Genomic DNA, 144,179 nt, shown 5'->3' with positions numbered 1-144,179 from the left:
AGAGGAAGATGTTTGAGATTTTGTAGGTTGCCCAGTGACCTTATTTTCCTCTGGGCAAAATTATGAGGGTGCCTTCTTTTATTGATTTTATCAAGGCCTCAGAAAAACCTTGTCTTAAGTTGATATTCTGTATCTGAGATTGTTTATTTCCAATGAGAAGAAATCAGTCAGACTGTAAGTGTCAGGCCATCTCAGGGCATCAGAGGCTGGTATTTTTCTTTCTCACTGGAAATCTCTATAACGAGAAATCAGAGCATTCTGGTATCTCAAGCTGTAGGTTCAAACTTGACTGAGTTACAGTGTGACTTTGACTAAGTTTCTGGAATATTCTGTGGCTCAATTTGTCACTTAAAAATGAGACAAATAGGAGTTCTTCCTACATGGGTTGCCCAAGGTTTTAAATAAGTTGTGCAGGTAAAGCATTTAGTCCAGTGCTTAGCATGTAGTAAACACTTGACACATGGTAGCTTGTATCAGTCCTTCACTGTCAGCATTTTTATCATCTGTTTTGTTCTTTTAAACAACCGCAGACCCTTTCAAAATATGAATGATTATAAATAAATGGTCTCCAATTAATAGACATGAAATTGGCTCTAGTGTTTATTTATATAGGTAATACTTCAGAGGATATCTATATCTAATCCAGTCATATCTCAGTATACTCCTGGGATTGGCTTCAGCACCCCCACCGCCCCCCCCCAACTAATAGTAAAATCTGCAGATGCTCAAGTTCACTATATAAAGTGGTATAACATTTGCATATAACCTATCCTCCTGTACACTTTAAATCATCTCAGGTTACTTAAACACCTAATACAATGTAAATTCTATGCAAATATGCCCAACAGATTTAAGTTTTGCTTTTGGAACTTTCTGGGACATTTTTTCTGAATATTTTAGTCTGCAGTTAAATTTTTGGATGCCTAACCCATGGATATGTTTCAGGAAGGGGGACCTCTTCCAGGGCCCAAGAGTGGGCTCTTGTCTAACACTTAGAAATGAATTGTCTGAGGAGACACAGAAAGCAAGAGACTTTATTAGGAAGTGGCCCCTGGGTAGAGAGCAGCAGGGTACGGGAACCCTGGAAAATTGCTATGCCATGTGACTCGCAGTCTTAGATTTTATGGTGATGGGATTAGTTTCCAGGTTGTCCCCAGCCAATAAGTCTTAGGGTCCTACCTGGTGGCATGCACATCACTCAACCAAGATGGATCCAGCCAGAAGGATTCTTGGAGGTTGGTAGGGCATACGGCCAGGAGTCTCCTTTCTCCTTTTGACCGTTCCCAAATTCTGGCTGGTGATATTGTTACTGAAATGTATGCGTGAGGGGTCCAGCTGCTCACTGCTCAAAAGCCAGTAAGCAGACCAGGTTGGTGGAAAGGAAAGTTTGTTTTACTTCAGATGCCAGCAACTGGGGGAGAGGGTGACAGACATCTGTCCAAAGGTCGCCCCCCACACACAAGTAGTGGGTGAGAGCTTTTATAGATGGGGGTGGGGGAATGGGTGGGGGGAGGTAACATGCAGAACAGTCATCTCACAATCAACTTCAATTGGTCATCAGTGGTGTGACCAGCATCATCTTGGTTGTTTTAGGTACAGTTAATCTTCAGTTCCATGGTACACTTGTTCCGATTTCTTTGCAGTCGAGTCTTGAAATTATGGCAGCTGAAGTCCTGGGTATAGTCTGGTCATCAATACAGTTAACTTCTCCACCTGGTGTTTTGGTATCTATAAGACAGCTCACTAGATATGGCTCAGAATATCATCTATTAAGATAATATTATCTATTGAGCACATGAGAAAGAACTAAAGTTCCTTGACTATGTTTAATGACTACATTATTATTATTTAGTCTCCTTAGACTGTTCTCCTTTGTTTCAGCATGCCTCTGATTAAACTTATTCTTTGACTGAAGTTTTCCACAGGCAAAAGCCAGGCAGAGGACATGGTTGGAGGGCAAGGACCATATATGGTCCTGCTCTGTTTCAGTCCCCTCTTTCCTTTGATACTCCTCAGTCTTGAGGAGGGACAGGTACAGAGCAAGAAAGGCAATAAACTTTCATAGTTCCTGGACAAACATTTGAAAATTACTGGGCATATTACCGGAGAAGGCGATAGCACCCCACTCCAGTACTCTTGCCTAGAAAATCCCATGGAAGGAGGAGCCTGGTAGGCTGCAGTCCATGGGGTCACGAAGAGTCGGACACGACTGAGCGACTTCACTTTCACTTTTCACTTTCATGCATTGGAGAAGGAAATGGCAACCCACTCCAGTGTTCTTGCCTGGAGAATCCCAGGGACGGGGGAGCCTGGTGGGCTGCCGTCTATGGGATCGCACAGAGTTGAACACGACTGAAGTGACTTAGCAGCAGCAGCAGCAGCAGCAGGGCATATTACAATGAGGATAATAATCAAAATGTACCTTTGTACTATTTTTTATCTTAATGATTAAAGCAGATAAACAGTATATGTTTAATAGGCCACAAATAGGCTGTTTGTTTAGCCTAAAGTTCAAATTAAATCATGTATAGTCCAGAATGACTTCCCCATACCTCAATATGTGAATTTTTTTTTCCATTCCAATGAATATTTTTTCCATCATTTTTCACTTTTAAGTTGCAACACTTTATATTTATATATTTGCCTAGTTGTCCACATTGGGGTAAAACTAATCCGATATCATGAACAGGCTCAGAGGTTAATAGGGAAATGCTCTATAGGCCATACATTCTATCATTCATACCCAATTGTCACACGAACATTGTACATGTGCTTTAAGTAGTACACTTAAAATCAGCAGTGCTACCCATCATGAGCAGCTATACTCAGTGACAACTTTATTGAACAATTTTTCCATCCTGAACATTGGGGTCAAAAGTATGATTATAAAACAAACAATTACTTTCCATTAGAAGTCTCTGTTACCAAAATCAGTTCAATATTCCAGGAGAACTTTGCTTTCTTAACAGAGAGAAAACCTAACGTCAGGCTTGCATCAGCTTACTGTTAGTAACAAAATTCATTTACCTAATGAAAGTCAGTCTAATCTAAATCCTGACAACATATGAATTTTTTCAAAATTCCTTTTTCACACACCTTTTGTCACTTTCTATATCCAAACAAATTTGTCCTGTATTTTTTCATCCAGAAACAAACAACTGTAGGGCAAAATTATTACCATCATTTTTCCTCAACAAAAATATCTCCATTCTGTATATGTTTTCTTGGTTGACAACATATATCCTACTTGCTTTACATACCAAAATGCTTCACTTATCATTTTTACATATTTTTACTTATCATATTTACATATTTTACAGTTTTTAACCATTGAAAGTTTTTACAAAACCAAGAAATTGAAATTGAAATGTTACACCAGCATTTTCTGATTGGCAAACTTAAGGACATATTTTATAACCTCAAAAAACATACAATTTTTATAGCATAATTTTTCTTCAGTGGTACAACATATATGTTTAATAAACCCAAACATCTTTAGTTTCCCTCTTGATCTTACAAGGAGACAAAAGTAGGTAAATTTAGATTTGTTTGATTTGTAAGTACTTATATTTTTTAAGGCCAGTTCCCTTTCACTTTTCACTTTCATGCATTGAAGAAGGCAACAGCAACCCACTCCAGTGTTCTTGCCTGGAGAATCCCAGGGACAGGGGAGCCTGGTGGGCTGCCGTCTCTGGGGTCGCACAGAGTTGGACATGACTGAAGCGACTTAGCAGCAGCAGCAGCAGCAGAATTCTTTTACAAATTAACCTCAGAGATATTATCCAAAGACAAAAGGACATACTGAGACATACAGACATCCAGACAGAGACCTAATTCTTTCATCTTTTTACATTTCATGAATTGAGCATTGCAAGTAAACTTATCAGTTTATGGATAATAATCAGAATAGCCAAATTACACACTCAATTTTAAAAGGCTTTCCTTTTTTTTCCCCGCCTCAGCTTGAAGTTTTACAGTTAACCAAAAACTGGAGTTCCTGTGGACTGTTTATTTCAAGGACATGATAAGTGTTAACTTCAAGTTTTCTCCTAGGCATGTTTTTGGTTTCTCAGGGTCTGAAAAAAATGTTTTATCAAGTTAGCTTTCCCTAACTGCATATGCAAAAAGAACCAGTTTTTTTAATTTCAAGACTTTCATCTTAACCAATATTCTCTGGAGTCTGAAGAATACTGTAGCCATACATTGTCCAAAAAAATTCTTTTTTAGTCTTAAATTCACAGCTAGATTTTTTCTTAATGAACTGAACCTGAATTTCCCATTTTACATAAGGTAATAAGAGTACCAGTTATACAAATGGAATGTAAGGCCACATACCACATGACAGATCTATCATAAACCCTCTCCAAGGGTGACCAGTACAGAGTCCCAAACAAACACTTCCCCAACACAAATGGTCCGCTGCTGCTGCTAAGTCACTTCAGTTGTGTCCAACTCTGTGCGACCCTGTAGACAGCAGCCCACCAGGCTCCCCGTCCCTGGGATTCTCCAGGCAAGAACACTGGAGCGCGTATAAATGGTCCATGGTGGTAGTCAAATGTCAGAATCCCAACACAAATGGTCCACAGTGGTAGTCAAATGTCAGAACCAATTGGCAAAATACCCAAATGGCACTGGTGCTTACAAATGGTCCTCAACAGCGGTCAGATGTCAGCATCAATTGGCAAGAATGCCCAAAAGCACTTCATGTTCACAAATGGTCCTCAACAGCAGACTGACATCAGAACCAATTGGCAAAAATGCCCAAATAGCAATCAGTGCTCATAAATGATCCTCAACATCATTCATGTCAGAACCAATTGGGAAAAAGACCAAATAGCACCTCATGTGCCAAACAGTTCTCAACATGACACACATCAGAACCAACTGGCAAGAATGCCCAAATAGCAGGGAAAGTGAAGTCACTCAGTCATGTCCAACTCTTTGTGACCCTGTGGACTGTAGCCCACGAGGCTCCTCCATCCATGGGATTCTCCAGGCAAGAATACTGGAGTGGGTTGCTATTTCCTTCAGTAGTACTCACAAATGGGAAGGTTGCCTGTGTGCACATCGGTGGACTTACCCGGTCTTGGAGCTTGTCAGCTCATCCCAAATGCAAGTTTCCATTCTTTACCAAGAAAGGTATAAGTTGGCAGCCAATGCCTAGCAGGGGAAAAATGGAGGATCCTCAACACAAATAGTTTCGGCAGCTGCTAGGAATGTCCCCCAAGTCCCCTACCTGGGGCTAGCTAGCTACAAGCAGCAGGCTAATACACTGTCATAGCCGCTGGGTCTCCTGAAAGGCCCAGGAGAGTCAGGTGTCATGAACACACAGGTGCCAGCAGTAGCCAGCTGTAGCCAGTTGTAGCCAGCAGTAGCCAGCCCCACATTGGGCGTCAAAATCTGTCACTGAAAAGGTATGCGTGGGGGGTCCAGCTGCTCGCCACTCAAAAGCTAATAAGCAGGCCAGATTGGTGGAATGGAAAGTTTGTTTTCCTTCGGATGCCAGCAACTAGGGGTGGGGTGCGGGTGGAGGACATCCATACAAAGGCTGACTCCCCCTCCAACCCCCGACAAGCAGCGGGTGAGAGGTTTTATAGACAGTGGTGGGGGAGGTAACACGCATAAACAGCACAGTCATCTATAACAGTCATCTTCAATCGGTCATCAGTGGTCTGACCAGCATCATCTTGGTTTTTTAGGTAAGTTAATCTTTAGTTCCAGGGTACACTTGTTCCCATTTCTTTGCAGTCAATTGTCAAAATTGTGGCAGCTTAAGTCCTGGGTTTGCCATTCCCTTCTCCAGTAAGTATTCTTGCCTTGAGAACCCCATGAACAGTATGAAAAGGCAAAATGATAGGATACTGAAAGAGGAACTCCCCAGGTCAGTAGGTACCCAATATGCTTCTAGAGATCAGTGGAGAAATAACTCCAGAAAGAATGAAGGGATGGACACAAAGCAAAAACAATACCCAGTTGTGGATGTGACTGGTGATAGAAGCAAGGTCCGATGCTGTAAGAGCAATATTGCATAGGAACCTGGGATGTCAGGTCCATGAATCAAGGCAAATTGGAAGTGGTCAAACAAGAGATGGCAAGAGTGAATGTTGACATTCTAGGAATCAGCGAACTAAAATGGACTGGAATGGGTGATTTTAACTCAGATGACCATTGTATCTACTACTGCAGGCAGGAATCCCTTAGAAGAAATGGAGTAGCCATCATGGTCAACAAAAATCTGAAATGCAGTACTTGGATGCAATCTCAAAAATGACAGAATGATCTCTGTTCATTTCCAAGGCAAACCATTCAATATCACAGTAATCCAAGTCTATGCCCCAACCAGTAACGCTGAAGAAGCTGAAGTTGAATGGTTCTATGAAGACCTACAGGACCTTTTAGAACTGACATCCATAATAGATGTCCTTTTCATTATAGGGAACTGGAATGCAAAACTAGGAAGAAACACCTGGGGTAACAGGCAAATTTGGCCTTGGAATACGGAATGAAGCAGGGCAAAGGCTAATAGAATTTTGCCAAGAGAATGCACTGGTCATAGCAAACACCCTCTTCCAACAACACAAGAGAAGACTCTACACATGGACATCTCCAGATGGTCAACACCGAAATCAGATTGATTCTATTCTTTGCAGCCAAAGATGGAGAAGCTCTGTACAGTCAGCAAAAACAAGACCAGGAGCTGACTGTGGCTCAGACCATGAACTCCTTATTGCCAAATTCAGACTTAAATTGAAGAAAGTAGGGAAAATCACTAGACCATTCAGGTGTGACCTAAGTCAAATCCCTTATGATTATACAGTGGAAGTGAGAAATAGATTTAAGGGCCTAGATCTGATAGATAGAGTGCCTGATGAACTATGGAATGAGGTTCATGACATTGTACAGGAGACAGGGATCAAGACCATCCCCATGGAAAAGAAATGCAAAAAAGCAAAATGGCTGTCTGGGGAGACCTTACAAATAGCTGTGAAAAGAAGAGAAGCAAAAAACAAAGGAGAAAAGGAAAGATATAAGCATCTGACTGCAGAGTTCCAAAGAATAGCAAGAAGAGCTAAGAAAGCCTTCTTCAGCGATCAATGCAAAGAAATAGAGGAAAACAATAGAATGGGAAAGACTAGAGATCTCTTCAAGAAAATCAGAGATACCAAAGGAACACTTCATGCAAAGATGGGCTTGATAAAGGACAGAAATGGTATGGACCTAACAGAAGCAGAAGATATTAAGAAGAGGTGGCAAGAATACACAGAAGAACTGTACAAAAAAGATCTTCACGACCAAGATAATCACGACGGTGTGATCACTGACCTAGAGCCAGACATCCTGGAATGTGAAGTCAAGTGGGCCTTAGAAAGCATCACTACCAACAAAGCTAGTGGAGGTGATGGAATTCCAGTGGAGCTATTTCAAATCCTGAATGATGATGCTGTGAAAGTGCTGCACTCAATATGCTAGCACATTTGGAAAACTCAGCAGTGGCCACAGGACTGGAAAAGGTCAGTTTTCATTCCAATCCCAAAGAAAGGCAATGCCAAAGAATGCTCAAACTACCGCACAATTGTACTCATCTCACACGCTAGTAAAGTAATGCTCAAAATTCTCCAAGCCAGGCTTCAGCAATATGTGAACCGTGAACTTCTTGATGTTCAAGCTGGTTTTAGAAAAGGCAGAGGAACCAGAGATCAAATTGCCAACACCTGCTGGATCATGGAAAAAGCAAGAGAGTTCCAGAAAAGCATCTATTTCTGCTTTATTGACTATGCCAAAGCCTTTGACTGTGTGGATCACAATAAACTGTGGAAAATTCTGAAAGAGATGGGAATACCAGACCACCTGATCTGCCTCTTGAGAAATTTGTATGCAGGTCAGGAAGCAACAGTTAGAACTGGACATGGAACAACAGACTGGTTCCAAATAGGAAAAGGAGTTCGTCAAGGCTGTATATTGTCACCCTGTTTATTTAACTTCTATGCAGAGTACATCATGAGAAATGCTGGACTGGAAGAAACACAAGCTGGAATCAAGATTGCCGGGAGAAATATCAATCACCTCAGATATGTAGATGACACCACCCTTAGGGCAGAAAGTGAAGAGGAACTCAAAAGCCTCTTGTGAAAGTGAAAGTGGAGAGTGAAAAAGTTGGCTTAAAGCTCAACATTCAGAAAACAAAGATCATGGCATCCGGTCCCATTACTTCATGGGAAATAGATGGGGAAACAGTGGAAACAGTGTCAGACTTTATTTTTGGGGGCGCCAAAATCACTACAGATGGTGACTGCAGCCATGAAATTAAAAGGCACTTACTCCTTGGAAGGAAAGTTATGACCAACCTAGATAGCAGATTCAAAAGCAGAGACATTACTTTGCCAACAAAGGTTCGTCTAGTCAAGGCTATGATTTTTCCTGTGGTCATGTATGGATGTGAGAGTTGGACTGTGAAGAAGGCTGAGGGCCGACGAATTGATGCTTTTGAACTGTGGTGTTGGAGAAGACTCTTGAGAGTCCCTTGGACTGCAAGGAGATCCAACCAGTCCATTGTGAAGGAGATCAGCCCTGGGATTTCTTTGGAAAGAATGATGCTAAAGCTGAAACTCCAGTAGTTTGGCCACCTCATGCGAAGAGTTGACTCATTGGAAAAGACTCTGATGCTGGGAGGGATTGGGGGCAGGAGGAGAAGGGGACGACAGAGGATGAGATGGCTGGATGGCATCACTGACTCGATGGACGTGAGTCTGAGTGAACTCCGAGAGTTGGTGATGGACAGGGAGGCCTGGCGTGCTGCAATTCATGGGGTCGCAAAGAGTTCGACATGACTGAGGGACTGATCTAATCTGATCTGAACCCCTTACTGAGAGATTTCTTCGAGTTCACACTCATTGACTAAAGCGATGTCCTGGAAAAGCTTAAATCATATCATTTTCCTCTGTTCTCTTCTTTTTTTTGACTACTCTGTTTTCTCATGTAATCTCAGCCAGATGCAGTTGCAGATATATCACTTGCATGGTGGGTGCTGCTGCCTGTTTGGTTCACTCATTGTTCTGAATTTTGAGGATAAGGAGTTGATTCACAGAAGAGATTTGAAGTTGGATTGACTTGACTTCCTTTGACAAAGAGCCCAGATTGTACCAAATTGGGAACTGAGTTACCCTGGTCTCCATGACCAGGCTTGAGCAGAATAAAAATTGGAGAACAAAGACTTTTAATTTTCATTCTAAAAATAGATCTTTTATTTATTTCAGTCAAAATAAGGGAAAGATTGCATTCAGAGTACTTTGGGAGAACTTAGTAACAGTAGCTGTTCCTTTGCTCTCTTTGTTCACCCTATGCTAATAACTGGTTCTTGATATTAAAACCTTGCCTGTTGGGCTCAGAACAAGAAGCTAAAAAAAAAAAATCTGCCATTGGAAATAGAAATAGATGATGACTTCTTGGATAATGTTATGTGGAATTAAGTACTGTACTCCCTGTATTCTTTAGAGGTTTGGTTCATAACATTAAAGAGACATTCCTCCAACATGCCCTTCCTGGTGTCCTTGACATTACAAGAGCTTGAAAATAGTCACATAAAGGTGAGCACAAGATTTTTACTGTGATTCTTTGATCATTTATGGGTTCTCTGCTTACATAGTTGTTCAGCTTGTCCTCCCCATCTTAATAGGGCTGATATTGACCATGTCGTTGTTCTGACCATCTCTAATGAGGGGCTGCCCTCATGGTCTCATGCTCCTCTGGGACACTCTTTCAGTTCAGTTCAGTCGCTCAGTCATGTCTGACTCTTTGCGGCCCCATGAATCGCAGCACGCCAGGCCTCTCTGTCCATCACCAGCTCCCAGAGTTCACTCAGACTCACGTCCATCGAGTCAGTGATGCCATCCAGCCATCTCATCCTCTGTCGTCCCCTTCTCCTCCTGCCCCCAATCCCTCCCAGCATCAGAGTCTTTTCCAATGAGTCAACTCTTCGCATGAGGTGGCCAAACTACTGGAGTTTCAGCTTTAGCATCATTCCTTCTAAAGAAATCCCAGGGCTAATCTCCTTCACAATGGACTGGTTGGATCTCCTTGCAGTCCAAGGGACTCTCAGGAGTCTTCTCCAACACCACAGTTCAAAAGCATCAATTCTTCAGTGCTCAGCCTTCTTCACAGTCCAACTCTCACATCCATACATGACCACAGGAAAAACCATAGCCTTGACTAGACGGACCTTTGTTGGCAAAGTAATGTCTCTGCTTTTGAATCTGCTATCTAGGTTGGTCATAACTTTCCTTCCAAGGAGTAAGCATCTTTTAATTTCATGACTGCAGTCACCATCTGCTATTGACCTGAATTCTGTCAGTCACGATTTCTTTCAACTCATCTGAAGAAAGGTCACTTAAGAGAAAGCCTAGAACTGTGGAGCCCCAGAACTGACCTCTGCCATCTCTTTCTCCAAGAGGAGAATAAAATAACTGAGGTCTTTTTTTCCTTGTGTTTCTTTATTTTTTTTTACATATTTTAAGATTTTATTCACTTTTGGCTGCACTGGGTCTTTGTTCTGTGCTGGTCTCTCTCTAGTTGTAGCAACTGGGGGCTACTCTCTACTTGCAGTGCATGGGCTTCTCATTGTGGTGACTTCTCTTGATGTGGAGCATGGGCTCTAGGCATGGGAGCTTCAGTAGTTGTGGTACATGGGCTTAGTTGCTCAGAGGCATGTGGAATCTTCTCGGACCAGGGATCAAACTGTGTCCCCTGCATTAGCAGGTGGATTCTTAACCACTAGACCACCAGGGAAGTCCTCTTATGTCTCTTCAGAGCAGTGGCCTTCCTGTTCTTCCTCTCCACAGCTTGCAGCCAAAGGCACTGCAGACGACTTAACCCACCTGTTCCCATTTGCTTTCCTGCTGGTCTTGGAGGGTCTCCTGGAGCGGTAGAGGTGCTGCAGCTTGCCCTAGGGACACAGCCAGTAGCAGCAGCCATATTTGGGAGCCACAGAGATCTTGATAAAGAAATGACCCATACGAGGGCTGAGATACCCCACCAATTAGAGCAGAGTCTTTTAAGACAATGGAGGCACTAAAAGCTCAGACTGGGGAAGCAGGGTCCTCTTTGTGTCCCACCTCAGGTAGGTACCCTTCTTGGAAAAGGAGACATTTTCCCTTGAGAGGCCACCTTGACAAAGGTCTTGCTTTGCTTAATCTGAGTCATTCTTGTTGCCACTAGGGCTTTGGGGATTTCCATTCTAGACTGTTTAGTGGTCAGACCTTTTCCTTACATGACGGTCTCCTTGGAAATTTTGTCTGAAATGCAGTTTCTTGAACCTTATCTCCAGAGAATTTTAGGAAGCACCACAGTCACTATGACATAGATATTCTTTACCTGTGTAGCTAATGCTCAGTAATTGAAGCCTGTCTGCTGCACGATTACATTTACTCATGCAAAGTTAATGCTGTCTTCTCTATTACATTATGTGTTCTTCTCTGTTGTATATAAGATCAATCTGCTCAAAGAGGGTAATGAAATCACCATGTAAAGCAGACTTGGTACATGTTGTATTGGTATTTGCATCTTGTACTGCTTTACTTATGGCTGTGCTTTTATTGCTTCTGCACAGACCTGGGACAGGATCTGACTGGGAATATGATAGGGACTAGAACACTAGTAGAAGTTAGTTATTCCTAGTAACTGTTACTTATCCACTTGGTATTTACTGAATATTCCATCTGGCAGGATTTTTTTTTTTATGGCAGGCTCTTGAAGGGGGTTGGGTGAATAAGGCAGGCAGAGCTCCTGCTCTCAGGAAGATGATCTTTTAACACAGAAGCCAGACATTTTACAGAGACTCACATAAATATTATTTAATTATGGCTTTGATAAATTTTATTTGTATTCATGCATTCCTTTGTCCCATTGTTGGCCAGAATTGAAAATTGACCGAGTATAAATAATAGGACTAAGGGACTGTAGTAAAAGAATTGTCTCAGAAAAGGTCTTTCAGATATTTTTGTTTTAACAGTGGGAATACTGACATTTGATCCAATGTCCATTGAAATTCAGCTGTGCATTCCTAAAGGGTGTATCATGTGCTTTGGACAGAGAAGCTTGTGTCCACGGCTTTGTTGTGGCTTTCTTGCCACCAAGGGGTTGGAGATTTGCATGGTTGGAGCTTGGGAAAATCCCCTAATCTATTTGGGCCTCAGTTTTATCAGTGAAATAAACTTGTTATTCAAATTCTCTGAATTCCATCCTGTTCAGTTTTCTTAGAGTTGCATGAGGGGCTGAGATGCATGCTAAATGTGCCCTGGGAACTGCAGCCAAGATCTGGCCCTGGTCCTTTCTGTGTTTCCTGCAGGAGCCTCAGCTGAGCCCACACACTAAAATTAAAGAAAATCAGCAAGTTTGGAAGATGAGAATAACCCAAATAAGGCCAAGGAAATGGTGCTAACCAAAGGAAGTGACAAGTTGAGTTCAGGAAAATCAAGGGAAACAGAGGACTACATACAGCATCATCCAACTCTTCATGGAGCAGTCTGAGCTGAGCAAGAAGAACTGGGAGAGTAACTCAGTCCACAGGGAACTTGTGCACCTGCCGAGGTGATCCACATGCTGGATCAGGGTTGGTTTATACTGCTGGGAGCACCAATTTCAGAAGGAGGAGGATGGGACCTTGAGGCTCTGCCCTAGACCTGCCCCGTCTAGACCTTGGAGCTGCCCTTGCAGAGGAAGCCTTCCAAGTAAGTGTGGGCCAAGATGGATAAATGATATTTAGAGAAGAATTGGAGATGTCCATTTTTACTTTAAATAGTTCTGCCCTGTTGCCAGAAGGGGCCAAGGAAAGGAGGGGACATTTATATCTGAAGCAGAGATATTAATAATATTCTTTTGCATTTAGAGTTTGAAAGGCTTTACACACAATATCTCTTAAATATTTGTTGAGTGCTTTTTGTTTTTTAATGCTGTATTTCCTGAGAAAATCAAAGCCATGAGAGAAAGAGTACAAGTGGATATTTTCAACAAAATGTGCTTGCTCTCCTCAGGTGGGGTGTTGTAGCAGCCAAGAGGCTGGGAGGGTAGATCAAGGACATCTCTACCTAATGACAGTGTGAACCATTGAGGAATCCTGAGAACAGTTGTATCTTCCTCAGAGTCACACTGGTGAGTGTTATATGGCAAGGATAGTGTAGGGCAGAGTCCTCTCTAAGGAAAGGGCTTTGTTACATAGTGGGAGAAAGCAGAGCATCCCTGACAGTACAATTGGAATGTAGTTGACATGGTTGGAGATTTGCAAACACTTTTATTCAAACTGTGACTGATAATTGCTGAGAACCTCCTCAGTACTTGACTCAGCACCAGGAATCATGAACACAGAGATGAATAAAGTATTGTCTCAACTTTTTCCCTGATAGCTCAGTTGGTAAAGAATCTGCCCACAGTGCAGGAGACCTGGGTTGGAAAGATCCCTTTGAGAATGGAAAGGCTACGCACTCCAGTATTCTGGCCTGGAGAATTCCATGGACTGTATAGTCCATGGGGTTGCAAAGTGTTGGACTCAGCTGAGCAAATTTCACTTCACTTCAGTCCAGTAACCAGGAAGTCACAAAAAATGTAGTGGTGATGGGTTCATCGGAAGACATGACAAATGTTGCCTAGAGATTACTACAGAAGGGTCCTGGTTTTCCTCCCCCGCCCCTAAGCTGTATGGTCTTTCCTGGCTCAGTAACCCTGGTTCTCAGCCAGATTTCAACCTCTGGTGGTGTATTATGAAAAATAAAGAGGGAAAGCCAGGTGACATATCAGAAACATTTGTTCTTCCTCAGCTGGAAGAGGTAGTCACTTGGCCACACAGGTCTTGCTGAGTTCAAAATCTCTGGAATTTCTGCAGTGAAGGAGTAACCTGACCCATTCTAGTCCCAGTGGAATGAGATCCAAAAGGAAGTATACCCAGTTGGTTGATTAGGGCCTTAATCCTCATTAAATCTTGCTGGTCCTCAATTCACAGCCTGGCATTTGAAAGGAATGCAGCAGCAGTCTTTTTTCCCAAACGATTTAGAAGGGGAGCCAGAAGGTTTATCTTCCAGGGAAACACATCCCAGAAATGCCCTCCAAGAATTTACCGAAACTCCTGAATATACTGAATTGTCCTATTATTAACCATTAATTGTCAGGGGAGAGTGAGAATGCAGTTCCCTACTACCACAAATTATGCAGTCATGTTTCCCACATTGTGGAAATCAGGTCAGCTCTACAGAGTGCAATGGCTAAGCCTCACACTGGGAATACCACCTGCCTACTCATGGTATTTCCGCTGTCCTGTATTTACTAATACAAAATACTAATAATAGGGGAAATTGTGTGAGGGAGAATAGACCATAAGTGAGAGAACTCTGCACTAGCTGCTCAGTTTATCTGTAAACCGAAAGCTGTTCTAAGGAATAATGTGTATTAATGTTTTTAAAGGACATAACACCTTCAAATCATCGTTTTGGTGGCATTCTGTAACTGCTAATTATTACTGAGTGTTGAGGGGCACCAATCTGGAGTCTGACCAGTTGGTGATTTCCATGCCTGAGCCTTCAACCTTTGCCAGCCTAGCAGTTTCTCTGGAATCTGGATGGGAAATCATGTAGATCAGGGTGGCCCCAGTGCTCCAGATGGTCCAGAGAGAAGACTAGCATGTAGTGAAGGCTGGGAGAAACCATCGCAGGACAGAACTATGTGAAGATCCAGGAGGAATGAGATTCTGCAGCTGCCCCACCTGTGCGCACAGAACAAAAGAGAGTATGGACACGATATGAGAGCTACAGGATAATGTAGCTGCCTCCTGTGCTGAAAACACAGAATGCTGAGTCTTAACATGCAGGCGTCTGGGCACTGACACCAGCGAGTGGCCCTCCACACCCCAACGTAGGGCGCACGGCCCTGGCCGCCTGCTCCTCGCAGCCTCGGGAGCCCCCGCCCAGGTGACAGGTGACGACACAGCCTCTTGGGCTGGAGTTGGACACGTGCCCTTCTGTCTTGCGCATTCCCTTCTGCGGAGTGGGAGGGTGTGAAAGGCTTTCCAAAGTGGCCGATTTTCAAATCTTTAAAACTGGCCCTTGAACCATACAAAAGCCCGGAGAGTGAAAAAGTCTAGAGAGAAGCCCACAGGCTGCGCTGAGCTTCCCTCAGGAAGAAGCGACCGCCGCCGTCTTGGGGACGCGGATGGGTGGGGAGTGGATGAACCTGGAAGGAAGAAGAGAGAAGAAAAATGAGGGAGGAAACAGCCCAGAAGAAACACCGTCAGCTGCTCACACCCAACCACACCCCGCGGGGCGCCAGCAGCGTCGGGGCCGCGGTCGCTTTGTTTCCGATCACATTCCCAACACCCACACCAGTGAAGCCGGCAGAGCCCCACGATTAAAAGGTTTACCCTTGGACCTGAGGTCCCAGGGAGGGGACATTCCACGAAGTCCTAAGGGCTCTTCTGAGGATGTTTAGAGCTCCCAGGGCAGCGGGAAGAGGACAACTGCAAACAGGAAAGGGACTTTTTTCCCTGGGGGAAATTTTACCTCAGGGCAGAAAACTCTAGAAATGCCGGTAGAACAGGGGCATTTGGGGGAAGTCTAGTAACCTTTTCCTAAAAACTTTCCTAGTAACAGGAAAAAGTTACTAATCCACCCCAAATGGATTTCAACTCTTTCCACAACATCCAAACCTGAAGAGAGGGCTGCGGACCGACGAGTCAGGCGCCCCCTGGCGTCGCGGAGGAAGCCACTCAAGGCAGGGTGACTAGAGCGCCCGGCGGGAGGCGAGTCCTAGGCTGTGCGCCACCTGGCTCAGCAGTGGAAGAGTGAGCCAACAAATTGGTCATGGTTCCATGGTGTAATGGTGAGCACTCTGGACTTTGAATCCAGCAATCTGAGTTTGAGTCTCAGTGGGACCTTTCTCTTTAGAAAGCCTCTTTTACTTGTGCCCCCTACCCTGGTAGGGAAGAGTCCTAACCACTGGAAGGCCAGAGAATTTCCTGAGCTAGGGCAGTTCGCTGGGATACAGAAAGAAGGGATATCTTCTCCATGAGGCAGAGGAAAAAAATCCAGGCATGAGGTAAGGAGACCACCAGCAGACCCCCACAGAGACTGAACCAGCCCGCCTTTGAGTGTTTGAGTGTCTCCTGTGGAGGTCCGATCAGCAGTGGCCTGCCGCAGGGGCAGGGACTCAGTGCAGCAGACCTAGGTGTGGCATAAGCCCTCTTCAAGGAGGTCACCATTAACTCCACCATAGAGCCGCTAGAACTTACACAGGACTAGGGAAAACACACTCAGAGGGCACAGACAAAACCTTGGGACCCAGAAGAAAGGAGCACTGACCCCACAAGAGAGTGACCCAGACTTGCCTGTGAGTGTCCAGGAGTCTCCAGCGGAGGCGTGGGTTGGCGATGGCCTGCTGCAGGGTCAGGGGCACTGAGTGTGGCAGTGCGTGCATGGGACCTTGTGAAGGAGGTCACCATTATCTTCATTACCTCCACGATAGTTTGATCTATCGGGTCAAACAACAGAGAGGGAACACAGCCCCACCAATCAACAGAAAATTGGATTAAAGACTTACTGAGCATGGACCCGCCCGTCAGAACAAGACCCAGTTTCCCCCACAGTCAGTCTCTCTCATCAGGAAACTTCCATAAGCCTTTTATCCTTATCCCTCAGAGAGCAGACAGAATGAAAACCACAATCACAGAAAACTAATCAAACATCACATGGACCACAGCCTTGTATAACTCAATGAAACTATGAGCCATGCCATGTAGGGCCACCCAAGACAGATGGGTCATGGTGGAGAGTGCTGACAAAACGTCATCCACTGGAGAAGGGAACGGCAAACCACTTCAGCACTCTTGCCTTGAGAACACCATGAATAGTATGAAGAGGCAAACAGATATGACACTGAAAGATGAATTCCCCAGGTCGGTTAGGTGCCCAATATGCTACTGGAGAAGAGTGGAGAATAAATTCCAGAAAGAATGAAGAGATGGAGCCAAAGCAAAAACAATGCCTAGTTGTGGATGTGACTGGTGATGGAAGTAAAATCCGATGCTGTAAAGGACAATATTGCATAGGAACCTGGAATGTTAGGTCCATGAATCAAGGTAAATTGGAAATGGTCAAACAGGAGATGGCAAAAGTGAACATCAACATTTTAGGAATCAGTGAACTAAAATGGACAGGAATGAGTGAATTTAACTCAGATGACCATTATATCTACTACTGTGGGCAAGAATCCCTTAGAAGAAATGGAGTAGCCTTCATAGTCAACAAAAGAGTCTGAAATGCAGTACTTGGGTGCAATCTCAAAAACGACAGAATGATCTCTGTTCGTTTCCAAGGCAAACCATTCAATATCACAGTAATCCAAGTCTATGACCCAGCCAGTAATGCTGAAGAAGCCAAAGGTGAACGGTTTTATGAAGACCTACAAGACCTTCTAGAATACCCCAAAAAACAATGTCCTTGTCATTATAGGGGACTGGAATACAAAAGTAGGAAGCCAAGAAATACCTGAAATAACAGGCAATTTTGGCCTTGGAATACAAAATGAAGCAGGGCAAAGGTTAACAGAGTTTTGCCAAGAGAACGCACTGGTCATAGCAAACACCCTCCTCCAACAACTCATGATAAGACTTTACACATGGACATCACCAGATGGTCAATACAAAAATCATATTGATTATATTCTTTGTGGCCAAAGATGGAGAAGCTCTATACAGTCAGCAAAAACAAGACCAGGAGCTGATTGTGGCTCAGATCATGAACTTCTTATTGCCAAATTAAGACTTAAATTGTAGAAGGTAGGAAAAACCACTAAACCATTCAGGTATGACCTAATCAATCCCTTATGATTATACAGTGGAAGTGACAAATAGATTCAAGGGATTAGATCTGATAGAGTGCCAGAGAACGATGGATGGAGGTTCATGACATTGTACAGGAGGCAGTGATCAAGACCATCCCAAGAAAAATAAATGCAAAAAGGCAAAATGATTGTATGAGGAGGGCTTACAAATAGCTGAGAAAAGAAGAGAAGCTAAAGAAAGGCAAAGGAGAAAAGGAAAGAAATACCCATAACTTGCAGAGTTCCAAAGAATAGCAAGGAGAGATAAGAAAGTCTTCCTCAGTGATCAGTGCAAAGAAATAGAGGAAAACAATAGAATGAGAAAGACTAGAGATCTCTTCAAGAAAATTAGAGACAGCAAGGGAACATTTCATGCAAGTTCAATTCAGTTCAGCCACTCAGTTGTATCTGACTCTTCACAACCCCATGGACTGTAGCACGCCAGGCCTCCCTGTCCATCACCAATTCCTGGAGTTTATTCAAACTCAAGTCCATTGATTCGGTGACGCCATCCAACCATCTCATTGCCTGTCATCCCCCTCTCCTTCCGCCTTCAATCTTTCCCAGCATCAGGGTCTTTTCCAACAAGTCAGTTCTTTGCATCAGGTGGCCAAAGTATTGGAGTTTCAGCTTCAACATCAGTTCTTCCAATGAATATTCAGGACTGATTTCCTTTAGAATGGACTGGTTTGATCTCCTTTCAGTCCAAGGGACTCTCAAGAGTCTTTTCCAACACCACAGTTCAAGCATCAATTCTTCGGTACTCAGCTTTATTTATTGTCCATCTCTCACATCCATACATGACTACTGGAAAAACCATAGCCTTGATGAGACAGACCTTTGTTGGAAAAGTAGTGTCTCTGCTTTTTAATGTGCCTTCTAGGTTGGTCATAACTTTTCTTCCAAGGAGTAAGTGTCTTTTAATTTCATGGCTGCAGTCACTATCTGCAGTGATTTTGGAGCCCCAAAAAATAAAGTTTGTCACTGTTTCCACTGTTTCCCTATCTATTTGCCATGAAGTGATGGGACCAGATCTCAGTTTTTTGAATGTTGAGCTTCAAGCCAACTTTTTCACTCTCCTCTTTCAAATTCATCAAAAGGCTCTTTAGTTTTTCTTTGCTTTCTGCCATAAGGGTGGTGTTATCTGCATAACTAAGGTTATTGATATTTCTCCCAGCAATCTTGATTCCAGCCTGTGCTTCATCCAGCCCAGCATTTCTCATGACGTACTCTGCATATAAGTTAAATAAGCAGGGTGACAATATACAGCCTTGATGCATTCCATTCTCTCTTTGGAACCAGTATGTTGTTCCATGGCCAGTTCTAACTGTTGCTTTCTGACCTGCATACAGATTTCTCAAAAGGCAGGTCAGGTGGTCTGGCATTCCTATCTCTTTAATAATTTTCCACAGTTTGTGGTGATCCACACAGTCAAAGGCTTTGACATAGTTAATAAAGCAGAAACAGATGTTTTTCTGGAACTCTCTTGCTTTTTCAATGATCCAACAGATGTTGGCAATTTGATCTCTGGTTCCTCTGCCTTTTCTAAAACCAGCTTGAACACCTGGAATTTCATGATTTACGTGCTTCATGCAAAGATGGGCACAATAAAGGACAGAAATGGTATGGACCTAACAGAAGCAGATGATATTAAGAAGAGGTGGCAAGAATACACAGAAGAATTGTACAAAAAAGATCTTCATGACCCAGATAACCACAATGGTGTGATCATTCACCAGAGTCAGACATCCTGGAGCGCAAAGTCAAGTGGGCCTTAGGAAGTATCACTATGAACAAAGCTAGTGGAGGTGATGGAATTCCAGTTGAGCTATTTCAAATCCTAAAAGATAATGCTGTTAAAGTGCTGCACTCAATATGCCAGCACATTTGGAAAACGCAGTAATGGCCACAGGACTGAAAAAGGTCAGTTTTCATTCCAATCCCAAAGAAAGGCAATGCCAAAGAATGCTCAAACTACCGCACAATTGCACTATCTCACACGCTAGCAAAGTAATGCTCAAAATTATCCAAGCCAGGCTTCAGCAATATGTGAATTGAGAACTTCCAGATGTTCAAGCTGGTTTTAGAAAAGGCAGAGGAGCGAGAGATCAAATTGCCAATATCTGCTGGATCATTGAAAAAGCAAGAGAGTTCCAGAGAAACATCTATTTCTGCTTTATTGACTATGCCAAAGCCTTTGACTGTGTGGATCACAAGAAATTGTGGAAAATTCTTAAAGAGATGGGAATACCAGACCACCTTACCTGCCTCCTAAGAAATCTATATGCAGGTCAAGAAGCAACAGTTAGAACTGGACATGGAACAACAGACTGGTTCCTAATTGGGAAAAGAGTATGTCAAGGCTGTATATTGTCATCCTACTTATTTAACTTATATGCAGAAATATAAACATCATGTGAAATGCCAGGCTGGATGAACACAAGCTGGAATCAAGATTGCCAGGAGAAATATCAATAACCTCAGATACGCAGATGACACCACCCTTACGGCAAAAAGTGACGAAGAACTAAAGAGCCTCTTGATGAAGTGAAAGAGAATGAAAATGCTGGCTTAAAACTCAACATGCAAAAAACTAAGATCATGGCATCCGGTCCCACCACTTCATGTCAAATAGATGGGGAAACAATGGAAACAGTGGCAGACTTTATTTTCTTGGGCTTGAAAATCACTGCAGATGGTGACTTCAGCCATGAAATTAAAAAACGCTTACTCCTTGGAAGAAAAGCTATGTCCAACCTAGACAGCATATTACAAAGCAGAGATATTACTTTGCCAACAAAGATCCATCTAGTCAAAGCTATGGTTTTTCCAGTAATCATGTATGGATGTTCAAGCTGGACTTAGAAAAGGCAGAGATCAAACCAGAGATCAAATTGCCAACATCCATTGGATCACTGAAAAAGCAAGAGAGTTCCAGAGAAACATCTACTTCTCCTTTATTGACTATGCCAAAGCCTTTGACTGTATGGATCACAACAGACTGTGGAAAATTCTTAAAGAGATGGGAATACCAGACCACGTTACCTGCCCTCCTGAGAAATCTATATGCAGGTCAAGAAGCAACAGTTAGAACTGGACACAGAACGACAGACTGGTTCCAAATCGGGAAAGGAATATGTCAAAGTTCAGTGCCGAAGAATTGATGCTTTTGAACTGTGGTTTTGGAGAAGACTCTTGAGAGTCCCTTGGACTGCAAGGAGATCAAACCAGTCAATCCTAAAGGAGATCAGTCCTGGGTGTTCATTGGAAAGACTGATGCTGAAGCTGAATCTCCAATACTTGGCCACCTAATGGGAAGAACTGACTCCTTGGAAAAGACCCTGATGTTGGGAAAGATTGGAGGCAGGAGAAGAAGGGGACAAGAGAGGATGAGATAGTTGTGTGGCATCACTGACTCAATGGACATGAGTTTGAGAAAGCTCTGGGAGTTGGTGATAGACAGGGAATACTGTTGTGCTGCAGTCCATGGGGTCACAAAGGCTCAGATAGGACTAAGCGACTGAACTGAACTGAACTGGACTGATCAGGTACAGAGAGATGCAGGATGCCTACTGTATTGACAGCTGAAAATGGTTGACAGATAATAGATGGGAGAACAGGGCCTATTTAGAACTTGACATTTCATGTACAAAATAAAGATTAAATGTTCCTCAAGTAGAGGAGGGAGGGCCTGAATGAAGAGTTAGGTAGAAATGTGTATATTGCTGAGGAGAAACCTGCTGATCACCTCCATGAAATTTTCCTTTACACAGTCTACTGAATAGACCTCGAATCCCTGGATGTGCACATCACCGGCCATGGAATCTCCAGCCTGTAGTCCTTTACTTGTGGTCTCAGGTGTCCTGAACCTCCTCAGGTCCTGCAAGATAAGAGAAGGGAAAGTGGGGAGGAGAGGGTACCTGCCAGTCAACTTTAAGGAAGACAATAGGATGCCTAAATTAGCAGCCACATGCATTACAAAGGATTTACCTAATCTACAGTATCCCCAGAAAAAGCAAAAGGAAATATAGCAAAAATAAACATGGAGCAACTTTCAGGCTTTCTGGGCAGAAACCATTCTTGAGTAGATCAATGTTCTTGGTGGTAGAAGGCAGTTTAACTCGGTGAGAGGGTCCTTCGAAAGTCTCAAAGTAAAATCTTCTATGAATAGAAGGAAAGGGTCATGGCCTTCTTTGTCAATGGTGTCTTATTGGAGCAGAGTCCAGCAGGTTGAAGTGGGAGCCTAACGGGGTCCAGGACTCGGCCCTCAAAGCTTCGGGCTGCACGAGTAAAAGACACTGGGCGCGGCCTAAAGGTAAAAGGCCCACTGAAACTCGAACTCGGATCACTGGATTCAGAGTCCAGAGTGCTCACCGTTACCCATGGCCGCCTCGTTCTCCCGAGGCTGAGCCAGGCCACACGCAACCGTGCGGGCCCAAGACCCGCCTCCCTGCCGGGGCTCCATCACGAGCCGCTTCCTCCGCGACGCCCGGGGGCGCCCGCGGCCGTCTTTTCAAGGTTGGGACGTCGTCGAATGGAGACGAAATCCATTCTGGGTGAGTGACAGGGAAGGGCTTCTAGGCCTCCTCCAAATGCACCTGCTCTATCGGCATTTCTAGAGTTTTCTGCCCCGAGGTAAAATTCCCGTGAGGGGAAAAAAAAAGTCCCTTTCCCCTTTGAAGTTGTCCTCTTCCTGCTGCCCAGGGAGCTCTGACTCCCCCAGAACAGTTCTTGGGACTCTGTGGGATTGCCTCATCCTCCGCCACCACCTACCATTCTGTTCTCTACACCCCCTCTCTCTCCTCTCCGCGTTCCTTTCAGTCTTCCCCCTCATTCCGCCCGCTTCCTTCGTCTGCTTTGTTGCCTACCACTCGTCCTCAGTTTTCTTGCTCCCGGCCCAGTACAAAGCGCAGGCTGTCAGAACATGGGGAAGAGCGGCTACAGTCTGACAGGAAGGTGAGGAACAGTTTCCTCATAGGAGAAGCCCGATTGCTTCTCGGTCAGGATCCTTTGGGGGTCTTTGCTGGAGAGAGTGGCTGAGCGTCCTTAGCCAGTGCTCGAGGCCTGGGCAGCGCTGGCCTTTAGCCCGCCTGGGACCATCCTGAAACTAGAGTGGCTTCAAAATTAAGAACCTTGGGTTCGGCGCAGCTCCTGACTGATGTGTCAAATTCCACGAAAGTGAACCGCCAGCACTCTTGTCATTCATTTACGGCTTACACTGAGAAAAATCAGGGGCTCCTCGTTTCTCCCCCTCGTGGCTATGTCAGGTACAGCGCACAGTGATGGAGTGCTGTAGATGCCGGAAAATGCAAAGAACTGGGTGATTTTTCAGGACCTTGAAATTGAAAGTCCAACAAACTACCAACTAAAATAGATGCATGGAGGGGGAAAAAGTATGCTCCTCCCTTTTGACTACAAGCGGGGGTTGAAAAAGCAACTTTCTAGCTTTAGAATTCAGGCAGAAGAAGGATGAATAGATCCTAGAGCTTCCAACCTTCCTCAGCCAACCTTCTCATTTTAAAATTTCCAGTGGCCCAGAGACTCTGTCAAAGGTCTCCTGCCACCATCTTTGCACAACCCAACATCTGAGCATCTAGACACTCATAAGTCTTGACTAGAAGCTGGGATCTTACACTTTGTGTGGGAAGGGAGGGAAGAGAAAAGAGGTTTTGCCCCTTCAGTTCAGTTGCTCAGTCCTGTCCCACTCTTTGCGACTCCATGGACTGCAGCCTGCCAGGCTTCCCTGTCCATCACACCGACTCCCAGGGCTTGCTCAAACTTATGTCCATGGAGTCGGTGATGCCGTCCAACCATCTCATCCTCTGTTGTCCCCTTCTCCTCCAGCCTTCAATCTTTCCCAGCATCAGGGTCATTTACAATAAGTCAGTTCTTCGCATCAGGTAGCCAAACTATTGGAGCCCCTTAGGCCAAAGTATATTAGTCAGATTCAACGGGGAGTTATAAATAAGCCAGAGCTGTGGTTTATGTCCTGTTAACAGTGGTTATTCTTAGGAAAGTTAGTGTTGAGAAGAAATGACTTTTTTCCTTATACATTCTATTATGTAACTTAAAAAGAGAATATATACACGTGTTGCTTTTGTCTAAAAAAGAAAGGAAAATTAAAAAATGAAAGAAAGATGCTTCAGATGCCAGTGCAGAAGCAATTTAATTGGGGAGGAAAGGAGAGCCTCTTTGGGGAGAGAACTTGGAGAAGGTGCCAGAATTCTGGGAGGATCCCTGGGGATGAAGCTGGAGCTTCACTAGGACCACGTGGGGCAGAGAAAGGTTTGGTTAGTGAGCTGAGCAGCAATCTCCTACAGATGGGTTCTTCTGGAATCTGTCCTCATCCTCATACTATCCTCTAAACGGCTCTCAAAACTGCCTTCCCCCTACTAACACTATCTGTGCTTGTGAAATGAGTGTGATCATAAAGGTTGATAATTTCATAATGATTGGTCCCCACTCCCCATATTTAAGAATGACCAATTAATGCATACACACCTGGAGTACTTTGAAGCCATAAATGTGAAGAATATCTCTATGAATCAGTACAGAGTTATTTCCAGAATGTGTTTTTATGAGGGAAAAAAGGCAAGGTACAAAAGAGCAGGTACACAGTGTTACCGATCCCAGTCCTTGGACTCTTAAGTCAATAGAAATTGATAAGAGGTCAGATGAGAATTTCAGATAAAGTTTTACAGGTGCTGGTGCTACAGTACAAGGGAGTGAAAGCGAGAAACAGGTGCCCTGGCTTGCTCCCAGAGAGAAACTGCTTGGGTTGTTAAAAGGATTAACAATGTGGGTGGCCATGAGTTGGTCTAGCTTAGAGGTGGTCTTTCCACCCCTTTGGTGGTGTTGTGTGCAGGGGACAGGTACAGTACCCTGCTTTTGTTCCAGGCACCTCAGAAATGGCAGTTGGTTTGTGGCCTTTTTGTATATTATTGTTCATAATTGCCCCAACTGTGAAGGTGTGCAGTTATGTTTAGTATGTTATAGTTTCTTTGTATTCTATTGCTCTAGGAGATATTTGTCCAGGTGAAAGCACTCCAGTAAAGTATCCCAGGTCCCAGCCTATCGAAACAGGATGCTATTTTTTGTGTAAGGAGAAGGGGAAACGGAATGGGTTCCCAAGTAGCTCGGCTGGTAAAGAATCCACCTGCAATGCAGGAGACTCCAATTCAATTTCTGGGTCAGGAAGTTCCCCTGGAGAAGGGATAGGATAGGCTACCCACTCCAGTATTCTTGGGCTTTCTTGGTGGCTCAGATGGTAAAGAATCTGCCTACAATGTGGAAGACCTCGGTTTGATCCCAGGTTGGGAAGATCCTCTGGAGGAGGGCATGGCAACCCACTCCAGTATTCTTTGTGCTCACTTCAGCAGCACATATATAGGTCAGAAAATAGGGGAAATGTTTTTATCTAGGGTTACATGGAAATGGAGTCTGAGATATGGATATGGGTGAGGCTTTTTTCTAAGTGTAATCTTAATACAGTTTTCTTTTTTTTTTTTTCTTTTAACCATGTCACTGTTTTACATATTCTGAAAGAGGATAAAAAAGCTAATCTTAAAACTAAAAAACAAAAGCAGAATAAATGAATTTAATTATGCATTAAATGATAATGTAACCACATAAAATATAATTAATTCAAGTAAAATTTGAAAGCATGCTTGACTATAAACTCATAGTGGGTATATCCTAAGGACATCGTGAACTTTACTTGATACGTTTAAGGTTGGTCATCGTTGTGGTTGTTCAGTTGCTAAGTTACGTCCAGCTCTTTGCGACCCCATGAAGTGAAGCTCAACACACTTCCCTGTCCTTCACTATCTCCCGGAGATTGCTGCAGCTCATGTCCATTGAGTCTAATGCCTTCCAACCATCTCATCCTCTGTCACCCCCTTCTCCTGCCCTCAATCTTTCCCAGCATCAGGGTCTTTTCCAAGGAGTCAGCTCTTTACATCATGTGTCCAAAGTATTGGAGCTTCAGCATCAGTCCTTCCCATGACTATTCAGAGTTGACTTCCTTCAGGATTGACTGCTTTGATCTCCTTACTGTCCAAGGGACTCTTAAGAGGTTGGTTGCAGAACTGATATAATAATTCTGAAGGTGTCTTGTGTTGTGAGATAGAGAAATTAGTAAAAATGTTGATATTGTCAGGAATCAAGGTTATCAACTTGGAAGAAGGAGGACAAAAATATGAAATGGGAAGAGTTGAGGAAGAACCTTATGGTTTTGAATTGAAATTGGAGATAGTCATATCAAGAAATTGCTAACCAGTCCAAGCTCTGCTACTGCATGCTCCACAAGTCAGTTCAGATCAGTTGCTCAGTCATGTTCGACTCTTTGTGACCCCATGGATTGCAGCACGCCAAGCTTCCCTGTCCACCACCAACTCCTTGAACTTGCTCAGACTCATGTCCATTGAGTTGGTGATGCCCTCCAACATCTCATCCTCTGTCGTCCCCTTCTCCTCCTGCCTTCAATCTTTCCCAGCATCGGGATCTTTTCTAATGAGTCAGTACTTCACATCAGGTGGCCAAAGTATTGGAGTTTCAGCTTCAGCATCAGTTCTTCCAATGAACACCCAGGACTGATCTCCTTTAGGATGAACTGGTTGGATCTCCTTGCAGTCCAAGGGACTCTCAAGAGTCTTCTCCAACACCACAGTTCAAAAGCATCAATTCTTCAGTGCTCAGCTTTTTTTATGATCCAACTCTCACATCCATACCTGACTATGGGAAAAACCATAGCTTTGATTAGATGGACCTTTGTTGGCAAAGTAATGTCTCTGCTTTGTAATATGCTGTCTAGGTTTGTCATAGCTTTTCTTCCAAGCAGTAAGCATTTTTTAATTTCATGGCTGCAGTCACCATCTGCAGTGATTTTGGAGCCCCCCCAAAATAAAGTCTCTCACTGTTTCCATTGTTTCCTCATCTATTTGCCATGAAGTGATGGGACCGGATACCATGATCTTAGTTTTCTGAATGTTGAGTTTTAAGCCAACTTTTTCACTTTCCTCTTTCACTTTCATCAAGAGGCTCTTTAGTTCTTCTTCACTTGCTGCCATAAGGGTGGTGTCATCTGTGTATCTGAGGTTATTGATATTTCTCCTGGCAATATTGATTCCAGCTTGTGCTTCATCCAGTCTGGCATTTCGAATGTTTATATTTCTGCATATAAGTTAAACAAGCAGGATAAAAATATACAGCTTTGATATACTCCTTTCCCAATTTGGAACCAGTCTGTTCCATGTCCAGTTTTAACTGTTGCTTCTTGACCTGCATATAGATTTCTCAGGAGGCAGGTAAGGTGGTCTGGTATTCCCATCTCTTTAAGAATTTCCCACAGTCTGTTGTGATCCACACAGTTAAAGGCTTTGGTGTAGTCAATGAAGCAGAAGTCAATGTTTTTTTGGAATTCTCTTGCTTTTTTTATGATCCAACAGATATTGGCAATTTGATCTCTGGTTCCTCTGCCTTTTCTAAATCCACTTGTACACCTGGAAGTTCTCAATTCATGTACTGTTGAAGCCTAGCTTGAAGGATTTTGAGCACCTTGTTAGCATGTGAAATGAATGCAATTGTGTGGCAGTTTGAACATTCTTTAGTATCGCCCTTCTTTGGGATTGGAATGAAAACTGAAATGTCCAGTCCTGTGGCCACTGGTGAGTTTTCCAAATTTGCTGGCATATTGAGTGCAGCACTTTCACAGCATCATCTTTTAGGATTTGAAATAGCTCAGCTGGGATTCTATCACCTCCATTAACTTTGTTCTTAATAGTGCTTCCTAAGGCCCACTTGACTTCACACTCTGGGATGTCTGGCTCTAGGAGAATGACCACACCATCATGGTTATCTGGGTCATTAAGACCTTTTTTGTACAGTTCTTCTGTGTATTCTTGCCCCCTCTTCTTAATATCTTCTGCTTCTGTTAGGTCCATACCATTTCTGTCCTTTATTGTGCCCATCTTTGCATGAAATGTTCCTTGGATATCTCGAATTTTCTTGAAGAGATTGCTAGTCTTTCCCATTCTATTGTTTTCCTCTATTTCTTAACTTAAGGCTTTCTTATCTTTCCTTGCTATTCTTTGGAATTCTGCATACAGGTGGGTATATCTTTCCTGTTTTTCTTTGCCTTTTGCTTCTCTTTTCTCAGGTATTTATAAGTCCTTCTCAGACAACCATTTTGCCTTTTTGCATCTACTTTGCCCAAAACTCTGTCTCCAAGATTTGATTTGGTACTGATGTACAGAGAAGCTGAGCTTTCAGCGTCAGAGCCAATTATGACTCCATGTTGGATGTGTTTCTTTAACTTTTGCTTCCCACCGCTTTTTTTTCACTTAAAGGATACTGTTTATCCATAATGGACTGCCTCGCGAATGCCGCCTCATCTGCATGAATATTAAGCCAATGTGCCTTTGATCAGGACCCTTCCCACTTTGGGGTGGCTACAGGATGGAAGAAGTTAACACATCCCCTCCCTGAGTCTTGCCATCCTAGAAGATATTTGCAAGATTAGTACCGTTTTTACTTTATTTCCTCACCTCTCCCAACTCTGTGCTCTATAAAAGAACCTGGCATCCAGACCCCAATAAGATGGTTGTTTTAAGACAATCTGCTATCTTCTTAGTCTGCCAGCTTTCCAAATGAAGTTATATTTCTTGCCTGAACACCATGTCTCTTGGATTTATTGCTCTGTCATGCGGTGAACAGAGTGAGCTTGGATTCAGTAACACACACATCCATACACACACACACATATATATCAAAAAATCATCTAAAAGATCTATATGTAATGTTATATTCTCTATTTTGTAAAATGGGATAATGAGGCTCAAAAAGATTGCATATTTAAAGTGGTGGATCTGGTATTCAAATCCAATAAAATCTGTTTCAAATCCATGGTTTTATTTCTTCAATCTAGGCCCAGTAAAGGATTTTGTGAGGAATACACTTGGGCTTCCTAGGTTGTGCTAGTCATAAAGAACCAGCCTGCCAATGCAGGAGACATAAGAGACCCAGGTTTGATCCCTGGGTCGGTAAGATCCCCTGGAGGAGGAAATGGCAATCCACTCCAGCACTTTTGCCTGGAGAATCCTGTGGACAGAGGAGCCTGGTGGGCTACAGTCCATAGGGTTGCAACAAGTTGAACACAACTGAAGCAACTTAGCATACACACTTGGAGCTAAGGAATATTGGTTGTTTGTAATATAATGTAAAAATTATCTGTTTATAATGGTTTTTATTCATCCACTCAACAAGTATTTATTGACTATTCTATGTGGCAAGGACCTGTATAGTAAGGAGGCAAAAACAAGGCAGGTCTTACTCTCACAAAGATTATCGTCCAATAGTCAAATATTATATAGATAATTACTAAATATATTGCAATTGTGATGAATGTTGATTATTATTTATGTGTTCCTTTGTCTAATTTTGTCAGCTAGAGATTGAAAGGTGACTGAGCATGAAAAATACACCGTGAAATCCATGAGGATATATTTTTCCTGGACAGGAATCTTCTGATTTTTTCATCTTAAACGTGAGAAGTTCAGTTCGGTTCGGTTCAGTTCAGTCTCTCAGTCGTGTCTGACTCTTTGCAACCCCATGGACTGCAGCACGCCAGGCCTCCCTGTCCATCACCAACTCCCGGAGTTTACCCAAACTCATGTCCATTGCGTCAGTGATGCCATCCAACCATCTCATCCTCTGTCATGAAGATCATGGTTTATTCCACTCTGATATTCCAATATGTGGCTGTGTGGCTAGAGTGCAAAGAGCACTGGCCTGGAAGTCTTAAGGCTCCCAGATTTATAAAGATAGCAATGCCACCAACAAGCTGTGGGAGCTCTAGCATGTTTCTTAATCTTTGTAAGCCTCAGTTTCTTCATCTATAAAATTAGGTTGTTATCTTTAATTTTTCCAGTTTTCCAAGTTTCCTGCAGAGGAACACCCCTGCCCTGGAGACTGTCTTTGTATTCACATAGGTCACGCAGGCTTAAATTGCAGCTAATCTGAGCTTTGGCAGAATCCCTTTTTATCCTCTGGAACACGAGAGGACAGGGGGCTTGAAGATCCCACTTGGCTTGAAGATCCTGCAGTTACCTTGAACATCCCACTTGCCTCTGTGTTTCCCCTGATAGTCTCTCATGAGATAGGTTATCCGTGCCTACCAAGTTTTGATAGAAATGATGCTTTCTGCCTGCTTTTCTCAGGATATAGCTGAGATGGTAAAACCATTTAGTTCCAGTCTAGAATTGGCTCCTCAGCAGTGGGTATCCTACAACTCACATGGCAGTCATAGTCCCCTTTTGTTTTGGTGATGACTTTTTGTGTGCAGGACAATGGCCCAGGGAGCTGGTCCATTTGACTACTCTTTTTCACTGCTTATGTAAGTAATAAACTGCATGTAAAAGTGGTTCATTGTATTTTTGCCAGCTAAGTCAGTCAGGCCTTGGTCTTATCTTGTGTGCTTGACAGTTTCTTTTTGCTCTAGTGTTCTCTTTGAACTGTGATGAAATTTGTGTGTGTTAAACAGCCACTAGGCACTTCAGCCAAAGCCAGGGCATAGTCCTCAGTGTATGTATTTGTTGAATAAACATTATACTTAGCCTATGCCCTGATGACATATAACTGAGGAACTAGTTGGAAGAAAGTGTTTGCAGAGCTAGAGAATTATCAAAGCATGTGTTATAGAAGGATGAGCTGATGGCAGTCTCTTGGTAGCCATAGAGGATGAGAATAAGGACAGTCTTCAGGCTAGGTTAGGAAAGCTTGAGGGGAAAACAAAAATTGCCTACAACAATATCCAACTCCTTAAGCGGCAGCCCATGCTGAGCAGTGAGGTATAAGAGAGTACTTATCCCATGGTGAATTGTGCACCTGGCCAAGGAGATCCACAGGATGGACCCAAGGCTTATCTATACTGCTAGGAAGCATCACCTCCAAGGGGAGGAGTATATCATCATGAGACTCTGCTGCACACTCCAGAATTCAACCTTGGGGCTGTCCTCATAGTAGATGCCTACCAAATAACTTTTTGATTAGCAGGAATGAAAGATGCTTGAATAAGTATAACAAATTTTACCTTAATGGTTCTTCTTCCTAGGATCAGGAGGGGCTAAGGAAAAAAGGATCATTGTGTGTAAAGAAATTTTAATAATTATTGTCTTCTGTACTTTCAGTTTACAAAGGATTTTATACCCATTATTTCATGAATATTCATTGAGTAATTCATTTTCCTGACACCATGCTAGGCACTGGAGTCACAGAGTCAGTCAAGTTCTCCTTGAGAACCTCAAATTTGTAAGACATAAATGCTCAAAACAGGTGCTTTTATCAGAATGTGGCAACTGTACTAACCTTTGGATTGTCTAACAGCATAGAGGAGGAGCATAGACTACAGGACAAAAACATGTCTTGCCACTGGGAAGGTGAAACAGTGAGAATTTTCGAGAATAATCCCATACTCATTAGAGCTCACCACAGGAGAATGTTGCTGGGAATGGATGGTATAAGGCTGAGTCTTCCTAAGAAGGGTCTTTCCTACGTCTTTGGAGAATGTAGAGAATCTCTCAGAAGATTCTTGGGATAAGAAGGTAAGGAGCTTAAAGCCATCTAATTTGGAAAAGAAGTAAATTATCTCTGTTCACATATGACATGATGTCATATAAGAAACTGTAAAGATTCTACACACACAAGTTAGAAATAATAAATGAATTCAGCAAAATAGCAGGATACAAAATCAACACACAAAAATTAGTTGTGATTCTGTATCCTAACAATGAACAACTGGAAAAGGAAATTAATAAAACAGTTCTATTTGTCTCAAAAAGAATCGCATATTTGGGAATCAATGAAGGGGATGAAAGGCTTACACAATGAAACTACAAAACACTGCTGAAAGAAATTAAAGAAGACAAAAATAAATGGAAAAATGGCCAATGTTAATGAATTAGAAAACAATATTGCTAAGATACCCATACTGCCCCAAATGATCTACAGATCCAATGCATTCCATATCAAAATTCTAACTTTTTTTTTTTTGCAAAAATAGAAAAATCCACCTTAAAATTCTTAAATGGAATTTCAAGGACTCCGGAATAGCCAAAACAATTTTGAAAATTAAGAACAAAGTTGGAAAACACATTTCCTGATTTTAAAACCTACTGCAAAGAGACAGCGGAGAAGGCAGTGGCACCCCACTCCAGTACTCTTGCCTGGAAAATCCCATGGACGAAGGAGCCTGGTAGGCTGCAGTCCATGGGGTCACTGAGGGTCGGACACGACTTCACTTTCACTTTCACTTTTCACTTTCATGCATTGGAGAAGGCAGTGGCACCCCACTCCAGTGTTCTTGCCTGGAGAATCCCAGGGATGGGGGAGCCTGGTGGGCTGCCGTCTATGGGGTCACACAGAGTCGGACACAACTGAAGTGACTTAGCAGCAGCAGCAGCAGCAAAGAGACAGTAATCAAAACAATGTGGTACTGGCATAATGACAGACATAGACCAGTGGAATAGTATAGAGTCCAGAAATGAACTCTTACTTATATGGTCAATTGATTTTCAACAAGAGGTGCCAAGACCATTCAGTAAATGAAAGGACAGCTTTTTCAACAAAAAGTTCTGAGGGAAATGGATATTTACCTGCACTAGAATAAAGTTGAACTCTTATTTAACACCATACACATTTGTTGTTGTTGTTCAGTCGTTCAGTCATGTCTGACTCTTTGCAACCCTATGGACTGTAGCATGCCAGGCTTCCCTGTCCTTCACTATCTCCCGGAGCATGCTCAAACTCATGTCCATTGAGTCAGTGATACCATCCAACCATCTCATCCTCTGTCATCCCCTTCTCCACCTGCCTTCTATCTTTCCCAGGATCAGGGTCTTTTCTAATGAGTCGGCTTTTCCCATCAGGTGGCCGAAGTATTGGGGCTTCCGCTTCAGCATCAGTCCTTCCAGTGAATATTCAGTGTTGATTTCCTTTAGGATTGACTGGTTTGATCTCCTTGCAGTCCAAGGGCCTCTCAAGAGTCTTCTCCAACACCACAGTTCAAAAGCATCAATTCTTTGGCACTCAGTGTTCTTTATGGTTCCACTGTCACATCCATATGTGACTACTGGAAAATTGATCAAAGACCTAAATGTAAGAGCTAAAACTATAAAACTCTTAGAACAAAACATAGGGGGAAAGCTTTATGATATTGAATTTGGCAATGCTTTCTTGTATATAACATCAAAGGCACAGGCAACAAAAGAAACAAATAGATAAGTTGGGCTTTATCAAAATGAAAAAATTTTGTACATCAAAGGGCTTCTATCATCAGAGTAAAAAAGAGCCCACAGAAAAGGAGAAAATATTTGCAAATCAAGTATCTGGATTGATATCCAATACTTGGATTGGATAATCCAGTATTTGGATTGATATCCAAAAAACAAAAAACACTTTCAATAACAAAAAGGAAACAATTTAGAAATGGGCAAAGGACTTAAATGAACATTTCTTCAAAGAAGATACACAAATGGCCAATAAGCATATGAAAAGATGTCAATGTGAATGATTATTCAGATCAGATCAGATCAGTCGCTCAGTCGTGTCCGAATCTTTGCGACCCCATGAATCACAGCACGCCAGGCCTCCCTGTCCATCACCAACTCCCAGAGTTCACTCAGACTCACGTCCATCGAGTCGGTGATGCCATCCAGCCATCTCATCCTCTGTCGTCCCCTTCTCCTCTTGCCCCCAATCCCTCCCAGCATCAAAGTCTTTTCCAATGAGTCAACTCTTCGCATAAGGTGGCCAAAGTACTGGAGTTTCAGCTTCAGCATCAGTCCTTCCAAAGAAATCCCAGGGCTGATTTCCTTCACAATGGACTGGTTGGATCTCCTTGCATTCCAAGGGACTCTCAAGAGTCTTCTCCAACACCACAGTTCAAAAGCATACATTCTTCGGCACTCAGCCTTCTTCACAGTCCAACTCTCACATCCACATGACCACAGGAAAAACCATAGCCTTGACTAGACGAACCTTTGGTGGCAAAGTAATGTCTCTGCTTTTGAACATGCTATCTAGGTTGGTCATAACTTTCCTTCCAAGGCATAAGCGTCTTTTAATTTCGTGGCTGCAGTCACCATCTGCAGTGATTTTGGAGCCCAGAAAAATAAAGTCTGACACTGTTTCCACTGTTTCCCCATCTATTTCCCATGAAGTGATGGGACCAGATGCCGTGATCTTCGTTTTCTGAATGTTGAGCTTTAAGCCAACTTTTTCACTCTCCACCTTCACTTTCATCAAGAGGCTTTTTAGTTCCTCTTCACTTTCTGCCATAAGGGTGGTGTTAGTGCAGTGCAAATTAAAAGCTCAGGTTTCACTTCACAGTCATTAGGATGTCTGTTATTAATATAACAATTAGAAAATCTCCAAACAAGAAAACAAAACAATTTCTAATACCAAGGTTGAGAGTGTTTCCGGGAAAATCATGTACTCTATAATATCCCCTCTGTCTTCCTGAGCATGTATATGAAGTTACTTTCTTACCTTCAAATTAAAAAATCTTTACATTCTCAAGGACAGGACTTTCTTCTTACCAAGTCTGGCAATCTTTTAGTTCTTTGAATCTTCTAGTTCATTGAAATTTAATATAATTACTATTATAGCTGGGTATATTTCTCCCACTTTATTACTTGGTTTTTACATTTACCATAATTTTTTAATGGCCTGAAGCCATGATTTGCACACAAATTGCTGTAACTCAATCAAGTTTTAAAAAGGAACCACCAAACCATATGTTTTATGTTCCACTTTACCCTTCTTCTTTGCTTTCTTTTTGATTAGACAAATATTTTATGTTATTACATTTTCTTCTATTAACTTGCTGTACCATTCTTTGAGATTTTACCTTAGAAATTTCAACATGCAACATTTATGATTTAGTATATTTTTATACAAATAATTACTTTCACAATACTTCTAGGATTCTTGGAAAACTATAACTCCCTTTACCAAATTTTACTTTTGCTTTACTCTTGACAAACTATTGTAAATTCCTGAAGTCATTAAATATTTTTTGCCCACACATCTACCATTTTCATTATTCTTTATTCCATTCTAAATTGCTGTGTTTCTAACTAGGATTACTTTCATTCTTTCATAAAAAGTACTTTTAGTATATTTATAATATCCTTTGCTGATGTTGAGTTTCCTCAGCTTTTGTTTTCTAAAAACATATGTATTTCACCATTTTTTACTTAACATTTTTTTTTATTTACTGGGGTATAATTAGCATATAATAACTAAACATATTTAAAGTGCACACTTGATCTTTTCATATATATACACACATATGTTTGTGTGTATATGTATGGTGGCCTGTTGTTCAATCTCTTTTGACTATTTGCGACTCTATGGACTGTGCCTCACCAGACTTCTCTGTCCATGGGGTTCTTCTGACAAGAGTACTGGAGTGGGTTCCCATTTCCTCCTCCAGTGGATCTTCCTGACCCGGGGATATATACCTGTGAAGCCTCACTAATGAACATAATCAGCATCCCCCATGGTTTCCTCCTGCTCTTTCGTAATCTCTTCCTCTCTCCTATCCCTACCATTGAGAACTCCATCCTTAGATAATCACTGATCTGATTTCTGGAAAATATGGTGTATACTCTTTTCTGTTGGGTTCTCTTGCTAAGCTTAGTGTTTTTGAGATTTAACCACATTATTCTGTTGTGAAGGTTTATGTGTCAACTTGACTTGCCAAATAGGATGCTCAAATAAATAGCAAAACATTATTTCTATGTGTCTATGAGAGTGTTTCTGGAAGCAATTAGCCTGTGATCTATTAAACTCTATCTCTGTGCCGCTTTCTCCCCTGTGGTATTCTACCCCGCGCATTCTGCGTTGTTGGTCTTTGTAGTTACCAAATTGGAAATTCTCAAAGTATCCAACCTGGGAAATTCTTAAAGTATTCAGCCTAAATTAATTTCCTGTATTTCAGGGATTAAAGTCCTTTATTGCTTGGTTTTTAATATCTAAAAGTCATTATTTAATATATTTTGTCTGGGTCTTTGGTTGTTTTCAATGGGAGGATAAATCTAGTCCCTATTATTCTATTTTCACCAGAAATAAAAGTCTGGTAATTTTTGATTGGGTGTCAAAATTGTGACTATTTATGTGCTGGATATTTTTGTATTGATAGGTGTTTTTTTTTTTGTTTTTTTTTTTTTTTTAAGATGTATTTGTGTATCTCTGGGTCTTCATTGCTGCACACAGGCTTTCTCTAGTTGCGATGAGAGGGGCTACTCTTTGTTGTGGCACACAGGCTTCTGATTGCAGTGACTTCTCTTGTTGCAGAGCACAGGCTCTAGGTGTGTGGGCTTCAGTAGTTGTGGCACATGGGCTGAGTAGTTGTGGCTCAGAGGCTTAGTTGTTCCATGGCATGTGGAATCTTCCTGGACACCTGTGTCCCCTAAATTGGAAGGCAGATGCTTAACCTCCAGAACACTAGGGAAGCCCTCCTATAGGTATTCTTGAGTTTTGTTTTGGAATGCAATTATTTGGAAACCACTTGGCCTTTTAAGAATTTTTAGGATAGTTCTTTTGTGTCCTATCCCACATTAGTCCAATACTTTACAAATGTCTTGGGACCATGTGCTTCAAACAAGTTCCTTTTCTCTAGCTGGTTTTATTACCACAGAACCAGGGGTTTTGGGAGATTTTGCTCTGCTTTTTATGAGCTCTTATGGTAGCTCTTAAGCCTCCTATGCAGTCCAGACTTCAATAAGTGTCCTTTAGAGAAAAATAGCTGTGCATTGAATGCCCTTCAAGTTTTCAACTCCTCCCTCCATCACCACATACCACTAATGGCTTTGTTGGTTTCACTTTACCCCCATCAGATACCTTCTGCCTAGGCAAAGCTCAGTCTTCAGCCCATGCTCAGAATCAGCAAACAGCTACAGGGAGTAAGATGGCTAGTGATCTCAGTTTGCCTTGGACAGTTCTATGTTCCCTCTTGGATGTTAGTTCATTCAGTCCTGGTTGCAGCCACAGTTCCCTGTTAATCTAAAAACAAGACGCCACTCTCAGAATCCATTCTGTGCTCGGACTGGCTGTTGATCAGGTAGATCCCTGGATTCCTTTACTCTCCCCAGATTTCCTAACTCTAGGTCCCTCTCCCAGACTACCTCCAGGAGCCAGCTCTGCCAACTGGTGGAGAAAGAGAAACACCATCTTCATGTTTCCATTTGTGGATACAACAAAAGACCAAACATTCAAAATATCCCCAGTCTGTTCCCTGACCCCCCAGAAATAGTTTGAGATCCTGTTGAATGCAACAGCCATTCCACTACCTAATCCCAACACCTAACATGTAATCGTGACCCAGAACTTGTAATCAATGACAAATATCCCTGAAAACAAGAACTAAGTTAGGTCTGTAGTCAGAGTTTTGAGGATTAGTCAGCTGGGAATTAAGATTTTTACCCCCAAGATCCAGGTATACCGGTCTGCAGTAATCTTTGTGGCTCTTTCAGGTGTTCAGAATTCTCACCTGATGTTCTCATCACAAGCTAGCACTAGCAGGAGGGCTTTGGAAGTTGTAGTCAAGGGAAATTAATTTAGAGTAGCTGAGAATTTGGAGAAAACCCATTTTTGTTTTAAAATATCTTATTGCATGTGGACCTTCTGACAGAGAACCTTGCCCTCCTCCCTAGAAAGTCAATGAAGAGAATACTCTCAAGACAGGAGTCTTCTTCAGAGTACAACTGAGTGCCTGAAGAATTCTAACAGAGAAGTTCATCTCCAATGTAAGTGCCCTGGAGCTGGGGGATGGATTAGAGAAAGGGAGGTAGTACTCGAGATCTCCATATGTGCTGCTGAATGGTGACCAAATAGGGCCACAGAGAGACTCACAAGGTCTCCAAACCACCTGTGTCATGGGTGATTGTTGATGTGGGAGAGGAGAGGAGTTTGGAAGGGATACAACAAGACTCCAGATCAAGTGGGCCAGAAGGAAGTACTTTAGAAAACACATGTCAATGAAAGTTTGAGCCTTGATAGAATTCTGGTGCCATTTTGTTGTCTCAGTGACCAAGGTACATGTTTAGGAGACTATTCTGCTAGAGGCTGAGTCCCCATTACACCCACCACTCTCTACCTCTAGTCTGCATGCAGTCTCCTGACTTATTGTTGAGGTTTGGGGGTAACTGTTTTGGTCCATTTCTACTATCGCGGTTCTTCATTACCTGTCCTTGTACATCTCCACTTCTCCAACCCTCTCTGTTCTCACCCTCTAGTCACTCCCACCAAGTCATTCCCCTCTTTGAGGAAATTTAACTCAGATGACTTCAGAGCAGCAAATACAGAGTAGCCTGATTGTGTTCTTTGAAGAAAAGTCCAGATGCTAGCTACATAAAAATGCCATGAAATAAAGGGATGGAAAATAATAAGGATATTATAATCATGGCCCTGGGCAAAGCCATCTGAGGGAAGTGATTGCTGTCAGTATATAACCTGCTTTCACATACAAGTACATATCTGACAGAGAAAGAATAAGTAGGGAAGTTCCAGGATAATGGTTCTCATTTCTGAATATATGTTAGAATCATCTGGAGAGCTTAAAAAATATAGATACTTGGACCCCATGGAAGAGATTTTCATTTAATTGGTGTTTAGGGGCTTCCCTCATGGCTCAGACAGTAAAGAATCTGCCTGCAATGCAGGGGACCTGGGTTCGATCCCTGGGTTGGGAAGATCCCCTGGAGAAGGGACTGGCTACCCACTCCAGTATTCTTGGCTGGAGAATTCCATGAATAGATGAACCTGGCGGTCTATGTCCATGGGGTCACAAAGAGTCGGACACGACTGAGCAACTAACATTTTCACTTTTTTCCGGTGCCTCAGTGGTAAAGAACCTGCCTGCCAATGCAGGAGACACAAGTTTGGTCCCTGAGTCGGGAAGATCCCCCTGGAGAAGGAAATGGGAACCCACTCCATTTTTCTTGCCTAGGAAATTCCATGAACAGAGGAGCCTAGTGGGCTGCAGTCCATGGGACCACAAAAGAGTCAGACCCGACATAGCAACTAAACAACAAAGTAGTAGGCTGAGCATCAGTATTTTTATAGCATCTGAACAGGTAATATTAATGTGTGGCCAGGGATGAAAACCATTAGGCTAATCCAGGACAGGATGATAGCTAAGTGTGCAGTTTACAGAAAGTGCTAAAACTCAAATCAGAGTTTGCATTCCTCTAGTTAATGTTGGTTGGAGATGGCAATGGCAACCCACTCCAGTACTCTTGCCTGGAAAATCCCATGGACGGAGGAGCCTGGTAGGCTGCAGTCCATGGGGTTGCGAAGAGTCGGACACAACTGAGCAACTTCACTTTCACTTTTCACTTTCATGCATTGGAGGAGGAAATGGCAACCCACTCCAGTGTTCTTGCCTGGAGAATCCCAGGGATGGCGGGGCTGCTGTCTATGGGGTCGCACAGAGTCGGACACGACTGAAGCGACTTAGCAGCAGCAGCAGCAGTTAATGTTGGCAGATCAGATCAGATCAGATCAGTCGCTCAGTCATGTCCAATTCTTTGTGACCCCATGAATTGCAGCACGCCAGGCCTCCCTGTCCATCACCAACTCCCGGAGTTCACTCAGCCTCACGTCCATCGAGTCAGTGATGCCATCCAGCCATCTCATCCTCTGTCGTCCCCTTCTCCTCCTGCCCCCAATCCCTCCCAGCATCAGGGTTTTTTCCCAATGAATCAACTCTTCGCATGAGGTGGCCAAAGTACTGGAGTTTCAGCTTTAGCATCATTCCTTCCATCAAAAAGAAGAGGAATGATATCATGTGTCCCATATACCTATTACATTTCTATTTAAAAATATCCATGTGGCAATTTACATTCTTTAGGTCCTGAGGCTACCTGGACGGATACATCTTGATGGTACAATCAGTAACTGATGAAGAACTCAAATATTATTGCTGTATAATACTTTTATTCAACAGTTTTATGGGGAAAAAACTCACATTTCAGTATGTGTTACATCACAGAATTTTCAGACACATGTCAGAATCCAGTGACAAATTACATTTGGAGAAAAGCTTTAAAATCCATTCTTGTAAGCCACTCCTTTGTGAAATATTGAAAAGCAGCTTTGTCCCTCAGCACTAAAGATTACAAAAAGCACCATTTAAAGGAGGACTGATATCCTTTAATCCATATTTAATTCCCTTCAAATTATAGTCTTATTCCCCCTTTATAACAGAGCTGTATTCATTCAAAATGCTTTGGTGAAGTAACAACCAACATTCTAAAATTTACCAAAATTTAAGCAAGTTTCACATATGAGGCCAGTGTGGAGATTAGAACTAATCAACATTAGTGAGCTTTGGCTGCTCTAAAACCACAACCTGGGTAGGTGTTCTGTAGATGGGAACAGAAAAGAAGTTAAGATGACCAGTACGTAATACTTAGGGTAGGTACTCCTCAGTCATTTAACCTGACTACAAAATCCACAAAATATTCAGTATTTCACACCAATCATACTGCAAAAGCACTGTGCTACATAAAATTCAACTCCACTCACGTTAGAACTAATACAAAATTTAACTTTTAAATAATTTATTCAATTCAAAGCACAACTGAGTAAAGCAAATCAAGACAAAGCCCAAATTTGAATCCTGGAGGGATTCCATTGCCAAGAACTGGATTTCTTAAGTTAACAGACTCTTAGAGCCTTTTCCTCTGCTTTTCTTATAATTTTTAAAGATTTGGCCTTTTTATTCTGAAAGTTCCAGTTCATTGCAGAAATGACAGCCCTTCAACCTCCAATTGTGACTGGTGCTTAAGGAGAGACAAATGCTAAATCCAGAGTTTTAAAAGACCCTAACTCCTATCCCTCCCAGGTCCTCCATCCCATGGGTAACTAGAGTCAGCAGTTCCTAGTAAAAGACAGCAAGGGCTCAGCTTTAACAATGAGTCATAATAATGCAGGAACCAATGGTGTATCTGCTCTTAAGTCTATGCCCCAAATCACTAGAACGTGAAGATTTAGAGATCTCTGAGAATAGAACATACTGCAAACATACTCAAACAAAGACTATTGCATATAATTTTTAGTTGAGGTCAAAAATTTAAAAGCCCTATTTCCTCAATTAAAAGCAGGGGAGTCTATCGTTAATATGTCTCCTTCATTTATACCCAGACTAATATAAGCCCAGCCTAGAAGTAAAACTTCTTTCTTAACTTCATTTTAGCAGCATACATAGAGTACCAACACTTTTCAAAAAATTTTTTTATCTCAGATCCATTAGGTAAGAGAGACTAGAAATAATCAGAGTGAAGTGACTGGGCCTGGGTTTATAGGATCCTGTCAGACACTTCTCTTGAATTCTTTTATAGGGTTTCTCTACCATATATAAGCTTTTTTTTTTTTTAAGCCAACACTCTTGAGGCCAGATACCCTTCAGGGGTTTTGCCTAGTGATTAAATCCCATTCAACTCTAATCTTAAAGCAAGCTAATAATCCTGACACAGATGCTCTTCCTTCCATGACACATCTTCCTTAACAGCAAGATGACTAATATTTGCTTTAGGTAACCTTTGACTTTAGACCCTTGTAAAGTTTGCCTGACACATGAAGTTAAAGCACAATATAGAACAAAGTGTAGAAAACAGAAACAAGAGACAAAGGGAAGATTTTTTTATATGACAAATTCTATACAATGGGATCCAAAGACACCAGGATGTGTCTGAATTAATTTTAAAAAGGGTATTTCTAGTTCTGGGTTACTTAAGCCTTAATTTTCCTAGTATCAGTCCTCGGCTCAGTTACTCTGCTTCCCACAACTCCTATACCATGATACAGTTCTTTAATAGTCAGCCCCCTCAAAGAGTTACATTCTTACTTATTGACTCTGTGAAACTCTTATAGGCAAAAGCTAACCAACCAACCAAGCAAACAAACAAAAAAACCCAATTTTTTACTCTTTATTCATTTTCAAACTCTGTCAAATTCTTCTGCAGAAAATAAACTATCCCTTTAACCAATATAAAAGAATGAGTGAGCTGTACTTTGGGGTACTTTCCTCCTTCCCTTTCAGCCTAGAACAGTTTCTTGGAGGCAGACTGAGGAGAGTATGATAGGAATTATCAAGGCCATGGGATGTTATCAGCAGCACAGAGAAGGGACAGGGCTGCATAAGTCATCATCCAATTCCTCTTATTTGTCCCTTTCCAAAACTGCTGGTAGGCTCCAATTTCATATCTGGCTGAAAGATTGATTACCTCAGAATTTGGAAAACTGACACCTTCTGCACATTTCCAGATTAGAAAGATTGGAAGGTCACCAACACCAAAGCCTGCTGTTGCTGAAGACAGACCCATTCATTTCATAGAAGCCTCTGGCCTGAGAAAAATGGGAGGCATCTTTTTTCCTACCCCATGCTAATGATATATCTGTGCAGAACAGAAATTTTAATACATGAACACATGGATGATTACATGATAATACCGCTGACAAGACATATAAGTACAACAAAACCTTCCATGTAGCAAGCAAGACTTTAAATCCTAAGTGACTCACTTGTTTACTGGGTATTAGAAAAATACAAAATTTTAGTATAACTGGAGACAGTGTAGATCCTGACAGTTGGTTCTAACAGAATTTTAGAATGGCACACCATTCTAAATGTGACTAGAACTATAAAACGTTCTCCACAAAAGCATTTTGCTGTAGATAGTGGCCTCGAATGGCTAGAGTAGTATTTACTCTCAGCAATTAACCACCAAAGCACTTAGCAATTTGCATTCTCAGCAAGACAGCAATCCCATACCATACTGCTCACACAGATGATCTAAGAGTTCTACATACCCAAAGACAACTATGTCATCAGCTTTACATGGGAAAGAGAGGAGGTAGCTAATTGACATGTGGGTGCCCTTTCAGTGGGACTGGGCTCATCTCAAGGAGCCTCTCAAGCATCAAATCTGGCCTCCTTCGGTACTGAATGTTTGGCTTGCATTTATTTGTAATGCAAGAGCCACAGAAACTTAGGGAAAAATATCTTATCTCTGAATCTCAAGAGTGGATTGAATAGAAACTTTTTACTCCACAAATGGAAATCACTGACCCCTCTTCATCATCAAACACTTTTTGGGAAAAGATACAGAAGAGCAAGATGACTGTTAGCATTTAGCACATGAAAGCAATACTTTTCATTGCTGAGACTACCAAGGGTAATGTCTTGCTTCTTGGCGTAATGAATCTTTAAGTTTAAGGAAACTTTTAGGTGCACAAGATGAGCCTGAACGGGCCTGTATCTAGAACAGTGTTTATTGTAATGATGTACACAGAGTCAGCCTCATTAATGTACGATTGTAGAGGGCTAAAGAAAATAGTGAGCTATTTATCAAAAGCTTAAGTTCTCCAAAAGCAGTCTCTTTACACCAATGAAAAGGCATTTTTTGGAGAAAAGAAAAATGTAGGCACATAAAAATCTTCCAAGGACAAAAGACATGAAAGTTTTTACTAGTTTTACTCTTACCTTCAAAGCTGTCTGTGAAAGAAAACATGGAAGCAGGGCCAAACCAGGTGGGAAAAAGTATGGGAATGTGCCAATACAGCCTTAACTGTGGCACCAAACCAAAACAAGAAAACGGACCTTCTGCATTCTGCCTTTCATATCATACTAAGCCAGTTTCTTCAGTAGAAGTTAAGGTAAGTGGTAACAAAGTGTCATGGGCCTGTGCTGGCTTAAAAAAGGAGACATTCTGGCAGCCCTAGTCTGTGAGGTGGGTCAGGTCTCACAAAGCCTTTGAAAGGGGTCACTTACCTACTAAATTCTGTGCTAGGAAGGGTCAGGTATAGGATTTGAAGGAGGCTAACAAAGCAAGAATGTGAAATGAAAGGGAAAAGGGTTCTTATGGGGCATCTGGTATCATTTAAAAAAGCACAGATTGTGCCACATTCTCTGGGAATACAGAGAACCCATGCAAGAAAAGCTGTTCCTGCAAAGAGGCAGCTGTAAGTAGGGCAGCAGTCTGGCACAAGTCCATTCCTTGGAGAGCCAAGGTAGTAGCAGTGATAGAATCTCCACCCAACAAGGATCCTGAGAGTTTGTTCTTCATTCACTTTAGGAAAAAATATTCCTGTAATGGCTCTTCCTGAAGCTCTCCCAAACAGGTCTTGGTGAGTTCCCATAGGCAGGGAGACTACATCTAGCTAGGAGGCTTCCATTAACTTTCCCTTCATATGTATATATATATATATATATAGTGTTAAAATAAATTCCATAAACTCATAAAGCTCTCATCTGCAATCAAATGCAAAAGCAGAGCATCCTACTCAGGCACTGAAACACATATTAGCCTCAAAGCAAATCAGCCTTCCAGTCCCAGCTAAGACTGGTCCAGTCCAGAAAGGCAAGGGAGATGCTTCTCCTGAATCCTGGGAGGCAGGAAGGGATCCCTCAGATGGGCTTGTACAGAAGAGTAGTGACATACTTCTTCTTGTAGCGATGGGTTGCACTAAGGACCATCACACTGTCCTGCAAGGGAAATAAACACATGCAGTTAATTCACTAGTTCCCAGCCATTAATACCTCACAGTTGCTCACTTTAAACAGAGTTACTTTGATATTATTTAAAAAAAGGTGGTTTGGGAGTCAAATCAATTTGTTTTGATCCTGACACCTACTGTTACACTCTGTGACCCTGAGTGTTGTTCAGGTGCTAAGCTGTGTCCGACTCCTATCTCCAAGTCTTTTTTCCTCATCATTACAAAGGTTAATACCCACCATTAAGATGGCTCTAATGATTACCTGAAAATATCTGACACAGAAACTGACAGAAAATAGGTGCTAAAGAAATATTAGTGTTCTACCTCACTTCCTTTTCCACCTCAAATTCAAATATTGGGCTTAAAACTATCATGGAAAAAAAAGAAATATTGTGACATCTGTTTCTAGAAGGAAGTCTTAAAAGCAATGAGAAGGATCACAGCAGTGATCCTTTTGAAAAACCATTTCCAAGCCCCAAAACAGGTCTAATTTCCATTGAGTATCTAGGGCTGGACTTAAAAAACATCCTCTCTGATCAAGAGGGGACTCAGGAATCATCTTCTATCCTTGAACAAAGTAGACCCTAAAATTCTCCTTGGAAAGACACTCCATCCAATGAAGCAATTCCAAACAGCTTAAACTATTTTGAGAGAACCAGGGATAGGTATCATCCACAATGAATACTTACCAGATTGACATTCTGTGACCACAGTATACAGATCACAGCCTAAACATGACAGCAGCAAGGCAGGTAAAAAATTTAACTCCAGAAAGAGTTTGGTAGAAATGAGGAGCAGGTGACAAAAAGACCTACTTGGAAAAACCAGCACCATAATCTCAAGGAAAGAACATGGAATGAGGATAGGACAGGACCTCAGTCCTCTCTCTGGTCCTTACTGGCAATATGACCTTCTCTTAGCCTTAGTTTCTTTATCTCTAAAACAGGAGTTAAAAATAATACTTATCTCACAAGCTTATTAGGAAAATTAAATTCAATAGTATAAAAGTACCTTGTAATCTGTTACAGACAGCTGTATCAGTGATTTCCCTAATCTGGCTACATATCTAAGAAACATAAGCAACTCAAAAAAATTACTGAGGCCCATCCTAGATGCACTTATTCAGAATCCATGGGGATAGAGCTTCTGAATCTGTATTTTCACAAACTTCCCCCAAATAATTCTGTTGATGCTCAGTTTAGTTTGGTAACTACAGAACTATATAAAATATCCCAATAGCCAGACCACAAAGACATTACAGGACTGAACAGATATTTTCAATCCAGAATCTAAAGCAGCAGAGAAATCAAGAAACATTCTAAGAAACCAAGAAGCATTCTAACAGCGGGGGAGCGCCGGGGTGGGGGTGGGGTTGGCGGTGCACAGGGCAAGTCTGGTCACGTTTCTCCTTTGAGTAGTGTATAGGAAAGATGCAAGCACTGGCGTATATACGACTCAGGCACCTTAAAGCAGTTCATGTCCACCTTTAAACACTGGAGGCCTTAATATCAGATTTAAGCATTCTTTGAACTGGAAAGTAAACTTGTTTTTTCTGCAAATGAAATCCTAGTACTTGCTATGAACTCACACTTAATTAAGTAGGTGGTGCAAAGGTTATAGCTACCCAAAAAGAAACCAAGAAACAAAAAGTCCATTTAATCACAGGGCAATTCAGCTAGCCAGAACTCAGATATCAAGACTAAGATTTAGAATAAACAAACTCACCCTTTGGTTAAAAAAAAGAAAGTTCTTCTCCTATAACTGGACCATTACTGCCAGCTTCAGCAAACCACTAGAGAACATGTGTTCAACTCCTGCCCTCCTGTTTTTGGGAGCTATGTGAAGAAGCAGGCCCACCATTTACCTTAATGGACAATGCATAGAGATGGTTCAGCATAACATGATTGGGCTCGGGGAGCAAGGCTGGGTCACACTGTTTAAAAAAAAAAAAAAGACTACATGGGGTTAAATGTACAATCTTAAACCAAACAGTTTATTCTTCCTCAAAGATCTTTGGAACTGTTGAGAAACTCAAAACTAGAAGGTATTATTTTTTTTTAAATAATTCACTTATTCTAGTATACATCAATAATATATTCTCATCACAGAAAATCACAAAAATTCTGAGTCCAGGGCAGAAACTCTAAGCTTCAGTATCTATTCATCCTCTTTTTAATAGACCTTACCCACAACACATATGGAAGGTTTGTGTTAAGATGCAAAAATAATCTTAGTGGGAATCAAGTGAATTGAAATATAAATTAGAAATATAAATTATATGAAAAATATGCTTCTTTTGGATATTGCCAAATGATACATACTTCTTATTTTATGTTGGAATAAAAGTCTTAGAAACTGTTTCTAGCAATCCACAGCTCTGAGCTGATACATTAGGACCAGAAGAAAACTAAGAATTTTGATATCAGTACTTGGAAAAGTCACAACACAGCCCTGGAAAAAGGAACCTGTAATGCTATTGATACATACATGATTCATATTCAACAGACCTTTGTAATAATCCCAACCTCTAAGATTACTACACTTTGGCTCAAATGATCCTAGTAACCCTCAGATGCCCCAGCAATATTTTTAGAATACTCACAGATATGTTAGTGTCCTTGTTAAGAATAACTTGGAGAAGGTGAGGAGGCAGGATGGGTGGGGATTTAAATCTCTCCTCTGATCGAAACACATACATTTCTTGACCATAAGGCCCTGGGGGTGAGCTGGAAAGGTCTGGAAGATATTTATTCAAATATAAAGGAAAGTTGGACAGCTAGTAAAGATGCATGAAAAAACTGTCAATACATGGCAGGTAATATTAAATATGGTAGAAGTCAAGGATCATTAACTTGTGATTTGTTGAGTCTATAACTATAAGGCAAAGAAAAAGTCTGGGTCATCCTGAACATAAACCATGAGGTTCTTCATGGCAACATGATGTGGAGGATAGGGGAAGAGATAAGGATGTAGGTTCAGGGGAGAGCTACTCCATTTATCAACTGTATGACTTGGGACAAATCTCTCTACTATAGTCAGTTTCTTCATTCATAAAATGAAAACAATTTCTGCCCTATTTCACAGTGTTTTTATAGGAATCAAATGAGACAACAGATGTGACAATGCCTTAAAAACTATTAAACAACATGAAAATATTAGATTTTTCTTTTTCCCACCCAAGCAACAATAAAGGTTATAAACTCTAGGACTATTGATACTACAATGACTGTAACAACGAGGAAAAACGACTAACAATGTAGTAGTCATTAGGGAAATACAAGTTAAAACCATAAGATACCACATCACACTCATTAATTTGGCTATAATAAAAAAAGACAGACAATAATAATTATTGGCGATGATGTGGAGAAATGAGAACCTTTGTACTATTCCCATTGCTGGTTGGAATGCAAAATGGTGCAGCCACTCTGGAAAACAGTCCAGCAGTTCCTCCAGAAGTTAAGCACAAAGTTACCAGTGGACCCGCAATTATACTCCTGGGCATATACATACCCAAGAGAAATGAAAACAGATGTCCACAAAAGAACTTGAACATAAATGTTTATAACATCATCATTTGTAACATACAAAAAGTGGAAACAGTCCAAGTGTCATCAGCTAAATGAATGGATCAACAAAATGGTATACCCATACAATGGAATTTAATTCAGTCGTAAGGAATGAAGTACTTAACATATTAAAACATGGATGAGCCCTCAAAACATTATGCTAAGTTAAAGAAGCCACAGGCAAAAGACCACAAAGTGTATAATCCCATTTATACGAAATGTCCAAAATAGGAAAATCCATAGAGACACAAAATAATTTAGGGATGCCAGAGGTGGAGAGAAGCAAGGAATGGTAAGTAACTGCTAATGGGAATGCAGTTTCTTTTGGGGGTGATTAAAATGGTCTGGAATGAGATAGTGATAATGGTTGCACAACTCAGTGAATACACTAAAAATTATCTAATTATACACCTTAAAAGAGTGAATTTTATGGCATGTGAAATTAAATCTTTAAAAAATGGGAAAAGTATATACAGATAAGAACAGAAATACACAAAAATGAGGAGAACTATAAGTTTTTGCCTAATATTTTTTACAGTTCCTAGTAAGAAAGATTTTTAAACCAATTCAACATAAGGACACAGAATTCAATTATATGTGGGGCAAAAGAAGAGTAGCAAAAATACTGTTATATTAAACAGTATCTTAAAAACATATAGAACTTGACACTTTTCAAAGTACTCTGTTATTTTGTCATGTGAACTACAAAATTACTCTTGGCAAGTACACAGAACAGTATTTTTTCCCTTTTCATTAAAAAAAAAAAAATGGTAAAGTCATTTAGCTAAAGTCACATACATGGCAAGATGGTCACTGAGTGCAGATTAAAGCTCAAGATTCCTAATAAAATGTATTCTAAACCTTACCTCAGAGGATCAGGAAATTGGGTGAAAGAAGGAAAGGAAGAATATCAACAGTACGCTAGTCTTCTCTCTATATAATTATGATTATATGTCTATTATTCACTGGTTGCTTTGTTAGAATCATATAATGCAAAAATTTAGTCATAGTGGCCTTGACATTTAATTTGGTATTTTTTAATCTCTCTTTAATCTCTACCCCACCAGTTAAGAACAATGTCCAGCCTTACTTTCTGACCTTTTATAATGAAAACAATATCTGTAATTTTTCTAAGCAGACAATATTATACTATTGATTATTCTCTTAGAAATTATTCTGTATAAGCTACCCTTGTGTCCTGAGATTCTAATATGTCTCACTTAGGCACTGTGTCTCCTCAGCTGAGAATCACTGAGAGCTTAAACCTTTGATTTTACTGATAAGAAACTTTGAAAACTAAAAATGCTGAAGGACTTACACATAATGGGAAAGCTAGTTAGTAGCAGAGGCAGGTTTTGAACTCAAAAGGGAGAAGTTTGCTTACTGGGAACACAGTTCTTTAGACACTCACAGTCTTTACTGTAAAGTAACAAAACTGGTAACTGTGAATGTGGACGGCAAATCACTTTTCTGGTGTTATAGCCAATGTAAGTAGAGATGAAGGCCTTGGAAAAAATACTGGGAGAAACAGAAGGATATAGGTCTATTCCTCTATCGAGGATTTTTTCTTTAACCCAAAACTTAAAAATCTCAGTTAACATACACACAAAAGAAATTTGAGGTTTTTATAACTCTTTTTTCCCCAAAGACTGCCATATGTGTAGGGCCTATTAAATATACAACTGCCAACTAAGCTATCAATCTGGCAGGATTAAGTTGAGGCAGCTAAACAAGGCAAAGGAGACATAAGTAGCTCCTGCTAGTTGATACTATCAAAGGTCAATGAAAAAACTGAAAAATTATTAGAAATAGCTTTTTAAACTATAGATCACAGCACATTAGTCATTTATAAAAAGAAGAATAAAGTAGAAAATAAAGTGCTTTACATGTAATAAAGGCAAACATTATAGTGCAAGACATGTTACTGGTTTGTGTGATGTGTGTGTTGGGTTACAATGTAAATTTAATGTAGATCAAATATATTTACTTTCACTTACTGTGAAATCAAATACATTACACAGATTTCATTCTCAGAGAATATGACCTAAATGTTTATAGGAGAAACATACATACAATTTGGAAGATTCCTAAATCGAAAATGAAAAAATCAAAAACCACTCTTGGGAAGAAACATGCATTATAAGAAAGGAAAGATCAAGAAAGAGCAAATACTACAAAATTACCTCGACAAGATGTCTCTGAGCTTTCCATTGAATCTAGCTTTAAAGCATCAAACACCTCAAAATCAGATTTCTTGACATGGATCAAATTGTTAATTGTGCCAAGCTGACTGGTAACCACAGGCTGAAACAGTGAATGGAAAAAAGAAAATTCATGAATCCCCATTTCAAATACATCTCATCCGTTCAACTCTCCTCTTTTTAGAAGGGATTATACTTAGCACCACCATCTTTTATCAACAGGGAAATCCAACAGCAATGATATTTGACACCCAGTGGAATAATAGCTAAAAGGAGACTATTAAGCCAGTGGTTACCCTTGGAGGTCAAGGTCTTACCTCTGATGGATCATGAACCCACTGTCCATCCACAAAAAACTTGTACTGGTGCTCTCCCTCAGGGAGGTCCAGGATGGCAACAAAGTCATTATGGCTACAGAAGAAAACAGAAAGTTAAACAGGCTAAATTCTTATTAGAAGACAGAAGATAAATGTAAAAGCCATGAGGCAATCACAGTATCATACCAGTGATCTCCCATATTCCTAAGTGATTGCACCCCCTGGAGTAAAAAATAATTTATAAACCCATTCTCCTTTTCTATATCCCCTTGAGCATGTATTTGCTATCCCTCCTAATAACTTTAATTTTTAACTAATATCTGGAAAAGAACAATAAAGATATTAATCCCCCAGAATGTTTCACCTTAGTACAACTATTTTGCTTCAGCAGAACAGATCCCTCAGGAGTGTAAAAAAGATAGCGAGTAGGTTCAGGATAAGAAGTGCCTCAAGGTACTCTTGCCACATTTTGGTGAGCATTTTCTAGAAAATTACCTACATACAAAGGGCCGTAGTCAGTTACATAACTCATTGTTGCTCTGCAAGCAACAAATAACACTACTACCTAGAACTTTACAACGTGTTTTGTTTTCGTGCAGAAGTCAGGGCAACTGGACTCAGGCAGTTACGGGAGACTTCCCACAAGCATAGAAAGGACTTCTATTAACACAATGCTAAAGAACATACCTACAAAACTGTTATAAGTCCCTTTGAGGCAATGACATTCTAAGTGGTAAAACATCTCTGACTCACTATAAGGTTAAAAAAAATGTCACAGATACAGTTACTGGTCACAAAAAATGTTCTAGAGAAAGTCCCTAGCAGGTGGAGAGGAGTAGTCCAGCCAAGTCTCTCTCCTGAGAAAGGAAATTGGGTCTCTACTTCTGGACCCAGCAGACTCAACCAAGACACTTGTCTTCACCTCTTAATCAGTGGAATCTTGGTGCTCCAATTGTTGAAGGACCCAGAGATGAAGACCTCCTTGCCTCCTTCAGACCAGCGGATAACAGTGGGCCGGGCCTGCTGTGTGGGCTTTACGGAGTCCTCCAAATCCTGCTGCCATGATACAAACTCTTTGTCCCCAGGGAGCTGTAAGAAGGATTAGGTCATCCCTAAATTGTGACCCTGGAATTCTGAAAAGGTCACTCTCCTCCTTAGGGCAGAAAGGGGTGCTACATTTCTGATAAGGATTAATAAGTCTTGAAATGAGCAACTACATCAAATTTTGAACAAAACTATAGAAAAGAAACTCATCTAGGACCCAAATGGTCAAATGGCTTATGCTCAAAGTCTGCCCAAATCATAGCTTAATTTCTGAGTCTGCATGAATCACTCATCCTTTCAGAGCCTTAGGATTTCCCTTAAAATACAAACAAACAAAAAATCTTACTTCCTGTTACCAGATTAACTCATAGGCAGACAATCATGATATGCTTATCTCTTAAGAGAAAAAATATGATAATAAAGCACAGTTCTACAAAAAATAATTAAGTTAGTCATCTATTTTTTTTTCTTTTGCTGTGCCATGCAGCATGCAGGATCTTAGTTCCCCAACCAAGGATTCAAACCCTCACCCCTGCAGCGGAAGCACAGAGTTTTAATCACTGGACCACCAAGGAAGTCCTAAGCCATGTATTTTTCATATGTAAATATAAGCATCTCAATTATCAGTTGTAACAGAAATTAGAGATACTAAAATTCTTAAATAATTCATAATTTCCTCTTTAGTTAACAGGTTATAAAAGGACATTAAATATATAAAAATCAGATCACTGGTTTCCTAAATTTTGAGAAATAGTTATGAAATCTTACTTATTCATCTATGCCAGGCTTATATGAGTAACTTTCAGGAGTAGGGATGAAAATTGTGGAGCTACAAGAAGCATCAGATCAAAAACACAGTTTCCTTTAAAAAAGTGGTTCCAATATCAAATGAGGTATGTAGGGTTGCAGAAGAAAACTGACTCCTTAAGTCAAGTTTCTTTTCATTACCATCTTTTAGAACAGAAACTGGCAAACTATGGCCAGTGAGCCAGATGCTTTTATAAATAAAGTTTTACTGGAAAATAGCCACACTCATTCACTTACTCGTTTTCTATAGCTGCTTTCATGCTGCAATGGCAGAACTGAATATCAGTGACAGAGACTGTATGGTCTGCCACAAAGTCTAAAATATTTACTATATGGCCCTTTACAGAAAAAGTTTGTTGACCCACACTTTAGAGTGGCTTAAATGACTTTGGTAATAAGTCTTCATGGCATCAAGCCAAAATATTATTAATACCAAATAAAATAATATGGGATAAAAAAAAAGACTAGTTTATTCACTTGCGCTTTACTTTCAAAATGGCTGAGGCAGTATACCTTCCATACTGTCTCTGAATATTCCTCAAAACTACAGTATGAGACGTTAGTGGCAACATAATCCTTAGTAAACAAAGAGAACTGAAGGAACTTTCACATTATATAAGGAAATGACGTAAGAGAAAAACTTGATCTCCATTTTCTCAAAGCAATGAACTCGTTTGACAGTCTGGATTAGAATTATAGAAATTTTTACATTCCTAACAATTACATATGCCTCAGATTCTGATTCAGATATAGGACCTGGGAATCTATTTTTAAGAAGCTTCCCAGACAATAATACTAAAATTTAATGTTGAAAATAAATAAAGAAATCTCATCATTAGAGATACATCCTAAAATACTTATAGATAAAGTAATATTTGATATGATGGGCTTGGATTTGCTTAAAAATAATTGGTGGGGGTAGAGGGGATTGGGGTATAGATGATATGAATTCATTCATGATTTGATCATTGTTTAAACTGGATGACAGTTATATAGGATTCATTACACTGCTCTCCTGACTTTGAAATATGGAAAATGTTTCAGGTTTTCCATGAAATGTTTAAATAAATCCCAGGTAAGTCTAATGTGCAAATAGGACTGAAAACCATTGAACTGGTCCACTGAAGAATGGTGGCATTTGAAGCAATATAGGCCCTTCTGCCACTGTTTCTATCATTTACTTGTATGCTTTATTATTTTAGAATTTGAAAGCTACAAACTATTAATATGCCTAGCTTTGGAAGAAAGCCCTTCCACATATGATATGATATTTCTGTGGTAGGCATCAGTGCAGCTGACAAGCAGGAAGATTGTTTACTCCAAGTTAAATAGCAAAATCATCAGGAAAAGAGGCAAAACAACTAGAATTACAATTGAAAACTGTTTAAGTGAAACACTGAGGAAAGAAACAGAATAGACTGAGCAACTGTAAAATCTTAGATTTGGAAATGACCTTGGGAATTATTTGAACCAATCTTATTTCACAAATGGCAAGACTGAGGTAAGGGAAAGAATGATCCAAAATAGGCTCCATTTCAGACAGAGCAACCTGGCTTTTATTCAGGACACCGATTACTGCAGTCACAGTTTGACAAGTACACAGTACTTAAATCCTGAGTCATCAATGTAGGAAATGGATAAAAATACAATCACCTTGAGAAAGCTTTGAAGAAGTAAATTCAGATGGCTGGGGAGACAGCCCAAGTGTTGAGGAAGAAGTCCTAAAGTGGAAGAAGCAAGAAAGGAACAGAGAAGAAACCCCAAGAAATCACCTTCACTTCTCTTTGTGATTATGTTTTCAACTGGGATCCAAGAAAATAAACAGAATCCACATTTCATGTATTACCAACCCAGCAAAATTACTCTCTATTTACCCTGGTGACTCAGACGGTAAAGCATCTGCCTGCAATTCAGGAGACCCAGGCTCAATCCCTGAATCAGGAAAATCCCCTAGAAAGGGAATGGCAACCCACTTCAGTATTCTTGCCTGGAGAATCCCATGGACATGGGGTTGCAAAGAGTCTGAGACGACTGAATGACTAACACACACACACATTTACAAGAGTAAATAAAATAAAACCTCAGATGTGTGGCAAGGGATGAGTGATAACATCAAACACACCCCAGTCTCCTCAATCCCTCCGTTTTTCTACTTCATCCCAGTCAGACTACCAGGTGGAATTACTGTATTTAATGCAGACAGCTCTAAAAGTGATTAGAAACATTCGGATGTAATTTTATTGCTGTCAGCTCCATCTATCTTTCTGTAGGGTGAACACGAGTTGCCACTTTCCTGAAAGTCCTAGACTGACAGCCAGGTCTTCAGGGAAACTGCGGGTTGTCCCTTTTCAGCTTGGTAATATGAAGTACTACCGGGAAGTGAAGAAATCCTAAACTTATTTGCTCTCCCACTTAAGAAGTAGCTGGACATGAAAAAAAGCACCTCAGCCACAACTATGAAGTTTGAGATGAAAACTAAGCAGTCAACCAAATAATGTCCTTTATTGATCCCCAAGACTAGGAAAAAGTATTCATATAAGCAAGGGGTTGTTGCTCACAGTCATGCCGAAGGGAAAGAGGATCTGAAGTGCTGATCTCTTAGAAGGGCAAAAATGAGACTTTACAAAGAAGTAGCTTAAGTGTTCAGGGAAAAGTAAGTCACTTACCTACCTTAGGGCAAATGTGAGAAACTGCCGCCTATGGTCAGCAACTCAGGTAACCTACAGTCTGAAGTTTTTCACAACCTACAAATTCATCAATACTCTAGAAGAGGAACCCGTGCCGGTCAGGAGAACCAAGGGTGGAGGTTGGGGGCGGGGGGGTGGGGGTGGCGGTTGGCCTCATCCTAAAAATGTGGCAAACAGAGGAGTCCAGTAACAAGAACTCCGCCTCTATCCTATTTTGAGGCAGCACCGCAAAAAGAATTACCACTCAGTATCTCCGTCCCCAGAAAAAAACCTTTAATTCTAAAAGCCTTAATTCGGGTCAGCGTGGTAAGAAAAAAACAAAAGAGGGAGGAGGAGCCCTGACACCCAGCCTGCTGCAGGACCGCCACCAACTGGGGGCGTGGGGACGCTCACCTTGGAGTCCGGCAGGCTGAAGACGCTGGGGTCGTCGGTGCTCCCCACCATGATCTTATGTTCCTTACCCGGAGCATGGCCGCCGGCGCCCTCGGCGCGCGCAGCCTTGGCGCCGTGGCGCTCCCCGGCCACTCGATCGCTGGTTGTGTTTCCCATGGCTGTGCAGCTCGAGTCGGGGGCCACCTGCCGTAGGGAACAGCATGGGGCAAGGGACACCCCGGCAGTCTTGTCAGGGGAGCCCCCGGCCCCGCCCCTGCGTCTGGGGACCCGGGCTAGGGAATCCCCACCCCAGGGAAGCCGTGCCTGGGGGACCTCTTCCTCTCTGGCCTCCAAGAACACCCGGAACCCCCAAACCCTCCAGAGGCCGGCTACTCAAGAAACCTCCTTTCGGGAACTCCCCCGCATCCCCCGCGCTCACGGTCCAGGGGCGCCCCCACCCCAATCACCTCCCGCGATGCTCTCCCTCCTCCCGGGACCAATGGTGCGATGGTTGTTCCGCGGATAAAGTCACCAATAAAGTTATCGAAATTGAAGCCTCGCCCGGGGCTAGCGAGCCTGGTTTCCTCCTAAAATGGCTACAAGATCAGTGGCGTGGGGCCCGCCCCGCGAGCGTTCCCTGCGGCCGTGCCGCTACGGCGCCCGGGGCCAGCCGGCCTCTCTAGCCGCCGCCTGCTCGGTGGTGGGCCGCCACGCGCAGCCTCCAGCGCCAGGAGGGGGCGCCAGTGCCACAGTCAGCGAAGTGCGGGGCCAAGGACCGCTTCCCTGGCAAGCCAGCGCCCGAATCTTAGGTTTAGTTCAGTTCAGTTCAGTCGCTCGGTCGTGTCCGACTCTTTGCGACCCCATGGACTTCAGCACGCCAGGCCTCCCTGTCCATCACCAACTCCCGGAGTTTACTCAAACTCATGTCCATTGAGCCGGTGATGCCATCCAACCGTCTCATCCTCTGTCGTCCCCTTCTCCTCTCACCTTCAATCTTTCCCAGCATCAGGGTCTTTTCAAATGAGTCAGCTCTTCCCTTCCCATCAGGTGGCCAAAGTATTGAAGTTTCAGCTTCAACATCAGTCCTTCTAATGAACACCCAGGACTGATCTCCCTTAGAATGGACTGGTTGGATCTCCTTGCAGTCCAGGGGACTCTCAAGAGTCTTCTCCAACACCACAGTTCAAAAGCATCAATTCTTCTTCTCTTTATAGTCCAACTCTCACATCCATATATGACTACTGGAAAAACCATAGCCTTGACTAGACGGACCTTTGTTGGCAAAGTAATGTCTCTGCTTTGTAATGTGCTGTCTAGGTTGGTCATAACTTTTCTTCCAAGGAGTAAGCGTCTTTTAATTTCATGGCTGCAGTCACCATGCAGTGATTTGGGCACCCCCCAAAATAAAGTCTGCCACTGTTTCCACTGTTTCTCCATCTATTTGCCATGAACTGATAGGACCGGATGCCCTGATCTTTGTTTTCTGAATGTTGAGCTTTAAGCCAACTTTTTCACTCTCCTCTTTCACTTTCATCAAGAGGTTGGTTGAGCCCAAAGACCTGCCATGCGGAAGGGATGGTTCCCAAAATATACTTGGGGTCCCTTCCTGGGCTCTGGTGCGCTGTACCAGGAGGAACTGTGTTGATTTCTTCTCGGCCTCCTCACCTGGCCTCAGGTTTGCCAAATGTTTTCATTTTGTAGCATCTTTTCGTCAAGCTTGCCAGAGAGGTGAGTTCCTGTAAGGAATAAGAACACGGACTTGCAATTGAAAGCTAAGGAAATAATGGTAATTGCTGGGGGTTAAAACTAGATGTTATGGGGAGTACTTAGCAGTCAGAGTGGGGCCCCAGGGAAGAGGGAATATTTAGACAAATCTTGACAGATTGTAAAAATTAGAAGGAGAAAGCTATTCTAGGCTAAGAAACAGTATTTGTCGTGAGCAACCTCAGAAGAAAGAAAATACAAGTAAGAAAGCAACAGAAACATCAGAAGGAACACTTAAGGCAGAAAAGGGCAATGACAGCCCTTAGGTTGGGATAAATTCAGCTTTCTACTGATAATTAATGGGATATCTGTGCTATTTACTAATTCTTACTCTGTATTATGATTATATGCATGTCTAATGACCTACTAGAAACCCCTGTCGCTCAGCGTGTGTTACAGTGACCAGCAGCATTGCCATCATCTGGGAGCTTGTTAGAAATGCTGAATCAGAGGCCCCATCTGTTCTCTCTCTGTGCATGGATGTTTAGCCCTGTCCAACTCTTTGCAACCCCATGGACTGTAGTCCACCAGGCTCCTCTGTCCATGGGATTTTCCAGGCAAGAATACTGGAATGGGTGGCCATTTCCTTCTCCAGGGGATCTTCCTGACCCAGGAATTGAACCCACCTCTGCCGTCTCAAAAGCAGATTCTGCATTTTAACAAGATCCCCCAAGGGAATGTGAATACACCTAAAGGATAAGAACCACTGCACTGACAATAGGCAGAGAGAAAAACTAGGTTTGATTCTTTTTCATATTCTTGCATGCACCTGTACAGAGTAAACTTTTAATAAAAATTTGCAGAATGAAGGGTACATGAATTCTGCTTACTACATTTATAACAGGATAATTCCACCTGGTGGCTCAGTGGTAAAGAATCCACCTGCCAGTGCAGGAAAAGCAGGAGACTCAGGTTAGACCCCTGGGCTGGGAAGATCCCCCTGGAGGAGGAAATGGCAACCTACTCCAATATTCTTGTCTGGAAAATCTCATGGATAGAGGAGCCTGGTGGGCTATAGTTCATAGGGTTGCAAAGAGTCAGATATATATAACTCAGCAACCATGCAGAAATTCCACTTAGTCTTAAATACAGACAGTCATGGGGGACCCCAAGTCACACAAGGCCACCCTTTCTGAATAAGCAGAAAGGTTGAAAAGTTCAATTTTTATATTAAGTTGAATACCCATAACCTTTTAATTGAAAAGTTCATTTTTATATTAAGTTGAATACCCATCCACTTAAGTCCAACAAATCCACTGCTTCCACTTATGTTTTTACTCTGCCCCTAAGAAATTCAGTTATTCTGTGGCTCCTCACCAAAGACAGTTTGCAGGAAGAAAAAGTTACATATTTTACTTCAACCTTTTGCTTACCCCTCCAAAATCTTTACAGTCTAGTTACCTGCTACTTGGATAACCTTATACCACCCCCACTTCCCGCTCCTCACCTCCCTTTTATTCTGAGTTCCTTTTAATCTTTCTATAGGACTCTGAAGTAAGGGCCTTGAAGGACAAATATATTAAATCTTAATTTATTTACTATTCAGCTTTCTAACCCAGGGTGGTTTCTGCATGCCAAATAATTTGTCCTTTGTCTGTATTTCTTTATAAGCATCAGATCACCATAGGTGAGACAAATCTGGTTTGGAGGATTATCCATGTCACCGTTCTGCTCTAATAGCATTTATGAATCAGTCAGTAGTTAATAATAAAAGTCAACTTTGCATATTGCATATTTTAGACATAGGGCAAAAGTAATTTCACACTGTAGGAAGGATTAACTTCTTATCCCCAGTCTCATGTCTATTTGTTTTTTCCTTCTACTCAGGAATGACTAGATAAAGAAACATGACCTCTCAACTAATACTAGTATAATTTTATCTCTTTAGACTTAATACTGTTGCCCCAGTGTCCTATCTTTCCTTCTAGAGGGAAGGAAAAGAAGGTGGTAATAGGCAAAATAATTAATGGAGGTTCTCTTGATATTGCTGTATCTCAGATGTCATTGCCACTGTTCTCCTCAGATAAGCCATTCTGCCTAATAAACTGAGGAGAATAAAGGAGAGCTTGGGAGACTTCATAGCACAGTATGCTTTTATGTGTGCTGCTAAAGGTATCCTGCTTCCTCTGAGAAGTGAGGTTGGGGAGAAAATCTGTTGATCTTATGGAACTGGATGACAGGTTAGATTCTGCATCTGGAGCTTTACTGTCTCCGCTCCCCAGGTTGCATCCCCATTTATGATCAGGAATGAGTATGACATCTCATCTTGGTCATTTCCATTTCCAAAACAATTTGATCTTTTTCTATAAAGTTAAACATACACCTAACATGCAATTTAGTAATACCACTCCTAGGTATTTATTCAAATGAAATAAAGACAGGTTCACACAAAACCCTGTATATAAATATTTATTTGTACAATATGTGGCTTTATTCACACTCACCCCAAAATGGAAACAACACAAGTGTCTTTCACTTGGTAAATCCATAAGCAAAATGTGGTATAGCCATAAATGGAATGTGCTCAGTCATGTCTGACTCTTTGCAACTCCATGGACTGTAGCCCATCAGGCTCCTCTGTCCATGGAATTTTCCAGGCAAGAATACTGGATTGGGTTGCCATTTTCTTCTCCAGGGGATCTTCCTGACCTAGGGATCAAACTCGGCAGTGAAAGAGATTAAATTCTTGATACACACATCATGGATAAACTTCAAATGCATTATGGGAAGTGAAAGAAGCCAGAGTCTATTTACATGACATTCTGGAAAAAGCAAGACTTAGGGTCGGAAAACAGATCAGTACTTTCTAGGAGCTGAAGGTGGGAAGAGGGGTTTACAAATGTGACTGAGGAACTTTGAGTTATAGAATAAGTTTATATTATAGAATACTACTGTATCTTGAATGTAATGTATCTGCCGAAATTTACAGAACTATACTATAAAGGGTGATTTATTGTATGAGCATTATGCCACAATAAAAATAAAAACAATTTAAGTCTATTTAAAATCAGCTTTAGGAAGAGGAAAGATACAAATTTATACATAAAAGAGACTACTCAACCACTGTGGAAACTATTTTTAGAAATAAATAACATCAATATTAATGTTTTCCAATTTTATTGAGGTATAACTATATTATATATACTTAAAGTATGCAGTGTAATGATTTGATCTATGTATGTACTGTGAAATGATTCTCACAATAAAGGTAATTCATACCTATCACTTCACACTTTTGTGTGTTTGTGTGGGAAAATGCTTAAGATTTACTCTCTTAACAAATTTCAAGTATACAACACAGTATTATTAACTTTAGTCATCATGCTGTTCTTATTCATCTTATAACTGAAAGCTTATACCTTTTGACCAACATCTTCCCATTTCCTCTACCTCCCAACCCCTGGCAACCATCATTCTGCCCTCTATATCTCTGAGTTTAACTTTTTTTTTTTAGATTCCAGGTATAAGTGATTCAATACAGTATTTGTGGTTCTCTGACTGATTTATTTCACTTCGTATAATACCCTCAAGTTCTGTCTATGATGTTGGACATGGCAGGATTTTCTTCTTTCTCATAGCTAAGTAGTATTCCATTGTGTGTGTGTATGCTACATCTTCTTTATCCATTCATCTTTAGACAGACACTTAGGTTGTCTCCATGCCTTGGCTATTGGGAATAATACTGCAGTGAACATGGGAGTGCAAATACATTTTCAAGATCCTGATTTCATTTCCTTTGGATATATACATGTAAGAAGGATTATTGGATCATATGGTAGTTCTGTTTTTAAATTTTTGAGGAATCGCCATACTGTTTTCCATAGCGGCTGTAGCAATTTACATTCCCACCAACAGCATACAAATATTCCCTTTCCTCTGTGTCCTTGCCAACACTTAGTCTCTTTTTGATAATAGCCATTCTAACAGATGAGGTGATGATATTTCATTGTAGTTTTGATTTACATTTCCCTGATGATTATCAGTGTTGAGTGCCTTTTCATGTATCTGTTGGCCTTTGTATACTTTCTTTGGAGAAATGCCTATTCAGGTCTATTCAGGTGATGTCATGATTTATAATAGGAAACATGTATTTGATATTTGTCTCTATTTCTGGCACAGAGCTCTCAAAATCCTTGGCATTTTCTAATTGATGAGAACATTAAAGGTGTCTCTTGTTAGGTTAATGATGTGACTTTTGGATTGAACCTAAGGATGGGGCTGGTTGCCAGGAAAACCAAACACTATTTAGAGGGTTGAACTTTGAGTCCCATACCCCTGACCTCTGGGGAAGGGTGGGGAGCTGGAGGTTGAGACAGTGGCCAGTGCTTTAGTCAGTCATAATTATGTACTGAGGCTTTCATAAAAACCTCAAAAGGACAGGGATTTGGAGAGCTTCCAGACTGGTGAATACATGGACATTCACAAAGAGTGGCTTACTTGGAGAGGGCCTGGAAACTGAGTCCTTTCACCATACCTTGCCTTATGCATCTCTTCCTTCTGGTTCCTGAGTAATATACTTTTATAATAAACCAATAATCTAGACAGTAAATGGGTTTCCAGAGTTCTGTGAGGTACTCTAGCAAATTTAATAAAACCTGAGTAGGAAGTCTGGGAAACTGATCTATTATAGCCCATCTCTCAGGAGCTCAGATGACAGGCTGGACTTGTGGTTGGTGTCTGAAGTGCATGTTTTTATAGTGGGGGTAGGACAGTCTTGTAGGACTGAGCCCTTAACTTGTGAGATCTGACACCATCTTCAGATAGATAAGATAGGTATTCGGTTTCATTCTTTTGCACGTGGATATTCAGTTTTCCCAATCTCTTACCAAAGAGACTCTCCCCATTTTGCATTCTTGGTGCCTTCCTCAAAGATTTGTTGACTGTATAGATGTGTGTTTATTTCTGTGCTATCTATCCTCTTCCATTAGTCCATGTGTCTTTTTTTTATGCCAGTACCATACCGTTTTGGCTATTATTATTTGAAATCAGAAAGTGTAATACCTCCAGTTTTGTTCCTCTTTCTCAAGATTTCTTTGGCTAATGAGTCTTTGTGGCTTCTTATTTCTATTTTATTCATTTCGGCCACACTGCACATTTTGTTGGATCTTAGTTCCCCGGCCAGCGATTGAACCTGGGCCCATGGCAGTGAGAGCACTGAGTCCAACCACTGGACCGCCAGGGGATTCAGTCCTTTTTTATTTTATTTGTAATAATTTTATACAGGCTGAGAAGCAGTAGTGAAGTTCATATATTCTGTCTACCAGCAGGAAGAAGGACCAAATTCAAGGCTCCAGAATTTTCCCCACATATTATCATAATTCTTTCAGGCTTCAAAGGATTTCCATATGAATTGTGTCGTGTGATCCTCGAAACCACTTGTGAGGGTAGGTGGAACATCTAGATGATCATTGTACAAAAGAGGTTCAGGTTAACTACTTGGCCAGTTATTTCCTGAAATGATACGTATAGTCTGTTATTTTAACAAACCTTTATAAGGAGCTTAGTACTTGCTGGTCTTGGCTAAAGGACCTTACTCTGGACCTACTCACAATCTTGAAATCTCCATAGAAACCACTATGACCCCAAATAGATATGATTCGTAATCTGACCCTTATAAACCCATAAATGTCTCTAATGACACATATGACTTAAATGTTCACTGAAAATGTCCTCCAAATATAATATAGACTTATATTATTGGAAGAATTAGTATCTTAATTAGCATCTTAATTAAAATGCATTGATTTAGCACCTAGCATTTACACAGCATCCGGAGAAGGCAATGGCACCCTACTCCAGTACTGTTGCCTGGAAAATCCCATGGACGGAGGAGCCTGGTAGGCTGCAGTCCATGGGGTCGTGAAGAGTCAGACACGACTGAGTGACTTCACTTTCACTTTTCACTTTCATGCATTGGAGAAGGAAATGGCAATCCACTCCAGTGTTCTTGCCTGGAGAATGCCAGGGACGGGGGAACCCAGTGGGCTGTCGTCTATGGGGTTGCACAGAGATGTACACGACTGAAGTGACTTAGCAGCAGCAGCATATATACAGCATCACCATTTAAGTATTGATTTGGTGCAAGTAGACTGCTAACTGTGAGTTGTTTGACTAGGGGAAGTATCTTTATCTTTCTAGTTGTAAATTTTCTCCTATATAAAGTAAGAGGATTAGGCATGGGATCACTAAATCCTAGATTAGACTTGAAGACATTAGTGATAGCTTAGGTGGTTGGAGAAGGAAATGGCAACCCACTCCAGTACTCTTACCTGGAAAATCCCATGGACGGAGGAGCATGGTAGGCTACAGTCCATGGGGTCACAAAGAGTCAGACACCACTGAGTGACTCCACTTTCACTTATGGTGGTTGGTGTCGGGTTCGTGGCCTCTGAAGAAGATTTCACTCTGGGACCAAAGACACAGTCTCAGCTTTGTGCAGCAGAGATTTTGTTAAAGTGAAAGGATAAGGAAAGCTTCCAGCATAAGGAACTGGAAGGAAGGTAGAAGAGTATCCACTTTGCTAGTATGAGCTGAGCATTATATACTTTTCAATTGGCTGCTGAGAATAGATAAAAAGAATACTTCAAGTCTGTAAAAGTTTTACCGGACCCTTCTCCCACAACATACTTCTTGAGACAACATCAGCAAAAGATTAGCCAGGAGTAACATGTTCCAGGCAACATGTCTCTGGGCTTCAGTAGTGCCAGTCTTGAGAAAGAACAAAATCCCAGTCAAGATATATTGTTATAATTACAGTTATAATTATATTATAATTATGTTATAATTAACTCAGAGCCTGAGAAAAGCATTCCCATGAGTAAGATATATCATTGTAATATGCAAAGAAATAGAGGAAAACAACAAAATGGGAAAGACTAGAGATCTCTTCAAGAAAATTAGAGATACCAAGGGAACATTTCATGCAAAGATGGGCTCGATAAAGGACAGAAATGGTATGGACCTAACAGAAGCAGAAGATATTAAGAAGAGGTGGCAAGAATACACAGAAGAACTGTACAGAAAAGATCTTCACGACCCAGATAATCACGATGGTGTGATCACTCACCTAGAGCCAGACATCCTGGAATGTGAAGTCAAGTGGACCTTAGAAAGCATCACTACAAACAAAGCTAGTGGAGGTGATGGAATTCCAGTGGAGCTATTTCAAATCCTGAAAGATGATGCTGTGAAAGTGCTGCACTCAATATGCCAGCACATTTGGAAAACTCAGCAGTGGCCACAGGACTGGAAAAGGTCAGTGTTCATTCCAATCCCAAAGAAAGGCAATGCCAAAGAATGCTCAAACTATCGCACAATTGTACTCATCTCACACGCTAGTAAAGTAATGCTCAAAATTCTCCAAGCCAGGCTTCAGCAATATGTGAACCGTGAACTTCCTGATGTTCAAGCTGGTTTTAGAAAAGGCAGAGGAACCAGAGATCAAATTGTCAACATCCGCTGGATCATGGAAAAAGCAAGAGAGTTCCAGAAAAGCATCTATTTCTGCTTTATTGACTATGCCAAAGCCTTTGACTGTGTGGATCACAAGAAACTGTGGAAAATTCTGAAAGAGATGGGAATACCAGACCACCTGACCTGCCTCTTCAGAAATCTGTATGCAGGGCAGGAAGCAACAGTTAGAACTGGGCATGGAACAATAGACCGGTTCCAAATAGGAAAAGGAGTATGTCAAGGCTGTATATTTTCACCCTGCTTATTTAACTTATATGCAGAGTACATTATGAGAAACGCGGGGCTGGAAGAAGCACAAGCTGGAATCAAGATTGCTGGGAGAAATATCAATAACCTCAGATATGTAGATGATACCACCCTTATGGCAGAAAGTGAAGAGGAACTAAAAAGCCTCTTGTGAAAGTGAAAGTGGAGAGTGAAAAAGTTGGCTTAAAGCTCAACATTCAGAAAACGAAGATCATGGCATCCGGTCCCATTACTTCATGGGAAATAGATGGGGAAACAGTGGAAACAGTGTCAGACTTTATTTTGGGGGCTCCAAAATCACTGCAGATGGTGACTGCAGCCATGAAATTAAAAGACGCTTACTCCTTGGAAGAAAAGTTATGACCAACCTAGAGAGCATATTGAAAAGCAGAAACATTACTTTGCCAACAAAGGTCCGTCTAGTCAAGGCTATGATTTTTCCTGTGGTCATGTATGGATGCGAGAGTTGGACTGTGAAGAAAGCTGAGCGCCGAAGAATTGATGCTTTGAACTGTGGTGTTGGAGAAGACTCTTGAGAGTCCCTTGGACTGCAAGGAGATCCAACCAGTCCATTCTGAAGGAGATCAGCCCTGGGATTTCTTTGGAAGGAATGATGCTGAAGCTTAAACTCCAATACTTTGGCCACCTCATGCAAAGAGTTGACTCATTGGAAAGGACTCTGATGCTGGGAGGGATTGGGGGCAGGAGGAGAAGGGAACGACAGAGGATGAGATGGCTGGATGGCATCACCGACTCGATGGACGTGAGTTTGAGTGAACTCCAGGAGATGGTGATGGATAGGGAGGCCTGGCGTGCTGCGATTCATGGGGTTGCAAAGAGTCGGACACGACTGAGTGACTGAACTGAACTGAACTAAGGGAAACGTCCTACGAGACGAAGGCAAAAGAATATCTGAAAGAATGCTTGCCTCCTCCTCAAGGGGCCTTGGACTCCCTGTCAATCTGCATAAGCTTTAACTCTCTCATTAGTATGAAGTCATATTTAGTTTAGTGTAGAAATAGATGGATAAGTATAGAAATAATTGTGTATTCGTGAGTTAGTATACACATATTTCCAAGCTCTGTCCTCTGAAGGGCCTGGAAGCCATGATACCCCAGTAGCAATGAGCACACTTAGCACCAAATTTTGTCTTTCTAATACCATTCTCTAGTGAGAGTAACCAGGACTCCTGAGCGAAACGGCTGCTCCTAAAACTGGGACAGGGAATGTACAAGATGAGTTTGGAGCATCTTGTAGTGCCAGAAAGTGAAGATGTGCTTTAAAAAAACTAATGACGGTATGTCAGAGGCACCAGTGCAACAGCTCCAAATGGCTAAAGCTGGAATAATTTAAGCAATGGAATAAATAATGTAGTATTGGATTATAACCCATGTTATGAAATAAATATCCATGAATCCATACTGATATAAATAATTGAATAAACAAATACATGGGAGAGGATTCTTCCCATACAGAAGAATTATAAAAAATTTATGTAGATACTCTGCCCTCAAGGACATGGATCATAACTCTTCAACCCTTAAGTATGGGCAGAGCCTAGTAACTTCCTTCCAAAGAATACAATTTGGAAAAAAGGAAAAAAGAATAACTTTACAGTGGAGAAACTTAACAAACACAAGCTCAGCAGGTTAACATCATTAGTGGTAAATGATTAATAGTACCCTTGGTATGATGTGATGAGAATAGCACTTCACCTCTGTAGTTTTCCTCCTGACAATGCAAAACCCTAGCCTAATCATGAGGGGAAAATATCAGACAATCACAAATTAAGGGATAGTCTACAAAATACTTAACTAGTACCCCTCAAAACTGTCAAGTCATCGAAAACAAGGAGGATGTAAGAGACTGTCACAGTCTAAAGCAGACTAATAATAAAGGGCATATGATCCCACTTAGAAAGTGGGATCCTGCAATAGAAAAACAACATTAAGTATAAAGTAAATAAATCAGAAATAAAGTATGGAACTTAGGTCTTTCAAATTGTCAAGGTCCTGAAAGACAACAAAACATTGAAGAATTGACAAAGATTAGAGGAGATTAAGGATACATAACTACTAAATGTAATATAGGATCCTGGAACAAAAAGGGAAATTGGTGGGAAAAGTGGTGACCGTTGAATAAGTGGTTTAGTTAACAATGTTAGATGAATGTTAATTTTCTTGTTCCTTTGTTGGTATGTAAAGTCTTGCCTTTAGGGAATTTGGGCAAAAGTTATGTAAGAAATCTTTGTTTTAGTTTTTCAACTTTTATGAAAGAATGAAATCCCCCCCGCAAAAAAACATAAAAAATTACTAAAGCAATCCAAATAGTAAAATACAGACATCCAGTACCATGATCTTTCGTAAGAATACTCTTCAAATGAGAGAATTTGCCCCCAAGGAAATAGAGAAAAAGAATGCTCTAAAGAGAGCTTTAAAATAAGTTTATTTACAATCAACAAGGAAGGGAAGATACTAGTTTGAATATACCCTGACTGCACACCACTCCCATCCTAACCCACTTTCATCTATAGGTTCTGGCAGATAGTGGAGACCTCAGGATCAGTTTGAAGCCCGACAGAAAGAGCAGGTACAGGTCTTCCTCATTATCTGGCTAAACCAGTGGTTCTTAAACTTTACCATTCATCAGGAGGACTTACTAAAATTTCTGATTCAGTAAGTCTGGGGTGGGATTTGAGAATTTCTGTCACATTCCAGATGATGCTGATATTTCTGGCTCAAGAGCCAAATTTTGAGAAACACTGGCCAGGCAAGAGTCTGGAGACCAGTATTGGAGGCTCCTAATAAAAGGCAATGTGCAGGAAAGGGTTAGCTGACTCTTGTAACCATGATAGTGCTTCCCATATCCCCCAAAATAAAGAATTAAAACCAACCAGAATATGGGGAACAAATCTTCTGTACAGAAAAATTCCAAATAACTTATGTATGTATTGCCCTCTCAAGGAGGGCATGACTCCAGGCCTGAGACTGTTTATCCTCAGGAAGGCCAGCTTGCATCCTTAACCCATGTCTGGTGCCTGAGAATTTGGATTTTGGGAGGGTTCTTACCACCCTGATAAGAGTAGCTCCCTGAGACTAAACTGTATAACCATGTGGTTTATTTTTTTTTAAATTATGCTTGTAAAGGAATTTATCCATTTCCTGTAAATTATGGAATCTATTATCTTATATTTATTTATTTTTATTTTTGACTGTGCTGGGTCTTCACTGCTATGTCCAGGCTTTCTTTAGTTATGGTGGGCGGGGACTAGTCTCAAGTTGCAGGGCACGGGCTTCTCATTATGGTGGCTTCTCTTGTTGCAGAGCATGGGCTCTTGAGTGTAGGCTCAGTAGTCATGGTGCATGGGTTTAGTTGCCCCGTGGCATGTGGAATCTTCCCAGACCAGGAATTGAACCTATGTCCCCTTCATTATCAAGTGGATTCTTAACCACTGAAGTCTAACCATGTGTTTTATATTGAACACCTGCTTTCCTTTTGGGAGCCTGGAATTTTGATATATGCTAGGCAGAGGGTGCCTATATAACTAGCCCTCATTACAAACCTCAGGCACTGAGTGGAAAGATGTGAAAATCTTCTGACTGCTTCTATCTTAGAGAAAAAAGAAGCAAGGTTTAGTAGTCATGAATTTAAGATGTCAGGTGGTATTTTTCTCTCGCCATATTTGAGTGTTTTAGTGAAGACACATAACAAAGGTAATACCCAAGCAAGTATGGGGGAAAGGGCAAAGGAATCGAGAGTGCATGGTAGGGTATAGATATAATGTTGGACCATGGGTTTTAGACCAGGTGGGTTAAGAAGTGAAGACAGAGCAGGTTGATGGAGCTTCCCTGGTGGTCCAATGGTTAAGAATCTGCCTGCTAATGCGGGGGACATGGGTTCAGCCCCTGGTATGGGAATATCCCACATGCCGCAGAGCAGCTGAGCCCATGTGCCACACCTGCTGAAGCCTGCGTGCCTAGAGCCTGTGCTCTGCAACAAAAGAAGCCATTACAGTGAGAGGCTTGCACACTGAAACCAAGAGTAGCCCACCCCCTGCCCTGAAGCAACTAGAGACAAAAAAACCCCACACAAAGCAACAAAGACCCAGCACAACACCCCCCGCCCCCGCCCCCCAAAAAAGAGGAGGTTGATGGAGGGCACACAGGGGAGTCAAAAAACTGTTGGAGTCAGAGTACTGGAGTGAGTGTGCTGGAAAGATAAGAGATGTTTTCAGAGAGTAAGATGCTTTAAATCAAGGTCTTGATGATAATGACATAGGTAGATTATAAAATCATTGGGGTGAGAAGATCATTGAACTGAGAGGCCAGGTGGTAAAGATCTACCTCAACACTTATACTCATTCTCCCTTCCTCCTTAATATCAGAATCTTGATTTTTACCTGGGCACATTGCCTCTCTGTATAAGGACATATTTCCTAGCCTCTCTGGTAGCTAGATATATGTGACTAAATACTCCCAATGAGATCCAAGTGGCAATGTTCTGTGGAAGGCAATGTTCTCCTAGGAAGTTGCCTTAAGAGAAAAGGAAACTATATTTTTCTTTCCTTTTGTGTAGAATGTTCATATAATGGCTGGAGCTCCAGTAGCCATCTTGGACCATAAGACAGAGCCATATGCTGATAGTGGAGCAGAAAGAGATGCTATGGAGCTGCTATACCATTTCAGGACTATCTTCCTCCAGACTTTTTAATATGAGAAGGAAATCAACTTTAACCTTGTTTAACCCACTGTTACTTTGGGTTACTGTTACTAATCCTAACTAATACATTGGATGGGTGAAAGTGTTACTTACATAATTGTGGAAATCAACTACAGAATAAGGTTATACATCCATGTTCATAGCAGCATTATTTATAATAGCCAAAACATGGAAACAACCAAACTGTCCATTCATGGAGAAATAAAGAATATGTGGTATATATATACACAATGGTATATTATTTAGCAATAAAAATAAAGGAAATCCTGCCTCTGCAACAACATGGATGGACCTTGAAGGCGTTATGCTAAATGAAATAAGTAAGACAAAGAGAGAAATAGCATATGATCTCAGTTATATGTGGAATCTAGAAAATAAAACACTTAAACTCACAGATGCACAGAGAAGATTGGTGGTTGGCAGAGGCAGGACATGGGCAAAATGGGTGAAGGAGGTCTAAAGGTAAGTGTGCCATGCCTAGTGGCTCAGTCATGTCTGACTCTTTGCAACCTCATGGACTGTATAGCCTGCCAGGCTCCTCTGTCCATGGGGATTCTCCAGGCATGGGAATCATGGTGGATACTTTACCACCTGAGCCATCAGGGAAGCCCCTAAAGGTAAATACTTCCAGTTGTAAAATAAGTCCTGGAGATATAATGTACACCATGGTGACTATAATTAACAATATTCTGTTGTACGTTTGAAAGTTGCTAACAGAGTAGATCTTTAAAGTTCTCATCACTAATTAATAGTTAATAAAAAAAATTATTAACTATTTGTGGTGATAGATCTTAACTATACTTACCATGGTGATCACTTAATAATATATGCATAAATCATTATATTGTACATTTGAAACTAACAATGCATGTCAGTTATATATCAATAAAAAATTGAGGTTAAAAAAAACTGCTGAAAAAATCAACTACAGGAGTAATTATATATAGAGAAAGGTGAAAAGCTTGGTGCTCAAATCTTCCCTGAATGAAGAGTAAACAGGAGGTCTCTAAAGAACTTCAAACAGAAGAGATAGTGGGTACTCTAAAGAAGCTGGGGAATGTGACAAAACATAAAAAAACAGTAGTGAGGACCAGGACAGCAAGCAGGATCAATGAAGACATGTCCCCCATATTCTTTCCTGTGCTGAGACTGACTTTTTAAACCCTGCGTTTGATCAAGGAAATACGTTATAGATAGGACATATCACTTGTGTTTCAAACCAAACAGAATATTAGAGATGACCTACTGACTCAGATCAAAGATTTATCCAAGAATATTTTCTGGAAGAACGTGCTTGGCCCACAAACATTTCAAAGTGTTAAGAAACCCTTAATCTCCTGTTCACTTTTTAATAAAATGGTAAAGTATTATTCACTATTTTATTTACTTTTTAAAAAACTCATTCATACTGTTATCTCCCATGTTGAATTTATTTAATTAACTAATCACTAATTTACTGAGGTCTTACCATGTTTCAGACACTATATTGGGCACTGCTAAGCTATGTTACTTCAGTCGTGTCCGACTCTGTGCGACCCCATAGACGGCAGCCCACCAGGCTCCCCCGTCCCTGGGATTCTCCAGGCAAGAACACTGGAGTAGGTTGCCATTTCCTTCTCCAAAGCGTGAAAGTGAAAAGAGAAAGTGAAGTTGCTCAGTCATGTCCAACTCTTCACGACCCCGTGGACTGTAGCCCACCAGGCCCCTCCATCCATGGGATTTTTCAGTCAAGAGTACTGGAGTGGGTTGCCATAGGAACATACAAATTAATTATAAAGTATCTTCCTCAAAGGAATTTACCAGTTTAAGGAAGAACTAGGTGAGAGAAACAACTGATATTATGTAGCGTGACTGTGATATTCATCGTGTGTAATGGAGCAATATACCAAGTGTAGTGCAGTCACCTGTTTCATCCTGGAAATCCAGAGGAGATTTCTGGAAGAGATAACAGATAAAGTGAATCTTGAAGGTGAAATATGAAATAGGCTGGAACATGTAATAAGAGGAGGGTACAGCATGAAAATGTATATAGAAGCATGGTAAAAACACAACACTTTGGTAAATTCCAATAGGCAGTCTGGAGGATATTTATATAGTATTGAGAGGGTAACAGGCAGGAAGGCCAGGGGTCCCCAAACAGAGGAAATAGCCTGCAAGTGTCAGACATTTTTATCTCAAGCGGCAGGAGGAAACAAACTAGTGATATTTTTTCCTTCTCTATACAAATTTAAAAAGAGGTTTCTCTTAATACGGTGTTGCCATAATGACACCTGGTTTCACCTGAAGTTAAGCAATGCCTTTTTCTTATGGAAATGTTTGTCTTAAGCTATGCTAATGTACTATGCACTTACCCCCAAACTCTGTCTTCAAGTCGGTTCCGCCTCTTGGCTCAGAACCTACTTGACACATCAGTATGTTATACTCAGATATTGTTCCCCTAATTTTTGTAAATGAAACTATTTGTATGGTGATCTGCCCTTCTTCAAGATTCAAGTTAATCATTTTATGGCCCAGGATGAACCATTTGGTGCCAATATTATCCCAAAATGCATCTTATGGGTGAGGGGCCTGGTGCCGTTCTGAGTTTTAAGACATTCCTTTCTTTCGTTAACAGACTGCTAGTGACTATATAACATCCAGCTGAAGATTAGCAGGGGGGTACTCTTTCTGTCCCCTTCTGATGCCTATGTCTAGAAGCTTTCTCTATCTCCTTTATACTTTAATAAAACTTTATTACACAAAAGCTCTGAGCGATCAAGCCTCGCCTCTGGCCCCGGATTGAATTCCCGGCGTCTTTGCATGATTCAACAACAACCTTTCAGTATGTTTTATATTACTATTGATAAAATTAACAATGCAGAGATCCAATATTGAGTAGAATTATCTCATTCATGAATGTACTTGTCATTAATATGTCATACAATTTGCTAGTGGAGATGACTGTCTTAATATACTCAGCTACAAGAAAAAAATTAACTGAGTATTTTAAGAAAATGTGTCTTTTGACCTTATATTACCATTTTTTCCTCTACAACTGTAGCCTATACTTACTCAGCAAAGGAAAATAATTGCTATAGTAAGTTATAGTGTGCCTTATTAAAACAGCTTAATTTGTAGACTAATCAAGGGAAAAGAAAGTAATTTAAATGAATGGTACTGTCCAATATAACTTCTCCTCTGAGAAAATTCCACTAGATTATGGCTCTGGGTCAAATCCTGAACCAAAGGAATATGTTTCTTTTTTATTTAATAATTTAAAAATTTTAGAATAGTTTTAAGAAAAACTTGGGAAGATAGTATAGGGTCCCTGAATATCCCACATCCAATTTATTTTATTGTTAACATTTTATATTACTGTGGTACATTTGTCACAACCAATAAACCAATCAGTACACTGTTATTAACCAAAATCCGTAGTTTATTAACACTAATTCCGTTTTCTTTTACTTGTTGTCCTTTTTATTTTCCAAGACCCATCCAAGATACATTACATTTAGACATCAGGTCTCCTTAGGCTCCTCTATACTACAACAGTTTCAGACCTTCCTTTTTCTTTGATGAGCTTGACAGTTTTGAGATGGTCAGGTATTTTGTAAGATATTCTTGAACTTGGGTTTGTCTGATGTTTTTCTCATGGGTTGACTGGGTTATGGTTTTAGGGAGAAAGACCATAGATGTAAAGTACCTTTCTCATCACATCATATCAAGAGTACATACTGTCAACATGACTTCACTGTTGATGTTAATCTTGATCACCCAGTTGAAGTAGTGTTTGTCTGATTTCTCCACTGCAAAGTTAATTCTCCTCCTTTTCATATTGTTCTCTTTGGAAGGAAGTCACTCTCTGCAGCCTATACTTAAGGAGTGGGGAATTGTGATTCAACTCCTCGAGGGTAGTGTAGTTATGTAAAGGTTCAAAATTCTTCCTATGGGAGTTTTGTCTGTTCTGCCCTATTTATTACTCAATCACTTATTTATATCAGTATGGACTCATGGGCATTTTTTTTTATACTTTATATTATAATCCAGTACTAGTGAGGCAGGAGTAGATTACCACACCCCCACCCCACCCAGTGAAGTGATTGGAGATTTATTCCCTGTGGACTGAAAGTCCAAAACAAAAATATCTTGTCAAGGGAGGAGGCTGAGCCCCGCCCATGCCATGTATTTTTCATTCTTGAAGTCAGGAGACCTCCCTGACCACACATTCACAGAAAGTCCCCTTGAAGGGGAGTGCTAAGGGATGCTTTACCCATAGGCCTTTTCCATAGAATCCATCTTGGTACATACGGGAGGATCCTGAGATATACCAAATATGAACACCGAACCAGGCAAATCAAAATGATTGGCCAAAAGAAACTGGAAGAAATGCCCCATAAAAATAATTCAAATTGCCACAAAGGGAGTGTGTCCATGTATTTATCCACACATATGGTACCCTTTTTCTTCCTAATAAATACAGGTTTCACTACTTTCTCTCTTTGTGGGAATTCTTTTCTGCAAAGCTGAAGAGCCAGGGCCTTGTCACTGACGACTGGCCTAGTGGTTAGGATTTGGTGCTTTCACCATCATGATCCAGCTTCAATCTCTGGCTGAGAACCAAAACCCCCCTTCAAGCTGCTGCAGGCCTAAGCCACTGGAGATCACTAGATTATTTGTACTGTTATTCAGCTTTGGCCACTGGGGCCATTTTCAGTTGGTTCCTGTGTCCCTATGACATACTCCCACCAGTTTGCTTTTTGAGCACTTCCTTACTTTCTGGTACTACAAAAAAGCTTTCTCTCTCTCTCTCTCCTTTTTTTTTTTTTGTATAATATAATTAGGAAAATGATATTACTTTTTAATATAATTACAAAAGAAAGATGTGGTAAATTGATGAGTATTAATCAGTAACTGGGGCTTCCCAGATAACTCAGCAGTAAAGAATTCACCTGCAATCCAGGAAACACTGGAGATGTGGATTTGATCCCTGGTTGGGAAGATCCCCTGGAGAGGGAAATGGCAACCCACTCCAGTATTCTTGCCTGGGAAATCCCATGGACAGAGAAGCCTGGTGGGTTACAGTCCATCAGGTCAAAAGAGTCAGACATGACTTAGCGACTAAACAACAACGACAACAAAATCAGTAACTAGGGCTTTGTATCTTGAGTTTGTTTTGAGTTCATTTTCCTATTCACATCTGACTTTTACCTTGGTTTATGATGATGGGTTTTTTTTTGGTAAACTTTCATATTATACATAAAGTGAGAGAGTCAATGAGCTTAGAATTACATGCTTTTTATTTAAAGAGAAAAGTGGAGTATTTATTACTGATAACTAGGAATTATGCTGTCAAAGGACTATTAATTCAACAAACTTACATGCTAAAAGAGGAAAATGTATATGTTAAAAGAAGGAAATGAAAAAGAAGTGGCTTTTCATTTACTCTTGCACTAGAATAGTCTGCAGATTAGAAAACGTTAGGTCCATTTTAGAGAAGTTACTGTATAGCAAAAGGAATTCTATTCAGTGCTCTGTGGTGAGGAAATGGGGAAGAAAATCCAAAAACAGAGGGGATATATGTATACATATAGCTGATTCACTTTGCCGTATAGTAGAAACTAACAAAACATTGTAAAGCAAGTACTCCAATTAAAAAAAAAGATACTAGGTCCATTTTAATAGAGGATAAATCCCAAGTATCACAAGAATTATGGAAGGCAAAAGACCTTATCATTCTCAAAAAGTTTTTCCACAGGCAAAATAGCAGGGAATTGTACAAATATTAATAGTTATATGATTAAGAAGAAGTTGTAGTTCTCACATTTCTGGTTCTCTTATGTATATTGGGAAAGAAAATAATTTCTAGTGTTGTTTCTTCAGTTGTTCAAACTTATTCTTTTGTTAAGTAATAGACAGTAATCCCAAAATGTATTATACAACAGCATCTTTATGAACACATCTGATTGGTACATCCAGTACCTTTCTTCATGAAATTCAGTGTGCCCAACAATTAACACTTAGCTAACTTCTCTAAGGCACAAAAACAGAGCAACACTTCTACAGATGAGAAAACAGAATCAATAGCAGCTCTTGGACATAAACTGGAGTCCCTGGTTTTCATTTCATTTGCTTTGTTTTTCACAACTTGCAATTACTGACATAACTGTTAAAAGTAGAACACCCCCTATATTTAGTTATCATCAATTTTAATTTATTACATAACTGACCTCTTTGCATTACCTTGACTTTCTGTGTGTGGGAGGGTATGGAGGCGAGACAGTGGGAGTTGGGGGTGGGGGAGGAAATCCAGTCACATTTGTGCATCATACTATAGCAGTTGATGGCTACTTATCACAGTTCCTAAGATAAAGTCTTGTATCCTAACATGACAGCTGAGAGATCAAAAAGGACTGGACCGCTAATTTAAAATCCCAGTTTTTCCAGTCAGGTTGAGCCTGTTGGCAGCTGCTAGATTGTTAGAATGATCCATGAGCCTAGATAGTTGAAGGTAGTTCTCATTGAAAAAATAGAGATGTGTTACTTAGCGGAAAAGAATAAAAATGACCAGGTATCAGATATACTAGTGAATACATAGTGAAACAAAATGTTTAAGTATCTATATATCTTATCTTAGGTGTGTACAACAGTTATAAGACAATTTTTTTCTCTTATCTTTCAGGAAAAATACATTTAGTTATATATTAAAAACAACAAAAGATTCAGCTTCTAGTAGAAAATAGTGTCAGAAGCACAGTTACATGGAGTCACCCATTTCTTATGTAGATATTGGCTTATGTTCCCCACCATAATATTTGATAAATGACAACACACATTTATTAAGCACCTGCCACATGCCAGGAATTCTGCTAAGGAGAAACAAAGATGACTAAAAGAGTATCTAAGCTCATGGTCCAGGAATTACTGGAAGGAAAAAGTAATGAGTCATAAGAGTAAGGGAAGTAAGTCAATAGAAATGAAATGCTGAGATCTCACTGTAGGGAAAAGAGGAAAAAGAATGAAAGCTTTGGAAAGAGAAAGAAAAGTAGACTTCTGGGCAATAAGAAATATCTCTTTTTGGGCATTGAATGTTGTTCAATCTTGTCAGGCTCCAAAGGCATCTGTAGATTCAGCTTTCAAAGAAAACTGGGACCATGACAATGGAACAGCTACAGATAGGTCACAACCACGGCAAAGAAAACAACAGCCAACACAAACTTGGCCATTGTTATTGTGGAAGTGTTAGAATTATCGGTTTCAGGTATTCTTGTCATTAGTGGCTTCTTGATACGATCTTGTGTGGTGAGGATCACTTTTCGAGCTCCATCCCACTTTCCAGGACCCTGTAGACGATACTGGACTGGAGTACAGGGTCCCCAAAATAACTGGAATGCCAGTTTGGGGTCAGTGAAGGCCAGGGACAGAAGATTGGGCTTGACGCCCACCAGATCAGCAAGTTCATCCATGGTACCTATATAGTCTCCCTGAATGGTATGGCGTTGGCTTTCCACAAACCTGAAGCAGAGAAGACAGAAACCATGGCCTATTAACAATTCAATCAATCGGTGCTTTCTGAGTATCTGCTTTTGGCTCAATATTGGGATAGGAACTATAGAAAACAGAGAAGAAAGAAAAGACACTGTCTCTATCCTTAAGGACCTTTATAATCTACTGGAGTAGATAGGTACACATGAAACAGAGAAGAATTCAAGACTTTGTTAAATCATGTGGTTTTAGGCTGATAAATATAGAAATGTAGAGGAGGGTAGTTGAAACAGAGCTATGATAAGTTCTTGAAGGATGTGGAAGAAATAGATAAAGTGAGCACAAAGAGGAGAGCATTACAAGTCAAGGGAGTGGCACAGTGAAGGAAGAAGGCAACAATGAGTATAGAATGTAAGCACAGAGTATTCGTGGGCACTACCTACAGTAGAGGAAGAATGCTGTAGAAAATAAGGGTGGATATATGGAAGCAAACATAGCAGATCGAATTACAGAGGACTCTGATGTTGTCAGAAAGAACCCACCACAAAAATTCTCAAGTTTGGGATCCTCAATTGTTTCATGAGGGAGGTGGTGGTAGAGTCCAAAGGGCAGGACTTCCCAGGACCAACATTAATTTGCAATCCTGAAAGGAGGGGGAGGATGACTTATCCTAACAAGGTTCCTCCAAATGGAACCAGATGGAATGATTACACCAAGTGCAGATTTGAAGAGCAAAATGGGCTTTTGGGAGAGAAAATGTGGTAACAGTACAATACCTATGTGAAAAGTGCATGCTAAGTCTCTTCAGTCATGTCCTACTCTTTGCGACCCTAGGGACTATAGCCCACCAGGCTTGTCTGTCCATGGGGTTCTCCAGGCAAGAACACTGGAGTGGGTTGTCATGCCCTCCTCCAGGGGATATTCTCAACCCAGGGATTGAACCCACATCTCTTATATCTCCTGCATTGGCAGGTGGGTTCTTTACCACTAGTGGGATCGGGGAAGCCAGTGGGATTTAAAGAGTTAACTGATGACTTTCTCTTTTTACTTTCTATTTAAAAAAAAAAGAACAGTGGGACAGAAAAGAAATAAGAGAAAAGTCAAGTCAGGTTAACTGAGATTAGATGGGCTTACTAGAAATCCAAAAAGGACAGGAAAAGGGACTTCCCTGGCAGCCCAGTGTTTAAAACTCTGCACTTCCAATTCAGGGGGAGGAGGGATGGGGGAAGGAGAGTATGGGTTCAATTCCTAGTCAGGGAACTAAGATCCCACATGCTGTACAGCCAACAAATTTTTTTAAAAAATAAAAATAGAGGGTCCCTGAAAATAAACAGCCGCCGCTTCACGAGCTGCCCTCCCGGTCTGCGCTTGAGTCTCGGCCGCTGCGGGCTCCTGCAACGCGGAAGACCTGACTGCAGCCATGAGCAGCAACGAGTGCTTCAAGTGCGGACGGTCTGGCCACTGGGCCCGGGAGTGCCCCACTGGTGGAGGCCAGGGTCGTGGAATGAGAAGCCGTGGCAGAGGTGGTTTTACCTCGGATAGAGGTTTCCAGTTTGTCTCCTCGTCTCTTCCAGACATCTGTTATCGCTGTGGAGAGTCTGGTCACCTTGCCAAGGACTGTGACCTTCAGGAGGATGCCTGCTATAACTGCGGCCGAGGCGGCCACATCGCCAAGGACTGCAAGGAGCCCAAGCGGGAGCGGGAGCAGTGCTGCTACAACTGCGGCAAGCCCGGCCACCTGGCCCGCGACTGCGACCACGCCGACGAGCAGAAGTGCTACTCCTGCGGTGAGTTCGGGCACATCCAGAAAGACTGCACCAAAGTGAAGTGCTACAGGTGTGGCAAAACTGGTCACGTCGCCATCAACTGCAGCAAGACGAGTGAAGTCAACTGTTACCGCTGTGGCGAGTCAGGGCACCTTGCACGGGAATGCACGATCGAGGCCACAGCTTAATCGCTTTCCTTTGTCGCCCCTCCTTTTCTGATTAATGGTTGTATTATTTTCTCTGAATCCTCTTCACTGGCCAAAGGTTGGCAGACAGAGGCTACTCCCAGGCCAGTGAGCTTTACTTGCCGTGTAAAAGGAGGAAAGGGGCGGGAAAAAAAAAATCGACTTTCTGCATTTAACTACAAAAAAAAAGTTTATGTTTAGTTTGGTAGAGGTGTTAATGTATAATGCTTTGTTAAAGAACCCCCTTTCCGCGCCACTGGTGAATAGGGATTGATGAATGGGAAGAGTTGAGTCAGACCAGGAAGCCCGTTCTGGGTTTCTCGAATATGTTCCCATGTAGGAGGTAAAACCGATCCTGGAAGTGTCTGTGAGCTTCCATAAATAACTTTAATTTTAGCATAATGACTGCCTTGGATTGTCTGACCTCAGTAGCTATTAAATAACATCAAGTGACATCTGTACCAGGCCCTACATAGAACATACAGCTGAGTGGGAGTAAACAAAAAGACAAACACGCGTGTTAACGGCTGTGCGCGAGCACTCGGGATGAAAGCCTGAGCAGGAACAGCCTCACCGCAGCGTCGATGCTGGGCAAATAGATGGTGATGGCAACGGTGTAGAACACGTGTTCAAAGTCTAACCCTAAAACCCAGAGTAAACATCTATGCTCAGAGTTAGCATAATTTGGAGCTATTCAGGAATTGCAGAGAAATGCATTTTCACAGAAATCAAGATGTTATTTTTGTATACTATATCACTTAGACAACTGTGTTTCATTTGCTGTAATCAGTTTTTAAAAGTCAGATGGAAAAAGCAACTGAAGTCCTAGAAAATAGAAATGTAATTTTAAACTATCCAATAAAGCTGGAGGAGGAAGGGGGGGAAAAAAAATAAAATAAAAATAGAAACACCAAAAGAAACTATTAAAAACAGGGCAGGAAAAATGATACAAAATAAATTTAAAATAGAACTGGTAAGATAGAATTCCTGAGGAAATGATAGATAGGCAAAGGAATTTATGAAATGGGACTAAAGTTTAGAGGAGAAGAAGGTAAGACAGGAAAGAATTTGAGAGCTTTCCCTTAACAGGTATTATGTTAGCTCATGGGTTTACAGGCATGTAGTGGGTCAACAGCTGTGGTATTCAGGAAGATGTCACAGAGATACACTAGTACCTGCTTTGTAGGATTGTTTCGAGAATTAAATAAACTCATACATGTAAAACACTTAGTATTTGCACAAAGTTGACCCTCAATAAAAGTTAAATATTATCCTTAGGAACTGCTCACAGTCGGAAGGTAAGTCAAAGGAAAGAAAGGAGGAAAATTGAAATGGGGTAATAATAAATATATTTAAATAATATAATAAATATAATACATGATATAAATATAATAATTGATAATAAATACATATTAAATAATAAATATAATAAATTATTTAAATAATATAATATTGTGACCCCATGGACTGTAGCCCACCAGGCTCCTCTGTCCATGGAATTCTCCAGGCAAAAATACTGGAGTGGGTGGCCATTCCCTTCTCCAGGGGATCTTTCCAACCCAGGGATGGAACTCAAGTCTCCTGCATTGCAGGCATATTCTTCACCATCTGAGCCACCTAGGAAGCCCAATAATAAATATAATTAATAATAAAAATAATAAATAGTGCCAGGGAAAGAAAGCACTCCAAGAAGGAAGAGGTGTTAAAAAGCACCAAACTCAGTAGTGAAAGAAAAATTAAGTTGTTCATGGATGACTCTTTAAGAGAGCAATTTCAGGAATAAGGATGGAAGTTACAATGGAGAAAAGGGTGCCAATTACAATTTACAATGGAGAAAAGGGTGCCAATTTAGAACATGTAATACAGAATGTTTATATTGTTGAAGTTTGGCAGTGAAAGGAAGGAGGAAAACAGGAGGGCATCTAGAAAGGGTATCAGGGTTAAATAAAAACTTTCTCTTCCTCCCAGAAGGGAGAGTTACACTGGTATAATCCCATAACTGAAGAAAACCACATCTTTGGGCATGGGGTGATTGTGCCTCTGACTTTCAGGACTTGATCAACATCAACTTCATTCAAATAAAAATCCCCCAGTGAATAAGTTTAAGTTCTGAAATTCAGATTGCTAAATAAGCACTAAGCAGCTAGCTGATGGTACCACCTTCCCAGATCATATAGACTGTTCATACCAAGAGCTACTGGGGCCTGAGTATGCTGTCACAGGCCAGCCAGCAAATGTCCTCTGCAGATCTGCAAGTCTACCTACAGATTTGTAATTTGACCATATCTACCCCTCATTAATTCATTGCTGCCCCTCCTTTCTCTGGCAGCTCTAACAGCCCTTCAAGTAATTCTTGCCAAAATAACATACCTGGTTTTCCCTCCATGTGCTTTTTCCTACTTGACTTTTCTTTTAGGCCCTACACATAGGATTTTCTTAAGCTCTTCTCTCCTTTCCCATCCATACTCTAATCACTTGGTGGTATTTCTCTATTCTGTTGTGACAAACTATTATTTCCTTTCCTTCAAAATATCTAAATCCTTAAATGAACACAAGAAAAATAAATAGAGTACAACATTGCTCTTATTAAGAATTGAATGGGAAAAATTGGGAGAATTCTTACTGTTTTGCCATATCCTCTTGAACTTTAGTTACTTCTGTCATCATTTCACTTTGTGGGGGCAATGTCTTTAACCCTAAAGAGAAAAAAAAATCAAAAATTTAAGTGTAAAATTACCTCAGTATGAATAATAATCCTATTAACAATTACCATGCTATGGAGAATTCAAAGGAAAACAGGCTAGTTTTCTGTACCAAGGAAGTTACACATTCAGTTGATCACCTTACCCTTCCACCACCAGAATATAACCATATTAACTTTGGTAGCTTACTCTTTCCCACTTTGTCTTTGGAAGAAATTTCTCCTAATCTGCTTTCCAACCAATATCTGCCTCCTCCCTAAAATAGTCTTTCAACTGGGAAATGAGATATGGACATGAGAAAATGATAAAAATTATATGAAAAGTTAGGTTCAAAGTAAAAGGGTGGGAGGATGATGGGAAACACATCTGTTCTTGTACTCAATCACAAAGGGGCTTTATACCACAGAGAGAAGGAAGTAAAAATAAACTGTCAATCTGTTTTATGCCTTAAGTCCCTTGGGAAATAAACCTTACCTTACAAGGTTTTATTATGTATATTATGTATATATACACCTTTTTTATTTGGTGAGAGTGAGGGGTAAGGTCAAAGGCAACTCAATACCCAGTCTTAACAAATAAATTTATGCACCAATGCACAAAGAGTTCCAGTAGCAGGAATTTAACACCAACATCAAGGACATGGCTAAACAAAGGTAGGATAGTACCTAACATGGAAACTCTCAATTTCAATGATTAGCTTTATGCCAGGAATTTATAGGCACTATGCCATAGAGAAAATTTGAGCCAACTTTAAAGGTACTCATACCTTATGCCTTTGCTTCTGCTGTTTTCACTGTCTTGTATGCCTTTCCCTTTACTCCTTATTTGTGTAGAAAAAGCCTGTTCATTTCCTCCATTGGTTGTATCCAACTCTAAACCCAACTCTAAAGTGGAGCCCAGCATGCTACAGTCCATGGGGTTGCAAAGAGTCAGACATGACTTAGGGACTGAACAACAACTGTAGAGTTTAGAAAACCACCAAAGCTGGACTTGCATTCATTGAATAGAGATTTATTAGCTGCCTCCCATGTGCTAGGCATTGGTCTAGTCTTGGAAGACAAAGGCAAATAAACTTGACTCTTGTATTTAAAGAACTTTCAGGGACTTCCCTGGTGGTCTAGTGGTTCAGAATCTGTCTTCCAGTGCAGGGGATGTGGGTTCAATCCCTGGTTAGGGAACTCAGAACCCACATGCAGCAGAGCAGAGAAGCCTCAAAGAGCTTTCAACATATTACCTGCTGTGTTTGCTGCTTAGTGGGTAAGTCAGCTAGAAGATTTAGAAGATGATAGGATCTAGATAGGATCTAGAAGATGATAGGATATATGGTAAAAGAAGTGAAAGATAGACCTGAAAAAGCAGCCTTTATCCAATTTGTGAAGGAACTTGAATGCCATGCTATGACATAATGCCTCCTTGTGATCCAGAGAATTGTATCATTTCATATGGTTTGCAAGGGAAGAAAGTTACTAAATGAAAGTGGGATCCTTGCAAGGGCTCTTGAGAGGTTACAAAAGAGACAAAGATAAAAGAAAACTAGATTTTGGTCAAGGCAAGCAAGTAGACAGTGTTCTACAAAAGGCTGTAATATTTCCTTAACAAGAGAATAGTAATTCTAGAGAACAAAGGAAGAAAGGAAATGGGACTTGGTAGGAAAGAACACATCAGGCAAGAAGACAGGCTGAGCTGGGCATGTGTGAAATTAGCTGATTCTAAAGGCTTAAAATCAGCATAGTGAGGGTAGAATTCAGGGATGAGAAAGGCAAGAAATTTGGTAGGTAGAATGTAGGGGTATGAGTATTAGAAAAAAACTCAGGGTTCCTTTTGGAAGTTTGATAAATTTATAGGGATTCTCTGATGATTCCTTCCTTCCGAGTGTTAAAAGAAAGCTGGAGGAATTAGCACTAAGGTCTGCTAGCATAGAAAACTGGGCTTTTTATACAATTCCCCTAAAATCCCCTAATCCCACAGCCATAATGCAGAATCTTCCAAATGCTTTTTCCCTAATCCTCTCAATAGTTCACTTGTTCTGGAAGAGTCTCAGTTGTTTGTTCAAAATATATTAAGGTGCTGTGGCCTATTTTAATGCAACTTTTTCCTCTTACTTAATTGACCACTTAAAAGATCCACTTAACATGACTGGAATTAGCCAACTTAATGGGTTACTTGCATTGGATTGCTGGTCCAGTGCTCAAGGAGTACACAATCTACTAGATAGAATTAAAGAATTAAGAAATGAAAGAACTCTGGGACATCCCAGGTAGTCCCTGTGGTTAGGACTCCATGCTTCCAATGCAGGGGGCATGGGTTTGATCCCTGGTTGGGGAACTATGATCCTATGTGCCCTGTGGTGTGGCCAAAAAATTAAAAGAAAAAGAAAAGAAAGAACTTTGGGGAAATCTGGAAAAGCTTTTTTTTTTTTTGCTAATCTTTTTTTAAAAAATTATTTATTTTAATTGGAGGCTAATTACTTCACAATATTGTGGTGGTTTTTGCCATATATTGTCATGAATCAGCCATGGGTGTACACGTGTCCCACCATCCTGAACCCCGCTCCCACCTCCCTCCCACCCATTCCTCTGGGTTTCCCAGAGCACCAACTTTGAGTGCCCTGCTTCATGCATCGAACTTGCACTGGTCATCTATTTTACATATGGTAATATACATTTTCAATGCTATTCTCTCATATCGTCCCACCCTTTCCTTCTCCCACATAGTCCAAAAGTCGATCTTTACATCTATGTCTCATTTACTGTCTTGCATATAGGGTCATCTTTACTGTCTTTCTAAATTCCATATATATGCGTTAATATACTGTATTGGTGTTTCTCTTTCTGGCTTACTTCACTATGTGTAATAGGCTCCAGTTTCATCCACCTCATCAGAACTGACTCAAATGCATTCTTTTTTATGGCTGAGTAATATTTCATTGTGTATATGTACCAAAACCTCCTTATCCATTCTTCTACCAATGGATATACAGGTTGCTTCCACGTCCTAGCTATTGTAAACAGTGCTGCAATGAACATTGGGGTACATGTGTCTCTTTCAATTCTGGCTTCCTCGGTGTGTATGCCCAGCAGTGGGATTGCTAGGTTGTATGGCAGTTCTATTTCCGGTTTTTTAAGGAATCTCTACACTGTTCTCCATAGTGGCTGTACTAGTTTTCACTCCCATCTATCGCCATTGTTTCTTTTTCTCTACTACCATGAAGTGTTCACTAGGAAAGAAGCTTTAATTTTTATAAGAACTCTGAATCCATTCAGTTTAGTCACTCAGTCATGTCCGATCTTTGTGACCCCATGAACTGCAGCATGCCAGGCTCCCCTGTCCATCACCAACTCCTGGAGCTTACTCAAACTCATGTCCACTGAGTCAGCAATGCCATCGAACCATCTCATCCTCTGTTATCTCCTTCTCCTCCTGTCTTCAATCTTTCCCCAGTATCAAGCTCTTTTCCAGTGAGTCACTTCTTCACATCAGGTGGCCAAAGTATTGGAACTTCAGCTTCAGCATCAGTCCTTCCAACGAATATTCAGGACTAATTTCCCCTAGGATGGATTGGTTGGATCTCCTTACAGGCCAAGGGACTCTCAACAGTCTTCTCCAACACCACAGTTAAAAAGTAACAATTCTTCGGCACTCAGCCTTCTTTATGGTTTCTCACAGCCACACATGACTACTGGAAAAACAATAGCTTTGACTAGATGGACCTTTGTCAGCAAAGTAATGTCTCTGCTTTTTATTACGCTGTCTAGGTTTGTCATACCTTTTCTCCCACGGAGCAAGGGTCTTTTAATTTCATCACTGCAGTCACCATCTGCAGTGATTTTAGAGCCCAAGAAAATAAAGTTTGTCACTGTTTCCATTGTTTCCCCATCTATTTGCCATGAAGTGATGGGACCGGATGCCATGATCTTAGTTTTTTGAATGTTGAGTTTTAAGCCAACTTTTTCACTCTCCTCTTTCACTTTCATCAAGAGGCTCTTTAGTTCTTCATTTTCTGCCATTGGGGCAGTGTCATCTGCATATCTGAGGTTACTGATATTTCTCCCAGCAATCTTGATTCCAGCTTGTGCTTCATCCAGCCCAGCATTTTGCATGATGTACTCTGCATATACGTTAAATAAGCAGGATGACAATATACAGCCTTGAAATACTCCTTTCCCAATTTGGAACCAGTCTGTTGTTCCATGTCTGGTTCTCACAATTGTTTCTTGACCTGCCTACAGATTTCTCAGGAGGCAGGTGAGGTGGTCTGGTATTCCCATCTCTTTAAGAATTTTTCACAGATAGTTGTGATCCACACAGTCAAAGGGGCTTCCCTGGTGGCTCAGCTGGTAAAGAATCTGCCTGCAATTCGGGAGAGCTAGCTTCGATCCCTGGGTTAGGAAGATCCCCTGGAGAAGGAAAAGGCTACCCACTCCAGTATTCTGGCCTGGAGAATTTCATAGGGTCACAAAGAGTCGGACACAACTGAGCAACTTTCACTTTTCACACAGTCAAAGGCTTTTGCATAGTCAATAAAGCAGAAGTATATGTTTTTCTGGAATTCTTTTGCTCTTTCTGTGATCCAACAGATGTTGGCAGTTTGACTCTGGTTTCTCTGCCTTTGCTAAATCCAGCTCGTACATCTGGAATTTCTTGGTTCACACACTGTTGAAGCCTAGCTTGAAGGATTTTGAGCATTACCTAGCTAGCATGTGAAATGAGTACAATTGTGTGGTAGTTTGAACATTCTTTGACATTTCTCTTCTTTGGAATTGGAATGAAAACTGAACTTTTCCAGTCCTGTGGCCACTGCTCAGTTTTCCAAATTTGCTGGCATTTTGAGTGCAGCACTTTCACAGCATCATCTTTTAGGATTTGAAATAGCTCAGCTGGAATTCCATCACCTCCACTACCCTTATTTGTAGTGATGCTTCTTAAGGCCCACTTGACTTCACATTCCAGGATGTCTGGCTCTAGGTGAGTGATAACACCATTGTGGTTGTCCAGATCATTAAGATCTTTTTTGTATAGTTTTCCTGTGTATTCTTGCCACCTCTTCTTAATATCTTCTGCTTCTGTTAGGTCCATAATGTTTCTGTCCTTTATTATGCCCATCTTTGCATGAAATATGCTTTTGGTATCTCTAATCTTCTTGAAGTGATCTCTAGTCTTTCCCATTCTATTATTTTCCTCTATTTCTTTGTATTGTTCACTTAGGATGGTTTTCTTATCTCTCCTTGCTATTCTTTGGGATTCTGCATACAGATGGGTATATCTTTCCTTTTTTCCTTTGCCTTTCACTTCTCTTCTTTTCTCAGCTATTTTTAGAGTCTCCTGAGACAACCATTTTGCCTTTTTGCATTTCTTTTTCTTAGGGATGGTTTTGATCACTGCTTCCTATACAATGTTATGAACCTTCATCCATAGTTCTTCAGGTACTCTGTCTATCAGATCTGATCCCTGAATCTATATGTCAGCTCCTTTTTAGTACTTCAAATGGCACATTTTCAAATCCCTTAACCATTCTTATCTCTCTCCTTTTAATGTACTCAAGTTTCACTTTTAAAATATCTTTAGGTGTGGTCTGACCACAGTGTGGTCTGACTTAGAGAAGAATGTTGTAAATTCCAGGATATTATCGTTTTTTAATTATATCAGGTATAATTAAGTCTTTTAGAAGCCACATTATTCTGCTAATTCATACTGAACCTACTATCCCAAACCCTACAGTTTTTTCTCATGTTCTCATAGCCAAAACTTTCTGAAAAAGGGAATATAAAGGGGGAAATTGAGAATTTGAGTGCCTGAATCTTCTATATTCTGGACTAGTCTTTACCAGGTCTTAATTTTTTTGCTGAAATCAAGTCACAGCACTTCTATATTTGACTTTCTCTAACTATAATAAAAGAAGACTGCTTCACAAATATGTATCCATTTTCTAAAATCTAGAAGAGTGGATTTTAATCTGGAGTACACATTATAATCACCTGGGCAACATTTTCTCAATGATTTTATATCAGCTCCATCTCAGACTTATTAACTAAAATACCACCAGCAAAACATGCCTATTTTGGGAAAATTTCCCAGGAGATTTTGCTATAGGTCCATGGTTATAAATTACTACTTTATATTCCCTCAACAATTAATTTTTGAGCACTAACTTTGTGCCAGGCACTGTTTTAATCATACATACTATCTGGCTATTTATAAGCAAGAACATAAATATAATTAAACATACTGCTAAGTAATCAGGTAATCATCTTACATGGTCACTTACCTTTAAATACTTGAGTGGCCCAGCGTCCTTGGAGCTCTGAAATGGGCATAATGGCACCCAAGGGCTGGATCAAGCCTATGATTGCAAGAGTTGGCTTTTCAAGGTTAGGAGGGAAGACCTTTTTATACAGGGATACCTTGTTTTTGACTACTTGGACAGAATCTTCAAGAAAAGGAAATGCAAAGCTATAGCCTGTAGCAAAGATAACAGCATCAATGTCATCCTCCCTGGAGCCGTCCTCAAATATGGCTGCTGTCTCTGTGAACTCCTTCACATTTGTTTTTACCTTCACAAAGCCAGAAATTATACGGTTTGGCAGGTCATCATTTACTGTTGGATGCTGACTGAGAGCTCTGTGAATGATGATAAAGAAGGAGAAATGAGAGAGATCATGAGAGAGAGAGAGAGAAATCATTACCATGTAAGTAAAATTCTGCTTTGATTGAGGCGGTTAATCAATATGCCAATAGTCTCCCTTTATTCATGAAATTTGGGAAGGGTCTAATATATACCAGCTTGATAAAGATAAGGATGATCTCAGAGTAGATGTTGGACTGTGGAAGGCATTGAAAGGGAAAATGTTGGAGAAGTAAGGGAAGAATGGTCTTATTTGAAAAGTACATGTATGGTTTCTCACAGAATAATAATGCTCTTGGTGACATAATAAGGCCACAGTCTTGTGGTTTCTATCCATATGTCAGAAAGTCTGCAGAACTGTATTATCAGCATCCTATTGAGCCTCATTTTGGTTTCAAAGGCCCAGGAGGTAGTCTTGAACCACTATTTTCCAAACTGTATAATGAACTACATGTGTATAGTAATTTACATTTATAAATTGATTTTACATACATTAACATAAACCTAATGAAGGAGGCAGGACAGTTACCATTATCCAGGTTTTATAGATGAGGAAACTGAGGACTAAAGAAGTTAAGTGACTTGCCTAAGGTCCTGCAGCCTAGGACTTTAGGATGTATATCAAAATGGTTTTTTATGAACTCCCTTGAGATCCTCTGGGCATGGTAAGTAGTGTTTCCTAGAAATAGCATAGGATAAGGTGACAAAAAAATGACAGGTTTGCAGAATTTGGACTGTGTTAACAAGCTCTGAGAATCCTCAGCCTGTCATGTTCGGACAGAGCTGGCCTCTTCCCAGGAACTGGTCTGTTTAAACAGTATTACCGACTTGCTGCATTAGTAATTCTTTGACTCAAACCTTTAGGTTTGTGATTCTGTTCTCATTCCAACCTCATCATTTCATCTTTCTCTCCACACTTACTCCTTTTCACTAACAGTACCACAATTCCACACTGTTGCCCAAATCACAGAACTGTGAGTCTTACATCTGGTTACTGAGGCCACCCTTTCTCCTTTAAACATCTTCAGAATCATTTTACTCATTCTCTGTTTCACCTGGACTGTTATAGTTGGCTTCAGGGTCTCCTGCTCCATCCCCCTTCAATCTATGTTCTAGATTGTTAAAAAATGTATTTATTATTATTATGTCACTCACTTGCTTAAAACCTTTCGATGATGGCTCTGGACTTTCTTCATTCAAAACTTTTTATTTTATTTATCTCCAGCGAACCTGGAGATGTACTCAGGCACTCTTCTGTCTCTGCCTAATAGTCCAGCCCAACGAAACTATGTGTAGGTCTTACAGCATAATATATTTTTTGCTATTCTAAGACCTTGTATTTATAATTACAATGCTACTTCCTTACCCTATTTGTTTGACTATCTCCTATTATTTCATAAAGACTCAGTTTATTTTTGTGATTCCCAAAGTTTTGGATGCTACAGTTTCCATAATTGGGTCAAATAAATGGCTGAAAGTTTGTTGGGAAACACACTCTCTAAGTATCATCCCACTGATTAATTTCAAAGGAAAAAAATATCTTTACAGAAGAGAAACCTGGTAGCTACTACCAAATCCATGTGATCAAATTTAACATCATTAATATGTAATAAACTGCTGTCATTTGGTTCCTGATGTGATCCACCAAGAAGGCACAAGATAACCTATGAGTATTTGCACCAGAACCATTTAATCTAAATGTAATAGAGGAAGAACAACTATGAAAGTCCAAATTTAGAGACTTCCTGCAAAACAAATGGCTTCAATTCTTTAAAAAAACAAAAATCCATGTAAAAAATAGGGAATTATTTCAGATTAAGAGAGACAAAAGAGAGATGACAACTGAATGCAATGGTGTAATACCTGACAGGATCCTAGATTTTAAAAATAAAAAAGCTACAAAGAATTCCCTGGCGATCCAGTGGTTAGGACTCTGCACTTTAAGCCACGCAGTGTGGCCCCAAAATAAAAAGCTACAAATATTATTGAAACAATTTGGGAAATTTGAATATGCAATATATTATCAATAGATAATGGTACTTTATCAATGTTCAGTTTGCTAAGTGTGGTAATTATATTATGTTTATGTAGAAAAATGCCCTTTTTCTTAGGTAATGTATGCTAAAGAGTGTAGGGTAAAGTGTCTTATTGACTACAAGTAGTTGCTCAGAGTCAGACACGGCTAAGCAACTTCACTTTCACTTTTCACTTTCATGCATTGGAGAAGGAAATGGCAACCCACTCCAGTGTTCTTGCCTGGAGAATCCCAGGGACGGGGGAGCCTGGTGGGCTGCCGTCTATGGGGTCGCACAGAGTCGGATATGACTGAAGCGACTTAGCAGCAGCAGCAGCAGCAGTTACTCTCAAATAGGTCAGGGAAAAAATGTATGAATGCATGCATGGATATATAGATACTATATATGTATGGATCTATATACCTCCAGAAAGTGAGAGAAAGGAAATATAGTGAAATGTTAATAATAGGTCAACCTAAATGAAGGGTATATGGGTGTTCATTGTACTTACTATTTTATAGCAAGTAAATCTAAACATTAAAAAAATTAAAAGTTGGAGGGAGTAAAAAGCATTTAAAATCACCCTCTGGAAATGCTATCACAGTCCACTTCTGTGTGAAGACTTCTGTCCTTCATAATCTCCATGCATTTCTCTTATAACATCATATTCTACCACCTGTCTTCTTGTTAGAGTATTTAAAGAACTAGCCATTTCTCATATATTGCTTATGTGATCTCGGGCAAGTTAGTTTCTCTAATTGTCAATTTTTATATTTGCAAAATGGAGATCAAAATAGTACCAACCTATAGGGCTACTGTGAGGACTAAATGATATCATGCATGTAACACATTTAGCACCATGTTTCTCTTATATTAAGTCTTCAAAAAGGTAAGATGTTAGTATTACTATTAGGTCTTGAGTCTCAGTATTCTCAAGCCAGTTTACTGCTTGGCTTAGATGCTCGGTTGTTAGATGAGTGAAGGATGCACTGCCCTCTACTACCATTTTATTGTTGCTGTTGGGCATCATGTAAAAAGAACTCGTACCTTGGAGAATGATAAAATGATTAATGCCAAGGAGAATTCTAGACCAAAAATTACAGACCAGTAGATCTTGGACTTCCGTGGGGGCAAGGTAGAAATCTGATTTCTGATTCTGTGCATCTGTTTCATGTACAGGTAGAGATAAGCTCTACTGTTAGCCTGTGGGCACAGCCTTTATACTTTGTTTTGGCCATCCCTGCCAACTCCAAGCCTTGGAACGTACCTGTGTTTAGGCTTCAGGCCAAACATTTCATGATTAAACCTTTGGTTAATCTTTTTTTCCAAATATCTATTTGTTGCTGATTCACCAGTAATCTTCTTCAGCAAATGATTAAATCGAGATGACAAAAGTATATCAAAAGGATATCCATAGTCTCCTACACGATTGATGATCCAAGCCCCTCTTCTGGTGCTGAGGAAAACCTGAGGGATGGGGAAAAAATAATTTTTGCTTTTGCCATTCTCTGAAGAAATGGGAGCCCATTTTTTTCAAGATGAAGTTCAAACTCATTAATCTGGCTTTTTAGTCCCTGCCTATCTCTTTATTTATTTAAATTTCCTGCCATTTTCTTCTCAAACACTAAGCTTACAATTAAATTGGTATATTCACTGAACAAGAATATATCTTGCTGTAAGCTACCACTGCATTTCTGTTTAATGTCATTATGCCTCCCTGAAAGTCCCCCTATTCCCTAAATTCTACAAAGCTTATTCCTTTCTAAGATCCAGAATCAAGTCTCCCTCCTCCATAAGATACCACTGATCATTCTGGCTGATAATTTTCTCTCCATTTTCTGAACTTCTCTAGCACTTATCACCTGTCCAACTCATTTAAAATCAGGGGACAGTAAAGCTGATAGCAAGTGGACATCATTTAATCTAAAACCTTCAATCTTTTCTTGGCCTTTGACACTGTTTGCATTATTACAAAAAAACATCAATTATACTGATATTTAACATTGTGTATTCTGATTTTTGTCTTTCCAAATGAATTTTCTCCAAGGTGGAAGGTATAGCAGATATATCTTCTAGTTCCCAACATACCATCATCACCATTTCCATTTATTGAGAATTATAACCCATAAGTCACTGTACTAGGTCCTTTATCTGTATTTTTATTTGATCAATAAATAAATACCTCTTGAGGTAGGTAATGTTATGTCCATTTGATGGATGAGAAACATGGAGAAGATGAATAATTTGCCTGAACTCATATAGCTACTAAGTGGTAGAGCTGAATTTCTAACCTAAGTCTTACCTACGCCAAAGCTTATGCTTAAGAAATGTTTCAGTTATTTAAGGGAAAAACTGAAAATTGCAAGTAGAACAACATGGGAGCTGGTCACTCTTTCTGTGTCATCTGCTGGCTCAAGTCCACATTCAGAGCTAATAAAAGTTTGGTATTCAGCTACTTGGCAAAAGCATCACTTTGTCTACATTATAACACTCTCTAGAGATAGTTTCCAGAGTTGTAAGCTATTTAAGTGGAGAAGGAAATAGCACCCCACTCCAGTACTCTTGCCTGGAAAATCCCATGAATGGAGGAGGCTGGTGGGCTGCAGTCCATGGGGTCGCTAAGAGACAGACACGACTGAGCGACTTCACTTTCACTTTTCACTTTCCTGCATTGGAGAAGGAAATGGCAACCCACTCCAGTGTTCTTGCCTGGAGAATCCCAGAGACGGGGGAGCCTGGTGGGCTGCCATCTATGGGGTTGCACAGAGTCAGACATGACTGAAATGACTTAGCTGCAGCAGCAAGTACAATGTTTTGTGGGTTTTCTTTTTTTTTTTTTTTTGTCCATGCCATGCAGCAAGTGGGATCTTAGTTCCCCAACCAGGGATTGAACACGCACCCTCTGCAGTGGAGTCTTAACCACTGTACTGCCAGGGAAGTCCTTGTTTTATGTTTTTTTGTTTAAGTCCTCCTGTTAAAAAGTTCTCAACCAATACATTATAAAGCAATTATCCTCTATTTAAAAAATAGTAAAAACTTCTCTATGTATAAAATAGTGACAATAATACATATGTCACAAACCTTTATCAGAAACATATCCACCTTACCTCAACCCACTCTTGCTGCCTTGTTCTATGGCAATTTATGGTTCCTCAGTGCTTGTAAAGAAATAGAGGAAAACAACAGAATGGGAAAGACTAGAGATCTCTTCAAGAAAATTAGATATACCAAGGGAACATTTCATGCAAAGATGGGCTCAGTAAAGAACAGAAATGGTATGGACCTAACAGAAGCAGAAGATATTAAGAAGAGGTGGCAAGAATACACAGAAGAACTGTACAAAAAAAAAAAAAGATCTTCATGACCAAGATAATCACAATGGTGCGATCACTCACCTAGAGCCAGACATCCTGGAATGTGAAGTCAAGTGGGCCTTACAAAGCATCACTACGAACAAAGCTAGTGGAGGTGATGGAATTCCAGTGGAGCTATTTCAAATCCTGAAAGATGATGCTGTGAAAGTGCTACACTCAATATGCCAGCACATTTGGAAAACTCAGCAGTGGCCACAGGACTGGACAAGGTCAGTTTTCATTCCAATCCCAAAGAAAGGCAATGCCAAAGAATGCTCAAACTACCACACAATTGCACTCATCTCACACGCTAGTAAAGTAATGCTCAAAATTCTCCAAGCCAGGCTTCAGCAATATGTGAACCATGAACTTCCTGATGTTCAAGCTGGTTTTAGAAAAGACAAAGGAACCAGAGATCAAATTGCCAACATCTGCTGGATCATCAAAAAAGCAAGAGAGTTCCAGAAAAACATCTATTTCTGCTTTATTGACTATGCCAAAGCCTTTGACTGTGTGGATCACAAGAAACTGTGGAAAATTCTGAAAGAGATGGGAATACCAGACCACCTGACCTGCCTCTTGAGAAACCTATATGCAGGTCAGGAAGCAACAGTTAGAACTGGACATGGAACAACAGACTGGTTCCAAATAGGAAAAAGAGTACATTAAGGCTGTATATTGTCACCCTGTTTATTTAACTTATATGCAGAGTACATTAGGAGAAACGCTGACCTGGAAGAAGCACAAGCTGGAATCAAGATTGCCGGGAGAAATATCAATAACCTCAGATATGCAGATGACACCACCCTTAGGGCAGAAAGTGAAGAGGAACTCAAAAGCCTCTTGATGAAAGTGAAAGTGGAGAGTGAAAAGTTGCTTAAAGCTCAACATTCAGAAAACGAAGATCATGGCATCCGGTCCCATCACTTCATGGGAAATAGATGGGGAAACAGTGGAAACCATGTCAGACTTTATTTTTGGGGTTCCAAAATCACTGCAGATGGTGACTGCAGCCATGAAATTAAAATACGCTTACTCCTTGGAAGGAAAGTTATGACCAACCTACATAGTATATTCAAAAGCAGAGATGTTACTTTCCCAACAAAGGTCCATCTAGTGAAGGCTATGGTTTTTCCAGTGGTCATGTACGGATGTGAGAGTTGGACTGTGAAGAAAGCTGAGCACCAAAGAATTGATGCTTTTGAACTGTGGTGTTGGAGAAGACTCTTGAGAGTCCCTTGGACTGCAAGGAGAACCAACCAGTCCATCCTAAAGAACATCAGTCCTGAATATTCATTGGAAGGACTTATGCTAAAGCTGAAACTCCAGTACTTTGGCCACCTCATGCGAAGAGTTGACTGATTGGAAAAGACTCTGATGCTGGGAGGGATTGGGGGCAGGAGGAGAAGGGCAGAGGATGAGATGGCTGGATGGCATCACTGACTTGATGGACGTGAGTCTGAGTGAACTCTGGGAGTTGGTGATGGATAGGGAGGCCTGGCGTGCTGTGATTCATAGGGTTGCAAAGAGTCAGACACAACTGAGTGAACTGAACTGAGTGCTTGTAAGGCCAAGCTTCTCTATAGCTGACAATTTAACAAGCCAATGGTATTAAAGAAAGCTCATGCCTTGGGTCCCTACCACATACTTTGAAAATTCTTTTATCACATCACCCACATACATTTTTACCCTTTATTATTTACATAACTGTTTCCTATTAAATGCTTATTGAATTAATTCATGGAGTAACATATAAAATCAGTTTTGTGGCAATAGATGGGGATAAACCTGAGAAAAAGTGTTATTGAATGGAATTTCTGGGTAAAGGTTATTTAACAAAGTTGTGGCATTAAACTTCTATTTTTAAAGTAATTTTTTTCAAAAGTAATTTAAAATGTATGTTTAATTAAAGTTACTGAAGAACAACCAGGCATTTAACTATGCCAAAAAAGTTATGATTCCATAAAGACATGAATCTTTATGATTCCAGAAAGACAATGATGTCTTTTTCTAGGAATTTATAATGAAGATACTTTCTTCCCAGTTCAAAATCTATGATACAAAAAAAAAAATAAAATAAAGAACAATCAAAAAACCCTCAAGGACATAGAAATGGCTTTACTGTGGATGTAATTCTATGTTAACTAATTGTACACGGAAGCTGGGGAGAGCTGCTTGCACGTGCTACAATGTGGATGCTTTTCATACTGATGTCTGTTGTCTTTAGAGGATTAGACTGCCTTTTTTTTTTTTTTCATTTGGGGAGTGAAGAAGAGTGAAGGGGAAAATTCCCCTACCAGCCTATGAGTGAAAAGCTTTCAATGACCCAGTACACTTTCCTTCAAAATAAGAGCATAGCACTTCTGCTGGCCAACAGGTGGTCCACACTGGATGCTGCATTCTAACAAGCTCTCCCAGCAATCACTTGGTCTTCTTCAAAGCCAGAAGCACCCTCCGAAGAGACAGCTGAGAGCGATTATGGGCACAGTCCTTGGTCATAACTGAATTCCTTAGAGTGAGGCCAGATAAATGATGGAAATCTTAACTTGTAACCTGGCTCAGTCACATCATCAATCATGATGTTGCCAATTGAGGCTACAAAACCAATCCCTACATTTGCCATTGGCACTGATGGGCTTGTGCAGGTATATACACTCCGTTGGGTCCTGCAGCTTCCTTGGTGAAGCAAAGTAAATAATTTTACTAATTCAAACCTGTTTGGCCCTGTGGCTAATTTCCACTGCCAGGTCCCCTCCAGAATTCCCAATGCCAATTATAATGACTCTCTTTCCAGTGAAACTGTCTGGATTCTTATAATCTCGACTATGGAAGTATTGTCCTTTGAACTTCTCAATTCCTACAAGAGAAGGAAAAATAATTAATGGGTAATGGTCATTCAATTTTTTTGCAGTGTGTAGAGTTTATGCATACATTCTCCATGTGTTCTCCTTTTATTCAAGCACACTGTCACCTTTTTAAATATTTTTGCCTGTTTTCTTTTCCCATAGCCCCAGAGTCAAACCTTGTGATTTCCTTACCATAAGTAGTCTGCTTACCTCAGGATCTGTTTGTATTTTGGACTTGTGGACTCACAAATCCAAACTACTTCAGAAAACATTCTCTTGTCTTTTCATCTTCTTCTTCTTCTTTTTTTTTTTTTTGTAGTTGACTTATATCAGTTCCAGATGTATAACATAGTAACTTGATATTTTATAGATTATGCAACATTCAAACTTATTACAATATTATAGTGGTTTAGATGCTCAGTTGTGTCAGACTCCTTGTGACCCTCCGGACTGCAGCCTACCAGGCTCCTCTGTCCATTGGATTCTCTGGGCAACAACCCTGGAGTGGGTTACCATTTTCTTCTCTAACAATGTTATAGTATTTTGACTACATTCTTTGTGCTGTATAATATATTACTTGTGACTTATTTTATAATTAGTAGTTTGTATTTCTTAATCCCCTTTACCTATTTTGCCCACCCCACCCTCTCTTCATCTTCTGTAAATACCTACTTCCATTTCAATTGTAGTATATATGTTTTTATATACTCTAGAGTATACATAGAATCCATGTGCAATGCAGGAAGACATGGGTTCAATCCCTAGGCTGGGAATATCCCCTGGAGGAGGAAATGGCAACCCACTCCAGTGGTAACACAAAGAGTTGAAAACTGAGCAACTGAGCACATATATGGTATTTTTTTCCCCTCAAAATGAAAATCCAGGCCAAAGACTGTAATTTAACTCTTTCTTTAAGCTTTATTTTCTTGCTTAGAAACTCAATATTTCTGTTTGTTTCCTCCATTGCTAAAAAAAAAAAAAAAAAAAAGCCTTCATTCAGGATAAAGAGATGTGGTACATTTATACAATGAGATATTACTCAGTTATGAAAAAGAACAAAATAACGTCATTTGCAGCAACAGGGATGCCCCTAAAGGTTGTCAAACTGAGTGAAGTAAGTCCGAGAAAGACAAATATCATATGGTATCTCTTATATGTGGAGTCTAAAAAAATTGCACAGATGAACTTGTTTACAAAACAGAAAGAGTTATAGAAAACAAACTTTTCTATAGGGAGGAAAAGTGGGGGAGTGATAAACTGGGACATGGGGATTGGCATATACACAGCACTGTAAATAGACAGCTAATAAGGGGCCTCTGGTGGCTCAGTGGTAAAGAATTCACCTGCCAATGCAGGAAACATGGGTTCAATTCCTTGGTTGAGAAGATGCCCTGGAGAAGGAAATGGCAACTGACTTGAGTATTCTTGCCTGGGAAATCCCATGGATAAAGGATCCTGGTGGGCCACAGTCTACGGGGTCGCAAAAGAGTCTGGCATAACTTGACAACTAACAGCAATAATAAGGACCTGTTGTATAGCACAGGGAACTCTTTTCAATACTCTGTAATGACCTATGTGGCAAAAGAATCTTAAAAAGAGTGGATATATGATTCACTTTGCTATATAGCAGAAACTTTTCAAAACACAATATTTAAATCATCTATACTCCAATAAAATTTTTTTAAAACCCTCGTTCAGTCTAATGCAGATCAACTCTTTTTATCCTTAGAAAAACTATAATCATTGTGAAACTAAATATAAAGCCTTCTAATTTTCCTCTAGACCCCCATGTTACTGTTATTTCTACCTCCCAAATATTATTAATACAAGTTACCACAACATTTTTCAGGAGAATATGCAGAATTAGGATAAGCCTTATTTCATCCCAAGGTAGGAATCACTCAGACCATTCTTTAGGGACCAGGTCACAGGCATGGTTCAAGGGTCTTCCTGCTTAGTAGGTACTTACCAGGGAAGCTTTCCAAGGGTAAGTGAGCATAGGTGTGATGGCCAGTGCAAACCATAACTCCATCGAAGACATACACCTCCTTTTTCCCTTCAGATTCCGTGACCACCTCCCATTGACCCGAAGTGGGGAAATCAGGTTGCTTCTTCACACTGCAAACAATGGTCTAAGAAGAAAAGGGATCACCACGGGGGACTGTAGCCACAGATACGCAGTGGTCATCTTCCCTGACAGGTGTGTCTTTGCAGGGGGTTACACGAAAGGGCTGATACCACATAAGAGGGCTAAGGCAGGGATATTTGATTTTCATACTCTACAAATAAGAACTATTTTTGTTTGGGGCTATGGTCAGAGTGAGAAAACTTTCACGAGGCAAGCTAAATAAAACAGAGTTGGCAGACTAACGGTGCACTATCTTCTCCTTCTAGAAAAGTACAAATGACTACTTTTCTTGGGCCATGCCTCAGTTGGTAAAGATTCTGCCTGCAATGCAGGAGACTAGAGTTTGATCCCTGGGTTGGAAAGAATCCCCTGGAGAAGGAAATGGCAACCAACTCCAGTATTCTTTCCTGGGAAAATCCCATGGACAAAGGAGTCTGGCGGGCTACAGTCCATGGGATCACAAGAGTAGGACACAACTTAGCAACTAAACCATCACAACCACCACCGCCTTGGTCAGAGTGAGAAAACTTTCATGAGGCAACCTAATTCAAACGAGTTGGCAAATTAATGTTGCACTGTCCTCTCCTGCTGCTGCTAAGTCACTTCAGTCGTGTCCGACTCTGTGCGACCCATAGATAGCAGCCCACCAGGCTCCCCTGTCCCTGGGATTCTCCAGGCAAGAACACTGGAGTGGGTTGCCATTTCCTTCTTCAATGCATGAAAGTGAAAAGTGAAAGTGAAGTCGCTCAGTCATGTCTGACTCTTAGCGACCCCATGGACTGCAGCCTACCAGGCTCCTCCATCCATGGGATTTTCCAGGCAAGAGTACTGGAGTGGGGTGCCATTGCCTTCTCTGAGAAAAGTGCAAATTACTAGTTTTATTAGGCCATGCACGTGTGTATGCTCAGTCACTCAATCATGTCTGACTCTTTGCGATCCCCTGGACTGTAGCCCACCAGGCTCCTTTGTCCACGGGATTTTCCAGGTAAGAATACTGGAGTGGGTTGCCATTTCCTCCTCCAGGGGATATTCCTGACACAGGGATCGAAGTCTGCTGTGTCTCCTGCATTGGCAGGTGGATTCTTCACCACTGTGCCACCTGGGAAGCCCTTCTTGGACCATATGCCCTGGACCATACCCTAAGGCAATATGATACTTAAATAAAATTTGGGCTTCTCTTGTGTTTCTAAGACACTTGATGCACTAAATGCCTATTCCTCCCCATACTCCCAGACATCCTGAGATCTTCTGATGCCTTCTTATCTCAAGTTCTGTTCTCACTGTCTAGTCTTAAATGTGTGACTGAGCTAATAAGGCTCCCTTTCCTAATAGAGTAGAAAAACATCTCAGTGGCTCATGTTTTGTGTAAATGAACTTCTTTGACTCCCATAAATGCCCATTTTACAAATAACTAGAAAGAAAGAAGATACAAGATGGGATAGTCAGTGGTATAGTTTTTAGCTTTAAAAACAAATACGGGTTACTCTACTTAGTCTAAGGAAACATTAAGAGTATGTCCTATATGCTTCTAGGATTTATGACCATAATGTCTTGGTGGACTGATAGAGATACCACTCTTATATACCCAAGTGATCCTATATTATTTATAGTTCCTCTCTAGCATGTTCTTCGGAGAAGGCAATGGCACCCCACTCCAGTACTCTTGCCTGGAAAATCCCATGGATGGAGGAGCCTGGTAGGCTGCAGTCCATGGGGTCGCTAAGAGTCGGGTACGACTGAGCAACTTCACTTTCACTTTTCACCTTCATGCATTGGAGAAGGAAATGGCAACCCACTCCAGTATTCTTGCCTGGAGAATCCCAGGGACAGAGGAGCCTAGTGGGCTGCCCTCTATGGGGTCGCACAGAGTTGGACACGACTGAGGAGACTTAGCAGCAGCAGCAGCAGCATGTTCTTACTTTTACACAGGCTGGTGCTTCTGCCTGGACCATCCTTTTATGCTTTCTTCATTTGGAGATACTCACCCTTCAACATTTAGTTTGGTATTATCTCCTCTAAGAAAACGTCCTTGGTACCTGATAACTCAAGCTCTGATGGGTTAAGTGTCCCACCTCTGAGCTGCAGTGTATAGATCTCAGGGCATTTATCACCCTGTAACTCTGTATTTAAGACTGTTAAATCACTGTTTTTTTGTTTGTTTTGTTTTTTTGGTATTTGTTTCTTCACTGCTTAGTGTGATAACAAACCTAAGTGTTTTTAACAAGTGAAGAGAAGCACCACTAGGCTGTAAATGACTGACTTTGGAAGTCGTCACTGGATATTGCCATTTTAATTTTGTTGTTAAATAGAAAAAGGCATGATTTAGTAGAATGATCAGAAAGTAGAAGATTTGGGCTTTTTGCCAGCTGTCAGAAATACTGGTTCTTTTATGGTCATGGCTTAAAATGATAGAAATATCATGGAAGATTTTACAGCAGGAAGGAACCAAGGAGGTGATATACTACAATCATCTTGTTTTACAAATAAAACTAAGACACATCAAAGTTGAGGAACTTACTTGCCCGAAGTCACAAGCAGATTAGCAGCAGAATAAAACTTAAGACTTTTTTCCCAATTCAGTGTTCTTTCCTCTACACCAGAGTTGACTTATTTGCTTTCTCATAACTGTTCAATAACTAATTCATGAGGTTGTTATTGTCACATAAAAAATGCATTGGAAAGCACTTCAGAAAGCATAAAAGGCTAAGTGGCAAGTTGTGGAACAAACTGTGGCACCAGAAGGTTTCAAAGTGTCCATACCTGTCAGTTCTCATTTGTTTATTGTAATCAAATGATACAGAATGAAGGCAATGAAATGAAGGTTGCTTCCTGGATCTGTAGTCAAAATACATAGAAAAGGGACTTTCCCACTGATACTTTTCAGTCAGAGAGAAGACACCGTGTGGAGTCTATTGCATAGATACATGAGCATATCAAACCAAGCTACACATAAGCACTGCTAAATGAAACCACATTATTCATTTACTTTGCAAACAACTTCAAACACAGAGATACCCACAAAATTCCCTACCTTAAATCGAATGTACTTTAGAAGGTCAAATTCTTTGGCATACATCCTGAAATACTCCAGGACCTGGGAGTTGTGCATGAAGTTAGGATAATGATCTGGGATGGGATAGTCACTGAAGCACATCATCTCCTTAGAAGTGTTGATGATCACTGACTTGTAAATACTTGCCCTTCCTTCTTCAGGTTCTTCCTGCAGTAAATAAAAAGCATTCATAGCAGCTTGAGAATTAAGGTCATGGTTTATAAACAGCCAATTAACATTTGAAAAGTTATCTGCAACGCCAATTAGAAAAAAAAAGTTATACACACACATCCCTTTATATCTCCCAGGATTTGCACCCTCGAGCTGTCTCTTCCCCTTGAATCGGAGTTGTCTTTATGACTTGCTTTTGACCAACAGCATGCAGTTGGAATGATACTGAATGGCTTCCAAGACTAAGTGCTAAGTAGTCTTGCCGCTTCCACCTGGGTTCCTTAGAAAGCTTCCTCTCGTAGAAGTCAGCAGCCGTGTAACAAGTCCAGCTACCCTGAGACCATCATCCTGTGAGGAAGCCCAAGCTATCCACATGAAGAGCATGTTTGTGATACAGAGATGTGCAGCCAGCCCCCAGAAGTCCTAGTTATCCCAGCTGATGTTCTAAACATGGAAGCAAAGAGGTCATAGTATATGTCCAGTCTTAGTTGTCACCTGATTAAAATGACAAGAGACTCCCATCTGAGTACTAGTTTCAAGGTTTTTCATGTACTTGCAACCCTGTTCTCCAGGAAACACTGTACTAATTTATAATTCTGTCCACTATGTGTTCCTGTTTTACCTTATTTTCACTCATTTAAAAGACAATTATTCAGTGTTAGCAAAAATGAAATCTCAGTACAATGTTTTCTGGAGAGTAATGTGGCAAGAATATGAAAACCCTTGACACTTAGCCATTTAAAAAAAGATTCAGTATTCAGACAAAAATTTATGTTAATGTATGTTGATCACATTATTTGTAATATAAAAATGAAATAAATTAAATGTCTGTGATATTGTGATTTATAAGAAATATATATTTGGTCATCCAGATGGTCAAAATATATTTCTCATATATATTTGGTCTTTCTACCACAGTTCCTAGCTCAGAGCTCCCAAAACTCTTGTAATTTCCCAAGTGTTGAGAGTGATTAAAGTCTTTTGTTGTGTTAGTATGGTGACTCTTAGAAAGCAAATAATGGTGGGCCTGGTTACCAATGGAGCAAACCCTGTGGGTTGTAACTTGCAGTTGCCCCCTTCTGACTTCTGGGGAGGGGAGAGAGACTGGAAGTTGAATCAGTAGCCAATGCCCAGTGATTTAATTAATCATTCCTATGTCATGAAGCCGCCATAAAAACCCAAAAGAGTAGGATTTAGGGAGCTTCCAGATTGATGAACCTGAAAAGATCAGGAGAGCAGCATGCCTAGAGAGGGCATGGAAGCTCAGTGTCCTTTCCCTGTGCATCTCTCCCTTTGGCTGTTCCCAAGCTACATACCTTTATAAGAAACTGGTAGTCTAGTGAGTATATGGGTTTTCTGTGTTCTGTGAGCTGCTCTAGCAAATTAAGCAAACCCAAGGAAAGGGTCATGGGAATTTCTGATTTATAGCCAGTTGGTCAGAAGTATAGGTAACAACCTGATAACGACTGGCATCTGAAGTCCAAAGTCCAAGGAGGGGTCACTGGAATCTCCAAACTGCAGCCAGTTCGTCAGAAGCACTGGTAATAACCTGAGTTTATGACTTGGTGTCTACAGAAGGGCTGAGGGGGCAGTCTTGTAGGACTGAGCTCTCAATTTGTGGAATCGGAAACTATCTCTGGGTAAATAGAATAGAGTTTAATTCTTGGACATCTTGCTAGTATCTGAACGTTGTTTGTTGGTGTCTGGGGACCATCCCCCACCCATGCACATACACACCCACACACACTGGCATTGGTCTCAGAACCATTTAATGCCCAACAAATACACTGTATTTGAGAATCACTACTCTAGATCCTTGCTACCTGAAGTATGATCTGTGAACTAGCAGGCAGAGATATCTCTTGGGAGACTGTTAGAAATGCAGAATCTCAGGCCCCACCCTGACCTACTGAATTGGAACCTGCCTTTTTAGCAAAATCCTCAAGATTTTCCCAGGTAGCTCAGGGATAAAGAATCTGCCTGCTAATGCAGGAGACGCAAGAGACACAGGTTCAACCCCTGGGTTAGGAAGATGCCCTGGAGGAGGGCATGGAAACCCACACCTGTATTCTTGCCTGGATAATCCCATGGACAGAGGAGCATGGTGGGCTACAGTCCATAGGGTTGCAAAGAATTGAACATGACTGAAGTGACTTAGCATACACAAACAGGGGTGTTGTACTGACCACATAAAATAGCACAGTATCTATCCAGACAGCTATATTAGCCTTCACTGAAACATCACAAATGATGATTTTTCAACTCTTTTTAAAATTGTTTTGATTATGGTCAATTACCTTAACCAACTTAGACCCCCTTTTCCCTTTCTGGGCTTTGCAGGTGGCCCAGTGGTAAGAATCTGCCTGCCAGTGCAAGAGATGTGGGTTCGATCCCTGGGTGGGAAAGATCTCTTGGAGTAGGAGATGGCAACCCACTCCAGCATTCTTGCCTGGAAAATCCCATGGACAGAGGATCCTGGTGGGCTAAAGTCCATGGAATCACAAAGATTCCAACACGACTGAGCACACACCCATGCACTTCCTTTTTGGGGCTTTTCTGGTGGCTCAGTGGTAAAGAATCTGCCTACCAATGCAGAAAACACAGGTTCGAATCCTGGGTTGGAAGATCCCCTGGAGAAGGAAATGGCAATCTGCCCTAGCAGTCTTGCTTGGGAAATCACACGGACAGAGGAGCCTGCCAGTTCACGGGATTGCAAAAGAGTCCACATGACTTAAGAGACTAAACAACAAAAGGTTGTTTATCATGCAGAGAGAGTCCTCCCTTTTTTCCATAAACAAACAGATATTTGGATGTTGGGTGTTACTGAGCATTCAAGGGCCATAAAGGAGAGTGTTCATTGACTTTGCCCACATTAGAGATGATTTTCCCCTGGTTTTTAGAGAAGAATTTTTGAATTTCAGAATCCCGAATTGATCATTCCCATTTCTTTCCCCTGTACTTCAGGATCTCATTCTTGTTGGCTGCTAATAATGTTTTCACAAGTCTCTTTTCAAGTCTCTTCTAACCTATCCTACAAATTTCAACCAAAGTGTTCTTTCTAGGGTATGGCTGTATCTCTTCTCTAATTAAACTTTTGGATGCGGCTCCATTTTCTATAGTTTGTTTTTCAGTTTAGGATTCAGGGACCTCCATAATGTCTTATAGTTTATACATTCTTTATCTCCCCAATTCGATTGTAAACCCCTTGACTTATATTTATGATCTTTCCTACAGTATATAGAATTATAAATAGCACTTAGTAGATATTTAATAGATGTATGCTGAATTACCTTGAGAAAGGTACATATAGAAAAAAGAAGTAAATTTCACATAATGCATAACAAACAAATGAAATACATCAAATTCATTTCAAAAAGAGTTGAATAAGATATTTTTATCTTATAAAAATTTGTTGTAAGGAAAATTGCAAAATAATATAAAATCAAATGCATGAAGATATTCAATTTATAGTTTAAAATAGCTATTAATTAGAAATCACTTAAAATGGCCCCTCCCCCAATAGACAAATGGTTTAATAAATTATGATCTCAGTATGATGTAGAAATTATCTTCCACACCACTTCTTAAGTATCCTGCTAAATTCAAAGCAGACCTGTCAGCCCACTGCTTACTGGCTCCCACTGATTCCATGTGGGAAACCAGATTTCTTATTCTAAAACTCAGCATGTTGCACAATCCTAATCTACTTTATTATCTTCATTTATTGTTCCCTCAATTAACTTCAAGGTTCTGAGTCATTAAGTTGTTTTTGAAACATTCTAGACTCTTTTACAACTTTAAACTTTTGTAATACTACTGCTTCTTCATTTGGAAAATTTTTATCAGTCATTCAAGAGTCCCATCAAATATGACTTCTCTAAAGAAGTATTTCTTGTTCTCTCCACTGAGTTAAATGCCCCCATTCAACCTCCAAACTGCCAAAACTCTCTGCTCATATTGCCATCAAGGTGACTTAGAATACACAGTAGTCTACATTTGTTACTATGACTGTGAGGTACCCAAAAGTAGAGTTTGTGCCTTATTTTTTGTATTTATGATGTGTGTGTGTGTGTGTGTGCGCGCGCGCACTCAGTCGTGTCTGACTCTTTGCAACCCCGTGGACTGTAGCTCGCCAGGCTCCTCTGACAATGGAATTTTCCAGAATACTGAAGTAGGTTGCCCTTTCCTACTCCAGAAAGTATATATCTTCCCAACCTGATATATAATGGATGCTTAATAAATGATTTGAAATGAATTAATGAGTGAATTATAGAGATTGAATTTGGAGACACTTAAAAATGTGATTTTAAAATCTGTAAAGGAACACTGAAAATAGCCTATGCTATAACTTTAAGCGGAAAAAGCAATATACAAAATTAAATTTACATTATAATCACCAAATATAATATTATGTATGCCTGGGGCAACTGTAGTTTACCCAAGTTTACATAATTACACATTGTATAATCTCTCCCCTGTTATATGAGTATATTTTATTTATTATAAATCAATAAAACTTGAAGGTAGGAAAAACAAATTGATTTATTAAGGAGGTAGGATTTTTCTTTTATTTTTGTAGAAATATTTATACCACACCTTCATGATAAAAACCTTCAGCAAACTAGGAATAGGGGGAAACACCTTCAATTTGATAAAGAACATCTACAAAATACTTACAGGTAACATGATACTTTGAAGAAGGGAATGGCAACCCACTCCAGTATTCTTGCCTGGAGAATCCCATGAACTGAGGAGCCTGGTGGGCTACCATCCATGGGGTTGCAAAGAGTTGGACACGACTGAGCAACTAACACAACAACATTATACTTAATACTGAGAAAATGAACAATTTACCCATAAAATTGAGAACAAGGCAAGGACAGCCTCTCTTAACACTTCTATTAAACACTGTATTAGAAATCCTAACTAATGTAATAAGGGAAGAAATGGCAATAAATGAAATATTGGGAAGGAATAAGTAAAATGATATTTATTTGAAGATGATATGACTATCTATGTAGAAAATTCCAAAGAATTTTTTTAAATTCCTGGAACCAATAAGCAATCATAGCAGGGCTGCAGGCTACAGAGGTAATATACAAAAGCCAACTGCTTTCCTATATACCAGAAATGAAAAATTGGACTTTGAAATTAAAAACCATACCATTTATAATAATACTCCCTGAATTAAATGCTTAGGTAAAAATCTAACAAAATATGTATGAGACTTATATCTAGGTAATATAAGACACAGAAGAAGAAAATCAAAGATATAAATAAATGAAAACATATTCTATACTCATAGATTGGAAGACTCAATATTGTTTTAAGATGTCAGTTTTCCCAACTTGATCTATAGATTCAATGCAGTCCCAGTCAACCTCCCAGCTAGCTATTTTGTAGATGTTGGCAAACTGATTCTAAAATTTATGTGGAAAGACAAAAAGCCTAGAATAGCCAACTTTGCCCTTAAGTGTGGACTGTGCATAGTGACTTTCTTCCAAAGAGTACAGTATGACATGGGAGAAAAAAAGAGAAACTTCACAGTGACAAACCCTGATAAATACCATTTCCAGCCAGGTCATCAAGATTAACATCAATCAGTGTGACAAGTGTGATAGAGTGTAACACTGATATGGTGTGATGAGAATGGCACTCTACCTCTAAAGTCTTCCTCCCCAAAATTCATAACCCCAGTGTAACCATGATGAAACATCAGACAAATCCCAACTGAGGGATTTTCTATAAAATATCTAGCCAGTGATTCTCAAAACTGTCAAGGTTATCAAAAACAAGGAAAGGCTAAGAAACTGACACAGCCATGAGGAGCCTAAGGAGACAGGACAGCTGGAACAGGAAAAGGTCATTAGGAAAAATAAACCTAAATAAATCTGAATAAAGCATGGACCTCAGTTAATAATAATGTATCAATATTGGTTCATTAATTATGACAAATGTTATCACACTAATGTAAGATGTTAACAATATCTGGGCATGAGGTATATGGGAACTCTGTACTATTTTCCTAATAATTCTGTAAACTTAACACAGTTCTAAAATTAAAGTTTATTTAAACATATTGTTTTTAATAGCACATTAAAAAATTAATTAGTGGTTAGGTCCTTTTGAAAACAAGGTGTTTGTGAAGACAGGGGTAGAAATATTCCTAACTATTAAATTTGACTTCATTCATTCAGCAGATATTTCTAAAGTAATAAAAACACTATATTAAGGACTTCCCTCAGAGAAGGCTATGGCACCCCACTCCAGTACTCTTGCCTGGAAAATCCCATGGACGGAGGAGCCTGGTAGGCTGCAGTCCATGGGGTCGCTAAGAGTCGGACACGACTGAGCGACTTCACTTTCACTTTTCACTTTCATGCATTGGAGAAGGAAATGGCAGCCCACTCCAGAGTTCTTGTCTGGAGAATCCCAGGGACGGAGGAGCCTGGTAGGCTGCAGTCCATGGGGTCGCTAAGAGTCAGACACGACTGAGCCCGACTGAGCGACTTCACTTTCACTTTTCACTTTGCTGCATTGGAGAAGGAAATGGCAACCCACTCCAGTGTTCTTGCCTGGAGAATCCCAGGGACGGGGGAGCCTGGTGGGCTGCCGTCTCTGGGGTCGCACAGAGTCGGACACGACTGAAGTGACGTAGTAGTAGTAGCAGCAGCAGCAGCAGCCGCCGCAGCAGCCGCCGCCGCCGCAGGGACTTCCCTGGTGGTCCAGTTGCTAAAACTCCACACTGTACCAAAGCAGAGGGCGTGGGTTCGATCCCTGGTTAGGAAACTAGATCCCACATGCCACATCTAATAGTTCTCATGCTGCAACTAAAGATTCTGCATGCTGCAACCAAGATCCAGAGCTGCCAAAATAAAAACAAAACAAAACAAAAAACCTCACGATCTTAATGCTAAAAAATACACGTCTGTCCTTGTTTTCCAAAGATTCGAAGTTTCCAAATAGAAGGAGTAGACCGATGCTTTCCACAGCAGGTCTGTTGGGGGTCACTGAGCTAAATGAATCACAGATCTTACCTTTTATATGTGACAATAATCATATATTTGTATTAATTTTCAAATAATTAAGACAATGAAATACTGTATGTCCACAAAAACCTTCAAGCCCTTCTAAACACCCATTTAGATCCTTGGTAGTGCTTATTACTGTCAGCTCACTACTTGATAAGTGAGGGCAGAGCAGTATCAGGTCAGTGAGTAGAAAAAGGAGCTTCCACTCCTGCATTTTAGTATTTTCTACTATCAGTGAATAATCTTCCCTATACAGACATACCTTGATCATATTTCCTGCCTAAGCACATGACTTGCATTGAATAGGAAATTCATGTGAAAAAAAATAATGGGGACATAGGGTAGTGTAATTTAAACTGAAGGGATTGGAGGCATTAGTAAGGGCAGAAGAACGGAGAAAAATGACTCACCTTCAGTGGGAGGAATGAGAACAGTGTGGACCTTCTGTTCCTTTGACAGACTCTCAGAATCCCATTGGACCCCAGCTGTCTTAGGACTGTTCTCAATGTTGTCTTCACACAGGGATCACATGGGGAACTCTAAAATACTAATGCCTGGTCCCTTCTCCCAGAGACCCTGTTTTAATTACTGCCTGTCTAATATGTAGATAAGGTTGAAATCTACTGATAAGAGGTCATGTGCTGGCCCTAGAAAGCTCAGGGAACCAGAGTTTATCCCATCCACCTCAGAAGTCCTTTCTCCTCACATTCTTAACTAAATTGCAAAATATCTAAGGGCAGAGGCAGGAGGTTATATAATTCTGTTTCCCTATCATCTAATATAGTCTGAGGTCCAGAAATGTTTATTTAATAAACCATTATTGATTTTAAAGATGCAGTGTCATCCTCATTTATCACGTGGGAAAGCAGGGGTAAAGGCTGAAGGCCAAAGGTTTCCCTGTTGGTTGTGTGTTAGAAATAACTAGTGGAGAGTTTTATTGGCACTCCAGGCCAATAAAGCCAGAATCTGGATGGGCTGATAGCAGTATTTGCTAAAGTTTATTAAAGTTCCCAGGTGATTGTTCAGTGTGCAGCCAAAGTTAACAGCCACTGCTCTATAGTTAACCTTCTCGGTACTTTTGTATCCATTCAGTTGTCTTTTTTGGAGGGAGATATATTTAAGAATTTAAAAGATCTATCCATCTAAGAGTGGTTATCACTTAATTTTATATTTTAAATCAAAATGTATTAAATATGCCTCATTTTACATTATATTGTATCAATATGGTACCTTTATATAACATATACACTTTAGAACTTTACTACTCAAAATGTAATTATCAGCAGGATCAACATCACTTGGGGGCTTATTTGGAATATAGCATCTTAGCACTACCCCCAGATTAATGAATCAGAATGTACATTTTAGCAAAATCTCCAGTGATTCATTTTCATTTTCAAGTTTGAGAAGCACTGCTATGGTATACATTGAGATTTTAAAAATTTAACTAAAATTAAACTGCTGCTGCTGCTAAGCCACTTTAGTTGTGTCCGACTCTGTGCGACCCCAGAGACAGCAGCCCACCAGGCTCCCCCGTCCCTGGGATTCTCCAGGCAAGAACACTGGAGTGGGTTACCATTTCCTTCTTCAATGCATGAAAGTGAAAAGTGAAAGTGAAGTCGCTCAGTCATGCCCGACTCTTAGCGACCCCATGGACTGCAGCCTACCAGGCTCCTCCGTCCATGGGATTTTCCAGGCAAGAGTACTGGAGTGGGGTGCCATTGCCTTCTCCAAAATTAAACTAAATTTAACTAAAATTAAAAATTATTCTACAGCATTGCATACTTATTAAAACCTCAACATTTCCCAAGTGATTTATCATTTTAAGCCACTTTGTTTATAAAGTAATACTGTAGTAATGAACATTAAAGCGATATGTCTTACATCACTACCTATGTTTCACCCTCAGTCTGATCTAACATTAATGAAGAGGTCAAGAAGAAAGGCATACATACTGAATCCCTGAGACCTATTACAAGAAAGAAAATGGAAGCCCTGAGTCCCCAGTGACTTACTGGACACCTCGTAGCAACAGTGGAATTCCAGTGTGCTTGGGATGATCAGGAGAAGGAAATGGCAACCCACTCCAGTATTCTTGCCTGGAAAATCCCATGGGCGGAGGAGCCTAGTAGGCTGCAGTCCATGGGGTTGCTAAGAGTCGGACACGACTGAGCGACTTCACTTTGGGATGATCTTATATATGAAACCCCCAATGAAATTATAAAAATGAGAGAGGGGTAGGGTGGGGGAGAAGGCTCCAAATAACAAGCAAGGAGGTGAAAGAAAAGCAGATCTCAAAGGAATATTTGAGGAAACCAGCATCAACATGTGAAACATGCTTAATCTTCAATTAACAAATGTTTATAATGCCTCAGGCTTCACAACTGTGTAACTGGGATATGTGAGAATGAAGGTCTATTTCCATAAGCAGTCTAAGCAGCCACCCAAGAAATTTTTCATCTCAAGGATTCATTTATAAAATGCAAATATGTTTGGTGCCTAATACATGCCAGGCATGGCCTTTGGCTCTAGAATTATAGTGGTGTGTATGTGTGTGCATATAATATATGTAAAAATATGTGTTATATATAATAGACCCAGATGTGGTCTGTCTTAACAGAAGTCAGAGCATTACAATGAAATATAGCTTATTTATTTTCAAGTAAGCAGTTTATAAGGTGTTGAAATTTTGCCAAGAGTATCATTAGAACAAACTTCAAGTTGAGTTTTTAACAGAGAAGAAGTTTAAGCCACTTTGGAGATAAAAGCTAGAAACCTGATAATCGGGTAGGATGGTGAACCTTCAACCGATTTCTTACCTGATCAGTAGTTGCCTAGGAGGCTTCAGTTCAGTTCAGTCTCTCAGTTGTGTGGGCCCCACATTCAGCCTACTGAATAACAACTGATGTGTAGCACTTATTGTGCCACTGTTATTAGTGATGACATAATTATTCACTTAACCTCCACAATAACTCTGTGAAGTGGGTATCTCCTTCTTAAAGATGATAACATAGAGGTACAGAGAGGTTTAATGATTTTCTCCGAAATCATGGTAATGCTAGTAGGTGCAGACACAGGATTTGAACCCAGACTGTGCTCTTAAACTCTACACTATGTTTTGGCTGGGTTTCTAAAGTAAAATTTTCTATTGATTACAAAATATTAATTAACAGTCTTTTCAGTCCACGTGCAAGACTGATTATCACCGAGGCATGGGTGGTGTGCTAAGAGCTATTCACCCTAGATCTGAATAAGAACTATTTTCAGAGTTAGTTGCCAAGACAGAGGCAAGAAGCAAAACAGCAGCACTATTGTTCAACTAAGGAATGCTGTGAAACCACTTTTAAGTGACTGGCAAACACTGTTTGTCTTTATGAAATATGAAACACTGGCTTTAAAAAGTGAGTTTAAAAGTAAACCCAATGGATGTTGCTTTGGAGGAAGTTAAGGAGGTTAATATTCTTTAACATATAATAAGCTTAACTATCATTTAAGTTAGATGATACCTTAATATGTTAGTTGCAGGGCTGGGTGTGCTTATTAAAGCAACAACTTTATCTGTGCAAGGACAAGAAAATCTAGTTGCATGTGCTGTCTGCCCTCCTCTGAAGATATGACTACTGATTTGATTTCTCAAGCAAAGTAAAAGTTCAAAGAATTTTTTGATTCTTTTAGGTCAGATTTTATATCCTATTCAGTGACTGGAATTATTAGAGAATTGTTTAAAGTTACTAGAATTTTTTAAAAGGAAGGAAGGAAGGAATAAACAAACAAACAAACAAAAAACAGTAAGATTAGAAGAGACTGAAAAGAGGAATTCCTAGAAGGAGCTGTAAACTATATTCTAGATCACTTACTGATTAATGCAGACCAAGAGTAACCACTCTAAATTTTCTAGCCACTTCACATATTGTCATTTTGTTACGCCCTGCCACCATGGAGATTGTTGCCCTCTTCCAGATAGCAGCAAAACTTATTAGACACTCCTCAACTTACTTACCATGATTCAACTTGTGATTTTTTTTGACTTTACAATAGTTTAAAAGCAATATTCATTCAATAGACACCATATTTCAAATTTTGAATTTTAATCTTTTCCTGGGTTAGCAATATTTTGTACCATATTCTGGTGCTGCTGGGCAGTGGCAGCTTCCACCCAGTCACAGATCAGGAGGGTAAACAACTGATCAGTTTACAACCATTCTGGTTTTCATGTTCAGTACAGTCTTCAATAAATTATAAAATATTCAACACTTTATTATGAAATAGGCTTTGTGTGAGATGGTTTTGCCTGTGTAGGCTAAGGTGAGTGCTTTGAGCACATTTAAGGCAGGTTAGGTGCAGCTATGGTGTTAGGGGGTGGTTTAGTCACTAAGTCGTGTCCAACTCTTGCAACCCCATGGACTGTAGCCCACCAGTATCCTCTGTCCATGGGATTTCCCAGGCAAGAGTACTGGAGTGGATTGCCATTTCTTTCTCCAGGGGATCTTCCTAACCCAAGGATCAATCCTGCCTCTCCTGCATTGCGGGTGGGCTCTTGCATTGTAGGCAGTCTCCTGCATAGCAGGCAGGTTCTTTACCAAGTTAAGTGTATTAAATGTATTTTAAGCTTAGGATATTTTCAATTTATGATGGGCTTATCAAGATGTAATTTCATTGTCAATCAGGGAAGATCTGTAAATGAAAATGATCTCTGTGCCATTTTCATAGTCATCAGTAAAGGAAAAAAAAAAGTGATACCTCTGTCCCATTTTTGCTGCCAGCCTTGGGAAAGAGTGCATAGAACCTGCATAGAACCTGAGGTTGCTGAGAAGTGATCAGCAAACTGAAGTCTAGCAGGCTGAATCACTATGAAGCCCATCATATTTCTTGACACAAGATAAAATATCTTTTGCACCTAGTTACAGCCAGAGTTCCAAGTATTAAGGAACCAGGAGATTTACCTGGAACCGCCACAGCCCTCCGATGTCATGAGACCTTTCAAAGCAGAGGGGCTCCAAGCCTTCTTCCAGGCAGCACTTGATAGACGTGAGCCCACTCACACCTGCCCCAATCACAGCAATTCTTTTCTTGGCCATGGTCTCCAGAGATCTTCAGGGGGCTGGGTCAGTGTAACCTGTCCGAAAGAAAGGATGACAAAAGATAGAAAACACACATCAATTAACATCTTTCGGTAAGACTTGGCCGTGGCATCAATAAATAAAGGCTGAAAGAGCAGATAGCTTTGAGGAAGCCAGATACCACTGTCCTCCTAGCCACAGGGAATTACTACACCTTGGATGGGAGAGCCCTGCGGCTGCAAGACCCAGACCTGAGACACAGAGCTGAGAGGTCGGCTGTGGTACCCGAACTCAATGCCTTTGCCTCAACACCAGCAGATCCTACAGCTGCGATCTGGAGCACAGTGCAATGTTGGCTCTTTTCAAAGATATATAAAGCAACAAAATACCAACATCAGCAATAGCCAATGGGGCGGAGCTCTTCGGCTCCACACCTCTCAGCCAACACCCCGCCCACTCAGCCGCAAACTTTTCCCCAGCTGAGGGAATAAAAAATGGGCCAACCAGCTTTAAGCAGAAAGGATTAACCCTACAACCTCTCGGTTTTGCAGCTGCAGATGCTCGAACTCTCAAATACTCTCAGGGGGAGATCCAAGCAGCCGGAATTTCCGTCATTCGCCTCTCCCATTCACTTTTAACTTCCTGGTGTTTATCTTAAAGTGATAGACGCCTCCTGGCGAAGGGAAACTGTCAACAACACCACCAAGCAAGTCTTGGCTCCAAAAGCTTAAGTGGAGAACATCTGTCTTTCGGGAGATCTGATAAATCACTTGGGGGCCCCCTTGTCCACCTTTTGGCCTCAACCCCCCAAATTGGGTCTTTGGTTCTATGCTTGTTATTCAGTCACTCAGTCGTATCTAAGTCTTTGCTTCCCCGTGGACTGCAGTACCCCAGGTTTCCCTGTCTTTCACAATCTCCCAGAGCTTGCTCAAACTCATGTCCATTGAGTCGGTGATGCCATCCAACCATCTCACCCTCTGTCATCTCCTTCTCCTCTTTCCTTCAATCTTTCCCAGCATCAGGGTCTTTTCTGATGAGTCGGCTCTTTGCATCAGGTGACCAAAGTATTGGAGCTTCAGCATCGGTTTTTCCAAATTAATATTCAGGGTTGATTTCCTTTAGATCTAACTGGTTTGATCTCCTTGCAGTACAAGGGACTCTCAAGAGTCTTCTCCAGCACCACAGTTCAAAAGCATCAATTCTTCGTGCCCACCCAGGGATGCCCCCTCTGCTATTTGGGCTTCCCTGGTGGCTCAGCAGATAAAGAATCTGCCTGCAATGCAGGAGACCTGGCTTCAATCCCTGGGTTGGGAAGATCCCCTGGAGAAGGAAATGGCAACCCACTCCAGTATCCACTCCAGTATCCTTTTTTTTTTTTTTTTCCCCCCCACTCTAGTATTCTTGCCTGGAGAATCTCTTGGGCAGAGGAGCTTGGCGGGCTACAGTCCACCGAGTTGTAAAGAGCCTGACACAACTGAGCAACTTTCACTTCACTTCAAATGGTTCTATGCCACTGATAGAAATTTTCTTTAAAATATCCATGCACTGACCTGGGTGCTGGGGTACAGTGAGGAGTGAGTGGATTGTTTTCTACGTAGAGGAGCTTAGAGTTTAGTAGGGAGGACAATACACAAACATAATTTCAGGAAACTAAAAATACTTTTAAAAGCCTCTATTTCTCACACAGTTACCTGTGCAATTAAAAACACAAAATATCCACTTTTAAAAAGTAACAGATTTTTTCAAATCATGCATAAAAGACCAATGTAATGATATAGGACTTCACACATTGGGTCAGAATCAGGGTCCATTGATGATGCTGTGTAAGTGCTGCACTCAATATGCCAGCAAATTTGGAAAACTCAGCAGTGGCCACAGGACTGGAAAAGGTCAGTTTTCATTCCAATCCCAAAGAAAGGCAATGCCAAAGAATGCTCAAACTATTGCGCAATTGCACTCATCTCACACGCTAGTAAAGTAATGCTCAAAATTCTCCAAGCCAAACAAACACATGAAAAGATGCTCAACATCATTCATTATCAGACAAATGCAAATCAAAACCACTATGAGGTACCATTTCATGCCAGTCAGAATGGCTGCCATCCAAAAGTCTACAAGCAATAAATGCTGGAGAGGGTGTGGAGAAAAGGGAACCCTCTTGCACTGTTGGTGGGAATGCAAACTAGTACAGCCACTATGGAGAACAGTGTGGAGATTCCTTAAAAAACTGGAAATAGAACTGCCTTATGATCCAGCAATCCCACTGCTGGGCATACACACTGAGGAAACCAGCAGGGAAAGAGACACGTGTACCCCAATGTTCATCGCAGCACTGTGTATAATAGCCAGGACATGGAAGCAACCTAGATGTCCATCAGCAGATGAATGGATAAGAAAGCTGTGGTACATATACACAATGGAATATTACTCAGCCATTAAAAAGAATACATTTGAATCAGTTCTAATGAGGTGGATGAAACTGGAACCTATTATACAGAGTGAAGTAAGCCAGAAAGAAAAACACCAATATAGTATACTAATGCATATATATGGAATTTAGAAAGATGGTAACAATAACCCTGTGTATGAGACAGCAAAAGAGACACTGATGTATAGATCAGTCTTATGGACTCTGTGGGAGAGGGAGAAGGTGGGGAGATTTGGGAGAATGGCATTGAAACATGTATAATATCACGTATGAAACGAGTCACCAGTCAAGGTTTGATGCATGATACTGGATGCTTGGGCCTGGTGCACTGGGACGACCCAGAGGGAGGGTATGGGGAGGGAGGAGGGAAGAGGGTTCAGAATGGGGAACACAGGTATACCTGTGGCAGATTCATTTTGATATTTGGCAAAACTAATACAATATTGTAAAGTTTAAAAGTAAAATAAAATTAAAAAAAAAAAAAAAAAAGACAGAGAAACTAAAAAAAAAAAAAAGAAAAATTCTCCAAGCCAGGCTTCAGCAATATGTGAACCATGAACTTCCTGATGTTCAAGCTGGTTTTAGAAAAGGCAGAGGAACCACATATCAAATTGCCAACATCTGCTGGATCGTGGAAAAAGCAAGAGAGTTCCAGAAAAGCATCTATTTCTGCTTTATTGACTATGCCAAAGCCTTTGACTGTGTGGATCACAAGAAACTGTGGAAAATTCTGAAAGAGATGGGAATACCAGACCACCTGATCTGCCTCTTGAGAAATTTGTATGCAGGTCAGGAAGCAGCAATTAGAACTGGACATGGAGCAACAGACTGGTTCCAAATAGGAAAAGGAGTACGTCAAGGCTGTATATTATCACCCTGTTTATTTAACTTCTATGCAGAGTACATCATGAGAAACGCTGGACTGGAAGAAACACAAGCCGGAATCAAGATTGCCAGGAGAAATATCAATAACCTCAGATATGCAGATGACACCACCCTTAGGGCAGAAAGTGAAGAGGAACTCAAAAGCCTCTTGATGAAAGTGAAAGTGGAGAGTGAAAAAGTTGGCTTAAAGCTCAACATTCAGAAAACGAAGATCATGGCATCCAGTCCAATCACTTCATGGGAAATAGATGGGGTAACAGTGGAAACAGTGTCAGACTTTATTTTTCTGGGCTCCAAAATCACTGCAGATGGTGACTGCAGCCATGAAATTAAAAGATGCTTACTCCTTGGAAGGAAAGTTATGACCAACCTAGATAGCATATTCAAAAGCAGAGACATTACTTTGCCAACAAAGGTCCGTCTAGTCAAGGCTGTGGTTTTTCCAGTGGTCATGTATGGATGCGAGAGTTGGACTGTGAAGAAGGCTGAGCGCCAAAGAATTGATGCTTTTGAACTGTGGTGTTGGAGAAGACTCTTGAGAGTCCCTTGGACTGCAAGGAGATCCAACCAGCCTATTGTGAAGGAGATCAGCCCTGGGATTTCTTTGGAAGGAATGACGCTAAAGCTGAAACTCCAGTACTTTGGCCACCTCATGCGAAGAGTTGACTGATTGGAAAAGACTCTGATGCTGGGAGGGATTGGGGGCAGGAGGAGAAGGGGACGACAGAGGATGAGATGGCTGGATGGCATCACTGACTCGATGGACGTGAGGCTGAATGAACTCTGGGAGTTGGTGATGGACAGGGAGGCCTGGCGTGCTGCGATTCATGGGGTGGCAAAGAGTCGGACACGACTGAACGACTGATCTGATCTGATCTGATCTGAGGGGGTTCTGGGAGAGGTAGGTAATGGCTGATACCATGCATATTTGTGCACCTTGTACTACTCCCTGAGTCAACTTTACTGAAGATGATTTGATGCCAATAATGCCAACACTGGGTTTTGACTTACCTCACCCCAAAAGTATCCTTCCCAGACCAATGGTTATTTTTCAAGGGTTTACTTTGTATGGTGCAACAGATGTAATTGGGAATTGACACCTGTAATCCTCTGAGCAACTTCATAATGTGTGTGTTTTGCAAGTGAAAATGCAGGGGGGTACACTGGCAGTCTGGCTTTGGGCCTGGGTGTCAATCACCATATATAATTCTCCTTTATGAGGATATTTTTTACGTCTAATTTAGTCACAAGTCCTTCCATTTCTCATCTCTCTTTTCTTTGCCTAAATCCTGCCTTTACAGTTTGTACTTTCAATGAACTGCTTTTAGCTGATCATAGCTTGTCTTATTTCGACTACTTTAAAATATGTTTAAAAATAGATCTTCGGTTTGGGAAATCATTTGGCTCCATCAGAAAGACTTGTGCTCACAATATGGTCTGAATTATATGAACACACAGACACATACATGCACAGTGGGAAACACATGACATCAACATAGCCTAATGGGAGAATAAAGGGAAAGAAGCTTAAGGATAGAGTTCAAATTCTCAGTAATTTTAAAAATGGGTTTTTTGTGTGTGGTTCTGTCTTTTTTGATATGGTTCTTATTTATCAAAATGCCATTTATCTCTCAAGAGTGATATTAAGATGAGCTAATAAAAAATTTCTCATTTTTCTAAAAAAGCCACTATTAACTATTGTTCTGGATTCTTTTCTCACTTTGCTTCAGAAATCTCTTATTTAACTAGTGTCCTCACCATCAAATACCACAAAATAGAATGCCTTTGTCACCAAATATCTTTTCTTCTGTCTAGTGTTACTTTCTCCTAGAAAGAAAAAGCAGGGTCTTTTCTTTTTTCAGTCACCTAAACGCATCTTCGTTGAGATTTCAAAATATTAACCTCTCATCTTATCACTGCCCAAGATTTATGGTGGTGGAAGGGCCACTGAATACTAAAGAACAAGAAGTTCTCATACAATCATCCTGTCTCTTCTACTAGACCATGATTTATCAGGTATTGGAGAAGCAAGTGACTTCCTTTGCATTAATGAGGTGCTCAACCACAAGAAACCAACCCATGTCTGAGGGAGGTGATTACAAGTTACCCAGAGATCCCTGAATTTGAGATGGATTTGGCACCTGGATGGAATTTGGAGTTGTCTCCCTTGGCGTGGGGATGAGCAGAACAGAAGGAAGAACACAGAATTTTAGTTACTAGAGGGGTGTCTGGAGAAGGCAATGGCACCCTACTCCAGTACTCTTGCCTGGAAAATCCCATGGACGGAGGAGCCTGGTGGGCTGCAGTCCATGGTGTCACGACTGAGCGACTTCACTTTCACTTTTCACTTTCATGCGTTGGAGAAGGAAATGGCAACCCACTCCAGTGTTCTTGCCTGGAAAATCCCAGGGATGGGGGAGCCTGGTGGGCTGCCATCTATGGGGTCACACAGAGTCGTACACGACTGAAGCGACTTAGCAGCAGCAGCAGCAGCAGAGGGGTGTCAGACTGCTAACTCTTCATTGAAATCTGTTTTCCTCATATTATATAGCATTATAGGACTGTAGGTGGGATGGGGCTACCCAAATAACAACTGTATTTCCCAGTTTCCCTTTCAGCTATTTGTCTAAATATGACTAAGTCCTCACTTAGGAATGTAAAAAGAGGTGACTAGACAAGTTCTGCCCAGCCTATTTAAAAGGCAATAGTTTGCCCTGGTTTGCCCTGAACTTCTGATCTATTTTCTTACCTGTGGCCTAGAATATTGATAACTAGAGAGACCTTTGGAAACTATGTATTGAAGTAGGTCCACCATCAGATTGAGGCTCTAAATGACTGGATCTCCTAATCTGATCTATTAATCTTGGTCAGTTATATGAGAGATAAATAAATTGCTATTTTGTTTGTGCTATTGAATTTTCAATTTTGCTTTTTACAACTGCTTTTACAACTTTTTATAACTCTAATTAATCTTAGCATCAATATTTTTTGGACCTGTAGCTTTTTAAAGACTGATATCTTTCATAAAAGTTTTTAGTTATAAATGTGAACTTACAATAGGTACTTTTAAACATAAAATTCTAAAAAGTGTTTTACTGGAAGTGTAACCTAAAATGAAATTATTTATAAATTGGATAATTTTGAATTTACTAGAGATTCCTAGTTATAGGAAAACTGATGAATATGTTTATAAACTGAATAGTAGTCTCTCCCTACTGAATCAGTTTTACCATTTCAGAATAATACAAGAATTACCTTTAAAAGTTAGTATTTTAAAATGTAATTTTATTTTAACGCTCTACTACTTTCACTGTCTTGTAATTAATTACTTTCAAACTTGGCATGGATGTCGTTTTTAAATTCTTGTGAAATGTTTTAAACCTTAACTCAAATTTTCTCTCTATTTAAGCTAACTGCAAATTTGCAAGTGAATATATACAAACTCAGGTTTCCCTGGTAGCTCGGCTGGTAAAGAATCTGCCTGCAAAGCAGGAGACCCTGGTTTAATCCCTGGGTTGGGAAGATCTCCTGGAGGACGTCATGGTAAACCACTTCGGTATTCTTGCCTGGAGAATCCCCATGGACAGAGGAGCCTGGCAGGCTACAGTCCATGGCATTGCAAAGAGTCCAACACGACTAAGCGACTAAGCACAGCACATATATATGCTCAACTTTGACTAAAGTTTTTCTACAGATGAAGGGCAGGCAGAGGACATGCTGGGGGTGTCCTGTTTCAGTTGTGCTTCCTATGCATCCAGTGCAGCATGCCATGCTCTTGTGCACAAAAACAAGCAATGGAAGACCCTTCCCTTTGTGATTTTCAAAGACGATTGGAAACACAGAATATAAACCCATCAAAAAGATTTAAAGATACTTAAAAATACCATTAAGAAAAAAACAGGTGGAAAGTCTCCAATGAAGAAATGGCTGGGTTCTATAAAGTTATATAAAAGACATATATATAAAGACAGACGCCCTGTCTTCTCCATCCCCCTCCACACGTACCCACAGCAGGAGCGCTCCTCACCAGCCTCTCCCAGACACCATGTCCAGACAGTCCACTATCACCTTCCAGACCAGCAGCTGCAGGGGTTTCAGCACAGCCTCAGCCACCACCCCAGCCACTGGCCGCTCTTGCTTCAGCTCCATGTCCATGACCCACTCCCCGGTGGGCAGTGGAGGACTGGGAAGGATCAGCGGCTTCGGCAGCCGTAGCCTCTACAACCTGGGAGGAACCAAGCGGGTCTCCATCAGTGGGTGTGGCAGCAACTTCCGAAGTGGCTTTGGTGGCAGGGCGAGCAGCGGGTTTGGGGTAAGCAGTGGATTCGGCTATGGGGGTGGAATTGGAGGGGGCCACGGGGGCTGTGGCTTCTCCGTCTGTCCCCCTGGAGGCATCCAAGAGGTCACCGTCAACCAGAGTCTCCTGACTCCCCTCAACCTGCAAATCGACCCCAACATCCAACGGGTGCGGAAAGAGGAGCGAGAGCAGATCAAGACCCTCAACAACAAGTTCGCCTCCTTCATTGACAAGGTGCGGTTCTTGGAGCAGCAGAACAAGGTCCTGGAGACCAAATGGAGCCTCCTGCAGGAGCAGGGTACCAGGACTGTGAGGCAGAGCCTGGAGCCCTTCTTCGAAGCCTACATCACCGACCTCCGGCGGCAGTTGGACAGCATCACCACCGAGCGAGGCAGGCTGGATGCTGAACTGAGAACCATGCAGGATGTCGTGGAGGATTTCAAAGTCAGGTATGAGGATGAAATTAACAAGCGCACAGCTGCTGAGAATGAGTTTGTGGCTCTAAAGAAGGATGTGGATGCTGCCTACTTGAATAAGGTGGACCTGGAGGCCAAGGCCAACTCTCTGACCGATGAGATCAACTTCCTCCAGATGCTCTTTGAGGCAGAATTGTGTCAGATGCAGACGCGGGTCAGCGACACGTCCGTGGTCCTGTCCATGGACAACAACCGCAGCCTGGACCTGGATAGCATCATTGCTGAGGTCAAAGCTCAGTACGAGGAGATCGCCAACCGCAGCCGGGCGGAGGCTGAGTCCTGGTACCAGACCAAGTATGAGGAACTGCAGGTCACAGCCGGCCGGCACGGTGATGATCTCCGCAACACCAAACAAGAGATCTCCGAGACGAATCGGATGATCCAGAGGCTGAGAGCCGAGATAGACAATGTCAAGAAGCAGTGTGCCAGCCTGCAAACAGCCATCACCGATGCAGAACAGCGCGGGGAGTTGGCCCTCAAGGATGCACAGGCCAAGCTGGTGGACCTGGAGGAGGCCCTGCAAAAGTCCAAGCAGGACATGGCCCGGCTGCTGCGTGAGTACCAAGAGCTCATGAACATCAAACTGGCCCTGGATGTGGAGATTGCCACCTACAGGAAGCTGCTAGAGGGCGAGGAGTGCAGGCTGAGTGGAGAGAGCGTTTCTCCAGTTAATATCTCTATGGTCACCTCCACCATCTCCAGTGGCTACGGAGGTGGCAGCAGTATTGGCAGTGGAAGCCTGGGCCTCAGTGGGGGCAGCGGCTGCTCCTTCACAACCAGCGGTGGGCACAGCCTGGGCGGCTCCAGCTTCAGCAACAGCAGCCCCCGGGGCCTCGGGGGCAGTGGCTCCAGCATCAAGTTTGTCTCCACCACGTCCTCCAGCCAGAAGAGCTATAAGCACTAAACACAGTCACCCTGCTCCCTCACCCCTACCCTGAAGCCAGCTCCGCCCGCTCACCTGGCCTGTCTGCACTAGTCCCTGCTCACCTAGGTGCTTTTCCTTGTCTCCCCTCCTCGAGGTCCACCTGTTCTGCCAGGAAGCCTGGCATCCTGTCTAAATCCCATTCCCCAGCCTAAGCCAGCCTCTGCCCTCCCTCAGTCCCCAGACTGTTCCTAGAACCCACTCTGTGCCAAACCCGCTCTCTTTCAAAATTCACTGTCAGATTGTCTTTCAGAGACTCCCCATCAGCTCTGCCTCCCTCCTCCCTTCCTCCAGATGCAGTCTGTATCTCTCAAGCCATCTCAGTGTCAGCCCACCTGTCTCACGATACTTATGAGCTGCCTGCTGGATGAGAGTGAAGCCTCTCTCTCTTTCCTCCCAGGATTGTGTCTATTAAATGCATGTATAATGAAAAAAAAAAAAGAAAGAAAGAAAAAAACAGGTGGAAAGTCTCCAATAAAGAAATGGCTGGGTTCTATAAAGTTAAGCAATTTTAATAAATCGTTGAAAATCAGAATCCATTTCCCCATAGAAACAATATCTTTTTCCGTGGTTAAGGGACTGGAAATGTTGTGAAAACCAACTGAGGCACAAAAGAAAATCAGTTAAAATTCTGGATCAGTAGGGAATGAAAATTTTGTGGTAATGGCTCATTCACATAGAGAAGAACAACAGTCATATCAGATGAGTCTCTGGGGCTCTTGTCTTTGCGTTCATTCCTCAGACACACGTCCTGCTGACCTGCTGACCTGTGTGGGCTTTCTCTAGTTTCATCGAGCAGGGGCTAATCTGATTGTGGTGCATGGGCTTCTCATTCTGGTGGCTTCTCTTGTTGCAGAGCACAGGCTCTAGGGTGCAGAGGCTTCAAAAGTTGTGGCATGTGAGCAATGTGGTTATGGCACATGGACTTAGTTGTTCTGCAGCATGTGAAATCTTTCTGGACCAGGACTCAAACCCATGTCCCCTTCATTGGCAGGCAGATTCTTAACCACTGGACCACCAGGAAAGTCCTTTTCCATATCTTTTAAGATGATCACATTGTTAAAATTATATTGAATAATTTTTTTAAGTGTTAAGCCAGTTATGTTTTTCTAGAATAAATTCACAAAATCATGATATGTATCATTCTTGCATAACCCTGTATTTGATTTGTAGTATTTCATTTGGAATTTTTTTCCATCTATATTCTTTCTTTCTTTCTTTTTTAGTTTGGCCATGCTGGGTCTTCACTGTGGCGCAAGGGCTTCTCTAGTTTTGGTGCTTGGGCTACAGAGTGCATGCTGGGTCATATGACTCAGTAGTTGCCGCTCACTGGCTTACTTGCCTCAAGACAGATGGGATCTTATTTCCCCTTGTGTGTGTGCCAAGTCACTTCAGTCATGTCTGACTCTGTGCGACGCTATGGACTGTAGCCCACCAGGCTCCTCTGTCCATGGGATTCTCCAGGCAAGAACACTGGAGTGGGTTGCCAGTGCCTTTCTCCAGGGGATCTTCCTGACTGAGGGATCCAACCCATGTCTCTGATATCTTCTGCATTGTAAGGTGGATTTTTAACTATTAAACCACCAGGAAGTCTCCAGGGACATTAGTCTGTAATTTTTTTTCTTGTAATGTCTTTGGTAGGTCTTTGGTATTAAGGTTTGTTGGCTTCTCTGAAAGATTTTTTCTAGAATTTTCATCACTTTCCTTAAAGTTTGGTAGCATTTACCAGTGTAACCATTTGGATCTGATATTTTTGTTAATGGAATGTTACAAACTATGGACTTAATTCATTAAAAGATACAGGATTATTCAAAATTTTTGTAAGTTGTATTTTTCTAGAAAGTTTCCCATTTCATGTAAGTTGTCAAATTTATTAATATAAAGTTATTCATGAATCCTCATATAATTTTTTAATGTATGCAGCATCTATAGTGATGTTGCCTCTGTCATTCCTTTTTTTAAAAAATTAATTAATTTACTTTAATTGGAGGCTAATTACTTTACAATATTGTGGTGGTTTTTGCCATACATTGACATGAATCAACCACAGGTGTACATATGTCCCCCCTTCCTAACCCCCCTCCCACCTCTCTTCCCACCCCATACTTCTGGGTTGTCCCAAAGCACTGGCTTTGGGTCCCTACTTCATGCATCGAACTTGCACTGGTCATCTATTTTACATATGGCAATATACATGTTTCAGTGCTATTCTCTCAAGTCATCCCACCCTTGCCTTCTCCCACAGAGTCCAAAAGTTTTTTCTTTACATCTGTGTCTCTTTTGCTGTCTTGCATATAGGGTCGTCATTACCATCTTTCTAAATTCCATATATATGCATTAGTATACTGTACTGATGTTTCTCTTTCTGACTTACTTCACTCTATATAATAGGCTCCAATTTCATACATACACCTCATCAGAACTGACTCCAATGAGTTCTTTTTTATAGCTGAGTAATATTTCATTGTGTATATGTACCACAACTTCCTCATCCGTTCTTCTGCCGATGGACACCTAGATTGTTTCCATGTCCTAGCTATTGTAAACAGTGCTGCAATGAACATTGGGGTACATGTGTCTCTTTCAATTCTGGTTTCCTCGGGGTATATGCCCAGCAGTGGGATTGCTGGATCATAAGGCAGTTCTATTTCCAGTTTTTTAAGGAATCTCCACACTGTTCTCCATAGTGATTGTACTAGTTTGCATTCCCACTAACAGTGTAAGAGGGTTGCCTTTTCTCCACACCCTCTCCAGCATTTATTGTTTGTAGGCTTTTTAATGGCAGCCATCCAGACCAGCGTGAGATGGTACCTCATTGTGGTTTTGATTTGCATTTCTCTGATAATGAGGGATGTTGAGCATCTTTTCATGTGTTTATTAGCCACCTATATGTCTGCTTTGGAGAAATGTCTGTTTAGTTCTTGGGCCCACTCTTTGATTGGGTTGTTCATTTTTCTGGTATTGAGCTGCATGTGCTGCTTTATATTTTGGAGATTAATTCTTTGTCAATTGTTTCATTTGCTATTATTTTCTCCCATTCTGACAGCTGCCTTTTCACCTTGCTTATAGTTTTCTTCATTGTGCAAAAGCTTTTAAGTTTAATTAGGTGCCAATTGTTTATTTTTGTTTTTATTTCCATTACTCTAGGAGGTAGGTCATGGCCTTGTCATTTTTGATATTAGGTATATCTGTTTTCCCTCTCACTCTTTTCCTTATTAATTCTGTCAATTTTATTAATCTTTTTAAAGAACCATCTTTTGCCTTCATTGATTTTCTCTATTTTATATCTGTTTTCTGTTTCATTAATTTCTGATTTTCTTTCTATCCTTTTTGCTTGTTGAGATCATTAATTCATCAAGTTTCCACTGAAGAACTGCAGCTGCATTTCACAAATTTTGATATGTTGTATTTTCATTACTGTTACTTTCAAAATATTCTGTAATTTCTATTGTAATTTCATCTTTGATGGATGAGTTATTTAGAAGTAAGTTACTTAATTTCCAGATGATTTGGGATTTTCTAAATATGTAACCAAGCAGGACCCTATGGGTTGTTCTCCTGACAAACCCCTTCCCCATATCCTCTGTTTTAGCTCCTCTGAAGTATTTAGATAATTATATCTGACACACATTTCCCAAGTTGCTTTACAGATGCTAAAACTCCCACCAAATGGAAGAAATTAACTTGATGACCATAAGCCTGTAACCTGCAGACCTACTGGGGCCTAAGGATTGATAATGTTAACCCCTGTGACACCACCCTGTTACCTCACCATCAGCCAATCAGAGAATTCTGCAGGGGCTGGTCATTTACCCTGGGTTGCCACTCCCTCACCTTGTCTTTAAAAATACATTGCTGAAACCCATCAGGGAGGTCAGGCTTTTTGAGCACTAGTCCTCGGTTCCTTATATGCGTGCATGCTAATTAGGTTGCTTCAGTCGTGTACAACTCTGTGAGCCCATGGACTGTAGCCCGCCAGGCTCCTCTGTCCATGGGGATTCTCCAGGCAAGAATACTGGAGTGGGTTGCCATGTCCTCCTCCAGGGTTCCTTATATGGCACCATACAATACATGCTGCACTTTGCTTCATCACAACCTGGTGTCAGTAGATCGGCTTTCCTACACACACTTTCCTGTGTGTAGGCAAGTGGACCCAAATTTTGGTTCCGTAACAGATATCTTATTGTTGTTGATTTCCATTTTAACTTTTCTGTGGTTAAAGAACACATTTCATGTAATTCTAATGCTTTGAAATTGACTTCTAGTTTTATGGCTCAGTGTATGATATATTTTGTTCATTGTTCCATATGCACTTGGAAAGATGATGCAATCTACAACTGTTGAGTGTAGTTTCCTACAAGTATCAGTTAAGTTGCTTGGTATTGTTACTCAAATGTTCTATATCCTTACTAATATTTTGTCTGTTTGTTCTATTGATTACTGGGGAGGTATGTTAAAATCTCCAACTCTAATTCTAGGCTTGTCTTTCCCATACAATTCTGTCAATTGTTTGCTTAATAAAATTTGAAGTTATATTATTAGGTGCATACACATTTAGGATTATGTATTTCTTCTATGGATTTATGTTCTAATTATTATGAATTTCTTTTTTTCCCTCTGTTACTTCTTCCTTAACATCTTCTTTGACCATTAATAATATAACTGCATTAGTTTTCATATGGTTGCTCTTTTCACAGAGTATCTTTACCCATGTTTTATTTCCATTACTTATATTTAAACCAATTATATTTAAAGTCTCTTGTACTCAGGATATTTCTGGGTCCTTTAAAAAAATAGTCTGACAATCTTTTTCTTTTAAAGAGTTATTATTGTTGTTTAGTCACTAAGTCGTGTCTGCTTCTTTTGTGACCCCATGGACTGTATTCCGCCAGACTTCTCTGTCCATAGGATTTCCTAGGCAAGAATACTGGAGTGGGTTGGCATTTCCTTCTCCAGGGGGTCTCCCGACCCAGGGATGAAACCCGTGTCTCCTGCACTGGCAGGCAGATTCTTTTACCACTGAGCCACTTGGGATGTCCTAAAGAGTTGCTGCTGCTAAGTCGCTTCAGTTGTGTCCAACTCTGTGCAACCCCACAGACGGCAGCCCACCAGGCTCCCCCATCCCTGGGATTCTCCAGGCAAGAACACTGGAGTGGGTTGCCATTGCCTTCTCCTGCCGGGAGCCGGCGAGAGACATTCCACTCATGACAAAGGTCATGAGGAAGGAAGCCTGGCATATGCAAAGGCGGGATCGAGCCTCGGGAGTCCCCCTGGATATTCTCGAGCATCTACCCCCAAAAACCAGAGTCTGCCTACTTTATTGCTTTGTGCTCTCACCTCTGACTTTACTGGGGGCTGTACCCCACCACCATCTCGCTCTCTCTGTCAAAGAGTTAACTTACAGCTCCAATTAATAAAGTTCCTGGGCAATTAGAAGTGTTTAAATCCAAACCCCTCAGATGGCTCTCTAACTCGCCTGACAAGTTTACCCGGACTCCTACAGCTATGCATACGATTGTTTACAGTCTCCCAGCCTCGAGAGGCATGGGAAGCTTAAGATATTAAAATAGCTTAGAGCCTCTCAGAGAGTTAGAAACTGTCAGAATAAAACTAGTAAAAGATTTCATTAATGAGCCAATGTTTGTTGCCAAGTTTCCACATCCCCTGAATTGTATCCTTGAATGTGTATTAATTAATATAGTTTGTATGTAGAAAAAATAAGTAGTGGCCTTGGTGTTAGTAACTTTAGACCCTTAAGGTAATAAATTTTTTCCTTTGTTGTAAACCCATTACACATCCGCCCTATAGGAATGCAATTTTATCTTCAGAAGATGGCACCAACCTTAAAATAATTACTCTTAGAGAAAATAAGGCTTTGCTGATAAGTCTTTGTCAAGAGTCATAAAATGTTAATAAGTCTTCTGGTCAGAAGATGAGGTAAATCACCTAAACCATTTGTATATGATAAATTTGCAGGAAACAAACCCTGGTTTTTGATAAGGATCAAAGACTGCTGACTTTGCATCCCCTATTATCCTCTATGTGTAACTTAGGGTATATAAGCCCCTGTTGAAAATAAAGCTATGGGCCTTGCTCACCAACGTTTGGTCTTCCCATGTCATTCTCCCCCTCAATTTTCAGCTGAGTCTCCATCTGGAGCACGGATATCCTCTGCGACCATTTATTTGCCTGGGCTTCTAAGACCCACTCGAGAAGGTGTCTAAGGTGGGGCACCTTCCGCTATTCGAGAGGGCGCCTGCGGCCTCCGTGGTCAGAGCTAACCTGGTGTCACGGGTTATATTGATTTTCCGCGTAAACCAAGCTACTCAGCTTCTTTTCTCCACCGAATTTTCCTACTGAGCTATCCTCATTCTATTACTCTTTATATCTCTAATTGACATTTGAATAGGTCGCCTACACCGTCTCTCCTTCGAATACCCTGAATCAGCCAGGGCTGGACCTCGGCATTCTCCAATGCATGAAAGTGAAAAGTGAAAGTGAAGTCGCTCAGTCGTGTCCGACTCTTAGCGACCCCATGGACTGCAGCCTACCAGGCTCCTCCGTCCATGGGATTTTCCAGGCAAGAGTACTTGAGTGGGGTGCCATTGCCTTCTCCATCCTAAAGAACAATTAGTCCATTTAAATTCACAATTACTGATATGGTTAGCTTAAAGTATACCATATTTGCCTTTTAATTTTTTCCATCGGTTACTTGTTGTTGTTGTTGTTTCTCCTTTTCAGCTTGCTTTCATGTTAGTCAAGTGTGTTTTAGTTCTCCATTTTCCCTCTTTTATTGTCTTTTTACATATAATATATACTTAGTATTACTCTAATGATTACAACATGCATCCTTTATTACTTTCTATCTTGAAATGGTACTTAATCATTTGACAGTGTATTAAAGTCTTACAATAGTATAATTATAATTTTATTGATCTTTCCTGAATATTGTGTTATCAATGTCATATATGTTATATCAACATGTTATGAACCCCATAATATATTGAAAGTATTGTTTTAAACAGCAAATAGTCTTTTAAAAAGAGTATGAAGTGAAGATTTTGAAATGTTACCATTTATACCATATGAAAATATCAAATTCCTGGGAATAAACCTAACAAAAGACATGCAAATCCTCTATGCAGAAAGTGGAAAAAATATTGGAAGAAATTACAGAGACCTAAATTAGTGACGTGAGATACCATGTTACGAGTCAATATTGCAAGGATGTCAGGTTACCGCAATTCAGTCTTCAGATTTAATGCAGTTCCAATCAGAATCTCAAGGTGTAGGAATGTGTGTGTGTGTCTGTCGCTGATTTTAAAAACTTAGCCTAGGCACCTCAAAAAGAGCAAGGCTCACCAAAGAAGTTATGGTGTGAGTTGAGTGCTCAGTTGCTTAGTCGTGTCCAACTCTTAGTGACCCAAGGACTGTAGCCCACAAGTCTCCTCTGTTCACGGGATTTCCCAGGCAAGAATACTGAAGTGAGTTGCCATTTCCTTCTCCAGGGGAGCTTCGTGACCCAGGGATCAAACTCAGATATCAAATAAGCATATGAAAAGATGTTGCACATCATATGTCATCAGTTCAGGTCAGTTCAGTTCAGTCGCTCAGTCGTGTCCGACTCTTTGCGACCCCATGAATCGCAGCATGCCAGGCCTCCCTGGCCATCACCAACTCCCGGAGTTCACTCAGACTCACGTCCATCGAGTCAGTGATGCCATCCAGCTATCTCGTCTTCTGTCGTCCCCTTCTCCTCCTGCCCCCAATTCCTCCCAGCATCAGAGTCTTTTCCAATCAGTCAACTCTTCGCATGAGGTGGCCAAAGTACTGGAGTTTCAGCTTTAGCATCATTCCTTCCAAAGAAATCCCAGGGCTGATCCCCTTCAGAATGGACTGGTTGGATCTCCTTACAGTCCAAGGGACTCTCAAGAGTCTTCTCCAACACCACAGTTCAAAAGCATCAATTCTTCGGCACTCAGCTTTCTTCACAGTCCAACTCTCACATCCATACATGACCACTGGAAAAACCATAGCCTTGACTAGACGAACCTTTGTTGGCAAAGTAATGTCTCTGCTTTTGAATATGCTATCTAGGTCGGTCATAGCTTTCCTTCCAAGGAGTAAGCGTCTTTTAATTTCATGGCTGCAGTCACCATCTGCAGTGATTTTGGAGCCCAGAAAAATAAAGTCTGACACTGTTTCCACTGTTTCCCCATCTATTTCCCACGAAGTGATGGGACCAGATGCCATGATCTTCGTTTTCTGAATGTTGAGCTTTAAGCCAACTTTTTCACTCTCCACTTTCACTTTCATCAAGAGGCTTTTGAGTTCCTCTTCACTTTCTGCCATAAGGGTGGTGTCATCTACATATCTGAGGTTATTGATATTTCTCCCAGCAATCTTGATTCCAGCTTGTGCTTCTTCCAGCCCCTCGTTTCTCATAATGTAGTCTGCATATAGGTTAAATAAGCAGGGTGACAGTATACAGCCTTGATGTACTCCTTTTCCTATTTGGAACCAGTCTGTTGTTCCATGTCCAGTTCTAACTGTTGCTTCCTGATCTGCATATAGGTTTCTCAAGAGGCAGGTCAGGTGGTCTGGTATTCCCATCTCTTTCAGAATTTTCCACAGTTTCTTGTGATCCACACAGTCAAAGGCTTTGGCATAGTCAATAAAGCAGAAATAGATGTTTTTCTGGAACTCTCCTGCTTTTTCCATGATCCAGCAGATGTTGGCAATTTGATCTCTGGTTCTTCTGCCTTTTCTAAAACCATCTTGAACATCTGGAAGTTCACGGTTCACGTATTGCTGAAGCCTGGCTTGGAGAATTTTGAGCATTACTTTACTAGCATGTGAGATCGGTGCAATTGTGTGGTAGTTTGAACATTCTTTGGCATTGCCTTTCTTTGGGATTGGAATGAAAACTGACCTTTTCCAGTCCTGTGGCCACTGCTGAGTTTTCCAAATGTGCTGGCATATTGAGTGCAGCACTTTCACAGCATCATCTTTCTTCTTTTTTTTTTTTTAATTTTATTTTATTTTTAAACTTTACATAATTGTATTAGTTTTGCCAAATATCAAAATGAATCCGCCACAGGTATACATGTGTTCCCCACCCTGAACCCTCCTCCCTCCTCCCTCCCCATACCATCCCTCTGGGTCATCCCAGTGCACCAGCCCCAAGCATCCAGTAACGTGCATCGAACCTGGACTGGCAACTTGTTTCATATATGATATTTTACATGTTTCAATGCCATTCTCCCAAATCTTCCCACCCTCTCCCTCTCCCACAGAGTCCATAAGACTGTTCTATACATCAGTGTCTCTTTTGCTGTCTCGTATACAGGGTTATTGTTACCATCTTTTTAAATTCCATATATATGCATTAGTATACTGTATTGGTGTTTTTCTTTCTGGCTTACTTCACTCGGTATAATAGGCTCCAGTTTCATCCACCTCATTAGAACTGATTCAAATGTATTCTTTTTAATGGCTGAGTAATACTCCATTGTGTATATGTACCATAGCTTTCTTATCCATTCATCTGCACAGCATCATCTTTCAAGATTTGAAAGAGCTCAACTGGAATTCCATAGGTCATCAAGCAAATGCAAATTAAAATCACAATAAGATAATACTACGAATCTGTAAGAATGGCCAAAAACCAAGAACATTGATGACACCAAATGCTGGCAAGGCTACAGTGCTACAGATAAGTTTTCATTGCTGATGGGAATGTGATATGGTACAACCACACTGCAGGTTTCCTACAAACTATGCATATTCTTACCATGTGTCTGGCAATTATGAGTCTCAGTATTTACTTGAAGGAGGTGAAAACTTTCATCCATACATAAAATTGCACTCAGATTTCCATGCTGTGCCCCCAGCATAATTGATGTTTGTGTGTGTGCTTAGTTGCTCAGTCATTTTGGACTCTTTGCCACCCAATGGACTGTAGCCCACCAGGCTCCTCTGTCCCTGGGGATTCTCCAGGCAAGACTACTGGAGTGGGTTGCCATGCCCTCCACCTTGGGAACTTCCCAACCCAGGAATTGTACCCAGGTCTCCTGCATTGTGGGTGGGTTCTTTACTGTCTGAATCACCAAGCAATTGAGGTATAATTGACAAATCCAAAATTATATATATTTAAAGTATATACCATGATGATTTTCTGTATTTATACATTGTGAGGTGATTACCACAATCAAGTTAATTAACACTTCCATCACCTAACATAGTTACTTTATGTGTGTGTGTGTGTGTGTGTGTGTGTGTGTGTGGTGAAGAATGCTTTACATTTACTTCCTTAGAAAATTTCAAGTATCCAATACAGAATTATTAATGATTACATATTATACATATATATATATATATATATACACACACACACCATACTGTAGGTTAGATCCTCAGGACGTATTCATCTTATAACTGAACATTTATACCCTTTGACCAACATCTTCTCATTTCCTCTATGTTCTAGCCCCTGGTAACCACCATTCTATTCTATTTGTATGAGCTCAGCATTTTTTTTTAGATTCCATATATAATAATTCCACATCACATTGTATGTGATACCATACAATATTTATCTTTCCCTTCTGGTGTATTTCACCTAGCATAATGCTTTCTAGGTTCATCTGTGTTGTCACAAATGACAGGATTCCCTTTTTATGGTTAAATAATACCCTATTGTTATGTGTATATAACATAGTTTCTCCATTTATATGTTGATGGACACTTAGGTTGTTTTCATACCTGGCCTATGGTGAATAATGCTATAATGAATATGAGCGTGCATGTCTCTTCCAGATACTGGTTTTACTTCCTTTGTATACATATGTAGAAGTGGAATTTCTGGATCTTATCATAGTTCTATTTTTAATTTCTTGAGGAGCTTCCATACTGTTTTCCATAATAGCAGTATGAATTTACATTCCCACCAACAATGTGCAAGAATTCCCTTTTTCCACAACCTTGCCAACACTTGTTATTTCTTACATATATTTCTTTTGATAATAGCCATTATAACAGGCATGAGGTGATATCTCATTATGGTTTTGATTTGCATTTCCCTGATGGTTATTGGTAATGAGCACCTTTTTATGTATCTGTGTGGTATTGGAGAAGACTCTTGAGAGTCCCTTGGACTGCAAGGAGATCCAACCAGTCCATTGTGAAGGAGATCAGCCCTGGGATTTCTTTGGAAGGAATGATGCTAAAGCTGAAACTCCAGTACTTTGGCCACCTCTTGTGAAGAGTTGACTCATTGGGAAAGACTCTGATGCTGGGAGGGATTGGGGGCAGGAAGAGAAGGGGATGACAGAGAATGAGATGGCTGGATGGCATCACTGACTTGATGGATGTGAGTCTGAGTGAACTCCGGGAGTTGGTGATGGACAGGGAGGCCTGGTGTGCTGCGATTCATGGGGTCACAAAGAGTCAGACATGACTAAGTGACTGAACTGAACTGAACTGAGCTGACCATTTGTATATTTTCTTTGGAAAAATGTCTACTCAGGCTCTTTGCCTATTTTAAAAATCAGATTGTTTGTTTCCTTGCTATTGAGTTGCATGAGTTTCTTATATATTTTAGATATCAACCCCTTATCAGATACATGGTTTGCAAATGTTTTCACCCATTCTGTAGATTGTCTTCTCATTTCTTGTTTATTTCTTGCTGTATAGCTTTTTGGTGTGATGTAGTCCCAGTTGTTTATTTTTGCTTTTGTTGCTTGCACTTTTGGATTATCTAAAAAATCACTGCCAAGACCAATGTCAAGGAGATTCTCCCTATATTTTTTTCTAAGAGTTTTATGATTTCAGGTCTTACGTTTCAGTCTTGAATCCATTTCAGGTTAGTTTTGTGAGTGATAAAAGAGAGGAGTCCAATTTCATTCTTTTGCAATGTGGATATCTAGCTTTCCCAGCACCATTTACTGAAGAGAGTATCCATTTCCCATTTTACATACTGGGCACCCGTGTCAAAGATTAGTTAACTGTGTATATGTGAGTTTATTTCTGAGCTTTCTATGCTCTTCCACTGGTCTCTGTGTCTGTTTTTATGCCACTACCATTGTGTTTTGATTACTGTAGGTTTTTTAATATAGTTTGAAATCAGGATGTGTCATTCCTCCAGCTTTGTTCTTTTTCCTCAAGGTTGTTTTGGCTATTTGGAGTCTTTTGTGAATACAAGTGTTTATAGCAGCTTTATTTGTAGTTGCTGAAACTTGGAAGCAACTTGGATGTCTTTCAGTAGGCAAACGGATAAATTGTAGTGCATCTGGACAGCAGAATATTGTTTAATATTAAGAGGAAATTAAATACCAAGCCAAAAAAAAGACATGGAGGAAACTGAAATGCATCTTACTAAGTGAAACTAAAGTGAAAACACTACTGTGATGGTTAACTTTATGTCAACTTGACTGGGCTAAATAAAGTATACCCAGATAGCTGGTAAAACATTATTTCTGAGTGTGTCTGTGAGGGTGTTTCTAGATGGGATTAGCATTTGAATTGGCAGATTGAGTAAAGAAGATCACCCCTTACCCATGTGGGTGGGCATTATCCAATTCATTGAGGTCCTGAATAAAACATAAAGGTGAAGGAAGGGCAAATTTGCTCTCTCCTTGAGCTGAAATATCCATCTTTTCTTGCCCTCACACATAGGTGCTTCTTGTTCTTGGGCTCTTGGACTGCACTATGACTTAAATCACTGGGGCTTCCCTGGTTCTCAGGCTTTCAAATTTAGAACTACACCACTGGCTTTCCTATGCTCCAACTTGCATATGGCAGACATTGGGATTTCTCAGATTCCATAGTCAGTGAACCAATCCCTCATTATAAGTCTCTTACTATCTCTCTCTCTCTCTCTCTCTCTCTCTCTCTATATATATATATATATATATATGCACACATACATACATACATATATATGTATATTATATACATATGATTAGTTCTGTTTCTCTGGAGAACCCTGGCTAAAACAGCTACATTCTATATGATTCTGACTATATAACATTCTGGGAAATGCATAAGTATGAAGATACTTAAATGACCTGTGGTTGTCAGGGGTTTGAGGGAAAGAGGGATGAATGGGTGAAGCACAGAGGAGTTTTAGGGTAGTGAAAATAATCTGTGTGATACTATAATGGTCCATGTCATTATATATTTCTTCAAGCATATATAATATACAACACCGAGAGTGAGCCCTAATGTAAACTATGGACTTTGGGTGATAATGATGTGTCAATGTAGATTCTTTGATTGTAACAAACGTACCACTCTGGGGATGGTGATGATGAAGTAGTCTATGCTTGTGTGGGAGCTGGGAGTATAAGGGAAATCTCTATACCTCTTATCAATTTAGCTATGAAGCTAAAACTTCTCTAAAAAAGTAAAGTCTGAAAAAAATGGAATCTTAAAAATTTTTTTTCAGTAGTTCTCTTTGTTTTAAAAAAACAAGACATGCTGTACTAAACTACAATTACGTTGTGTTGGTGTAAGAATAGTCAAATAGTTGAATAGGACACCAAAGAGAATCCAGAAACTGGTTCATGCACATAAAGACATTTGATTTATGATGAAATTATCACTAGAAAGCAATTGGAAAAGTAGCTATCAATAAATGGTGCTGTGTGGAAAATACTCACAAAACTTGATTCTTATTTCATATTCTACAAAATATTGATTCCAATTTATAGACATAAATGTATTAGAAATCCTAGATGGTGCAACAAAATAAGAAAAAGAAATGAGAAGTATTTAAACTGGAAGGAGGAAATGTCCCTACTTGCACAGAATACATTTGTCCATGTAGAGGATTCCAAGGAATCTACACAAAAAGCTACTAGAATTTACAAGTGATTAGCAAGGTCACAATATTAAAAAGGTCAACATATGAATATATAGAAATGCAGGTTGATTTTTGTTTATAATGATTGGAATCCCAAAGTCAAAAACAGCACCAATAGCTCTTCATAAGTGAAACAGGTATAATTATAATAGAATATGTAGGATCTTTATTTTGAAAATAAAAAAAAAATTGATGAAATAAATCAGAAGACCTTAATGAATGGTGAGACATTGAGGCATACCATTTTCAATGATTGAAACATTCAGTATAGTTAAAATGTCAGTTTTCCCTAAGTTGATATAATGATTTAATGCAATCCTGATTAAAATCCCAGCAGAATTCTTTGCAGATCTTTACAAAAGATAATTCTAAAGTTCATGGAAATGTGAAGAAACTAAAGTAGTCAAAACAATTTTGAAAAGCAAGAACACAGTTGGAAGACTCACATTAAGACATATCATGAATCTAAATAGAGAAGACAGTGGTATTGGTAAAAGGATAGACACATAGATGAGTGGAACAGAATAGATTCCAGAATTTGACCTTTTATAGTGGGAATTTCTAATAATGTACTTTCACAGCCTTGAGAAATTTCATAGAAATAGCACCTGGAAAAACAGCATATATCAAGCAACTGTATTGATTATTATTATTTTTCATGTTTTTCTTAGAATAATAGCCTTGTTACAGACCCCAAGGCCAGACCCAGAGGGAGTATGACGGGGATCATGAAGGCGTGGAGCTTGGTTCATACCTAACGCCAACATGTTGGCGTTAGGTATGAACACTGCCTACGCACTTGCTGATTGTTCCCGAGACCATCCCAGAAGAAAACAGCCTGGGGTAAAAACAAGGAGATCTGGACTATGTCAGTGTAGCGTCTTGGGAAAGATGGATCAAAAAAAGTTTTGTAGTCTGCCATTAGGAATAAAAGCTGGACTCAGAGTGGACTCTGAACCTCAGCCCAATAGAGGCTGCCAGTCCGCCACCCAATGCACCAGATTTCGTGTTCTGTTTTCATTCTCATTGCTCACTCCTGGACCTTTAGGGCAACAACCTTTGTAAATTCAGTCTATTGATTTTTAGTGAAGGCATGGGGCAATTCAATGGAGAAAAGACAGTCTTTTGCACAAATGATCCTGGAAAAATGAGACATCCATATGCAAAAAAAAAAAAAGTGACCCTTGACCTATGTCTCATAACTTATATAGAAAATGAATTCAAAATGGATAGTAGACCAGATATAAGATATAAAACTCTTAGAGAAAATATCGAAGAAATTCTTCATGACCTTGGATAGGGCAAACATTTGACTTTGTTAAAACTTTTTCTCCTTAAAAGACATTGCTGCTGCTGCTGCTGCTGCTGCTAAGTCGCTTCAGTCGTGTCCGACTCTGTGTGAGCCCATAGACGGTAGCCCACCAGGCTCCCCCGTCCCTAGGATTCTCCAGGCAATAACACTGGAGTGGGTTGCCATTTCCTTCTCCAATGTGTGAAAGTGAAAAGTGAAAGTGAAGTCGCTCAGACATGTCCGACCCTCGGCGACCCCACGGACTGCAGCCTTCCAGGCTCCTCCATCCATGGGATCTTTCAGGCAAGAGTACTGGAGTGGGGTGCCATTGACATTAAGCGAATGAAAAGCCATGGACTGGGAGAAAATGTACTGATCATCCATTTGACAAAGAACTTTTACGTGGAGTATATAAAGAACTCTTAAAACTTGAAAAAAATACAATTGAAAAAAAGAGGGCAAAAGATTTGAACGGACACTTCCTGAGAGGGCTTACCTGATAGCTCAGTTGGTTAAGTCTGCCTGCAATGCAGGAGACTCTGTTTCAATTCCTGGGTCGGGAAGATCCGCTGGAGAAGGGATAGGCTACCCACTCCAGTATTCTGGCCCAGAGAATTCCATAGACTGTATAGCCCATGGGGTCGCAAAGAGTCGGACATGACTGAGTGACTTTAACTCATTCACTTTCACCAGAGGAGATACACGGATGGCAAAAAACACATAATGAACCTATTAGTCATTACATAAATGAAAATTGAAACCAAATGGGAAACTCTTGCACACCTATTATAATGGCTAAAATTTTTTTAAAAGACAATATCCAGTGCTGGTGAGGATCTATAGCAACTTGAACTCTTCTACCTAGCTTGTGAGAATGCAAAATAGAATAATGGTTCTGGAAAATAGAATCTGGTTGATAGTTTCTAAAAAATTAAACAAATACCTGCAATGTTACCCAGGAATCCTACTTCTATTAATAAGTATTTATTCTAGAGAAATGAAAACACATATCAGCACAAAAACTTGTACACAGGTTCATAGCAGTACTATTCATAACTGCCAAAAACTGAAGACAACTCAAAATGTCCCTCAACAGATGAAAAGATTAACTGTGGAATTGTCATACAATGGAGTGCTACTCATCAGTAAAAAGAAATAAGCCATTAATACACAAACACCATGGATGAATCTGAAATGCATTATGCTAAGTGAAAGAAGCCAGTCTCTAAAAGTAACTTAATGTATATTTCCATTTGCATGATATTTTGGAAAAGATAAATCTATAGTAATAACAAACAGATCAATAGTTTCTAGGGATTAGGGTTGGGTTAAGAAACTGATTAAGGAGTGTTAGAATTGTTCTTTATCCTGCTTGCGGTGGTGGTAGTTATAAGAATCTATGTATTATTAAAACTCAAAAAACAGTTAACGAAACAAAAATCTTTATCCATTCATCTGTTGGTGGACATAAGCGGTAATTTAAAAATCTAGAAGAACCAACTGAATAACTATTTGTACTAAAATGAGTTCAATAAAGGGGCAAAATATAAGATAAACATATACAAACATATACAAATAAAAAGAGTGAACTTGCTACATGTAAACTTTAAAACAATTAATAGATAAGTAAGTTGAAATATACTAGAGGTTGGACTCATCTTGGGTCAAACTGAAAGTCTACATAACCTAGAGTTTAATGGGTGGTAGTGCAATAAAATAGGATAGTTGCTATTTATCCAGATATTGTGCCCATATCTTTTATTTGTTATCTATAGTTCTGTTATTCATAGCTGATGCATTCTCACTCTGAAAACAAACTTATTTTACCTTTTAAACCATATACTAAAGGTCACACTAACATGTCATAATATTTTTATAAGTGGAATTTTAAAAAATTCATTTTTAATTGAAGGATAATTGCTTTTCAATATTGTGTTGGTTTTTGCCATACAGCAACATGAATCAGCCTAGGTATACATATGTCCCCTCTCTCTCAAACCTCCCTCACACCTCCTACCCCATCCTACCCCTTTAGGTTGTCACAGAGCCCTGGTGTGAGTTCCTTGGGTCATACAGAAAATTCCCATTGGCTATCTGTTTCACATATGGGAGTGTGTATGTTTCCATGCTACTCTCAATTTGTCCCAACTTCTTCCTCTACTGTGTCCACAAGTCTGTTCTCCACATCTGTGTCTCCATTCAAGAAGTGAAGTTGCTCAGTCATGTGAAACTCTTTGCAATCCGACGGACTGTAGCCTACCCGGCTCCTCTGTCCTGTCCTGCAAATAGGTTCATCAGCACCATCTTCTAGGTTCCTTATATATGCATTAATATATGATATTTGTTTTCCTCTTTCTGACTTACTTCACTCTGTATAACAGGCTCTAGGTTCATCCACCTCATTAGGACTGACTCAAATGTATTCTCTTTATAGCTGAGTAATATTCCATTGTAGATTCATACCACAGCACAGCTGCTTTATCCATTCATCTGTTGATGGATGGAAGTGGTAATTTTAAAAATCTAGAAGAACCAACTGAATACCTATTTGTACTAAAAAGAGTTCAATAAAGGGGCAAAATATAAGATCAACATATACAAATTGGTATTTTTCCTATACATCAATTAGGAAAAGTAAGAGAATAAAAGATCCCATTAACAATAGCAAGAAAAACTAAACATCTCCTAAGAATAAACCAAAAAGTAATATGCAAGATCTATTTGAAGAAAACAGTAAACCTGACTAAAAGACATAAAATATGACTTGAATAAATATCATGTTCCCAGAGAGGGAGTCTTAGTATTGTAAAAATTATTGTTTGCTTGTCAGCATTAATTGGTAATGTCAAGGCAACCCAGTCAAAATTTCGGTGGGATTTTTCATGGGCCATGATGAGTTGATTCTCAAATTTATATTAAATACTGGAAAAGAAAATATTTGAAAAAATTAAAAGAAAGACAAAAACTGAAAAAAAATATTTAAAAACAAACTAACATTATAGTGATTGAAGGAGTGTGGTATTAGTTGTATAAAAAGATAGCCTCATGTATAAAAAGGAATTTAGTTTCAATAAAAATGCTATTTCTAATCATTGTAAGAAAAAATAAATTATCAATAAATAATGTTTATTATCTATTTGGGGAAAAAGTTAAAGTTAGGTCCTGGTTTTGCACTGTATCAAATTCCAGAGATAGACATAAAATACAAAACTATAGAAAAATAGGAGAAAATATAGGAAAATATTTGTATAACCTGGGAGAAAAGAAAGGCATTCATAAATAAGACACAAAAATCTAAGAACAGTGAAGGAAAAGTCTTACACTTTTCCTTCAAATTCAAAACTTCAGTATATCAGTTCAATTCAGTTCAGTCGCTCAGTCATGCTAAATAAGGAATTCAGGGACTTCCTAGTGGCCCAGTGGCTAAGACTCTGCATTCCCAATACAGGGGGCCCAGTTTGATCCCTGGTTGAGGAACGAGATTTTACCTGTCATAACTAAGAGTTCACATGCAGTTTTGAGGGGTGGGAGAGCTCCCTTGCATCAAGGTTATAACAGTGTCTCAGAATACAGATATATGTGCAACAGGTGTGCTTATTTTTCAAACACAAGACCCAGCTTTGTGGGGCGAGGGCATGAGATGGCTTTGGGTTCTTGTCAACCACAGCAGAAGATGGTTCTTAGGACTGTAGCTTCAGGTACCAAGTCCACCTTGTCTAAAGTTACTCAATGTAGGCTGAGTCATGAGAAACATTTGACATCATGACTTTATTACTGAGATTTCTTGATCCTTCTGTGGAAATGTGACAAAAGTTAAATTCCAGGGTTGGAAAACTTGAAAGACTTTGGGGATTAGCTATGCATAAACATTATACTGCTGGGTGAAGAACAGGAAGAGTGAAATCACATGTGACTAATTTGAGGGCAAGGTATGATAGCCAAAGGAGATTTATCAATAACTAAAAAGGAAAATAAACACAGTCCTGTCAACAAAAGATCTGTGGGCAAATTTTAGTGCATGGGTCAAGTTCACGACCTTTAGATTTTGTCCTCAAAGATTTCCTTAATAATATTTCAGTGTTATTATGCCCTTACCCTTGATTGTAAAGGCTGCCAACAATTTTCTGAAGTGACTGGGCAAGAGTCTTGTAAAGTAGACTTACTTTGTTGATATGCTAAAATGTGAAGTGTCTTTAATTTATTTCTCCCCCTGGAATTCTGGATTTTATTTTTTAAATTTTATTTATTTACTCTTCTAACTTTTTATTTTGTATTGGGGTATAGCCAATTAACAATGTTGTGATAGTTTCAGGTGAACAGGGAAGGGACTCATACTTTTACATATATCCACCCTCCCCCAAATTCCCCTCCCTCCAGGCTTCCACAGAATAGTGAGCAGAGTTCTGTGTGCTATACAGTAGGTCCTTGTTGGTTATCCATTTTAAATATAGCAGTGCATACATATCCATCACAAACTCTCTAACTATCCCTTCCCTCCATCCTCCTCCCTCCTTCATTCTGTAAGGCTGTCAGTCTCTTTCTGTTTTGTAAGTTCATTGATATCATTTCTTTTTAGATTCCACATAAAAGGGATGTCATAGGATGTTTCTCCTTTTCTGACTTACCTCACTTAGTATGACACTCTCTAGGTCCATCCATGTTGCTGCAAATGGCGTTACTTCATTCTTTTTAATGGCTGAGTAATATTCTGGATTTTTTTGTTTACTGTGTGTTATTTGCGTCCCTAGTAGCTCAGATGGTAAAGAATCTGCCTACAATGCGGGAGACCTGGGTTCAATCTCTGGGTTGAGAAGATCCCCTGGAGAAGGAATTGGCAACCTGTTCCAGGATTCTTGCCTGGAGAATTTCATGGACAGAGGAGCCTGGTGGGCACAGTCTGTAGAACTGCAAAGAGTCAGACATGACTGAGCCACTAACACACACACATTCGATCCCAAAGTTGTATAATTACATTGAAAGGCAAAATACGGTATTTCCTTTCAAGGGAGAAAGGAAACCCAGTCTCTATCATCCTAGTGCAGTGATTTTTATTAATTTTTTAGTTACTCACTGACCTAATCCTAATCTGGACCCAAAGGTCTAAGTCCATGTGCTCAGGAAGAGATCTATCCAGATATTGACCCAGGATCACAACTTGCGCTCAAGCTCCATATCTGACTCATTAGAGGCTGCTAGCTGGTGTACTACTGTGATCCAACAGAGCAGGGAAATATCAGACAGCAGACACAACTTTTTCATAACCTGTATTTGATCAAACGTGTTTTGGTAGGGTTGGCATATGCGAAAATCCATCACTGGCATAGTTTAAATATCATTCATCTTTATTGGTTAGCTGTTACCAGAAGTTGTGCCTCCATGGTTTAAACAAACAAAGCATTAATAAGAATACCATGTTTATAGAACCTGAACTTACATAACTTGAATGAAACAGAAACTGGGGTTATATTTATTCTGGAAGTCAACACTGACTCACTGGGAAACATTGCACAAGTTGCCCAAACTCTGTGTGCCTTAGTTTGCTCATTGTGAAAGATCCTTTCTATACCTCACAGTTGTAACAATCCCATGGACTGTAGCCCACCAGGCTCATGCCAGGGATTCTCCAGGCATGAATACTTCAGTGGGTTGCCATGCTCTTTTCCAGGGGATGACAATCCTAGGTCCTGGCTTTTAGAACAGGCACCTCATTCAAACATTCAATAATACTTCTTATGTGCTAGACACTCTTCTGGGTACAGTCACATTTTTAACATATCCAAAAGTGATATCATTATCTTCTCTTCCTCAAACTAGCTTTTATCTCATCTATTTTCTATCTCAGTGGTGGCACTGACAGCCATCCAGTTTCCTGAGACAGATGCCTGGGAGTCAGTCTCAGTGTTTCTCTTTCCCTCTGTCCTCTATCCAGTCAATGACAGTCCTCTCAAGTGTACCCTCACCAATTAAAAAAAATCTTTTACTCCCTTGCTAACCCCACCTCAATGTCTTA

The 144,179-nt window shown here is 40.6% G+C and overlaps 4 protein-coding genes, 1 long non-coding RNA gene and 2 other non-coding genes across 12 annotated transcripts; 3 read left to right on the top strand and 4 right to left on the bottom strand.

Annotated features, from left to right (window-relative positions):
- Positions 1–14,150: 14,150 nt before the first annotated feature.
- On the bottom strand, positions 14,151–14,308 carry LOC129656737 (U1 spliceosomal RNA). The gene has a single exon (XR_008716522.1). It is a non-coding gene; the product is annotated as a U1 spliceosomal RNA (small nuclear RNA).
- A 1,530-nt stretch (positions 14,309–15,838) lies between these two features.
- TRNAQ-UUG (transfer RNA glutamine (anticodon UUG)) lies at positions 15,839–15,910 on the top strand. Its single transcript has one exon. It is a non-coding gene; the product is annotated as a tRNA-Gln (tRNA).
- Positions 15,911–42,580: 26,670 nt separating this feature from the next.
- PRKAB2 (protein kinase AMP-activated non-catalytic subunit beta 2) lies at positions 42,581–56,033 on the bottom strand. Its single transcript, XM_055584573.1, has 8 exons — positions 55,877–56,033; positions 55,431–55,613; positions 51,422–51,588; positions 50,500–50,593; positions 50,165–50,285; positions 47,015–47,148; positions 46,277–46,345; positions 42,581–44,401 (listed from the first exon to the last, which is right to left on the bottom strand). Exons 2-8 carry the CDS (start codon positions 55,584–55,586, stop codon positions 44,324–44,326), a joined length of 819 nt encoding a protein of 272 aa, XP_055440548.1. The 5' UTR covers positions 55,587–55,613; positions 55,877–56,033; the 3' UTR covers positions 42,581–44,323.
- A 19,263-nt stretch (positions 56,034–75,296) lies between these two features.
- FMO5 (flavin containing dimethylaniline monoxygenase 5) lies at positions 75,297–115,171 on the bottom strand. 6 transcript variants are annotated; one of them, XM_055584568.1, is made up of 9 exons: positions 114,543–115,171; positions 113,890–114,062; positions 101,724–101,912; positions 98,534–98,696; positions 96,433–96,575; positions 91,633–91,832; positions 87,994–88,346; positions 81,650–81,722; positions 75,297–77,105 (listed from the first exon to the last, which is right to left on the bottom strand). In XM_055584568.1, exons 2-9 carry the CDS (start codon positions 114,022–114,024, stop codon positions 76,760–76,762), a joined length of 1,602 nt encoding a protein of 533 aa, XP_055440543.1. In that variant the 5' UTR covers positions 114,025–114,062; positions 114,543–115,171; the 3' UTR covers positions 75,297–76,759. The 6 variants fall into 6 exon arrangements, with proteins under 6 accessions (XP_055440543.1, XP_055440542.1, XP_055440541.1 ...); XM_055584567.1 differs by lacking the exon at positions 114,543–115,171 and adding an exon at positions 114,400–114,514; XM_055584566.1 differs by lacking the exon at positions 114,543–115,171 and adding an exon at positions 114,219–114,393.
- LOC129654843 (CCHC-type zinc finger nucleic acid binding protein-like) lies at positions 78,394–79,906 on the top strand. The gene has a single exon (XM_055584571.1). The coding sequence runs from the start codon at positions 78,496–78,498 to the stop codon at positions 79,027–79,029; it is 534 nt and encodes a 177-aa protein (XP_055440546.1). The 5' UTR covers positions 78,394–78,495; the 3' UTR covers positions 79,030–79,906.
- LOC129654844 (uncharacterized) lies at positions 107,964–111,840 on the bottom strand. Its single transcript, XR_008715611.1, has 2 exons — positions 111,766–111,840; positions 107,964–108,780 (listed from the first exon to the last, which is right to left on the bottom strand). It is a non-coding gene; the product is annotated as an uncharacterized LOC129654844 (long non-coding RNA).
- Positions 115,172–121,364: 6,193 nt separating the features above from the next.
- LOC129656070 (keratin, type II cytoskeletal 75) lies at positions 121,365–122,996 on the top strand. Its single transcript, XM_055586859.1, has one exon. The coding sequence runs from the start codon at positions 121,365–121,367 to the stop codon at positions 122,994–122,996; it is 1,632 nt and encodes a 543-aa protein (XP_055442834.1).
- The last annotated feature ends 21,183 nt before the right edge of the window (positions 122,997–144,179 follow it).

The sequence above is a fragment of the Bubalus kerabau genome, chromosome 6, assembly GCF_029407905.1.
Source record: "Bubalus kerabau isolate K-KA32 ecotype Philippines breed swamp buffalo chromosome 6, PCC_UOA_SB_1v2, whole genome shotgun sequence".
NCBI lineage: Eukaryota > Metazoa > Chordata > Mammalia > Artiodactyla > Bovidae > Bubalus > Bubalus kerabau.
This window is presented reverse-complemented; position numbering and strand designations above follow the sequence as displayed.

What these genes read in the sequence shown, in the direction of transcription:
- PRKAB2 (XM_055584573.1), bottom strand. Translation starts at nt 55,586, where the DNA reads ATGGGAAACACAACCAGCGATCGAGTGGCCGGGGAGCGCCACGGCGCC. An exon ending in TCAGCCTGCCGGACTCCAAG is followed by an intron (nt 51,589 to 55,430) that starts GTGAGCGTCCCC and finishes TCCTTCTTACAG; the next exon opens with CTCCCTGGGGACAAAGAGTT. An exon ending in ACAAGGACACTAACATATCT is followed by an intron (nt 46,346 to 47,014) that starts GTGAGTATTCTA and finishes TTTTTTAAACAG; the next exon opens with TGTGACCCAGCCTTGCTCCC.
- LOC129654843 (XM_055584571.1), top strand. Translation starts at nt 78,496, where the DNA reads ATGAGCAGCAACGAGTGCTTCAAGTGCGGACGGTCTGGCCACTGGGCC.
- FMO5 (XM_055584568.1), bottom strand. Translation starts at nt 114,024, where the DNA reads ATGGCCAAGAAAAGAATTGCTGTGATTGGGGCAGGTGTGAGTGGGCTC. An exon ending in GAGGGCTGTGGCGGTTCCAG is followed by an intron (nt 101,913 to 113,889) that starts GTAAATCTCCTG and finishes TATTTACTGCAG; the next exon opens with GAAGAACCTGAAGAAGGAAG. An exon ending in GGCCACTCAAGTATTTAAAG is followed by an intron (nt 81,723 to 87,993) that starts GTAAGTGACCAT and finishes TTTTCTCTTTAG; the next exon opens with GGTTAAAGACATTGCCCCCA.
- LOC129656070 (XM_055586859.1), top strand. Translation starts at nt 121,365, where the DNA reads ATGTCCAGACAGTCCACTATCACCTTCCAGACCAGCAGCTGCAGGGGT.